The 124,685-nt window shown below is 38.6% G+C and overlaps 3 protein-coding genes and 1 long non-coding RNA gene across 8 annotated transcripts; 1 reads left to right on the top strand and 3 right to left on the bottom strand.

Moving 5' to 3' along the window:
• Positions 1-24,670: 24,670 nt before the first annotated feature.
• LOC137132661 (CD209 antigen-like) lies at positions 24,671-38,697 on the top strand. Of its 2 annotated transcripts, XM_067515476.1 has the most exons (5): positions 24,671-24,783; positions 24,983-25,084; positions 31,695-31,874; positions 32,516-32,658; positions 37,546-38,697. In XM_067515476.1, the coding sequence occupies exons 1-5, from the start codon at positions 24,714-24,716 to the stop codon at positions 37,597-37,599; spliced, it is 549 nt and encodes a 182-aa protein (XP_067371577.1). In that variant the 5' UTR covers positions 24,671-24,713; the 3' UTR covers positions 37,600-38,697. The 2 variants fall into 2 exon arrangements, with proteins under 2 accessions (XP_067371577.1, XP_067371578.1); XM_067515477.1 differs by lacking the exon at positions 37,546-38,697 and having other exon boundaries at positions 31,695-31,851; positions 32,516-32,649.
• A 99-nt stretch (positions 38,698-38,796) lies between these two features.
• On the bottom strand, positions 38,797-70,338 carry LOC137132655 (CD209 antigen-like protein C). Of its 4 annotated transcripts, none has more exons than XM_067515468.1 (7): positions 69,857-70,338; positions 69,641-69,742; positions 68,779-69,066; positions 68,275-68,417; positions 67,494-67,597; positions 66,937-67,089; positions 38,797-39,067 (listed from the first exon to the last, which is right to left on the bottom strand). In XM_067515468.1, the coding sequence occupies exons 1-6, from the start codon at positions 69,924-69,926 to the stop codon at positions 66,942-66,944; spliced, it is 855 nt and encodes a 284-aa protein (XP_067371569.1). In that variant the 5' UTR covers positions 69,927-70,338; the 3' UTR covers positions 38,797-39,067; positions 66,937-66,941. The 4 variants fall into 4 exon arrangements, with proteins under 4 accessions (XP_067371569.1, XP_067371570.1, XP_067371571.1 ...); XM_067515467.1 differs by lacking the exon at positions 38,797-39,067 and adding an exon at positions 66,387-66,816; XM_067515469.1 differs by lacking the exons at positions 66,937-67,089; positions 67,494-67,597; positions 68,275-68,417; ... (1 more) ...; positions 69,641-69,742; positions 69,857-70,338 and adding exons at positions 39,188-39,340; positions 42,264-42,367; positions 42,459-42,610; positions 42,718-42,981; positions 43,422-44,178.
• A 13,586-nt stretch (positions 70,339-83,924) lies between these two features.
• LOC137132662 (C-type lectin domain family 4 member M-like) lies at positions 83,925-91,224 on the bottom strand. Its single transcript, XM_067515478.1, has 4 exons — positions 90,749-91,224; positions 89,300-89,442; positions 85,967-86,076; positions 83,925-85,570 (listed from the first exon to the last, which is right to left on the bottom strand). The coding sequence occupies exons 1-4, from the start codon at positions 90,792-90,794 to the stop codon at positions 85,408-85,410; spliced, it is 462 nt and encodes a 153-aa protein (XP_067371579.1). The 5' UTR covers positions 90,795-91,224; the 3' UTR covers positions 83,925-85,407.
• Positions 91,225-92,453: 1,229 nt separating this feature from the next.
• Positions 92,454-94,328, bottom strand: LOC137132663 (uncharacterized). Its single transcript, XR_010915167.1, has 3 exons — positions 94,212-94,328; positions 93,996-94,097; positions 92,454-92,812 (listed from the first exon to the last, which is right to left on the bottom strand). It is a non-coding gene; the product is annotated as an uncharacterized lncRNA (long non-coding RNA).
• Between the last annotated feature and the right edge of the window lie 30,357 nt (positions 94,329-124,685).

A 124,685-nucleotide genomic window follows, 5' to 3' on the forward strand; every position in this document is an offset into this window, starting at 1 on the left:
GGTGAACAAAATAAAAGTGATACTATTACATTGTTAGTCGTGTTTACTGTTATGTTAACATAGTCAGTCACATTGTTGCTATATGCAGTGATAAACACATAGGTGCCAAAATAACTATCTATTGATTTAATTTAATAATTGTAATATATAAAATTTAATAATAATAATAATAATAATAATAATAATTGCTTATGTTAACTGGTGGTGATGCATCATAAACACACACTGAATGAGTAAAGTTCAATTGCAATTACAATAAAATACAGGGAGTTGACGTGACATTGACTAACTACACATTTCATTAACAATGACTGAGTTTGATTCAAATCAAACAAATGGAGAAACAGTTTGGCTTAGTGTTACAGAAACATTGTAGTTGTAATCACTGTCACATCTGACAGAGAAGTGGGCAGTTATGTGAGTATCACAAGACTCATCTTTGAGTTTTTAAAAGTTGTGAAGCCTCAGACATACGTAACAATATCTACACTGTGGTTTACAGAATTCACTTCAGTTTAGCTGTTAGCAGCAGGTTCACTGGCAGGAAACTGGAATGATGCACCTACAACAGACACACTTTAGTTAAATTCTGCTCCAGAGACTATTACTTTGAATTCAAAATAAATCATCTCCACAATGCTGACGAATTCTGCCAAACTTCCAAACTGTGCATTTCAGTCCTCATCTGGTCAGAGTAAAGACGGCTGCACCCAGCTGGTCTTTCCCCACCAATCTGCCTTTGACAGCATTATCTAAGTTAGCCTTAACATGTATTTGCCATGTGTTTCTGAACATAAATTTTTAATGTTTAATTTTGCTCGTTTGGATTTGTTGCCATGTACAGGCAGTGGCTGTGAAACATATTTATTTAACATTATAGGAACTTTAATAGTTATGTCTGGAGACGCTAGCCACGGTTAGCATTCCTTGCAGACAACAGGTAGGCTGAGTAACGCTAAGCTAACTTCTGCTAATTACGGTAGATTTACACAAGCTGAAACAAGTAGAGCACAGCACCTGTTTTGTATCAAGCTACTTAAACCACCATTGTGGGGCAACTTTAGAGCCAGTTCTTTAATTAATGTGCGGCACAACAGCTGCTGTGTCCTGAGGAGCCTGCACTGGCTTCCTCCTTCCTACACGCAACTCATCAGCCAATAGAATTCACTGCCACAGACGAAAATACAAGACAATCAAGACCAAGAACTAGGGCTGTAAAAAACACACAGCAGAGATCAGGTAGTTTATACAATGAGCCTGAGGTGCAAATGACTGGCAATGAACAAACAGATAACACAGCAACAGCAGTAAGATGCAAATCAACTAACAGATCATAAAAAGTCATAAAAACAAGCTGCATTCTCAAAACAGAAAGTCAGAATCATGACACCGACACAATGGAGGAGGAAACAGTACAGTGTGAAAATAGAGAAAAGAGACAAACACATACACAGCGTGAAATGTGTGAAAGATAAAGAGGCTTATTTAGACTCGTACAGAACTAACAGAACGCTTGTGTTAGTTTCTAATTTATTCAGCTGTGGGCAGATGATTTAACAACAAGAAGGCATCACTCCATGGTGATTATCTCTCTTTTACCCTGCCACACTCCCCAGTGTCAGCAGTGGTAAAGGGGGTTGAACTGCTAAAGCCAAAAATAGCATCGTCCTGAAGCTGATTGCATGTTCAGGCAGTTTTAGAGACAACATGTTAGCACACAACATGAACTTTCCTAAGCTACAGCTGCCAAAAATATTATAGTGAAAATTAGTTTGTAACTCGTTTTTTAATTCATCATTCGTTATTTCATGCATAGTCAGTGTTGAGCTGAGAGGCTGCAGAGAAGTGCTCCAGCTGATCTGACACCAAAACCAGTCACTCATTTGCAGAAAACATGGCAGCAGCCTGTGACAAATAAAAAGTCATTGTAATATCTAAACTATCTTACTCAGCAAATGCAAGAAATTCCTGTAACATTAAGCAAAAATGTATTTTCACACACTTCTCCACTGCACACAATTCCAGTTAGTTCAAAAACATCCACTTATTACTAAAAGAAGACATTTACGCCACGAGTTACCGAGTGACGTCCTAAATGCTTCTCAGTTCACTAATCAAAGCAAAAATGACTCTTTGACCTTACAAGTTAACAAGCGAGGACCAAAATGTCCACTATATACATTGTTAGTCAGATGGTTGTGTCATGTCTCCAGCTGGCTGTTGCCTTTCTTTGTGGAGTTTGCACATTTTCCATGTGCTTAATTGACCCTATCCCAGCTGTCACCCTATGATAGCGGTTATAGACTCAGAATGATGGATTTGAGTTATTTATTTGTTTGTTAACAGTGACTGCTTGTCATCAGAGACAGAAAACTACCCAATTCAGTTCTAGATGTAGTGTTGTGTGTCTCAAATAATGTTGCTTGGTATGGAAACCTTCTGCTCACAACTTGTCACTTCCTGTGAAGCTCAGCTTCTTCAAAGAGTAAAAGCAACTTTCATAACTAACATGAACTGCAGTGAAAGCTGCAGAGCTTTATTAAACTATTAATGGAGAAAATATATGTCAACATTTAATATGACAACTGTTCACTCGAGATCTTCAACAAATCAGACAGGTGAGAATGTTCAATCAGAATTGATGCTGACACACAGAGTGAAGAATGATTCTGTTATCATCTGTTATTACTAATGAATCATTGACTGTATGTTTGGTAGGACACAGGGTGGCAGACTGAGCTGTGTTTAATTATACATGATCATCTGCTCTTACTGTCACATCATTGACTGTGTTTACTGGTCTTTTTCTGTTCAGGTCCCAGGAGCTCAGAGAGGAGGTTATATAGAGCTGCTGTCTGGGGCTGCTCAGTGAAAATATGAGAATAGGGAACTACTGGAGTACTACTATACAAGTAACCCCAGTGGGAAGGGTCACATACAGAAGATGTGGGACCAATGGATGCTTTGAAACCCGACATGTAGACTAAGGGTCTTAAACACGCGAGCTACCTGTAGCTCACGAGCACTTTCCAAGTAGCTCATCAAAGAGTTCATGAATCCTACATAAATTTGAAAACTTGATTAGTCAATTCTGAGTGGTCACTCAGCAAACCCACTTACGTGTACAGATGTAGCCAGTGAAAGTGTCATGGTTTCTGCGGTATCTTACTGGTGGCGTTTTGTCATAAATGCAGTGTGTTTAATTCAGAACAAGGAAGTTAAACCCAGACATTCTTTATTTCAGATCATAACTCAGTGCATTATGCAGCAGCAGAACTCTCCACTATCAAAGCCAACATAACTGAGCATTTCCAGGACAGTAAGAAAGAACTGTTCTCCCTGACTGTAGAAAAGAACCACCTGAATTCCAGCCTTATGAAAATGACTGAAGCCAAACGCAGGCTTGAGAGGATTTGCAGACAGAGGGAGTTTGGGCATTGAGAGAAATGGCACATGGTATGTGAGTGATGCAAGAAAATGAAAATTGCTGTAAAACGTAAATATCCAATTTGCACATTTACACAAGTTTTCCCAATGAATGACATAATGTTAAGGTACTTGGTATGTAAATCCAAAAGTTGTCATGCACTAAAAATGACCTCTGTGCCAAAAAGTGATTTTATAATAGAAAACCATTCTCGCCTCTCAAAGGGGGTTAGTGTTAGAGGACAAAGTGAGGTTATTTACTGGACCCAACCGATTACCCGCACTTACCTGGCAATCACATCCACCCCTGATTCAATAAATTAATGTAATGTTTTAAAATTTTTGTTTTTTATTTTAAATACATTTCCAAACAAAAATCACTTCTACAGAAGTTTTCACCAACTTTGCTTAATAGTTCGTTTGTTTTGTACCTTTAGCACCAATTACAGCCACAAGTCACTTTGAGTAGGATGCTACAAGCTTGACACACCAATGTTTGCACCATTCTTCTTTGCAGCACTTCTCAAGCTCCATCAGGTTGGATGGGGAGCGTTGGTGCATAGCCATTTTTCAGTTCTCCCCAGAGACATTCAATAAGATTCAAGTCTGGGCTCTTGCTGAGCCACTAAGGGACATTCACAGAGTTGTTCCTGTAGCCGCTACTTTGTTATCTTGGCTGTTTGCTTAGGGTCGTTGTCCTTTAGAAAGATGAACCGTCGACCCGAGCTGATGTTCTGCCCCCACTTGAGCTCTTGGTTGATTGTAGTGCCCACACCACAAACACATAAACATCCGGTTTCAGCCCTACGTAAAAATAGTTAGATGTTGCCAAAATGTTGTGGTTTTGCTTAAATTCACTGATCATCACAGAATATACGTCACATAACTTGTTACAATACGGCAACTGTTGTTTCAAACTGGACTCAGACTGCAGTCTCATGCACTTGGTTGACTCATCCAACCACCTAAACATCTTTCTGGTAAACTGCATGTCATACCAGTTTTAACTACTATCATTACATTATAATTTTTTATCATTATTTTTTGGCATCATCTATTTGTATTCAATATTGAAATTGTCATGGCTGAGTTATGGCCTAATGGGTCCCTGTGGTGGTGTTTAAATGACCCCCAGAATGAATTATTGGTTTCTATTTCAATTCATATTTTGTACATTTATGCTTATGATGTGTCTCCTGTTGGTCAATTTTCTTTTTTTTAACATTTTGACATATTTGTGGTTTTCATGTGTCTTGTCTCTTATTTTCATCTCTTTGCATTCATTTATGTTTTGCTTATAGCCAGTTCGGTAACTCAGGTTCAAAGCTGGAGCATGTTTTATTTGCGTATTTGAGTTCAATTTTCACCTTCATGTATTTGTAAGTGTCCTCTGGTACCTGCAGGTTTTTAATTACAGAGACATTTTTACATTTTAGTAGTCTAGAGTTCAAGGTTTTTGATGGGGCCACCTGAGATGGTGCTCAGTGACAGGATGTGGGCAGCACTTTGCATAGGAAGAGTCTCTGAGCTAAGGTATAGAAAGGGAATAACAACACATAGTAATATCTCATAATGGTAGATGCACAGTTTGAAAGGTTAAGAAAACCACAAAACTCATACACATGCAGCAGCAGATGCAAAGGGGTGAGTAGATATGAGTGTTTGTTGCCACCCTCTGTGGTCTGGGTGATTGTACTGATAAGATGCAGGTTAGCGTGTGCAAGGGGAGGAGAACAAAGGTCCTCAGAGGGGAGGAGAGTCTGGGGCCATCTGCTGACACAGGGAGGAGATGACATGGACAGAGAGCAGAGAGAGGTTTAAAGCAAATATGAGCTGAGCCTCAAATCAACATGTCGACAATGATCCGCTGTGGCGACACTGAACTCACGGGATAAGCTGAAAGGACAAATGTGGGGATTCTGTGTTCAAGCACAAGTCCAGTTCCCACTGAACAGCACTTTTAGTGTAAAGTTAACTCCCACTGTTTGTTAGCTGTTAGCTACACTAGCTGTAGCTGTTGACCTGCCTGCATCGGCTAACGTTATCTGCTGTAGCTAACAGTACAGAAACACTAGAAAAACTGTTTGGCTGAGCAGGACAAAGTCAAGAGCAAAACACCACGGTGACTCGGAGACAGGTAAAGGTGAGACACACCTGAGGGGTTTGGAGGCGACTCTGTTCTCCTCTGATAAGAACTGGGTTTTTGGACTGGTGTTGGAACTTTAGTTTTCTTTGATGCAGCCTAAGCGCAGAGTATAACGCACACAGAACTGTAGTCAGCCCTAAGGCTGAACCTTGCAGAGCTGAGGGCAAGTTAAACCTTCCAATACAGGCAAATCTTCTAGACGGCAGAACAGTAGCAAAAATCCTTACATAAAAAGAACAACACCAAGACCAACACAACATTACATTTAGTTTTTTGAATCAATACATTTGCACAATCTTTTACATACTCACAAATATTGAGTCAAATCCTAACTGACACTGTGCAGTGTGAAAGTCAGAAGGTGGCGACAAATACTGCTGTACAGTCACTAAGGAAGTAACAGTAAGAGCAGCAGAATGTACTGCAATACTCTCAGTGAAGTAAATACGAGTTTAAGATGCTTTACAGATGGTGTCAGACTATCAAAAACAATCAAAAATAAAGTGTCAAGGACACCAATAAAAGAAGACAATACTGATAAACTGTCCATTTACTGCTGAAGGGTGAATGCAACTTTAAATAGCTGTGTACTGAGCATAGATTTAAAAGACTATTAATGTGTAGAGCAAGAGGATCCTCACACTGGTTTACACAGTTACACAGCACAGAAACTGGTGAGAAAGAGCCGTATGCTACACTTACTGTCTCAGACACAAGATACCAAAGACTTTTTGTGGAATAATATCTGACTTTCTAAAAGCACATGTTACTACTGCTGAAGCTTTTTCTCACAGATCCAGTGATGAGAAGCATCACATGACTGATCGTTCCAATTAATTTCCAATTTCCTGCCACTTCGGATGTGTGCGCAGTCTTCCTCACCCCACTGTATGTCTCCACCACCGTTGTCAGGTTGATTTTTCGCCCACTATCTAAACAACAAGAGAATCACAGTACTTATACACATGACTACTGCCTGAAAATGAAGCAAAAGTAGCTGTTTCTTATTGCTTTACATCTTTCTGACCAAAGGCACCTACTTAAAAACAGAAAACTTTTACTAAAGTGCAATTTAGATATATACTGTATGTATACTTCCAATCCCTTATGATAAATGTATTTCAAGCTACTGGTCATGTACTTACAATGTACTTAAAGTCTACGAATGATGTACAATTAATACAAATAAAAAACTACTAAAATACACTTAAGTGGACTTGACTCTAAAGTGTATTTAAATACATTATTTTATATTGTTTTGTATTTGTTTAAAATATTTGAAGTATATTTTACTGTCTTTTTCTTTTAATATAACTTAATTTACCTGTATAGTACTTTTACACAAGTGCATCTTCAGGCTACTTGAATATTGAATTTACAGATGCTACTGTACGTCTGCCACCATTGCAGGACACTGTAGCTACTGCAGAGCAAAGATATGTTTGTTTTTCTCTATTCATATGATTCACACTGAAATTCTTTCAGTAAGGTGCTGGTTAAAAAGGATGCTCCTGTTACAGGCTACAGTTTGTGCTGCTGAAACTAATTTAGGTCCAACCTCAGTGAAGAAGAAGGCACCTGGAAATGGGTTGATGGATCTTCACTGACTCTGTCAGTCAAACCAATCCAGGCTCCTGCTGTGATGAAGTCTGAGATAAATGTCTGTATGAAAGCAAAAACAAATTATTAAAAAGTTAGTGTTCACATTTACCTTTGTCATTGACCTCAGTGTCCCAAAACATCCACACTGTACCTGTTCTTCAGCACTATCTATCACAACTAGATCTGCTTCTCTGTCTTTGCAGTCCTGTCTGCCTCTTTTCCAAGAACCAGAGTCGAAGAGATGAAGTAACAGGACACGTTTTCTCTGTAAAACATACTTAATCAGAATTGGTTTACAAATATTGTCAGTGTGTGAATAAGAATTTAGACTGAAACTTTTTTCTTTTGGTAAAAATCGATCAGCTGTTGTCACATACACGTCCTCAGATGTACACAGACATATACACAACCTTCAGATTAGAATATGTAGAACCTATAGTACAGATTATTGCATCATGTAGTTTTCTGTTCACCATAGTGACCTTACTGTCATGACCTGGCCTTCATATTCACTTCCTGTCCTGGACTATTATTATGTTCCCCTTTTCTCCACTTCCCATCCCCAGTTCATTTCTCCAGCTTCACCAATCATCAATGTTCACAATTGCTTTCACCTGTTCCCCTGCCTTTTTAAACTCAGCTCTCTCCTTGGTTCTCTGGCAGATCATTGTCTTATTTATCCATCCAATACCCTGTCTCCAAGTTTACTGGTCTCATGGTATTTGGACTCCTGTCCGTGTGGGTTGCTGTCATCTGTGTCTCTGTCTGAGATTTGCATTCATTGTCCTAGTAACGTTCTCTGTGCTTATTTTCTGTTTTTGAGAATTCCTTGTTTCCTTGTTCATGTTTAAGTCCTAATTTTCCTGTGTAGATATTAACGTTCATGTTTTTGTTTCACGGTCCCCAGCAATGATTGTCTTCCGGTTTCCAGTGTCTACAACTCAGTTTTTAGTTTTGCCTCACCTGTTTTGTCCATGTTACTTTACCTTCTCCTCCTTGTTTTTCAGCATGTCCACTCAGCCCTTGTTTAGTCCCGCAATGTATGTGATGCGCATTTGTCTGAGTTCATTCCTTGTTTCTAGTTTAGTAGTCATCCCTCTGGGATTGTGCCACTTTTATCCTCCATTATAGGAGTGAGTTTACATTTTCATTTACATTTAGTCATTTGGCAGACACTTTCCACTGCTATGCTAATGATACCCAGCTATATTTATCTATCGAACCAGATGAAAATAATCAGTTAATAAAGCTTCAAGCATGCCTAAAAGACATAAAGGCCTGGATGTCCCACAGTTTTTTACTTCTAAACTCAGACAAAACTGGAGACATAGTATTTGGGCCCAAACATCTCAGAGACATGATGTCCAACCATATTGTTACTCTAGATGGCATAAGTCTGGCCTCCAGTACTACTGCGAGGAACCTTGGAGTTATTTTTGACCAGGATTTGTCTTTCCCCTCACATATAAAACAAATCTCTAGAACAGCCTTCTTCCACCTACGGAACATTGCCAACATTAGGAGCATCCTGTCTCAAAGTGATGCTGAAAAACTGGTCCATGCATTTGTTATTTCTAGGTTGGACTACTGTAATTCCCTACTTTCAGGATGCCCCAGTAACTAAAGAGCCTGCAATTAATCCAAAATGCTGCAGCAAGAGTGCTGACTGGAACTATCAAGAGAGATCATATTTCACCTTCACTAGCTTCTCTCCATTGGCTTCCCATTAAATTTAGAATATAATTTAAAACCCTGCTTCTTACATATAAAGCTCTGAATGGTCAGGCTCCATCATATATAGAAGATCTCATAGCACCATATCATCCCAGTAGACCACTTCGCTCTCAGAATGGAGGCCTACTTGTGCTTCCCAGAATTTCCAAAGGTAGAATGGGAGGCAGAGCCTTTAGCTATCAAGCTCCTCTTCTGTGGAACCAGCTCCCAGTTCAGATTCGGGAAGCAGACACCGCTCTACTTTTAAGACCAGGGTTAAAACCTTCCTCTTTAATAAAGCATAATTTAGTTATAGTTATGCTGCCATAGGCTTAGACTGCTGGGGGACCCACCCCCCGGTGCATTGAGCTCCTTTCCTCCTCTTGACCCTCTCTGCTCTCCTCTCACCCCGCAATTGTCACCACTGTATTTCATTAACTCTGTGTGTTCTCTCCCGTAGATGTCTTTATCCTTCTCTGTCCCCCTCTCTCTATCCCTTTCTGCAGGTGTCCCCGGCTTTGAAGCTGTGTGTCTTCCAGTGTGCAGCTATTGGTCCTACCAATCTGTCTGATGTTTTGTTGTTGCTTGTTGTTGCTCTGTTCTTTTCTCTCTCCCCTTTCCACTCACCCCAACCGGTCAAGGCAGATGGGCTTTGAACCTGATGCGAGCAGCTACAGGAAGCCAGTGTAGAGACCTAAAGAGCGGTGTGACATGGGTTTTTTGGCTGATTAAAAATGAGGCGAGCCGCTGCATTTTGGATCATCTGCAAGGGTTTGATTGTGGATACCTGTGACCACATCAACAAAGCGTTGCAGTAATCAAAATAAGACGAGAAATGACCAGCGCCTGTACAATGAGTTGGGTTGTATATTCTGGGATGTAGGGTTTGATCTTCCTGATGTTATAGAGAGCAAATCTGCAAGCCCTAGAGACTGAGGAGATGTGGTCCTTAAAGCTCAGTTGGTCGTCGATGATAACCCCCAGATTTTTGGCCGATTTAGTGGGGACAATCACTGTAGATCCAATATTGATGTTGTGTTGTGTTGAAGGTCTGGCTGGGAAAACAAGGACTTCAGTCTTGGAGAGGTTGAGTTGAAGAAGTCTCTTACTCTTCCAGGCTGAGATGTCTGAGAGACAGGCAGAGATGCGTGATGAGACAGTGGAGTCGTCTGGTGGAAAGGACAGGAAGAGCTGTGTGTCATCAGCATAGCAGTGATAGGAAAGACCATGTGAGTGAATGATGGCACTTAGGGATGAAGTATAGATAGAAAAAAGAACAGGACCAAGAACTGAGCTCTGCGGCACACCGGTAGAGAGGCTATGAGAGTGAGAAAGATGCCCCAGCCAGGATACCTTGAAGGTTCTTCCCAATAGGTAAGAACGAAGCCAGTCTAGAGCTGATCCAGAGATGCCTAAGTCAGAGAGTGTGGACAAAAGGATCAAATGGTTCAAAGTGTCAAAGGCTGATGATAGATCAAGTAGAATTAAGACAGACGACTGACCTGTGGCTTTTGCAGCTCGAGGATATTCCACAACAGTCAGGAGTGCCGTTTGTGTGGAGTGAACCCTCTTGAAGCCAGACTGGTTAACATCCAGGAAGTTGTTCTTGGAAAGGAAGTCTGAGAGTTGGTTGAAGACTGCTCGTTCCATTGTCTTGGCCAGAAAAGGAAGGAGGGAGACAGGTCGGTAGTTCTCTACTACAAAGGGATCAAGAGAAGGCTTCTTGAGCAGTGGGGTAATCAAGGCCTGCTTGAAAGAGGTTGGAAAAGTTCCTGTTTTGAGAGATGTGTTGATGACTTGTGTAATAGCTGGCATTAGAGCAGGAGCAGCTGCCTGAAGAAGACTGGAAGGGATTGGAGTGTGCAGGTGGTTGGATGGTTAGAGAGGAGGAGGGTGGATACGTCATCCTCAGTCAGAATTGCAAATGATGAGAGCAATGTAGTGTTGGAGGAAGTTAGACGGATGTCTTCGTCTGGAGCAGAGAACTGTGAGCTGATGGCTGCCACCTTGTTGGTAAAAAAGTTGGCAAAGTTGTCATCAGTGAGAGAGGTAGATGGCGGAGGTGAAGGTGGGTAGATGAGGGATTTGAAAGTGGAGAACAGCTTTCTGGTGTCCGAGGTGTTGCTGAGCTTCTACTGGTAGTAATCGATCTTTGCCATGGTGACACTGTCAGAAAAAGGTCCAAGCAGATCCTGATACTCAGCAAGGATCTGCTATTACTATTTATGTTAGTTCTTTTGTCTTGTCCTTATTTTCCTAAATCAAGCCTTCAAACCATAGTCACCCTCTCTCCCTGTTGAACTTGGTTCCATCCTAAGAACCGATCCTGACCCTTACACTGTGTGTGTACTTACTGTGTTTGGACAAACTCTGAAGCCTTTTCAGTTCTTCGGTTGGTTTGAGTCTGGCATTCAGCTGGTCTCTCTCTTCAGTCAGTGAAGATACTTTGTTCTTACTGTCCTGGAGAAGTTCAGTCAGGTTGGTTTTGATGGTGGAGAGTTCTGCAGCTGAGTTATAAAAATCTGAAACCACATGAATTCATATAATGTAATACTACTTACTATTTAGCCAGGTCAGATGTTTTCCCCCAAACTTTACAAAAAATTGATGCCCATGATTTAAGTTCCATATGCTAAAAATCTCCACCACAATCTTACACTTTTACTCCTACAGTACATTAAGTGGATTTTCCTCTTATGCCCAGTTTAAAAAAGCATTAAAAACAGTGGTTAACCAGGGGGTCCTAGAAAAAGACGTGTAATGAGGCTCCTCAGTAGCAGTGGAGCACAGTATAGAGCCTTTATTTGTTGCTGACTTTGCTAAATTCTCCAAAATGAGGGGCCACTGGGGCCTTTTCCTCATTCTTGGTGTAAAGTTTCATTTTTCATATTTTCCCTATTTTTTGGTCTGATTGTGCATGTTACTCTAAGTAATGCAGCATTGATACCATATTATTAAAATAAGACATGAATTTTAAGTAGTTTTTCTTTTTTATTTCTATAACTAAGTTAGTTTATTTACCTTGACTGTAAGAAAAAGCAAACAGAGATTCATTTGCAACCCTGTTACTGCAACTAGAGTAACAGGGTTGCATCTTACTTCGTTCACTCAAAAGGGGCAGGATATTTTCTATGTTAAATTGAAATGTGTATGTAAACTTTAGCATAATCTACATTTTTTTTAAAATGTATTGATATATTTTTCTGTGTGTAATTAGCATTTTGATCTTTTATTGCCATCAGGTCGACCATCAATGTAAAGAGAGTAACAACTACCTGGGATTAACTTAAAATGAATTTGACAGGGTTAAAATCATCTTTCAAATATTTTTGAATACGTTTATAGACATTTTAAAAAACTAGCAGATGATTGAGTGCCAGGCGTAATGGGGATGAACAAAGGAGGCAGCAGTGCTAGTGAGCAGTGTCCCCAGAAAATTTAGCTAATGCCACATGGCCATTGCAAGAGAAGTGTGGGACCCTCGGGCCACCGTGACAAATAAATCTGAATATTCCTAAATTGATCATTTATCAGTTCTTTCTCTGTTCTGTTTTTGTATTTGATCACATACAGTTTGAAGTCTTCAAATGTATATTTTTTCAGTCATTCCTCCTCATTCTATTGATCCTTCACCGTAAAGATATATGAAAGTTAATAAACAACATTACTGTGGTTGTCAGTACTTTTTGTCACATGTCATGATCTACAAATCCAAATTAATGTATCTATTCAACCCATTACTCTAATTTCAACCCTGTTACATATTATGAAAAAAAAACAAATAGTCTGAAACTAATTTCTAAGCTCATGAGGGTTTCACCTATTGTCCATTTTAATAGTTTGAATGATTATATGATGTATTTGAGCAAATACTTGAAAATAAATATTGAAATTTGTAAAGAAAAGTAAGTGACTATTGTAAAAATTATTTGTATTGATTTCAAACTTTGCCTAAATTTAAGACAGTCAAGACTTATTTGAAATAAATTAGTATTTAATGAGAATTTCTTTCTTTAATGGTAAAGGATTTATTACATAATATTTAAAAATATTTCCTTTTCAGTTTCCAGAGTATTCTTAACAGGGTTCCACTAAAAAGAGAGCACAACAAATAAAACATCTCATAAAAGGTGTAACATTATTGTCTGAGCTGGACAAATAAATTGTTTTATGGTTTATATATATTTATTCTTAATTCATAATAGAAAGCTAAAAAAATAAAAAGTCAGTTTTGTAAAGTAAATTGTCCTAATTTTGGAACGACCCAAAACATATTCATAATAATATTGTACGTTAGCTATCAGCACACAAAGTAAACGCACCCCTCTCCTGACCAGGCTTAACATGTTAGAGTTGGAACCGTGTTTCTAGCTGTCATGGTTTAGGACTAGTAGTGGGCCAAAAAACGTACAGAAGAATCCGGAATAATAAATGCTGGAAACAACAAGAGTGTGATTCACAGTAATAATGTCAGAGAATAAGTGGAGGTGAAGTTCCTGTTTGTCTGGTGCTGAACAGCTGAAAGCACTTTTTCTGCTGAACTTTGTCATTTTAGTCAAAACAACGTGCTACAAATTCAAATGCATAAATAGGAAACTTGAAAAATTAAATTTGTACTTTTAAATGACAATACTTCTGAAACTCATAAAGTGACTCTGATATTAACTTATAAAACACAGACTCACAGTGGACACCGAGGACGATGAGTCCAGCCAACAAGAAAACACTCAGCAGCCCCAGACAGAGACCAACAGCTTTATAAAGTCTCCTGTCTGAGCTCCTGGGACCTGAACAGAAAAAGACCAGTAAACAAAGTCTTATATCAGAAATAACATATGATTAAAACACATTTAATCTCCACTCAGCAACTAATTAAACATTCTTACCTGTCTGATTTGTTGAAGGACTTGAGTGAACAGACTTGTCATGTTCAACATTGACATACATTTCCTCCATTGATCACAGGTTTGTTAACTGCCTCAGAACCCTGAGCTTTAGAGGAAGTGATGGGCCTTGTGGTTTTGATAGTGGGTAATTCTCCTAAGGAGACACAGCAAACTACACTAATAGAAGATTGAAGCACTTAGTTCAGTTTCTTCACAATTCTGACATTTGCTGTACTAAATTGACACCAGTCACATTTATTCTACTTCACCTGATGCAGCAACAAGCCGCTTTGTGGCTTTGTATTTATTTTGTATTTATAGTCCAGATTTTCTATAGGGTGAAAACAAGAGTGGATGTTGTGCACATGAGTAACAACCATCCACAGTGACCCTGGTCACATCCTTATTAATACATATACACATAAAAAGTTGATTTTTATAAAAGTTGTATTTTTTTATTGAGGTTTCTCATGGAAATTTGCACTGTGTTGTGTTGACCACTGTTGTTCTTTGCTTTGTGTATGACAAAGTGACTATCTAAGTATCTAATAGTAGCTGACTTCATCACAGTTCCTCAACCACAAAGGTTGTGTATCAGCAGCCACCCAGCAGTTCTGGGAGTTCACTCAAACTGAGGACACTGTTACTTTCTATGACAGTAACGTCATAGTTTTAAGTTACTTTTGTGTCCATTAACTATAATTTAGTGTAACTTAAAGAAAAATGATGAAGGCCCAGTTACCAAAGTACTTATCAGATACATATCTGTACACGCTTCTCCTGCTTTTTAGAACCGGTTAACTACATAATGTCACCTCCAGTGGTGGACTCCAGACTACCCAAATATTCATGTGTCCTACTTATAGAGCTCGAAGCTAAACCGGGTTAATTTATTCATACAGTTAACTTTGACCTCTTCTTCAATTCATTCTCAGAGGCTCGGCCTTGTGGTTTTAAATTGTCTGAACAGTCAAAGTCTGTTAGAATTTAGTAGAAGATTCATATCTATAATTCACACATGTTGAGTTTTTTCTTAAACAGTTTGAGTAATGTGATGACACAGTATGCTAATTTCAGAAGCTGTAACATTTTCTACAAAACACATTAAAGTCCAACCTCAGAATCAGTAAAGTTGAGACTGGGCTTGTGTATATACGAATGAAAAAATAAATCAGTTACAATATAAATAAGACTGGCACATATTTTATGTGAAAGCCTCTACATGAAAATCACAAACAGGATCGTGACAAAGGACAACTCTGATGGAGACCAGCATCATCTCAGGACGTGTTTGATTTATTAACAACAGCTGGCCACCATCTATTCTCTGCAGAATCCCTCACAAAACCCTACTGAGGAGCACAGTCATGAGCCTTCTCCAAGTTCACAAAAGACATGTTGAGTGGATAGTCAGGCTCCCGTGACCCCTCCTTTGTTAAACACTCAGGTTCAGATATGGTTTAAAATAAAAGCTTTTTATTGTTTAAAATATAAAATTATAAACAAAATTATATATTTGACCAGAGTTTCCTCTCTGTCTTATAAAAATCCCAGCATATTAATAGATGATTAGCTTTGCTATTGGTGCTACATGAAAATAACGAGTCGAATATTGGTTTCAGACATTTTAAACTTTGTAAATTGTTTAGCCAATACCAACAATACATTTCAGAAAAAAAACAATGCATCAATGTCAGCACGACAAAAGACAGCAAACATACATGCAGTTCTCTTTTTTGAATATATTTGGGTTCAAGCCCTAACCCAACTTTTTCACAGCAGGCAGTAACATATTAAGCCTAAATGATTTTGGCTGCTGATACATTTCCTGTAAATCTAACTTGTAGCGTGTACTTTGTACATACATTGACAACAGTGGGAGAAAAGTGAAAAATGATTTTTCAAATGACAAAATGGGAAATGATTTGGCAGTTTTCTTATCCTAATAACCATCTATTATAACAAACCTCCAAAGTTAGAACCTTAACTATTACATGAACATACATAAAGACCAAGGACTCTACACTAACAGACACCAGTGAAGCACAGTGTGCTGTTCCCTCTTAACTGAGTCACTGCAAGTCATCGTCCACAGAAATACTGCAAACACACTGTGGTAGATGTTTATTGGAAACCATGTATCTGCCCAATCTGGTCTGAGTTGTACTTCCCCATTTATCTTTCCCCAGTTCTCCCATCAATTCAAATACAAAGATTTTATCATAAGCTTCATGTTTTTAATCTTTTATTTGAGCAGTTATATGATTGTTTTGATAATAGAACTGCCGAATCTCGTTGGTCTAGAAAATTATGAAACATATTTCTAAATTGTAAAAAAATAGACACCATCTAAGGGGAGAACATTATCATACTTACATTTCAAATTAAGTTTTAAACATAATACGAAACAAATTCACAGATTATGCTGATTTCTCACATCTGGAGTTTCAACCCCAGAAAGTGAATTTAATCTACCTCTCCCTCACTGTTAACCCTTCAAACTCGAGTTTCATATCTTTAGAAGACTTTCTATTAGGAAACTCTACTACCAGGGAAAGACAACTTTGTGTTTTTTTGTGAAATTAACTCTTTCGAAAGTAGGATGGTTCTCTTTTGTCATGTTGTTGTGATGGACATGTAGAAATCTCTTCCACCTGTTATATGAACCTGTTCTTCTGCACTGTCTATAATAACTTGATCTGCTTCTGTCTTTGCCATGAACCAGACTTACAGGAAATCAAGTCCTGTAACAGGAAAAACTGAATATGCTCCATCCTGCAGGACACATTTTCTGAAACATACATAAAAATTAGTCAGTCAGTCTGTGCCAAAGTAAAAACACACTTAATCAGCACAGAATTGGTTTTCTACACAGTCTCTGACTACGAAATTATTTTTCCATTTTATCTTCTGACTAAATGACAAATTGTTCATTTGATGTAGGTCATTCACACAGTCTCACATTTTAAACTTGTACAAACTCAATGGCAGATTTAGCAGAAGTGTTTCACACACAGTAGCGTTTCCCAACAAATATGTTGATCTAGATGATTGTAAAATATAGATCTGACAGTGTGAGCAGTAACCACAGAGCTGAGTGACTGTGGTCAAACTCTGAAGCCTGTTCAGCTCCTCAGTCATTTCAGTGATGCTGCCATGCAGCTGCTTTCTCTCTTCAGACACATAGAAAAGCTTGTTGTTGTTCAGTAATGCAGACTATTTTTTTGACTATTGTGCATATTTCTTTGAGCAGGTGTTTGAGGACAGTTTTTTAATGGTGCTGCTTGTTATGACTAGTTTAAATATCATCTACAGAACATTTATTTCAGAGTTTTTACATGTGTGTTTGGCAACAAAGGTTTTTATACTGATGACTAAACTTTGTCACCAACCTAAAAGATGATGTATTTGAAGAAAACAAAAGAAAATCTCATCATGGTGATAATCTGAGACGGTGGACTGAAGGTGGTGAAAGCTGGTGGTGGTACAAACAGATGATAAGGGCAGAATAAAACAGTAAATAATGAAGTTCAGGTGAACACACCTGAGTGTAGAGGACAAGTAGGGACGTGACAAAGACATGTATAAGATGTATTAGGCAAAGTCAACTTATCCGGGCTGACAGTGAACAGAAACTCACTGACACATATTTCCTCAACTGCTCGTAAAATGACCAACTGTCTCCTGGAAGGTCAGCTCTGCAGCATTGACTGGACTTCCTGTAAGTGATGAAGGGCTTGTTGGTTTTGGGTTTCAGTCTGAAACTTCTTTAGCTTTTGAGGAAGTTTCAGCTGTGGGCAGTTCTTTACTACACAACAAGGCTTCACACAGTTTCTCTCACATTAAACATAGTTTGACATTCTCCTTAAAATGGTTTGTGGCATCATTATAAAAGACTTTTCTTCTGACACACAAGTCAGATTTCACATGGTCACAAGAGGTCCCTGTTACACACAAACAGTATTTAGACATTAGAACAAACACTGCTGTTGTTTCATTTACAAGATAAAAGACATGTAATAAAGACGTGAGAACACAAAATTAGACAGTTAATTATGGTGTTTATTGGTGACCCAATGTTTGGTAGACTATCAGAAAGTTTAGAAAAATTGCTGCACAAAAGGCCGAGTTCCAAAAACATAGTTTATGTCTTGCTTCCAATGCTGCATCATTTCTTTAGCATGACATCACAAAAAGTGCTTTCGGCTTGTCCCCTCAGGGACTGACACAGTGAAAGGTGTTCTGCACGTTTTTACGCCGGACGGCCTTCCTGCCACATAACCTCCCATTTTATCAGGGCTCAGCCCTTGGTGGCCGGATTCAAACCTGTGGCCGGTCGCTTTTTTCAGCACATGAAGTGGTTAAAATCATCTTTACCCGCTGCAACATTAGTGATGTTCATTGTTAATGCATGAATAATATCATTTTTTTTTTTTTTTTTTGTAGTTTTAGAAAAATAGCAGAATGATAAAGCATTATACATAATGTAAACTACTGCTGAGCCTTTTTCTCACAGATCCAGGGCATAGTAGTGTCACATGACCGGTCGTTCCATTTTTCTTCTGGGTACCTTCCATTTCTGATCTGTGCACAGTCTTCCTCACCCCACTTTACGTCTCCACCACCATTGTCAGGCTGCTGTATTCCCCAGTTACTAACAGATAAAACAAAAGAATCACAACACTGTAATGACTGCTGCCTAAAATGAAGCAAACTGTAAGTAACTGTTGCTTATCACTTGACTTCTGTCTGGCTAAAGGTACATTACCTAATTAAAAACAAGTTTAGTGTACTTTTCTAAATTAAAACACATATATTCTTCCATTCAATTATGATAAATGTATTTCGAATGTTCTACTTTTGACATACTTACAATAAATGCAAATATAAATCTACTAAAATACACTTAACTGGACTTTACTTTGCTATTCTGCGACACCATTAAAGTGCACTGAAATATATTTAAATACACAATTTTAATAACTTAATATAATTAAAACTATATAATAAAATATTTAGTACAGACAGAATGGGTCCAAAGTATCTCTAATAATATTGACTCATAGTGTTGTGGTGATAATGTTTTGTAGAACAATCACTGCACGTCCACGGTTTTATTAGCATTCACATAAAGTCCAACATGAACATTCAAACCCAACAGAACATGCTCATATATCATTTTATTGATTTTAACTACTAATAAACTCATTGTTAGCACAGCTAAACACTGTTAATCTGACAATATCTTCAAAGCACGTTTAAAAAACTCCCTAACTTCATTTCTAAGTGTAATTACTAGCTGGTACTAAACAGAATATGTCCTGATCTCCATCTCTACATTTTTAATTTAAGCACTTAAATATTGTTTCCTCTGGATTTTTTTTTTTTTTTTTGATTTTTTTAATGTGTGTGGAGCTTCAGGGAGATTTTTTGTTTTGTTTCTTAATTATCTGCAGCATTAGCTGCAAACATGACATTTATCTAGTAATTCAAATATAATGAAAGAACAAGTATAATAACAAAGAATTTTCCTCTACTCAGTCTGTAAGTTAGTGTAAATCTCTTGTGCCCAAACACTTTTTCCCAACGGATTTTATTCTTGAAATGTTTTACACTGTTGTAGTGATATGTCACAACAATAGAGAGTAAAATTAAGACTTAAAAAACATTGGATGGATGTGGTCATAGTTACATTGCAGATGCAATTTGGTAAAACCAAATTAAATGACTTATTAAAGCTGATGTGTTATTATGGATGAGAGAGTGTTCAGCACATAAAGTGGTTAAAATCATCTTTACCCGCTGAAACATTAGTGATTTTTTCTGTTAATACATGAATAATTATAATTTAGTCATCTCTTTCTGCATGAGTTATTTTACTTTTGGTACTTTAAGTATATTTGTTTATTAGCACTTTTACTGAAGTGTTAAAAATACAAACAGATTATTTTTTTTCTCTGTCAGTAACTCAGACTGATAATCACAGAAATGTATTTGTTAGTGAATTTCTACTTTTAAACAAGTGCATCTTCAGGCTACTTGAATATTGAGTTTACAGATGCTACTGTACGTCCGCCACCATTGCAGGACACTGTAGCTACTGCAGAGCAAAGATATGTTTGTTTTTCTCTATTCATATGATTCACACTGAAATTCTTTCAGTAAGGTGCTGGTTCAAAAGGATGCTCCTGTTACAGGCTACAGTTTGTGCTCCTGAAACTAATTTAGGTCCAACCTCAGAGTCAGTGAAGATCCATCAATCCATTTCCAGGTGCCTTCTTCTTCACTGTCAGTCAAACCAATCCAGGCTCCTGCTGTGATGAAGCCTGAGATGAATTTCTGAATGAATGCAAAAACAAATTATTAAAAAGTTAGTGTTCACATTTACCTTTGTCATTGAGCTCAGTGTCCTCAAACATCCACACTGTACCTGTTCTTCAGCACTGTCTATCACAAGTAGATCTGCTTCTCTGTCTTTGCAGTCCTGTCTGCCTTCTTCCCAAGAACCAGAGTCATGGGAGATGAAGTAACAGGAAAAATGTAAAATTTTCCATCCTGCAGGACACGTTTTCTCTGCAACATATATTAAAAATGTAAAACATACTTAATCAGAATTGGTTTACTTATGGTGGTGGTGCTCATCTACTTTTATGTTCACCACAGTGACCTTACACTTTGTGTGTACTTACTCTGAAGCCTGTTCAGCTCTTTAGTCATTTCAGTGAGTCTAACATTCAGCCGGTTTCTCTCTTCAGACACATCGGACAGTGTCTTATCACTGGCCTGGAGACACTGGGTCAGGTTGTCTTTTATAATGGAAAAATCTGCAGCTGAACCCGGATCTAAGATATAGTCTGAAAAGATAAAACAATGGAGTTCACATTATTTTTATATTTTTACATGACATGAATAATTTTCTCAAATTCTGTTTTCAGTTAGAATTAAAACATATACATTTCTATTTGTAAAGCAAAACCACATGTTTAAATTGCAGCATAGAAGCTCACGCACAGTTTGAGGCAAATATTTTGGGCACCAGACGCAATTCTTACTGCTATTACTGTAATAGTGCATCACTGAAACGAATATGTTTAACACAGTTTATATCATCAAATTATATCACAAAGTTTTACATGAGATATTGTTTTACTTTTTTCATTGCTCAACATAAAAATAATATAATTGGAATTTTAAAAACTCAAAAGCAGTATAAGACGAGAATACGGTTGAGATATAACAGTGAGTAAAAAACTACCTGTGAACCAGACTCACAGTAAACGCCAAAGCCGAGTCGAACCAGCAGGAAAACACTCAGCAGCCCCAAAGAGAGAGCAACAGCTCTATAAAATCTTCTGTCTGAGCTCCTGGGACCTGAACAGAGAAAAGACCAGTGAATATGATACAACAGTAATAATGATATTTTAGTCTTTCAGTGTCTGTATAATACTAAATTACCTGTTTGTGACATTTTTGAATCATTAAACTTGTCATGTTCAGCATTTACATTCATCTCCTGCATGTTTGGAAAAAAGTAAATGGCAACTTAATTACTGAAGATCAGCTCTGCAGCAGAAGTGATGCTACGTGTAAATGAGGAAACTTCTGTTCTTTTGAAATTTTACAGGAAATCACATCAAAAATATAGTTTGTGTGTTAATTACCCATCATTCATCACATCAGTTGTTAGCAGGAAATCAATCCACCAAAACAAGCAACACACACACACACGCCTGGGTATGATTATGTAATATTCTTATCTAAACATTTTAATCTGTATCGACTGCAGAACACATGGTAACTTCCTGCAGAGTGGTGCTGTTGCTTTTATCTTGTTGATTACTTGATTAATTACTTGTTGCCTTAGCTCGGTACTGAGTATGATAATATATGATATAAGGTGAACTGATGAGACTGGCAAAGGGATTAAGTGGAAATATTGTCAGTCTTTAACCGATCTTTTGACACTGACCATATAACCATTGAACAGTGGAATCAGCTAATAATCTGTAATCTGCCTGCTAATCTGCCTTCTCTGCTTAAGACCTCGGTAATGTGAGTTTTTGCCTGACTGTCTGATCCTCTGAATCCCTGACTATTACAGATTCTGAGCTCTGCCTCTGGCTCTCTGTTTTCTGGATAATTGGATTTAGATTCTGTGTTGTTCTGTATTATTGATATTTAACTGAAGCACGAGAAGTGGATGATACGCCGGCGTAGTAAAGTGTCATTTTAACAATGTGCACTTCCTCCTTCCTACACACAACTCATCAGCCAATAGAATTCACTGCCACAGACGAAAATAGGTCAAAATCCAGGCTGGTTTAGACAATCAAGACCAAGAACTAGGTCTGGAAAAAGCACACAGCAGTTAACAACCTGGCACTGGGGGGAAGCATAGCAGAGATCAGGTAGTTTATACAATGTGCCTGAGGTGCAAATGACTGGCAATGAACAAACAGATAACACAGCAACAGCAGTAAGATGCAAATCAACTAACAGGTCATAAAAAGTCATAAAAACAAGCGGCATTCTCAAAACAGAAAGTCAGAATCATGACACTGACACAATGGAGGAGGAAACAGTACAGTGTGAAAATAGAGAAAAGAGACAAACACATACACAGCGTGAAATGTGTGAAAGGTAAAGAGGCTTATTTAGACTCGTACAGGGCCATAACAGAACGCTTGTGTTAGTTTCTATTTTATTCAGCTGTGGGCAGATGATTTAACAACAAGGAGGCATCACTCCATGGTGATTATCTCTCTTTTACCCTGCCACACTCCGCAGTGTCAGCAGTGGTAAATGGGGTTGAGCTGCTAAAGCCAAAAATAGCATCGTCCTGAAGCTGATTGCATGTTCAGGCAGTTTTAGAGACAACATGTTAGCACACAACATGAACTTTCCTAAGCTACAGCTGCCTCTAATATTATAATGAAAATTAGTTTGTAACTCGTTTTTTAATTCATCATTTGTTATTTCATGCATAGTCCGTGTTGAGCTGAGAGGCTGCAGAGAAGTGCTCCTGCTGATCTGACACCAAAACCAGTCACTCATGTGCAGAAAACATGGCAGCAGCCTGTGACAAATAAAAACTCATAATAATAAATAACCTAGTTGCTAGTTGGCATCTGCTTCATACTAGTGAGAAACTGTGCAGTTGCTGATACCTGCACTTAATTAATTAACTAATGCAGTGCTGCAAATGCATGTTAACTAGTGAAGGGACTGATATTTCAGTAGTTAGTTAGTTGTGTGCAGACATCTAGTAGTGCAGTTTATTCAAGGTTGGTTTGGTTTTAACAATTTAACCAGTGGATATTTAGATGCTTTGTACTATTTTGAGACTCACTAGTTAACTAGTAATGTGAAAAAGGCTTCAGCTAGTTAACTAGTGAGCATTTTGGCCTTTACTAGTTAACTACTTCTTTCACTTTAACTCATTAGTGCTCACACTAATGAACCAGTAAGCTTCTTTTTTCAACTAGTACTTTATTAACATCTGACAGTAATGGACCATACAAAAAAAATTCCACTACAGCAGGTGCAGGCATCACAAAAGTTAAAAAGGAAGTTGCGTTTGACTAATTTATAAGAATCAAGCTTTTCTCCTTTGGAACCAGCTCCCAATCTCTATTCGGGAGGCAGACACCCTCTCTAACACCTTCTTTTTTGATAAAGCTTACGGTTAGAGGTGGCTCAGTCTCTCTGAACACCCCCCCCCCCCCCTTCAAGGGGAGTTTGTGGCTTTCTTCTACCAATCTTTATAGTATTGACTTTATTAAGTAAAAGTGCCCTGAGATGACTATGTTGTGAATTGGTGCTATATAAATAAAGTTGATATATGATCTATTTAACTAATGCACACATTTGGCAAACTAGTAGAGGAAATTTACTCTTGATAGCATAATAAATGCCCACATGACTTGTCACATGCCTAAAGGTTGAAACACTCTGCATTCCTGATACATCGCTACCAGTAGTGTACTGCAAACATACCTCAGTGAAAAAGAAGGACACTTTAAAAGCCTACATCTGTATAAATTGGACATTAAATTCAGCTAAGACCACTGCACATCACAATTAAATCTGTACAACAGCACAAATAGTTTGGAACAAATTACTTATGAAACGCAGACTCAGTGGACACTGATGAGTCCAGCCAGCAGGAAAACAGTTTCATAAAACCTCTTCTTCTCTGGGAATCTTGGACCTGGACATAGAAAATACCAGTAAATACAGTTAATTATGAAAGTAGGACCACATATATAATAATAATAATACTGTGTAAAGCTGGGTGAGGCTCATACTCTGTCTAAATAAGGATTCCTTATTCCTTATTATAGGTTCACAAGTAGACTGAAAGCTGTCAAGTTCTGCATTTAAATTCTAACTTCTGAGGAAGTTGCTGACGTACTAAATAGCTTATTGTTTTAGCAGTATTGCTACATCACAGCCAGATGGTTGGGGGTTTCATGTCCCCAGCTGGCTGTTGCCTCTCTTTGTTTGCATGTTTTCCATGTGCTTAATTGATGACTCTAAATTGCCCATAGGTGTGAATGGTTGTGTGTCTGTGTCTCTCTGTGCTGGTACTGAGATAGACTTGAGACCTGTCCAGGGTGGACCCTGCATCTCACCCCATGACAGCTGGGATAGACTCCAGCCTTCTGTGACAAAATCGCGGTTCAGATGATAGAATGATGGATTTGGATTATTTATTTGTGTGTTTGTTAACAGTGACTGCTTCTAATCAGAGACAGAAAACTACCCAATTCAGTTCTAGATGTAGTGTGATGTGTCTCAAATAATGTTGCTTAGTATAGAAACCTTCTGCTCACAACTTGTCACTTCCTGTGATGCTCAGCTTCCTCAAACAGTAAAAGCAACTTTCATAACTTACATGAACTGCAGTCAAAGCTGCAGAGCTGAACACCTTATGATTAATGGAGCAAATATATACCAACGTTAAATATGACAAGTCTATTCACTCGAGATCTTCAACAAATCAGACAGGTGAGAATGTTCAATCAGAATTGATGCTGACAGACAGAGTGAAGAATGAATCTGTTATCATCTGTTATTACTAATGAATCATTGACTGTATGTTTGGTAGGACACAGGGTGGCAGACTGAGCTGTGTCTAAATATACATGATCATCTGGTCTTACTGTGACATCATTGACTGTGTTCACTGGTCTTGTCTTCTGTTCAGGTCCCAGGAGCTCAGAGAGGAGGTTTTATAGAGCTGCTGTTCTCTGTCTGGGGCTACTCAGTGTTTTCCTGCTGACTGGACTCATCAGCCTCGGTGTCCACTGTGAGTCTGGTTTTATAGTTAAAATCTGATTCAACTTTTGATTTTAAGAAGCATTATTCCATTCTGAAAGACATTTTAAAATCTTGTTTGTGTCATGATCTGGCCATCATACCCACTTCCTGTCTTTTATTTTGTACCTTTTTTCTCCACCTCCTTTTCCGAGGTTGTTTCTCCACCTTTACCACTCGTCAACATTCACAATTGTTACCGGCATCTTGGTCTGAGGTTTGGCTATTGTTTTGTCTTTATTTTAGCTCTGTCTCATGGTTTTCATTGTTAAAGGTTTGTCACCTGGTTTACTTGTCATGTCACTTCTCCACCCGCTTAGTTAGTGCTCACGTACATTTCCTCATCTGGTTTCCATTCAGATGCCCATTATTTCTGATTTGTGTCCCCTTTATAGTCTCTGTTTATAATCTGTAAAAATCCTTTAGGTAGTTTTGTCGTCCTTGTTTGAGTGATCTTTAGTTCCCCACTTTAAGTTTGTTCATGTAAAAAGTTGTATTCTCTGTTTACCAAGCCTAGTTTCTGTTTAATTCATCTCTTGTTGTTTCCTTAAATAAAATTACTTTTATCTTACATCCCTCTCACTGCGTTGCTTTTGGGTCCTCATACAAACATTATGACTGAGATTTTAATATGTTACTTTTGTGTTACTTGGCACAAATGTTTTAACTGTAAAAACACATCATTGACTATAAAACCAGACAAACGGGAACAAATATTTTGAAATTTAGTCGTAAAATTTCAAACGTTTGCAGTTCTTGTTGTTGCTTATTTTGAAGATTTAAAATTGACTAAGACAAAGTTCTAACTTAAACAGGAATAATTCATCCAGCTATTCAACAGACAAACAGAAAGTTCATCTGCACTTAAATCTTAACACAATTAAACTATTTCATCAACGTAAACATGGATTGTCACATTAAAAGTCACTATAGCAGTTGTTTTTGTTTATACAGCAGTATCGTTTATTTCCTTGATTTCCATAAGACTATGACAGCAGTAATAGATATAGGCAAAGCTCTTAATGCTACCTGCCTTACTCGATTCTAATGAGAGTTGAAAACACAAGTGTCACACCGGCTTAGACATTCATGGACGACAGATGAAAATAGGGAACTATACTGTACTACTACACAAGAAACCCCAGTGGGAAGGGTCACATACAGAGGATGTGGGACCTATGGACCTATGGACCCGACATGTAGACCAGGGGTGGTCTACATGTCGGGTTTCAAAGCATCTCACGAGCACTTTCCAAGTAGCTCGTCAAAGACTTGATGAATCCTACATAAATTTGAAAACTTGATTAGTCAATTCTGAGTGGTCACTCAGCAAACCCACTTACGTGTACAGATGTAGTCAGTGAACGTGTCATGGGTTCTGCGGTATCCTACTGGGGGCATTTCGTCATGAATGTGGTGTGTTTATTTCATAAAAAGGCTCATTAAATCCTACCTGCAGTTCGTCTTTTAAGCCACCAGGCGTTGCAAAGTGTCGTCCTCATCCCCAGTCCACAGTACTGAATCCTACTGTCTGTGGATACATTAACAACTTCTTGGTGAAAACTAGATTTAAATGTGATCTATCACACAGCTGCTGTCATAACCCTGTGTTATGTTGACTTTGTGAGATTATGTGATGGACATATAGATTGTTTTTCTGGCTTTTTAACGTGGGACGTGATTACATTACAGTTTCATACATGTTTAGTCACCCTGTCTCCTAACAGGCTCATAAGCAAAAGAACTGCAAAATCATTTTGAAGGAAACATTTGATATTTGGGTTATATCCCACTGCAACATGTCTTGAATGACTGAATCCATATATTTACCTACAGACATGTAAACACTTGTCCATTACTCTACAGGAGTGCTCACCTGCTAAAGCACCACACCACCCTTGGTTTCTGTTCAGCACTGTAGCCAGGCTGACTAAGAGCCATAGTTCTGCTGAGCCTAGTTTCCCCTTAACTCTGAGCAGCAATGACTTCATGACTCTCTTTAGGTAACCAATTATAGCTATTAGGGGGAAAAAAATCACCAGATCCTGCCCACAAATATTACTTCATGTACAACAGTTCTAGAATCATCAGTAAGACCCCAATCCCTCTTAGACTGCTTTGTACCCATAGATCTCGCTGAACTAACTTAAACTATTACCTCATCTATAAACCAAAAACCTGTCTGCTAGACCCTATTCCAACTACAACCTTCACCCTTAATAGATATGTTTGTGTTAGATGTCATTAATCTATCTTTAGAAACTGGCTTTATTAAACCACTACTTAAAAAACCCAGTTTTTTTCTAAAATCCTTGAAAATGTAGTTACAAAGCAATTATGTGACCACCTGTACAGGAATAATTAATGTTTGTAGACTTTCAGGCAGGATTTTGAGTTCATCATACAGATGAACAGCACTGGTACAGAAACAGCACTGGGTAAAGTCATCAACGATCTTCTCTTGTCCTCAGATAATGAGCTAGTCTCTAGAACTAGATCTTAGTGCTGCATTCGATACCACATATCACAACATTTTATTATAGAGTAGAACATGAAGTTTGCATTTACATTTAGTCAACTAGTAGATGTTTTTATCCAAAGTGACTTACAAGTGAGGTATGTGAAAAGCAGAAATCTAAGTCAAGGAGAAAACATCAAAGCAAAGTCCTATCAGAAAAGTGTTTCACGAGATGCAAGTACGAGAAAGAGCAGTTTTAAAAAAAAAATAGATTTAAGTGCAAAGGAAGATGCGGAAGAGTTCTGTTTTCAGCAGTTCTTTGAATATTGGGAGTGAGTTTGCTGAGCGTGCAGAGTTTGGTAGCTTATTCCACCATCGTGGGATCATCAGTTTTGCTCTGTCTTCTTTGCGGTGCTGGGACCATCTGAGGTCATTTGTTGGTAGACCGCAGTGGACAGGAAGGATTGTAGACCTGAATGAGTGAGTTGAGGTAAGCAGGAGCTGTTGAGTTAACCGCCCTGTGAGCAAGAGACAGAGCTCTGAACCTGATGTGAGCAGCTACAGGAAGCCAGTGCAAAGATCTAAAGAGTGGTGTGATATGGGTCTTTTTTGGCTGATTAAAAATGAGTCGAGCTGCCGCGCTTTGGATCATCTGCAAGGAATTTGACCGTGGATACCAGTGACCCCATTAACAGAGCGTTGCAGTAGTCAAGACGAGATATGACCAGTGCCTTTAATTCTCCACAACTATGGGATCAAGAGAAGGCTTCTTGATCAGTGAGGTAATTTGGACCTGCTTGAGTGAGGTCGAAAAATTGCCTGTTGTGAGAGATGTGTTGATGACTTTTGCAATAGCTGGCATTAGTGAGGGTTCAACTGCTTGAAGGTGATTGAATGGTTCGGATCCAGACAGCAGGTGGTCGGATGGTTAGAGAGGAGGAGGGCGGATACGTCCTCAGTTAGAGTTGAAAATGATGAGAGCAATGCAGTGTTGGAAGAAGTTAGCCGGATGTCATCGTCTAGAGGTAGATGGCGGAGGTGAAGGTGGTTAGATGAGTGACTTGAAAGTGGAGAACAGCTTTCTGGTGTGCGAGGTGTTGCTGAGCTTGGTCCTTGCTGAGCTCCTGGTAATATTCAATCTTTGCCCTGGTAACACTGTGCGAAACAGATCCAAGCAGATCCTGATACTGAGCAAGGGCAGATTGATTGTTGGATTTGCGCCACTTCCTCTCAGCACTCCTGAGGGTGGTGCGTTGCTCACGGATCTGGTCGGTGGCCACGGATTAGAAACAGGACGAGTGGATCTCGAAGAAGTGGGGCAGAGACAATCCAATACACGATGAAAGTGTATTGCAGAGGCTGTCCGTGGCTGGATCTGCATCGATGATGGATAGGTCCTGTGTTGGGGGAAGAGTTACGGAGACGAGCGAAGAGAATCGGTCCGGGTTGAGAGACCTGAGGTTACGACGGAATGTTACAAGTGTGGTGGGAGAATGCGAAGGTCTAGGGATGAAGACAGTGAGTTGAATGGAGAAATGATCCAATAAGTGCAGAGGAGTGACCAAGATGTTGTCTGTGGTGCAGGTGTACAATAGTGTAACTTTCAGGTGTCATTGATGAGAAGTCCAGTCCCACCGCCCTGACCTCATGAGTGATGCATGTGAGAGAAGGAAAATTGCGGAGAGCACAGCTGGGGCGGCCGTGTTCTATGTTGGGATACAGGTTTCTGTAAGTGCAAGCAGGTGAACAGCTGACTGTGCAGCAAAAGCTGGAATGAAGTCGGCCTTGTTCATTGCAGACTAACAGTTCAACAGGACAAGAGTAAAAGAGGCTAGTGACAAAGTGGTCCGAGTAAGGGTGCGCAGGTGGGAAACATGTTGTTGCAGGACGTTGTCCTGCTTCTGCGGAGGAGAACAGGGATCTGCTGAAAGCGCATGGCAAAACAAAGAAAAAAGGCTTTCTGGAGTAGAAAGGGGTTAATGTGAAGCAAAGTGAAGAAACCGTAAAAGAAGTAAAATAAGTTAGAAACAAAGTGCGTTTCAATGTCGTTGCTCGATCGACTCGTGCAGGTAGACTCACTACTCTCTACACAGTCCGTCTTCACACAAGGAGGCCTCAACACAAGGGCTGACGCTTCAGCCCAACAGGTGCCTTATATATGGTTTTAATTGGCTACAGCTGAAACCGCGACCCAGCTGAAACCAAACTAATTTGTGCCTTTGTTAGGTCAAAGGTGTGAACGTTCGGTGATTACTAAGCTGAAACTACCACCAATAACAGACCAAATATCCACTTCACCAGAAGAGCAAAACTTTCCACCTACAGTTCTTAACTCTAATAAAAACAGACTAAATCAGCAGACTCAAGAGAAATGACAGAAACCTCTGAAACCAACAAACAAATTTCAAACAGCACTTACTCGTTGAGTATATCTCCTGTCCTAGTTTAAAATGAAAGTGGGATTAAATGAACTGCATTAGTTTGATTTAAATCTTATCTGATAAACTTCAATTTGTTCGTGTTAATGATGAATCCTCCATGTGCACAAAGGTTAAATATGGAATATATGGTGTTAAGACCGATACTTTTTACTCTGCATATATTTCACCTCTAGGCAACATTATTAGAGAACAATCAGTAAATTCCACTGCTATGCAGATGATACCCAGCTTTATTTAAGATACTAATCAATTAGTCCAACTTCAAGCATGAATTGAATTACATTTTCCACACCTACAAGACATAAAGGCGTAGATGTCCTATAATTTCTAACTTTGTACTGTCAATTCAGACAAAACTGAAATTATTGCATTTGGGCCTAAAAATATAAGAAATATGTTGTCTAACAATATGTTTACTTTAGATGGCATAACTAGATGCCATAAACTAGATGACCAAAAATATTGGCACCTTTGCAATTCTGTCAGAAAACGCAACCTTCTCTCAGACAATTGCAGTTGCAAGTGTTTTGGTACTAACGTGCTTATTGTTTTTCTTTGCACTGGAACAACAGAAAAAACAGAGAAGAAGAGTCAAATCTTATACAATTCCACACAGAATCCAAAAAATACACTGGACAAATTACAACTCTGGTGGAGACACAGATTTCTGATACTGGCCACTACATTGCGCCCCAAAAATCTTTGGTAGTCACGCGATTTCATGATACCATTCACATAGTCAAGGCATCCAGTGCCAGAAGCAGCAAAGCAACCACAAAACATCTTTGAACCTCCACCATGTTTGACTGCAGGGACTGTGTTCTTTTCTGTGAAGGCCTCATTTCTTTTTCTGTAAACAGTGCCATGATGTCCTTTACCAAAAAGCTCTACTTTTGTCTCATCTGTCCACAGTACGTTCTCCCAGAAGGATTGTGGTTTTGTCACATAAGTTTTGGCAAACTCCAGTCTGGCTTTTTTCTTCTTGCCTTTGTGTCAGCACTGCTGTCCTCCCGGGTCTACTACCATATGTACTTGTTTGGAAGTCAATCTGCGTTGCTCTTCCATCTACCTCCAGAGAGGTTAGCTACAGTGCCATGGGCTGTAAACCTCTTGATGATACTGTGCACAGTGAACATTAAGATCTCTGGAGACTTGAAATTGTCCATGTTTTTGGACAATTTACACACTCTTTACACTTCTTTCTTTTCTCCATGCTCAGTGTGACACACAACACATAGGTTAAATAAACTAAATTTCTCCATTTTATCTGGTTGCAAGTGTGATTACTGTATTGCCCAGCGCTGTAACGTACCACAGATGTGCCTAAATACAACTTACAGGAGAATCACGTGCTTGAAAGGCAATTATTTCTTACAATTTTGACAAGGTGCCAATAATTTTGTCCAGTCCATTTTTGAGCTCTGTTTGAATTTTTTATCAACTTTTCTTCTCAGTTTTTCTGTTGTTCCAGTGCAAACAAAAACAACAAGTATGTGAATACTAAAACATTTGCAATTGCAATTTTGCAACTGCAAAGAAGGGTTGTATTTTGACAGAATTGCAAGGGAGCTGATATATTTGGCCATGACACACATATATATAATTTAGTAGTGATATTTCATCCATTGTTATTTAAATTGTGGTTTATTGTAGTCAAGGAAAATTAAACTGAATAGTCTAATATTCAATCTTCTTTATTTCAGATCATAACTCAGTGCGTTATGCAGCAGCAGAACTCTCCACTATCAAAGCCAACATGACTGAGCGTTTCCAGGACTATATGAAAGAACTGTCCTCCCTGAGTGCAGAGAGAGACCAGCTGAATTCCAGCCTTATGAAAAGGACAGAAGCCAAACGCAGGTTTGAGAGGATTTGCAGACAGAGTGAGTTTGGGCAGTGAAAGAAATGGCACATGGTATATGAGTGATGCAAGAAAATGAAAATTTGTGTAAACACAAATATCAGAAATATAAGTTTTTCTCTAAAGTGTGACATAATGTTAAGGTACTTGGTTTTCATGCCGGTGTCATGCCAAAAAGTGATTCTATAATAGAAAACCATTCTCGTCCCTAAAAGTGGAATAATGTTAGAGGACAAGGTGAGGTTAGTCACTGGACCCAACCCATTACCCACACTTCTGGAAGTCAAATCGACATCGATTAAATAAATTAACGTAAGACCCGGAACCCAATTCATACCTGTATCTCAGGATCACTGTGTACATCAATTATCCACGATATGGTCATCGCTTAACTCTGATCTCCAACTAAACATCCCAATACATAGCAAGCTGTGATGCATTACATTTACGAGGTGTTGCTGTAGTAGCTAATCAGTTTGGTCACTCATCTCAGCTCATCCAGGTTGTTTTCTGTTTATAAGCAGGACCTGCAGAATGATGTGACTGAGGAAAGTGTCTCATGTGGACGTGCAAAACATGACAGAAACAATTGATATTGTCATGTGCTCCACTGTAAACAGGATAAGCAGTTGTCACAATAATGTCTGTTGATTTATGTTACAGATAAAACTTGTCCTGCTGGATGGACAATGTTCAGCTGTTTCTGCTATTTCCTCTCCAATGACGCTGGTTCCTGGACAAAAGGCAGAGAGGACTGCCACAGTAAAGGAGCAGATCTGGTGGTCATAGACAGCGCTGAAGAACAGGTGCAGTGTGTTTGTGTGTCCATGTTTGTGTGACAGAACAAAGAGTGAGGACTGAGGAAATAAAGGAATGTTCACCTACAGAGAAGTTGTGGATAAATGTTTCTGGTCTGTGTGATGTTGAAATGCTGCGTGCTGTGAAGCTGCTGTAGCTTTTTTGTCCACTTTTGTAGAACTGAGGACAAATGAAATGAAGAATTCGTTTTTTTAAGAGTGTTAATTTCATTAACCAAAACTATGATGTAAATTATTTCAAGACCATTTTTTTCCTGAAATACTAAAACTAAATCTTCTTCTTTTCCTTTGGGCTGTTCCCTTTCAGGGGTCGCCACAGTGAATCATGTGCCTCCATCTAACTCTGTCCTCTGCATCCTCTTCACTCACACCAACTAACTTCATGTCCTCCCTCACTACATCCATAAATCTCCTCTTTGGTCTTCTTCTAGACCTCCTACCTGGGAGCTCCAACCTCAGCATCCTTCTACCGATATATTCACAGTTTCTCCTCTGAACATGTCCAAACCACCTCAATCTGGCCTCTCTGACATTATCTCCAACACATCTAACATGAGCTGTCCCTCTGATGTCCTCATTCCTGATCCTGTCCATCCTCGTCACTCCCAAAGAGAACCTCAACATCTTAAGCTCTGCTACCTCCAGCTCTGCCTCCTGTCTTTTCTTCAGTGCCACTGTCTCTAAGCCGAACAACATCCCTGGTCTCACCACCGTCTTGAACATCTTTCCTTTCATTCTCGCTGATACTCTTTATCACACAACACACCTGACACTTTTCTCCACCCGTTCCAACCTGCCTGCACTCGCCTCTTCACCTCTTTTCCACACTCACCGTTGCTCTGAACCGTTGACCCTAAGTACTTAAAGTCCTGCACCTTCTCACCTCTGCTCCCTGTAACCTCACCGTTCCACCTGGGTCCCTCTCATTGACACACATGTATTCTGTCTTACTGCGGCTAAGCTTCATTCCTCTGTTTTCCAGAGCAGACCTCCACCTCTCTAGATTTTCCTCCACCTGCTCCCTGCTCTCACTACCAATCACAATGTCATCTGCAAACATCATATTCCATGGAGATTCCTGTCTAACCTCATCTGTCAGTCTGTCCATCACCAGAGCAAACAAGAAGGGGCTCAGAGCCGATCCTTGATTCAGACCCACCTCCACCTTGAACTCCTCTGTCACACCTACAGCACGTCACCACGGTCTTACAGCTCTCATACATGTCCTGCACCACTCTAACATACTTCTCTGCCACTCCAGACGTCCTCATACAATACCACAGCTCCTCTCTCGGCACCCTGTCATACGCTTTTTCTAAATCTACGAAGACACAATGCAACTCCCTATGACCCTCTCTGTACTTCTCCATCAGCATCCTCAAAGCAAATACTGCATCTGTTGTACTCTTTCTAGGCATGAAACCATATTGCTGCTCACAAATGTTCACCTCTGCCCTTAGCCGAGCTTCCACTACTCTTTCCCACAACTTCATTGTGTGGCTCATCAGTTTTATTTCTCTGCAGTTGCCACAGCTCTGCACATCTCCCTTGTTCTTAAAAATTGGTACCAGTACTCTTCTCCTCCATTCCTCAGGCATCTTCTCACTCTCCAAGATCTTGTTAAACAAACTAGTCAGAAACTCTACTGCCACCTCTCCTAGACACTTCCATACCTCCACAGGTATGTCATCAGGATCAACTGCCTTTCCGCTCTTCATCCTCTTCAATGTCCTCCTCACTTCACTCTTACTAATCTTTGCTACTTCCTGCTCCACACCAGTCACCTCTTCTACTCTTCGTTCCCTTTCATTTTCCTCGTTCATCAACTCTTCAAAGTTCTCCTTTCATCTTCCCATCACACTCCTGGCACCTGTCAATACATTTCCATCCTTATCTTTAATCACACTAACCTGCTGCACATCCTTCCCATCTCTATCTCTTTGTATGGCCAACCTGTACAAATCCACCTATCCCTCTTTAGTGTCCAACCTAACATACAAGTCCTCATATGCTCTTTGTTTGGCCTTTGCCACCTCTATCTTCACCTTACGCTGTATCTCCCTGTACTCCTGTCTACTCTCTTCAGTCCTCTCAGTGTCCCACTTCTTCTTAGCTAACCTCTTTCTCTGTATACACTCCTGAACTTCCTCGTTCCACCACCAAGTCTCCTTGTCCGCTTTCCTCTTTCCAGATGACACACCGAGTACCCTCCTACCTGTCTCCCTGATCAAATTAGCTGTAGTAGTCCAGTCATCTGGAAGCACCTCCAAGCCACCCAGATTCTGTCTCAGCTCCTCCCTGAAAACTACACAACATTCTTCCTTTTTCAACTTCCACCACTTTGTCCTCTGCTCTGCCTTAGTCCTCTTCATCTTCCTCACCACCAGCATCATTTTACACACCACCATCCTGTGTTTTCTGGCTACACTCTCCCCTACCAATGCTTTACAGTCACTGATCTCTTTCAGATTACAGCGTCTACACAAGATGTAGTCTACCTGAGTTCTTCTACCTCCACTCTTGTACATCACCCTATGTTCCTGCCTCTTCTGAAAGAAAGTGTTCACTACAGCCATTTCCATCCTCTTTGCAAAGTCAACCACCATCTGACCTTCTGCAGTCCTGTCCTGAAGACCAAACCTGCCCATCACATTCTCATCACCTCTGTTCCCTTCACCTACATGCCCATTGAAATCTGCACCAATTACCTCTCTCACCTCTGTGGATGCTCTGCATCACTTCATCTAACTCACTCCAGAATTTCTCCTTCTCTTCTAACTGACATCCTACCTGTGGGGCATAACCACTCACAACATTGAACATCACCCCTTCGACTTCCAGCTTCAGACTCATCAACCTGTCTGATACTCTTTTCACCTCTAGAACATTCCTCACAAAATCCTCTTTCAGTATAACTCCTACTCCATTTCTCTTCCTATCTGACCCATGGTAGAACAACTTGAACCCTGCTCCTAAGCTTCTAGCCTTGCTACCTTTCCACCTGGTCTCCTGGACACACAGTATGTCCACCTTCCTTCTCTGCATCATGTCGATCAACTCCCTAGCCTTCCCTGTCATAGTACCAACATTCAAAGTCCCTACTGTCAGTCCTACATTCTTAGCTTTCCTCTTCTCTCTCTGCCTACGAACACACCTTCCTCCTCTTCTTCTTCGTCTTCGACCAACAGTTGTCCAATTTCCACCGGTACCATGTAGGTCAACAGTACCGGTGGCGGTCGTTGTTAACCCGGGCCCCGACCGATCCGGTAAAACTAAATATTGCAAAAAAAAACATTTTACATTTTTCATCCAAAAATAAAAACTAAATGGTAATAAAAGACTATCCTATTGGCCGACCAGTAAATTTTGGGACCTGATTATAAATTAGTTTTGTGAAAAAAATTAATTTGGTTTCAATCTAGTCTTTCTTTAAAAACTAAACTTTTTGTATAGTTTGATTTGTAATAGTTTAGTCTCAGTTTTGAGGCCACAGCCGTCGCCATCTTGTTTACAGTTACCATGGTTATAGGCATCTGTGTCTCTGCTCTGTAGAGTGATTCAGAAGCTGTGAGGACTAAAAGGCTTTCCAAGATTACCACCAATGTCCATTTCTCTGGCCTCTCTGACACAGGCTAAACATAGTTGGCTGGAGGTATTTGTCTCATTTGCTTTGGTTTAGGATGAGTAAGCTTCTTTAAGGTCATGTGGACTTTAGATATGGCAATTTATTAAAATGTAACTTGTTAATTAGTTTCTCAACTAAAGCATACAGTAAGTTGATGGGGTGCACACAAGCTTCTTAAAGTTCACATTAAATTGCAGTGAGGAAGAATATAATCAATGCTTTGAATACAGCAAACTGAGAAATATGTAATATTGCACATAAGTATTTAACCTGTGTTTGTGTTACTTATTCTATAAACAGTGTGTAAGCGGCACCAAATCTTTATTTGTATAGCAATAACATTGTTATGTGTTATTCGCTGGGTCATGAATATTAAACACAAACACACAACTATGTCACAAAATATTTTCAACTTTAATATTAAAACTGGGCAAATAAATAAATCTTCCCTAAAATTATAATTCAAATAATTAGGCAACTCAAAATATGATTCGTTTACTTTTCCAAATAATTAAAGAAATACAAGTGACCCATACGCTTAGTATGTGCGGCTTTACATTTCTGGTGAACCTGTATTAATTATCCCTCTTTCAGGACACTAATCACAAAAAATCCTGAGGACCTATTCCATAAGTTAGTGGACACACACACACACACACACACACACACACACACACGCACACACACACACACACACACACACACACACACACCTGGAGCTGGATTGGTTTGACTGATGGGGAAGAGGAAGGCACCTGGAAATGGATTGATGGAGCTTCACTGACTCTGAGGTTGGATTTGTGTTTTAGTTTTTTTTAGTTTTTGCAGCACTGCCTTGTAGCTAGAAGATCCCCAGTTTAGATCTATGTATAGTTATTAAGTGGACCCAGAGTGAGAGACGGAACCGAGCAATAGATGCGGGAAAAAGGCGGTTTATTGAAAGCACAACACTGGCAGGAACAGGAGGAAAGGGAGACCGATGGCATGCAGGAGACCGGCATATGAACAGGTGTCATCAGGGTTGTTGATTGAGTGCAGGTGTGGTGGCCACTGCAGCTCCAAGACAAACCAGAACAAACTGGGAGGTGGACGAGCAGGTGCTGTGACGGGTACAGGCTCCAGCATCCGCAGCCCTGAACAGAATAAGCAATCACAGATAACTGATGGATCAACGGACGCCCAGAAACAAGAGGCGCAGTTAACAGCAAGTAGACAGAGTTTACATCTGTTATTTTTCTTGTTTTCTTTAGTTACTGGGAAGAAAGTCAGCCAGACAATGGCGGTGGAGACACGACGTGGGGTGAGGAAGAGTGTGCACACATCAGAACTGGCAAGAAAACCGAAGAAAACTGGAATGATCGATCATGTAATGCTTCTCTGCGCTGGATCTGTGAGAAAATGGCTCAGCACTAGTGTAAATTATGTCTAGTTGCTTTTAGTAAGATTTCTGTTGACCTTATGTTTAATGACTGTTTAGTTGTGTTTATACCAAATATTATATTTTCTCTGTAACCTGGCCATATGACCAACTGCATGGCAGCATAACTGGGGAGGTTCTAAGTTCTGTCTAGAGAGGTGTGAGGAACATTCTGTTAAGTGCAATAAATCCACAGGGGCTGTTTTTTTCGATTTTCAAGGAAGTGGTCAATCTCTATAAATCTGGGCATGAACAGGTTTTTCGTCAGACTGATCTGAAAGCTCTTGCAAGAGTGTTGTTGCTTTGTGATCTTCAATAAACCCTAAATTCCTAACTCATCTGGTGGATTCATTAAATAGCCATGGCAGACATACAGCAGAGAGGTGTCCAGTATCAAAGATTCCTCCCTTCAGGTGGAGAATCTGTCATCCTGCAGTACCTTGATACTGCTCCAGTCTGAGTAGGACCCAGGCCAGTCAGAGGCAGACCTGCCCTAAATAACCTGTAGTGGTGTTTACTGATGTGCTACTTACTATGCTGCATACAAGGAAACTATTCCCAGCCCTTAACTTTCCACATTTTGTTACAGCCTTATTTCAAAATGGATCAAATTCATTATTGTCCTCAAAGTTCTACAAACCCCATAGTGAAAACGTGAAAGAAGTTTGTTTGAAATCAAAGCCAACACGCCAACAGTTAACCCAACCTTTTGCCAGCTGTGTTATAATGCTGCACCTAATATAATAATGTGTTCTATTTTTCCTTTCTAGTCCTTTGTATGTGGCAGATTGAGCCGAATAGGTTCTGTTAATCAATGAATCCAGGTTTTTTTATATCTTATTTACCAACTGACATATTTGCTGGGTTGTATTATTGGGCATTACCATGTATTCAAAGTATCATCAATGTGGAAGAAATCATAAAACTAGAAGTGTTGTTCTTATGGAGTTTTTACTTTGAGATGATCTTTCAACAGAGAACATGTTTGTATGTAAATGAAACAGGTGGTGCACAGGGACAAGACATATTACTATAAGTCAGACCTCGACCCAGAAGGAGAATGAGCACACAAACACACACAGGCTGAGGAAAGGAAGTAAATTAAGTTTAATTAGGACAATCGGAGAAAACAAAGGCTGACTGCTCAAACTAAAAACACCTCGCAGAGAGAAATATTAATACAAAATACAACAAAAGGCCTCAGTGTGAGGGAGAATTCCAAAGATGCACAGACACAGAGTGCACTTTGAGGCAGGATTAAAAAGGTTCATACTAATCAGCAAGTGCAGACAGCTGTGCATCCATCCACAGCATCAGTCCAGGGTGAGACAATGACAGGGAGGAAGAGCAGCCACCTACAGAGGGAGACAGAGTTACAACAATAATAAGCAAAGCACACAAACACACAGGCCTTGACAGAGCATATTCATGTTTTATATGAAACATTTCCATATGTATGATGTCAAAACATTTACCAGTGTTAGATGTTTTTCTCACAGATCCATTGCTGAAACAATTCACATGGCGCGTCATGCCACATATAACCGTTTTGAATTTCAATTATTGCACAGTCCTCTCCGCTAGACGAAAGCCCAAACCAATCATTGGGTTCTCCCTCATCCCAGTTCCTAACGGATGAATGAAGAAAACAAAAAACAATCGTGAAATTGTGAATATCTGACATAAAAAGACTCTTGATGGTCTCTATGCTGATAAGTTATTAAATGTTATGACAGCAGTGGTGCAGTCAGAGCCAACAGTACTGAAACAGACAGGAAGTGTGTCAGCAGTCATTCTAGCAGCTCTGAGAGTCTCCAGTCAGTGGTGTTTAGAGCCAAATCCTAACTGACACTGTGCAGTGTGAAAGTCAGAAGGTGGCGACAGATACTGTTGTATTACAATACTGATAAACTGTCCATTTACTGCTGAAGGGTGAATGCAACTTTAAATAGCTGTGTACTGAGCATAGATTTAAAAGACTATTAATGTGTAGAACAAGTGGATCCTCACACTGGTTTACACAGTTACACAGCACAGAAACTGGTGAGAAAGAGCCGAATGCTACACTTACTGTCTCAGACACAAGATACCAAAGACTTTTTGTGGAATAATATCTGACTTTCTAAAAGAACATGTTACTGCTGCTGAAGCTATTTCTCACAGATCCAGTGTTTAGAAGCATCACATTTATATTTGTTATGTATCTGTTTAAAAGATTTGAAGTATATTTTACTGTATTTTGCTTAAATATAACTTAATATGTAAAAATATAACCTAAACTTAATACATTAATACTACTAATAATAATAAAACAGTAATAATACATAAAACTGTTTTACATACAATCAGAATAAATCTGAAGTATATTTAATATTATTACAGTTTTATTATCATTCACATAAGGTCCAACATGAACATTGTGCAGAGACAGAGACAACTTGAAGCCATTCAGACCCAACAGAAGATGCTTGTTTAACATTTTATCATCACAGTAAATTTCTTAAGTGCAGTTACTAGCTGACAATGAACAGGACATGAAAATCCACTTAAATTAAACTTGAACTTAAAGCATTTAAAGCTGCTCAATAAGTGAAGTAATCAGGGGTTAAACTGGGCAGGAGCTTCGTCCTCTTCATCACATTGTTGGCATTTTTGTTTTAAAGTCACCAAACAAATTTGAACTCCAGCTCAAGTTTTGAATTTAATTACATCCCTGTGGGTCTTAAACTGTAGCACCAGGTTTGTCTCCTTTAAAAAGATGAGCTGAGCACATCATCACACACTTCTTATAGAAAGTGTCAGTAACCATGTGAATCTGCAGCTGGGACATCGTTGTCTTCTTACTTTAGTCTTGAAGCTTTTTGTGCGACACCCTGATGGACAGATTCACTCTGTGAAACCAGCGATTTCAGCAGTTTCAAACATTGTTTCCTCTGCGTGTTTGAAGCAGTGAAGGTTTTTTTGATTTGTTTCTTAAATTCAATAATATCTGCAGCATTAGCTACAAACATGAAAATTATTTAATTACTTACACAAATAAAATATAAAATAAGAATTCTAATAATGTAAAAACAATTTTTGTACTCAAACAGTCAAACCAAAGAGGTTAAATAACTGGGGCTCAATAATCTCGTAAACCAAGATTTTAATTTTGAAATGTCTCACACTGCTAAAGTGATACGTTTGTCATGGTTCCATTGCACTTCCTCCCTTTGGACTTTTATTTCGTGGCCCCTTCTCCCCACTTCCTGTGCCTAGTTCTGTTCCTTAACTTTACCCTTGTTATTCCTCATTGTTTGCACCTGTTTCCTTCACTATTTAAGTCCATTCTTCCCCATGCTCCTCTGCCAGTTACTTGTAATTGTGTAAATCACAGTTACTGCTCTGAACGCTTGACTAATCTGATTGTTGTAACCTGTTTCTTGTACTCTGGACTCTGTGTTTCAACATCTTGTGGTCTGAGGTTTGGTAAATTCCTGTTTAGTAGTTTAGGTACTCATTTGATTTGTGTATTTCTGTTTTGTTAGTTCCCTTAGACTTTCCCCGGGTGTTCATTTGTTTAGTAGTTCATATGTCTCTTACCAGTGTCTTGTTTCATTTGATGTATTTCAGTTTGTTAGTCTTCTGTGGTTCAGTGGTTATTTTTATTCTTTATTCAGCAATCTCCGTAGTGTTTAATTGAGCTGTTTCCTGTAACCTCCTGTTAGGAGCATTTTCTGTTAATCAATTAGTTTTTATCAATAAAGTTTCTGTTTAGTCAGTCCCTCTCACGGTCTCTTAACTTGAGTTCGCCTTTGCCACAATTGTTACAATGTTACTATAGTGATATGTTATCAGAGCAGAATTTGGACTCAAACCACTGGATCAATGTGATCATAAATAGCTTCACCAATATGCAAATATTCTTTCTCTTCACTTACTTTACTCAAATACAGCCGTATATACTTGTGTATTTAGTCTTATTTTAACTTGGCTAAAATTCAGAAAGCAATGCTGCACATTTTCCTATAGTTACATTGCAGATACAAATTGATAAAACAAAATTTTACGAACTTTTAAATGCTGTTTTTTTGTGAATGAAGCTTTTTTTCAACACATAAACTGGTTAAAATCATCTTTACCCGCTGCTACATTAGTGATGTTCACTGTTAATGCAGGAATAATATAATTTATTATCTTTCTACATGAGTTATTTTACTTTTGGTACTTTAAGTATATTTTGTTTATCAGCACTTTTAATCAAGTGTTTAAAATACAGATTATTTTTTTTCTCTGTCAGTAAATCAGACTAATGTCCACAAAAATGTATTTCTTAGTGAAATTTCTACTTTTACACAAGTGCATCTTCAGGCTACTTGAATATTGAGTTTACAGATGCTACTGTACGTCCGCCACCATTGCAGGACACTGTAGCTACTGCAGAGCAAAGATATGTTTGTTTTTCTCTATTCATATGATTCACACTGAAATTCTTTCAGTAAGGTGCTGGTTCAAAAGGATGCTCCTGTTACAGGCTACAGTTTGTGCTGCTGAAACTAATTTAGGTCCAACCTCAGAGTCAGTGAAGATCCATCAATCCATTTCCAGGTGCCTTCTTCTTCACTGTCAGTCAAACCAATCCAGGCTCCTGCTGTGATGAAGCCTGAGATAAATTTCTGTATGAAAGCAAAAACAAATTATTAAAAAGTTAGTGTTCACATTTACCTTTGTCATTGACCTCAGTGTCCTAAAACATCCACACTGTACCTGTTCTTCATCACTGTCTATCACAACTAGATCTGCTTCTCTGTCTTTGCAGTCCTGTCTGCCTGTTTTCCAAGAACGAGGGTCAAGGGAGATGAAGTAACAGGAATAATTGAACATGTGCCATCCTGCAGGACACACTTTCTCTGTAAAATCTATTAAAAATGTAAAACATACTTAATCAGAATTGGTTTACTCATGGTGGTGGTGCTCATCTATTTTTATGTTCACCACAGTGACCTTACACTTTGTGTGTACTTACTGTCGGTAGAGGAACTCTGAAGCCTGTTCAGCTCTTTAGTCATTTCAGTGAGTCTGACATTCAGCTCGTCTCTCTCTGCAGTTAGGGAAGACAGTCTGACATTCAGCTGGTCTCTCTCTGCAGTGATGGAAGACAGTCTGACATTCAGCCGTTTTTTCTCTTCAGACACATCGGACAGTTTCTTATCACTGGCCTGGAGACACTGTGTCAGGTTGTCTTTCATAATGGAAAAATCTGCAGCTGAACCTCGATCTAAGTTACGGTCTGAAACAGATAAAACAATTCACAGTTCACTTTATTTTTTACATGACAAATATCATTTCTCCATTTGTTTCCAGTTACTGTAAATAAATCTATAAAATAAAAACATACATTTCTATTTGAAGCAAAACCACATGTTTAAAGTGCAGCAAAGAAGCTCACGCACAGATTGAGCCAAAGAATTTGGACAACGTTCATTGAAATGATATAAAAATATATGTACAATTCTTGCTATTTCTGTAATAGTGCATCACTGAAACGAATATGTTTAACTTGGTTTATATCATCAAATTATATCACAAAGTTTTATATGAGATATTGAACTTTTGTAATTCCCATAAAAATAATCTAATGGGAATTTTATAAGCACAAAAGCAATATAAGACGAGAAAATGGCTGAAATCTAAAGGTGAATAAAAAAACTGCCTGTGAACCAGACTCACAATAGATACCAACGCCGAGTCCAACCAGCAGGAAAACACTCAGCAGCCCCAAAGAGAGAGCAACAGCTCTATAAAATCTTCCGTCTGAGCTCCTGGGACCTGAACAGAGAAAAGACCAGTGAATATGATACAACAGCGATAATGATAATTCAGTCTTTCAGCATCTGTATAATTAAATTACCTGTTTGTGACATTTTTGAATCAACAAACCTGTCAGCATTTACATTCATCTCCTGCACGTCTGGAAGAAAGTAAATGGCAACTTAATTATGGAAGATCAGCTCTGCAGCAGAAGTGATGCTACGTGTAAATGAGGAAACTTCTGTTCTTTTGAAATTTTACAGGAAAGAACATCAAAATATATTTTGTTTGTTAATTACCCATCATTCATCACATCAGTTGTTAGCAGGAAATCAACCCACCAAAACAAGCAACCCACAGACACACAGACAGACACACACACACACACACCTGGGTGTGATTATCTAAAATTCTTATCTAAACATTTCAATCTGTATCGACTGCAGAACACATGGCAACTTCCTGCAGAGTGGTGCTGTTGCTTTTAGCTTGTTGAATTCTTGATTAATTACTTGTTGCCTTAGCTCAGTACTGAGTATGTTCATATATGATATAAGGTGAACTGATGAGACTGGCAAAGGGATTAAGACACTGTCATGTTTGGTGGAAATATTGTGTCAGTCTTTAACCGAGCTTTTAAAACTGACCACATAACCACTGAACAGTGGAATCAGCTAATAATCTGTAATCTGCCTGCTAATCTGCGTTCTCTGCTTAAGACCTTGGTAATGTGAGTTTTTGTCTGACTGTCTGATCCTCTGAATCCCTGACTATTAAAGATACTGTGGATTCTGAGCTCTGCCTCTGGCTCTCTGTTTTCTGGATAATTGGATTTGGATTCTGTGTTTAAAATGGAATCTGTGTTGTTCTGTATTATTGATATTTAACTGTATTATTGTAGTTTTATGGATCAAGGTGTTTGGATTGTGGTTCTGAACTACCCTGGTCTAATACCTAAGGACTCAGCAGAAATTGTATAAACACTAGAAACTGACAACACACACTGTCTGTGAATATGAAACCAAACCAGTCACAGCACAATGTGGGAAGGGGTCCAAGGTCATGAACCAGGAGGAGTGGATGACCAGAGAAAGATACACCGACCTCTGCCACCAGAAAATAACTTCTCACAGCTTCCTCTCTGAACTGATAAATGAGTACAATTTGAATACTATTACTAAATGAGTCATAAGGGTACAGTCATATTTAGTGTGATTTTGATTCTATAAAAGCACCTTTGTTAATTTATGTAGATTTACAGTCTATTTACTTTTTTCTTTCCTTCTCTCTGTCTTAAATCTGCACATGGGTGGCAAATCATTTGACGTCGTTCTAAGATGAGGTTCCACGAGTTCCCTCCAGAACAACCTCACTGGTCAGATTATTCAGTTCTGAAGAACTAAAATGAACATTACAGAAAACATTCCCTAGTTTGGCGTTTTGATGATTGTGTTGTAGAGTAAGTGTTTAGCTGAGTCATTTTTAAAGACAAGTACATGTACAATTTTGAAATACTTGTGCTTGTACTACTTCAGTAGATGTCAGGGGGAAATATTACACTTTTTACTCCACTACATTTCATTCTTACTCAGTTGTGAGTGTATCAGCTACACTAACTCAGTCCAACACAGCTCCAATAAATCCTCCTTTATGATGGAGTTTACTCCTTTATGAGTTTTTGATTCAGTGATTTTCGATTTCTGTTATTTAGCTTTATTGACACCAACGGGGTGAACAAAATAAAAGTGATACTATTACATTGTTAGTTGTGTTTACTGTTATGTTAACATAGTTAGTCACATTGTTGCTATATGCAGTGATAAACACATAGGTGCCAAAATAACTATCTATTGATTTAATTTAATAATTGTAATATATAAAATTTAATAATAATAATAATAATAATAATAATAATAATAATAATAATAATAATAATAATAATAATAATAATAATAATAATAATTGCTTATGTTAACTGGTGGTGATGCATCATAAACACACACTGAATGAGTAAAGTTCAATTGCAATTACAATAAAATACAGGGAGTTGACGTGACATTGACTTACTACACATTTCATTAACAATGACTGAGTTTGATTCAAATCAAACAAATGGAGAAACAGTTTGGCTTAGTGTTACAGAAACATTGTAGTTGTAATCACTGTCACATCTGACAGAGAAGTGGGCAGTTATGTGAGTATCACAAGACTCATCTTTGAGTTTTTAAAAGTTGTGAAGCCTCAGACATACGTAACAATATCTACACTGTGGTTTACAGAATTCACTTCAGTTTAGCTGTTAGCAGCAGGTTCACTGGCAGGAAACTGGAATGATGCACCTACAACAGACACACTTTAGTTAAATTCTGCTCCAGAGACTATTTGAATTCAAAATAAATCATCTCCACAATGCTGACGAATTCTGCCAAACTTCCAAACTGTGCATTTCAGTCCTCATCTGGTCAGAGTAAAGACGGCTGCACCCAGCTGGTCTTTCCCCACCAATCTGCCTTTGACAGCATTATCTAAGTTAGCCTTAACATGTATTTGCCATGTGTTTCTGAACATACATTTTTGATGTTTAATCTTGCTCGTTTGGATTTGTTACCATGTACAAGCTCCTGGTGGCTGTGAAACATATTTATTTAACATTATAGGAACTTTAATAGTTATGCCTGGAGACGCTAGCCACGGTTAGCATTCCTTGCAGACAACAGGTAGGCTGAGTAACGCTAAGCTAACTTCTGCTAGTTACGGTAGATTTACACAAGCTGAAACAAGTAGAGCACAGCACCTGTTTTGTATCAAGCTACTTAAACCACCATTGTGGGGCAACTTTAGAGCCAGTTCTTTAATTAATGTGCAGCACAACAGCTGCTTTGTCCTGAGGAGCCTGCACTGGCTTCCTCCTTCCTACACGCAACTCATCAGCCAATAAAATTCACTGCCACAGACGAAAATAGGTCAAAATCCAGGCTGGTTTATACAATCAAGACCAAGAACTACGGCTGGAAAAAACACACCAGCAGTTAACAACTTGGCACTGGGGCGAAGCACAGCAGAGATCAGGTAGTTTATACAATGAGCCTGAGGTGCAAATGACTGGCAATGAACAAACAGATAACACAGCAACAGCAGTAAGATGCAAATCAACTATCAGGTCATAAAAAGTCATAAAAACAAGCTGCATTCTCAAAACAGAAAGTCAGAATCATGACACTGACACAATGGAGGAGGAAACAGTACAGTGTGAAAATAGAGAAAAGAGACAAACACATACACAGCGTGAAATGTGTGAAAGGTAAAGAGACTTATTTAGACTCGTACAGGGCCATAACAGAACGCTTGTGTTAGTTTCTAATTTATTCAGCTGTGGGCAGATGATTTAACAACAAGAAGGCATCACTCCATGGTGAGGTTATTTACTGGACCCAACTGATTACCCGATTATCTGGCAATCACATCCACCCCTGATTCAATAAATGAATCTAATGTTTTGAAATCTTTGTTTTTTATTTTAAATAAATTTCCAAACAAAAATCACTTCTACAGAAGTTTTCACCAACTTTGCTTAATAGTTTGTTGAAACACCTTTAGCACCAATTACAGCCACAAGTCTCTTTGAGTATGACGCTACAAGCTTGACACGACAATTTTTGCACCATTCTTCTTTGCAGCACTTCTCAAGCTCCATCAGGTTGGATGGGGAGCGTTGGTGCACAGCCATTTTTCAGTTCTCCCCAGAGACATTCAATCAGGTTCAAGTCTGGGCTCTGGCTGAGCCACTAAGGGACATTCACAGAGTTTTTCCTGTAACCGCTCCTTTGTTATCTTGGCTGTTTGTTTAGGGTCGTTGTCCTTTAGAAAGATGAACCCAGTCTGAGGTCCAGAGTGCTCTGAAACAGGTTTTCATCAAGTATGTCTTGGTACATTGTTGCATTCATCTTTCCCTCCATCCTGAATAGTTCCTGCTGTCTCCCCGTTCCTGCTGCTAAAAAAACACGTGTCTGTATTATAATGTACTGTTATAAAGGAATCATTGTGATTATTAACAAAGTTTACTTTAACAAACTTCTGTCCACTTTACAACTTATAAACAGGAGTTGTTCTGATTTGAGGTCTTTCAAGTCGAAAGTCTTCTTCCAGTTTATTAATGCACATCTACTCTTGCTACCCATTATATAATTGAACAAATATTTAGTACCAAATAAACTAACTTGCAGGTTGTCTTGAAATTGTTCCCAGAGTTTTCATTTTTGTACCCAAAGTATGATAAATCACCACTGGATCATACAATGTCCATAACAGTACAGGGTCAAAGATGACACTGTCTCAGCATCATCATATCTCTGATGTCAACATGTTCACCAATGTTGTGCTTTTTTCTCACAGATCCAGCGCAGGAACGTTTTACAAGGCAGGTCGTTCCACTCTGCAGTGTGTTCTGTGATATGTGCACAGTCCTCTTCAGGCGTTTCATGTTTGCCTCCGTTATCAGGCTGGTTCTCCACCCAGGACCTGAACAAAACAAACCGATACCACAACAAGCACAGTAATGTAAGTATGTGACTTACTGTTCAGAGGAACTTGATGCTTGTTTAGGATTCTGGTCTTTAATGTCCTCAGTAAAGACATGAGGACTGTTTGACCTATTTAAACAGCTGTGGTGTAGCAGTGTTGGTGAGTGCATGTACAAAAGTTTTCATCCTCTCATTTTGAAATATATATAAAAAAAAAACAAAGATTGCTTTTCATTAACATTGTATTTAATGCACATGCAGCTGGTAAAATGTTCTTTCATCAAAAATCAAAGTAAATATTTAATTCATTTATCAAGGGGGATGCACAGTTTTGGACCTGACTTTACAAATTATAGATGACATTTTGATTTCTACAAGATAAAGCACATTTTTTACCCTACTTCAAAATCAGTGGAGATCCATTGATCCATCTTCAGATCTGTAAAAATGTTATAGTTTCTCCAATTATTTATGATCGTTTTAACCACATTACAATTTAGGAATATCTGATGATAAATTTAAATCCTTGCACGATGTTCAAATCAACCACATTTGTGATTAAAGTGCAATAAATATTAAATACAAACCATGTAAGAAAACAAATTACAAACATGTAAACTTTATAACATTTTTGTACACAGTATAAATTTTTCCCTCCAAATTACTACTAGATAAATGCAAAAAAGGTTTTTCATCATTCCTACTATGCAAACTTGAACATGCATAAATTGACAGTTTTATATGGATAATTATACTTATTTATATTTATATACTCTGTGTGGACAAACTCTGAAGCTTCTTCCGCTCTTCAGTCATTTGAATGATGCTGGCATTCAGCTGGTTTCTCTCTTCAGTCAAGGACGACACTTTGTTCTTAGCGTCCTGGAGACGTTCAGTCAAGTTGTTTTTAATGGTGGAGAGTTCTGCAGCTGCGACGAGCACCGAGTTATAATCTGAAATAATGAAGTGACGTGTTTGTATCTGATGCTCATAATTTAATCTTCATCCAGTCTACATTTGTAAAATACTACATTTGTAAAATGTAGACTGGATAGACTACACTGACAAGTATCGTAACACATATAATATTAGTATAAATAAACCATAAGTCAATTGACAAAAGACAGCAATAAAGACGATGTCTAAGACAAATAAAACCAGGACTTTACTTAAGAAAACCAGACTCACAGTGGACACCGAGGCCAATGAGTCCAGGAAAACACTCAGCAGCCCCAGACAGAGAACAGCAGGTCCATGACATCTCCTGGGACCTGAACAGAGAAAAGACCAGTGAACACAGAAAAAACCAGAAATAACGGATTATCCTCCTCTCAGTTTGTACACATTTTCATTCTCACCTGTCTGATCAGTTGAAGGTCTTGAATGAACAGACTTGTCATATTCAACATTGACATATACTTCCTCCATTAATCAGAGTGGACAACTGTCTCCTGGAAGGTAAACTGCATTTCATGTAAACTACGAAGGAAGTGACAGTTTAATGGCGGGCACTTCTTTACCAAAAAGCAATTTTTTAAGACAATGTATTTAGTTCTGTGTCTTGGGATGTTCACTTTAGACATTATTCACAACAACATTGTAAACAAAGTCACCTTCACTCTACACACTGATGCAATGTCAAGAGGGTTTGTGGCTTTGAAATTTCATAAGACTGTAAAACTAGATTAGATCACTTTCACTGTGAAGTGAGGTCATTTTGATTTGTTTTTACAGATTTGGGAGACTCGGAAATCAATAATTCAGAAGATCTCATTAGCTTTAATTTCTGGGCTGTAGCCCTGCACTCAACATTTAAACAAAAAACAAAAACAAAACTGAGATTCAATTTTAAAATTAAACTTCGACATGTTCTCAATAGACTCAACACATGTTGTCATGAACATTTAAGACCTGAGCTGTAGAACAGTCTACTCAGAATAACAGTCAGTGCCAGGGAGGACTTCTTGTCTGTAAGGTACTAGTTTTAGGGTTGGACCCAAGAAAGTGGTTCACACAACTACTCAGTTGAAAAAGGTTTATTATAAAAAATAATAGTTGGCAAAACAGGATGGAGATGTAGTAAGTCCCCAAATCGCTAGATGGTGCTGAACCCCTGTCTATGAGAGAGGACACGAACATGAGTATCTTGACAGTGACTTGTGGGATATGGTGCCTGAACATAAAAACAAAACTTACTAGAGTCTGTGGGGAGACGAGCAGAGTCTAGAGGAGAAGCAAGGCTCTTATGGGGAAGAGTGGAGTGTGGGCCTGGTAGAGTAGATAAATGTTGAAATGTGGCGAGGATGACTAACTTGAAGAAAGGAAATGGTGGGAGGAGTGTCCACTGGGGAAAGCGTGAGTGAGCGTGTGGAACATAGCCGTGGTTGAGTCTGCAATCCCTGATAGTGAAGAGAACTCCAAAATCCAATTAGTGATTGAGTGGAATAGTCTCATAGCTCTGGATTCCATAGTTCTCTAACGTGACACAAACATGGTTCTTGACATTGGAATGAGAATTCTTACAGTGGATATTCACTTGGTGAAGTCCTTGATACAGGTAACTTGAACACATGATGGATACTCTGTTACTTGTCAGAGTTCTGCATTAGAGTAGTAGATAATCACATAACTTGGTTAAAACGTAACATGACATGATCAAAATGCAGACATGACCTGGTAAATCTTCTCCTTATAATCACGTGGTTACAACTTGATCCCTCATGGGCAGATAACAGTTCTCATAATCCTGGTCATTCATTAGGTCGGTAACAGAGAGTCAGTAGGTAGCAGCTACTCAAATAACCGAAGTAGCAGCAGAGTCACGTCAAAAACGTAACGTGGCCTGAACCGTAGTTAGCAAAGATGATTCAGATGAAGACTAGAAAGCAGACGATGTGGCAGCTTGGTGAGGGACCTGAGGAGGTATATAAGCAGAGAGATGGTGAAGTTGGTGATCCTGACATTGTCTCCTCATCATTACATCACTGCCAGTAAAAAAGTTTGTGGTTTGACCTTTTACACAGTAAAAATAAATCTCAGTGGCAGGATGATGAGTGAGTGTAGTGTGTTGGTGTGTGCATTTGTATAATGACTTCAGACACAATATGTCTCCCATTTTCCACACTCTCCTTTCAACAAATTACTGAAATTCCGTATATACATTTAACCATGTGTGTCAGACTGTTTTGTTCAAAAAGCTACAAAAAATGTATATTGGCTGCTTATTAAGACGTTTAGATTGTTTTTATACTCAAAATCTAACTAAGCTAACTAAATCTAACTAAGCTGGTAACAAATCATCATCAGTAGCTTTTCCATCTAATCTGCACATCTTTGTTGCAAGTGTTTCTGTGGCTCCTTCTTATCAGTGTGCATGTTCTCCAGATCAGCAACCAGCTGATGTGTGTGTGCAGCTCTATCTCTGTATGACAACCCAATGTGGTCCATAGCTTTTTTCATATGTAGCACGTTGTATCATGGCTCTAAAATCTAAAATCCAACATTGTTAACCACACACACAGGAGCTGGTTACAAATGCAATAGAATTGTCACTATTCTTATTTTGAACTTTTTAAATTATATAGCACATTTAAAACAGTGAGAAGCTGCACTAAAGTGATTCTCAAACAGATACAGATATAAAATGACGTAAAGACCCAAAAAATACAAAAAACACAAAGAAGTAAAAATCACAAAAGAATCAAAATCAAAAAGTAAAAAATATTCAGTTGTACATGCACTGACCAACACAGCTACACCTCAGCTGTTTAAATAAAGAGGTCATAAACAGTCCTTGTGTCTTTACTGAGGACATATTTGAAAAAAGGCGAATTTTAAGACAAACAAATATAATTTGTCATCACCATTAAGAGAAGAAAATACTAATGAACTGTCCAAAACTGAAGGATGAATGCCAATTTAAATAGGTGCATTCTGAGCATAGATTTAAAAGATTATTTTTCTGTTGCAGAAAAAAAAGCCTCGGTACAAAACAGATACAAGTGGATCATCACATACTTTCTAAAAGCAAGTTTACATAATATACACTACTGTTGAGCCTTTTTCTCACAGATCCAGCTCATAGAATTGTTACATGACAGATCATTCCAGTTATTTCTAGTTTCACTGCCACTGTAGAAGTGTGCACAGTCCTCCTCACCAAACCCGATGTATCCACCACCGTTGTCAGGCTGAGTTGGCGCCCACTCGCTAAACGACAGGAAAATCACTTAGAAACTATGACATGACTACTGTCTTAAAATGAAGCAAAAATAATTGTTGTTTATTACTCAACTACTAATAAACTTATTGTTATCAGACTTATACATTGTTACTCTACCAGTGTATTGAAAACACATTTTAAAAATCGGATGAAAATTTAGGTCAATTTCTCAAATGCAGTTACTAGCTGGAAGAAAACAGGACATGAAAATCCACCTAAACTCAACTTTAATTTACAACATTCAAAGCAACTTAGTAGTGAACTAATGAGCCAGAGCTCTGTCTCCTTCAACATCACAGTGTTGGCATTTTTGTTTTAAAGCTTTTTTACCGTGTGTCAGACTGTTTTGTAACAGTTTTGCTTCTTAAATGCAACATTATCTGCAGCATCACATACAAATATTAAATGATCTAACGTCTGACAGGCGCACGCAGTAACACTGTGGCTCCTCATGATGCTCAATTCATCTAGTGCTTCATAGTTTTACAGACTGGAGAATGAATGAGTGTTTCTTAACCATCCAGGTCATCAGTGTGTTCTTACACCAAACACACACAAGTGGAAATTCTATATATCTGAGCAAACATTGCGCATTTACTTCACCTACAATACATGTTTATTCCATGAGCTGATGCATGTAACACATTGAAATACCAGCTGTTTCCTATTTTAGTTGATGTCCAGAGAAATGTATTTCTTAATGCAGTACTTTGTACTTATGTTCTTAAAGCAAAGTAAGAACAAAAGTCCAAATAAAAAACACTGACACTGAGTAAAGACTTTGTTGTACTTCTACTTGTAGTGTAGAGTTTGTGGAACATGCTCTACATCTTCCACCTCTGCAGTAAACTGTAGCTACTTTGGGCCAAAGATATGTTTGTTTTTATCTATGTTTTTATGAAGCATAAATTCAGCTAAAGAGAGGAAAATAGTCAACTACCAACAGTGTGTTTGGATTTAGGTCTGTGCTATTGTTTGTGTGTTATTCTGTGTTAAAATGAGAAATGAGATTTATTCCCCACAATTCTATCAAATGTTTGTTTCACTCAGATTATCAACAAGTAATTGAATAAAATAAATTAAATGTTAAACATGTTCTCACTTTTTAAAAAGATGAAATTGAGATATCTTAATGTTCCAATGAAATGATGATTCCTTTTGAAAACTCAGTCCAATAAACTCATATCTATGATTCAAACTAATGTTCAGGCTAAAGATTGTGCTGCTAAAATAGATTTAGGTTCAACCTCAGAGTCAGTGAAGATCCATCAATCCATTTCCAGGTGCCTTCTTCTTCACTGTTATTCAATCCAAAGTGGATATACAGGTCCTAGGATTTACAAAGACATATACACAACCTTTATTTTACTTGTAGAACCTATAGTACAAATTGGTGCATCATCTACTTTTATGTTCACCATAGTGATCTTACACTGTGTGTGTACTTTCTGTCATTAGACGAACTCTGAAGCCTGTTCACCTCTTTAGTCATTTTAGTGAGTCTGACTTTCAGCAGGTTTCTCTCTGCAGACACATCGGACAGTTTCTTATCACTGGCCTGGAGACACTGGGTCAGGTTGTCTTTCATAATGGAAAAAACTGCAGCTGAACCTCGATCTAAGTTACGGTCTGAAACAGAAAAAACAATTCACAGTTCACATTATTTTTATTTTTTTTACATGACATATATAATTTTCTCAATTTCTGTTTTCAGTTACTGTAATTACAGCTTTAGAATAAAAGCATATACATTTCTATTTGTAAAGCAAAACCACATGTTTAACATCATCCGACACCAGCTGTTCATCAAAATTGGATAAAAATATGTGTCAGAAAATTCCTCCTCCTCATTCTGTAATTATATGGTTCATTATTAAAACAAATATTTTTACCACAGTTCATATCATCAAACTGTATCATCAACACAATGTATTACATCTGATATTGTTGAACTTTTTTCAATGCTCAAAATAAATAATACATGGAAATTTTAAAAACACAAAAGCAGTATAAGACGGGACAACAGCTCAAATCTAACAGTGAATAAAAAACTGCCTGTGAACCAGACTCACAGTAAACAACAAAGCTGAGTCGAACCAGCAGGAAAACACTCAACAGCCCCAAACAGAGAACAACAGCTCTATAAAATCTTCTGTCTGAGCTCCTGGGACCTGAACAGAGAAAAGACCAGTGAATATGATACAACAGTAATAATGATAATTCAGTCTTTCAGCGTCTGTATAATATTAAATTACCTGTTTGTGACATTTTTGAATCAACAAACTTGTCATGTTCAGCATTTGCATTAATCTCCTGCATGTTTGGAAGAAAGTAAATGGGAACTTAATTACTGAAGATCAGCTCTGCAGCAGAAGTGATGCTACGTGTAAATGAGGAAACTTCTGTTCTTTTGAAATTTTACAGGAAATCACATCAACATATAGTTTGTTTGTTAATTACCCATCATTCAACACATCAGTTGTTAGCAGTAAATCAACCAAAGAAACAAGCAACCCACAGACACACACACACACACTCTTGAATTTTTTCATTGCTTAACATAAAAATTATATAATTGTAATTTTAAAAACACAAAAACAGTGTAAGCTCAAATCTAACAGTGAATAAATTTGACAATAATGTTGAGCTGTACAGTTATATTTGCTCCATCATTCTAAAACCTACAAAATTGTCAGTGTACAATGATATAAAAAAGGGAAGTATCACATCTTCACACTTGAAAAGCTCATATTGTTGGTCTTTTTTTTTTTCCACTCAGTAAAAAAGCCGCCAGGTTTGTTTTTGTATTTTATTTCCATGATTCCAGTTTTTAAACCATCTGACAACATATCACAGCAACGTCAGTTTATTATTTTACAACTTAAACGTTTGTTAAAAGCTTTACCTGATTCCATTTCAGTAAAATCATTTGAAGTTATTTAAGGCTTTTCAGTTTCCTTTTTACATGTGCATTACTGCATTGATTAGTCTGACAGTAACCATTTGCATTTTAGCTGAAATAAAGCATTTTCTCTTACAGCAACTGAAACACTGGTCCAGTGTGTGCAAGGATTGGATGAGAAGAACATCACCCTGATGTGGGATCAGATCAGCCTCTGCTAACTCACTGGGGACAACTTAGAAATATGTCTGTGGGACTTGCCCGGTGGTAAGGCTGTCAGCAGGTTCTAAAGACTCAGTAGACTCCCCAAGAAATTGTATAAACAATAGAAACTGACAACACACACTGTCTGTGAATATGAAACCAAACCAGTCACAGCACAATGTGGGAAGGGGTCCAAGGTCATGAACCAGGAGGAGTGGATGACCAGAGAAAGATACACCGACCTCTGCCACCAGAAAATAACTTCTCACAGCTTCACAGCTAAATGAGTACAATTTGAATACTATTACTAAATGAATCAGAAGAGTACAGTCATATTTTGTATGCATCTTCTTATGCATATAAATCTCTAAAAAAAAAGAAAAAACCTTTCTGCTCTCTTGCACTTGTATCTCGTGAATTGTGAACACTTTTCTGATAGGACTTTGCTTTGATGTTTTCTCCTTGACTTAGATGTTTGCTGCCTTGTACCTCACTTGTAAGTCGCTTTGGATAAAAGCGTCTGATAAATGACTAAATGTAAATGTATGATTTTGATTCCATAAAAGCACCTTTATTAATTTATGTAGATTTACAGTCTATGTACTTTTTTCTTTCCTTCTCTCTGTCTTAAATCTGCACATGGGTGGCAAATCATTTGACGTCGTTCTGAGATGAGGTTCCACAAGTTCCCTCCAGAACAACCTTAGTGGTCAGATTATTCAGTTCTGAAGAACTAAAATGAAGTGCTAATAATATTGATGTTAAAACAATATTTGGAGTCAGAAAATCCTAAAAATGGAAAAGGAAAGAGGAAAGTTTTCATGTAGAAGCTGTCGAACGTCAGGAGTCCCGTTGTCATCGGGTTAACGATACTTCTCTTGTCTCGGTAAGCTAGCTCCTCAGCATGGTTATGATTGCTGTGTGCGTTATTATTAGTTATTTTGATAATCAAGCATTAATTTGATGTTTTAGCGCCGTGCTGTACCGATCTTAATCATCTGGGAGAGTTTACTGAAGTGTAAAGAGTGTTTTGATAGTAATAGTTACTAAGAGAAATTCGGTAAAATATTCCTTTCTCATGAAGATGCTGAGTGAATGCAATTAATGTCGCTGACTTATACTGTGCAAGGAGCATAACGGTTATTTCATGATAAATCTGAATTATGAACACGTTTTGTGGTGGTCATTTTAATGTAAAATGTATAAAGTGGTACTGAAATATAATTCTAAACAAGGGATTGTGTAATTGAGACTGTGGAAATTGAACTAGGGTGTGGTAAAATATTAAAACTAGTATTGACAGGTAATGTAAGTACCAGCAGTCTAAGCATATAGCAGCATAACTATAACTAACTATATGCTTTATCAAAGAGGAAGGTTTTAAGCCTGGACTTAAAACTAGAGAGGGTGTCTGCTTCCCGAATCTGAACTGGGAGCTGGTTCCACAGGAGAAGAGCTTGATAGCTAAAGGCTCTACCTCCCATTCTACCTTTGGAAATTCTGGAAACCACAAGTAGGCCTGCATTCTGAGATCGAAGTGGTCTACTGGGATGATATGGTGCTATGAGGTCTTCTATATATGATGGAGCCTGACCATTCAGAGCTTTATATGTAAGAAGCAGGGTTTTAAATTCTATTCTAGATATTATGTGAAGCCAATGGAGAGAAGCTAGTGAAGGTGAAATATGATCTCTCTTGATAGTTCCAGTCAGCACTCTTGCTGCAGCATTTTGGATTAATTGCAGGCTCTTTAGGGAGTTACTGGGGCATCCTGAAAGTAGGGAATTACAGTAGTCCAACCTAGAAGTAACAAATGCATGGACCAGTTTTTCGGCATCACTTTGAGACAGGATGCTCCTAATTTTGGCAATGTTCCGTAGGTGGAAGAAGGCTGTTCTAGAGATTTGTTTTATATGTGAGTTAAAGGACAAATCCTGATCAAAAATAACTCCAAGGTTCCTTGCAGTAGTACTGGAGACCAGACTTATGCCATCTAGAGTAACAATATGGTTGGACATCATATCTCTGAGATTTTTAGGCCCAAATACTATGACTTCAGTTTTGTCTGAGTTTAGAAGTAGGAAATTGTGGGACATCCAGGCCTTTATGTCTTGTAGGCTTGAAGCTTTATTAACTGATTATTTTCATCTGATTCCATAGATACATATAGCTGGGTATCATCAGCATAGTAGTGGAAATGTATGGAGTATTTTCTAATAATGTTGCCTAAAGGAGACATAAATAAAGTAAAAGGTATTGGTCCTAACACAGAGCCTTGTGGAACTCCATAGCTAACCTTTGTGTGCATGGAAGATTCATCAGTAATATGAACAAAATGAAATCTATCAGATAAACAAACCTAGTGAAGTTCCTTTAATCCCAATTTCATGTTCCAGTCTCATTAATAAAATGTTTGGATCAATGGTATCAAATGCCGAAGATCTAACAGAACAAGTATAGAGACTAGTCGATTATCTGAGGCCAACAGAAGATCATTGGTGACTTTTACCAGTTCTGTTTATGTACTATGATGAACTCTAAATCCTGACTGAAAGTCTTCATACAAATTATTATTATAAAGTTGATCACATAATTGTTTTGCAACTACTTTTTCAAGGATTTTAGAAATTCTCTTATTTCAGAAATGGTTGCTTCTCTTTCTGTATTTAGGATTTTGGTCTTTGGTTTTGTCCTCAGTTAAACCACAGTTAAAATGAGCTCTTCGCTGAAACTCACGTGTTTCAGTTGTATTGGACCAAACACAAATTAATTCCACATGTATTTAGATTTAAACAAATTGAAGCATATTTCCGTCTTACTTAAAAGTTAGTGTAGTTCCATCGATCCATCTCCAGGTCCCCTCTTCATCACTGTCACTCAAACCAATCCAAGCTCTCATTCTGGTGAATGCAGAGAGGAATGTCTGTTCAATTGAAACAAAAGAAAATCGCTGCAATTATATTTTAGTTGTAACCAGCAGGAGTGAGACACAAAGACACAGCACACACACATTCATATCCACAAAAAAAGCTGAAACACTTCCATTCATGATACAGTGGATTCAGAAAGCAATCACATGCTCATATTTCTTCCTCATGTCCATATCACCCATATTTATTATAATAGTGGCATAACTATTAGATTGGCCTGCAACATCAACAATGTATAAAAATATAAAGTACGGATTCATTCATTTTCGTGCAAAACTATCACTTTACATGTTGTCACTTTAAAAAAAGATGTGTAAAAATTCCTGATCATGTTCATCATTCTTTGTTTGGACACACTGCACCTGTTCTTCAACACTGTTAATGACCACCAGGTCTGCTCCTCTCTTTCTGCAGTCCTCTCTGCCTTTTGTCCATGAACCAGACTCAGTGGACAGGAGATAACAGGAGTAGCTGAACATCATCCATCCTGCAGGACAAGTTTTCTCTGCAACGTAAAACAATAGATATTAGAAATGTATCAAGACACAATATATAGTGAACAGTTCACAAGTCTAAATCCTTGACAAGATCAAATTTCCTGTCCCTCACTGCCCACACTCACTCACTCTGACACTTGTTCAGTTCCTCTGCTGTTTTATTGAGTCTGGCATTCAGCTGGTCTCTCTCTTCAGTCAGTCAAGACACTTTTTTCTTACTGTCCTGGAGAAGCTCAGTCAGGTTGGTTTTGATGCTGGACAGTTCTGCAGCTGCACCATGTGCTGAGTTACAATCTGAAACCACATGAATTCATATAATTTAATACCACATACTATTTAGCCAGGTCTTATTCTTTGCTATCTTTATAATCTTTAAATCTTTAAATCTTTATAATGAACTGATGCCCATAATTTAAGTTCCATATGCTAAAAATCTTCACCACAATCCTAAACTTTTAATCCTACAGTACAATTATTGGATTTTCCTCTTATGCCCCGTTTAAAAAAGCATTAAAAACAGTGGTTAACCAGGGGGTCCTAGGCAAAGAAGTGTAATGAGGCTCCTCAGTATCAGTGTAGCACAGTATACAGCCTTTACAGGAAGCTTAAGGGGATTTGTTGCTGACTTTGCTAAATGTGCCAAAATGAGGGGCCACTGGGGCCTTTTCCTCATTTTTGGTTGAGGCATCAGACATTTGCCTGTTTTGCCTGTTCTGATGGTACAACTCTGTAAACATAGCAATATACCTATTGACTATATTGATGTAGAAATGCTGTTGATGACATTGATATAATAAAACATTTGCATACAGGCATAATGCTAATATACTATTACAGAAGAAGTGAAGTGTGCTGAACAGCTACATCCACTTTTCCTGCTAAACTTTGTCTTTTTAGTCAAAACTACGAATTCTAAAAATAATTCAATTTTTACATTTTAAAATGCAATAAAAAAATTTTGAAATTCAAAAAGAAGTAAGAAACCTGAAAAGGTAAATTTGTAAAAGTATATGACAATACTTCTGAAACTCATAAAGTGACTCTGGTATTAACTTATAAAACACAGACTCACAGTGGACACCGAGGACGATGAGTCCAGCCAACAGGAAAACACTCAGCAGCCCCAGACAGAGACCAATAGTTTTATAAAGTCTCCTGTCTGAGCTCCTGGGACCTGAACAGAAAAAGACCAGTAAACACAGTCTTAGATCAGAAATAACATATGATTAAAACAGACTTAATCTCCACTCAGCAACTAATTAAACATTCTTACCTGTCTGATTTGTTGAAGGACTTGAGTGAACAGGTTTATGGTCAACATTGATATATATTTCCTCCATTGATCACAGGTTTGTTAAACTGCCTCCGAGCTCTGATCAGCTTTGCAGCACATTACATGTAAATGATAAAGACACTTTGGTTTCAGATACTAAGAGGAAGTGATGGGCCTTGTGGTTTTGATAGTGGGCAATGCTCATTAGAAGACACAGCAGAATGTGTGATTAAGACAACCCAGCTACAAAAACACAACAGACTTTGACTGTGTGTGTTGCTGCACGTGAGACATTTCTATTGAGTCTTTCTGTCTCTGCTGAATTTGAACTCTTGGGCAAAGAGAAGAGCACGATTGTTCTCTGTTTGATCCATCTCTCTGCACTTATGTCCATAAACCTGTTTGTTTTCCAAATTAGAGCAGAGCAGATTTTAAACCTAATTAAATTAAATCAACTCTTTCTTTGAATGTCTCAATTGTTTTGTACATACGTAGACACAACTTAAATGCTTAATTGCTCTACTTCATTCCCTTGTGGTTGGTCTTTTTCTTCTCTGTGTCTTTCAGCAGGTGTCCTCAGCTTTGGAGCTGTGTGTTTCCAATGTGCAGTTACTGACTCTGTCAAAACCGTAAAAGATCCAAACCAATTCCAGACCACTGACATTTTTCTGTAAAAGCTTCACTCGTCTTATCCTTACGTATGCTCACCTTCTTTTTATTGATTTTAATTCTGCATTTGATACAATACGACTTTATCTAATACTTAAGAAATTAGGACAGATGAGCGTAACTTTTTTTTATTAATTTGTGTCTCTGTTTTCTGATCAGTACTGGTGTTGCTCAGGGGAGTGTGAGCTCTACATTGCATAAAAATAGATGTGTGAACACCAATGCTTTCAACCACATACTGAGGGTTCAAGATAACACTGCTATTTTCAGGCTTTGACACAGAGAGATATGTCGATACGCCACATTATTAACAAAAGAGTTTATGAAATGGTGCAGCTCCCACCATCTCATGGTCACAGACCATAGTAAAGTTAGGGTTATACTGGTAATATTTTGTTACTATATGTTATTTTGTGTGTTTTTGTATTTATGATTTGCAGTGTTACGTTTTGTCTTGTTTTACCATGTTTACCATAAATATCAGCCTCATTCAAATGAGTGAGTGACAGCAGTGAGGTACAAGACCCACAGTACACAAAGAATCCCAGAAAACACTGCTGCAAACACAGTTTTCCATATGAACCTGTCAATGTAGGCAAATGCTTGTGTTTGTACACTAATGGCGTCCAAAGGCCGGAGATGACATAGTCAGATTCTCTGTGCATGGTAACATTAATACCACTTAGTGGACAGGAGTCAGCCCTGATAGACGGGTATCGAACCACACGGGTCATCACAGCTTGCAGTGTATGTGGTTGTACATGCTGAACCCCCGTCCATCACAACATTGAGCAGTTGCATCTAATGTTGTGATGTGTTACATAATTGCCAACAGGACAAAAGCCAGGAGAACAACAGCTCTATGAAATCTCCTCTCTGAGCTCCTGGTACCTGAACAGAGAAAAGACCTGTGAATACAGTCAATGATACAACGGTACCAACACAGGAAGCAACATTATTTGAAGATCCACCACAGCTATAAAGAAGTGAAACATGAGAACATGTTGTTACTGTTTATCCGTCTTTAATGAAGACAGTTATTCATAAATCATTCAGTTTATTCACTAGGAAGATAAATGAAGAACAAAGCAAAATTCAACCTGCCACCACTGATGCACCTTTAGGAGGATTTGGAGAAAGAGTCATAACTAACATGGCCACAAGATGTCACTGTTAGATTCAAGCAAACACACAATTTGAACAAACACTCACTGTTGTTTAACATTCATTGATAACAGATGACCGAAAATCTTTTGTCATGTTTTGTGTGACTTGAATCATTTATTTTAGTCTGCTGTCAATATGTAGATTATTTGAGATTTGGAACTTTTAGCAATTTACATTTTAAAATAAATGTATTTCTGTATTTTTAAGATTATTGTAACATTTGAAAGATGCTTTTAAAAACATTGTAACTTGTGTAATTTTCATGTAAAATGGGCTCTAATGTGAGTGAGGCATAGAAATAGCACATGTTTATTTAATATTAGAAATAAATGAACGATGCTCTCATTTACTAGCCAGTACTTACTGTAATATTGTTTTAGATTCTTCAAAACAATGTAGTCTGATATAAATTATAGAAAAACTAAGCTCTCAGACCTCCCAATAAAGTTGATGTATATCAGTTTAAATAACTTATGTAAACAAAATTACTAACTGGACTCTAAATAATAATAATAATAATAATAATAATAATAATAATAATAATAATAATAATAATAATAATAATAATAATAATAATTCTTGCATAGACCTTGTATACATGTGCCCTGTTTGGCTTCATTCAACAGGTGGCTCATTTCAGAGGCAGTTTGTGCTGCAAAAACAGTTAAGTCCAAACTCCGAGTCCGTGAAGCTCCATCAATCCTTTTCCAGGTGCTTCCCTCTACATGGTCTGTCAAAATGGGGAAAAGTGTCTTAGAATTTTACTGTTTACTGCATTAACATTACACATGTTCTAATAGTTGGATGCCTGACATTCAATTTTATGGGAGCTTTAAATCAATGCACTCTTTTGTACATAGGAAATAAGTCAGGCTGTGTGTGACAGTGTAAAGGACAAGCACTGTTTAAGTATAATCGTTTGAACTCATGAGTTGACCAGATGCTATGAAAACCAGAATCCCTAATTATCAGTCTCGTGCAAGGTACAACACAAGCTAGACACAGATAGATAAATAATATAAAAGCATGTGACGGAAGAGCTAATAATCTAAACAGGACCAGACAGCCGGACCTGGCATGGTGTCGACCAAAGGATTAAAAAAGCTGAGATGAGACATTAACACGGAAGAGCAAACTCCTAAACATCTAACATTACAGCAACTTGAGAGAGTGGAGAACTCCTCTGCTGGGAAAAAAGGGACAGCAGATCATGCTGTTTGATCTCAGACACACTATTTTTAAGCCCGACGGAAAAACTAATGTTGATACTGATCTGAGCCTAATCACCTCCCAAGATCAGGACAAACTGTGTGGAGAATAATGTCAGCTTCAACTCCAAAACCCACTCGCCTGCAATTTTGGATGCATACTAATGGGGTGGACATTGGATCAAGCTCCTGTGAATGTGTGAACGGGAATGTGATGCTGCATTGCCAAATTAATGCGACAAAACATGAGGCAAAGGAGACTGTGGCTGAGGACTAGGATGAGATCTTTTTGAACTCAGCTGAGATGTGGACTTTATTAGAGCTAATCTGCCAGATGCATCAATGTCTGTGTGTTGACCTTATTGCACGCTAATATTTAGGACTGAAATTAAATTAATTTAAATTAGCCAAAGCTCCTTAACTGATCACAGTTAAAAAAATAACGACAAGGTTTTCGGGGAACCTTGATAGAAATTACTGGATACAGAACAGATTAATGTCATCTTTAACCAATTTGGTTGGAACAGGGTCTAAAAGACATGTTGTTAGTTTTGAGGAAGCGATATTTGAACTTATCTCAGTGAGATCTATGGGTGAAAAGCAGTCTAAGATGGATTGGGGCCTTATTGAGGATTCTAGAGCTGTTGTATATGAAGATCTATCTGTAATATTTGTAGGGAGGATCTGGTAAATTTTTTCCCTAATGGCTACAATTTTAGTAGTAAAGAAAGTCATGAAGTCATTGCTGCTCAGAGTTAAGGGAAAACTAGGCTCAACAGAACTATGGCTCTTAGTCAGCCTGACTACAGTGCTGAACAGAAATCAGGGGTTGTTCTTGTTTTCTTCTATTAATGATGGATAATATGCTGTTCTGGCATCACGGAGAACTTTTTTGTACATTTTTAAACTGTTTTTTCAGGCTAACCGGGATTCTTCTAAATTAGTGGAACACCACTTCCTTTCTAACTTTCGTGACGCCTGCTTTAAGCTGTGCATTTGTGAATTCTACCATGGAGGTTGGCTCCTCTGATTCACTGCCTTCTTTTTCAGAGGGGCAACTGTATCTAGTATCTTACGCAGTGAGGCTGCAAATTCGTCAACTAAGTAATCAATTTGTACAGGAGTAAGATGGCTACTCACCATAGTATTGACACATGGTGGTGAAAAAGATGAGTTATAACTATGTTTAGGTCTAGGAATTATTGATAAGCTAGAATGGAAGATTGCTGCTACTCCTCCACCTCAGGCTGTGCTTCTAGGAACATAATTTAATTAATATGACTTGGGGGGGTTGACTCATTTAAACTGACATATTCTTCCTATTGCAACCAAGCTTCAGTGAGACAAAATAAATCAATTTGATGATCATTTATCAAGTCATTTACTAACAGAGATTTAGAAGAGAGAGATCTGATATTTAATAATCCGCATTTAATGGTTTTGGGTTTTGGTCCAGTATGAACAGTAGTCTTAACTTGAATTAGATTTTTATGATTAACTCCCCTTGTGTTCATTTTTGGTTTAAAAAGTTTAGGTGGTCATGGAACAGACATAGTCTCTATGGGGCAAAGAGCAGTGTGGTTTTCTGGGTGAAAAATTTGAATCCATAAGAGCTGCATTTTGTCTGCTGGATGCAGGAGAGTTGAGCACATAGAAGCCACAGGTGTTTTCAATGGTCAGTCAGACTCCGGAGACTGATATATGGTGTTTCTTCAGTACATGGGAAATGTGTGTGCGTCAGTAACAATGGAACAGGCCAGGAGAACCTGGCGTTTGTCCCAGAATTAAACATTTCCCAGCGACTCTGTTGAAAACAGTAGGGGCATAGAATTTTTGGCAAGAAAGAGGAAGAGAACAGGATATGATGTTTTTCCCTGAACTGTTGCTAAGGAGGAGAAAGATGGGAGAGTATTAGAGTCTTTTTGCCTTTTTGCCTGTCTGACTGATGCTTTATCCACAGCATTAACCATCTGCCTTCATACACCTGTACAGCTGGACTGAGGTCAGGTGACCCTGGAGGAGAAGGTCATCCCTGGTGGGCCGTAACAAACTCCCTGGCAGCATTAGCTGTGTGTATGAACCAGTGTGAATGTGAATTCAATAAAAGAGCCTAAAGCCAGTGCTTTAATATTCTTTCATGTTAAATATGATAAACCACACAGGCAAAACCATTAAAGTGTGTGACTGGACAAGTTGCAGGCTGTACTGTACTATACTGTCTAACCTGTTGCTGGTTGTATCCTGGTTGGTTATCACCAGTTTATAAGGTGCAGTTGTGCGCAGCCTCAGTAATTCGTCCTCCATGATTACGATGTCAGGGTGAGCAAGTTTCTGCATCAGCTTTCCCATGAAGGAACCGACTACAAACAGGACACAAATCACTTCCGTTAAACACTTTGGTGAACAATCTGCATCCACAAACCAAAGCTAAATACATTTATTAAAAAAAAAAAAAAACACAAGTCAACACACCCTCCAGCTACACACTAGTCTTTTTAGCCTTTAGCCAAAGTCAAGAGCAAAACACCACAAAGACAGGTAAAGGTGAGACTCACCTGAGGGACTGTGGAGGCGTCTCTGCGCTCCTCTGGCTTTACTGACCGGCCTCGGTGCTTAATGTTTTCTTCACTAAGCCTGAGTGCGAACTGTAAGGCAAACTGTGTGCTGAACCTTACTCTGCCTGTAAGGCTGAGCCTGGGAGTCCGAGCTGAGGGCAAACAAAAACTTCCAACACACACTAATCGTTTTACGCGCACACAAATCTTGCAGACGGAAGAGCAGTAGCAAAATTCCACCGATAATATCAGCACTTTCCAGCACTTTTACTTATAACCTAAGTGTTTTCTCAGATTATTAGACATTTACAGTCATTTTTTTGAGTGAATAAATTTTCACATTACACACACACAAATCCTTGTACACATACACATAATTTTGCTACTATTCTACTTCCATATACAGAGAAATCTAAAATGAAGCAGTTTTCCCTGCAGAGGAAAATGCAGAAATGCATTTTCTGATTAGTCTATTGTGTTTGTATTTATGTTAAAGACCTGTGTCATAATGCTACAAAATTAATGTGTTGTCTATTTTTTAGTCCTTTGTATGTGGCAGATTGAGCTGAATATGTTCAGGTAAATGAATCCAGGTTTATAAAAAAATTAAAAATAAATCTTATTTCCCAAATATTTGACCTCTAATTGACAGACTGACATGTTTGCTGGGTTGTATTATTAGGCATTACCATGTATTCAGAGTATCATCAATGTGGAAGAAATCACAAAAGTAGAAGTGTTGTTCTCATGGAGTTTTTACTTTGCATGAGATGATTTTTCAACAGAGAATATTATTGTATGTAAATGAAACAGGTGGTGCACAGGGACAAGATATATTACTGTAAATCAGACCTCGACCCAAAAGCAGAATGAGCACACAAACACACACAGGCTGAGTAAAGGAAGTAAATTAAGTTTAATTAGGACAATTGGAGAAAACAAAGGCTGACTGCTCAAACTAAAAACACCTCGCAGAGAGAAATATTAGTACAAAATACAACAAAAGGCCTCAGTGTGAGGGAGAATTCCAAAGATGCACAGACACAGAGTGCACTTTGAGGCAGGATTAAAAAGGTTCATACTAATCAGCAGCAAGTGCAGGCAGCTGTGCATCCATCCACAGCATCAGTCCAGGGTGAGACCATGACAGGGAGGAAGAGCAGCCACCTACAGAGGGAGACAGAGTTAGAACAATAATAAGCAAAGCACACAAACACACAGGCCTTGACAGAGCATATTCATGTTTTATATGAAACATTTCCATATGTATGATGTCAAAACATTTACCAGTGTTAGACGTTTTTCTCACAGATCCATTTCAGAGAATGTCCACATGGCACGTCATTCCACTTGTGACCTGTTTGAACTTTAATTTCTGCACAGTCTTCTCCATCAGTTGAATATTTAAGAAGATTATCGGGCTGCTTCACATCCCAGTATCTAACCAGTCAATGAACAAAAAAACAATCGTGAAATTGTGAATATCTGACATAAAAAGACTCTTGATGGTCTCTATGTTGATAACTTATTAAATGTTATGACAGCAGTGGTGCAGTCAGAGCCAACAGTACTGAAACAGACAGGAAGTGTGTCAGCAGTCATTCTAGCAGCTCTGAGAGTCTCCAGTCAGTGGTGTTCAGAGCCAAATCCTAACTGACACTGTGCAGGTGAAACAGTGTGAAAAGGTTGTCGGCTTCTATTTCTGTCAGTTTTGTTCCTCAGTAAAACCACGAAGGCCTTTATGAGCTCTTTCTAGAAACCTCTTTGTTTCAGTTGTGTTGGTCCAAACAAACATTTACAGAGATATTTGGATTTAAAGAAGGTGAAGCACATTTCTGTCTTACCTAAAAGTCTGTAGAGATCCATCGACCCATTTCCAGGTTCCCTCTTCAGCTATGTCAGTTAAACCGATCCATGCTGTCTGATTGGTGAATCCAGAGAGAAATTCCTGTTCAATACAGAGACAGAATTCCACAGTTTTTAAGTTCTAGTTTTAACCACATTACATCTTCACATGTGTGTTAGGGCAGAGACAGATTACACACACTTTTAAAATAAAAACTAGTGTAAACGTATCAGATAACAAATTGAGATCCACAACAACCACATAAGCTAAAAAGTTGGAGTTATTCCATTTATGTTACGATGGATTCAGAGAACAGTCAAATGCTAAAATATCTTCCTAATATAAAATTACAATTATTAAATTGGCTTATTGCCAAGAACAACAACTTAGAAGCTAGAACTGAAACCTTTTGACTATAACTAGATTCAGGCACAAAAACAAGACAGTAACTGTCTTGCTCTACAGTCTGTCTCTGGTCCAACACAGTGAGAGACACAGACAGACAAGGATTCACACTCACATTCACACCTACTGGAAATTTAGAGTGACCAGTTAAGAAACATGGGAGGAGGAAACCAGAGTGGTAAAGATCATGGGGGGAACTCATTCTGACCTCCTCCCTACAAAGACAATGTCAACTTTAAATTACCCATTTCCCACTAGTCTTAGTCGTGCTAACGTGCTTGTAGGTGGTTCTGCAGAAATGGCCTTTTATGTCCTTTAATCAGTCTTCATTCCTTATTCAGCCACACACACATGGACACACACACATGCTGTACCTGTTCTTCTGCACTGGTTACGATCACCAGATCTGCTCCTTTATTCTGGCAGTCCTCTCTGGCCTTTGTCCACGAACCAGACTCAGTGGAGAGAAAATAAAAGGACCGGCTGAACATTGTCCATCCTGCAGGACAAGTTTTTCCTGTAACATATAAGACAGCAGACAATAGAAGTCAGTCAAGACAAACTCCACCTGTTGCCAAAGAAAGACAGTGTGAGGTAAAACATGCAAATGTGGCACAGAGGTGTTTTTAGTGTCTGACTCGTGTTTAGAATCACAGAAACATGACCTCAACATGTTAACATTAGTTCATTAACTTACACAAACATTGTTTGTGCAAACATAAGTTTGTCTAAATGGACTTGAATCTAATATGGAAAATACAGTTGAATTCAATCTTTATTTATATAGAGCTTTAAAAACCACCAGGAGTTTTAAAGCTCCAAAGTGCTTTACAGCAGATAAACTGTCATTTGCCTTGTCCCTTACTGTCCACACTCACTGGTCAAACTCTCAAGTCTGTCTCGGTCTTTAGTCATTTCAATGAGTCTGGATTTCAGCTGATCCTTTTCTTTAGTTACGTTAGATATTTGGGCATCTAGCTGATCCTTCTCTTCAGTTAGGGAAGATATTTCCACATCTTGCTGGCCTCTCTCTGCAGTCAGGAAATTAATTCTAGCAGTCAGTCGGCGTCTCTCTTCAGTCAGGGAAGACATATTGTTCCTGCTGTCCTGGAGACTCTTATTCATGTTGGCCTCCATAGCTTTCCCACTGTTTACTGTGTTATGGTCTAAAAGATAATAAAGAATGTGTGAATGACAAGCATCATATAATACAATTCACCTTATTTCCTACAGTGAACTAATGCTCCATATGTTCCATAGATTATTTCTAGTAAATTCTTACACTTGTAAACATGGTTCTTAGTGTTTTATTAGTCTCATGAAACATCAAACAAATCAATGTGCTGTAGAAATGTATGACAAAACTTGAATAGCTACATGTATTTTAGCTTTGTCTGTTTAATTAATGTTGTAATTTTACATTTTAAAAAGCAATTTTAATTTTTTTTATTAAAGTTTTAAAATTTAAAAAAGAAAAACTGAAGCAATAGGTAACAATATCAATAAACAGTAATATTTGAATGTTTAGAACTAAATGTTAGAATTTAACTTGTGTGTATTTGTATTTTAGCTTTGTGTATTTTATTTAGTGTTGTTTGTACAATTGTCTCAAAACACATTTATCCAGATTTAACACAAAAAACATATTAAGCTTGAACTTCATAGTCTTATATCATTCAGAGTAGCATAATGCTCCTTATAAGAACAAATTAAATGTTAATTTATGAAAACCAGACTCACAGTGGAGATTGAAGATGAAGAGTCCAGTCAACAGGAAAACACTCAGCAGCCCCAGACAGAAAACCACAGCTCTATAAATTCTCCTCTCTGAGCTCCAAAGATCTGAACAGAGAAAAGACCAGTGAATACAGTCAATGGTTTCATAGTAAGACCAGATAATATCAGATTTATTCCCACTCAGTCTGTAAGCATCTATGTCTGACTGAACATTCTTACCTCTCTGAGTTGTTTTTGATCTTGAGAGAAAAGACCTGTCATTTTTAAATTTCATTTGTATTTCCTCCATTGATAAGGTGGTCAGCTCTTACTAGAAGCTCAGCTCTGCAGTACAGACTGCAGTAAAATGTAAATGAAGAAAGTTGGTTTCAGTTTTTGAGGAAGCTGAGCTTAAGAGGAAATGAATCATTTTGAGGGCCAAATCTTTATGAAGCAGTATTTTAAGACACATTTTAAGACACTGAATTATAACGAGGAGTTTAGTACAATATGGATGAGAGGAGGTGGCAGACAGAATATGTTGGTCAAACTGACATCCACCATGTATAACACCTCCCACCCCCTGCTTCACACTGTGGAGGCTCTGAGCAGCTGCTTCAGCACAAGATTGTTACACCTCCAGTGTATGAAGAAGCGCTATCGCAGGTCGTTCCTCCCCTCAGCTATCAGACTGTACAACACGTGTGTACGGTTATTATGGGAGAAACTCATGTGTCTGTTGTGAAACTTTTTTGTGCTCTATTTGTTTAGGTGAGGGGAAATATCTTTGACTTAATGTGTGGAGCGATATCTGGTGCTTTTCTTTTTACTGCTGGAACACTGGAATTTCCCCATTGTGGGATCAACAAAGTCTTATCTTAGCTTTTTGGTCAAAACCAAGTTTGATTAGGAGAGATGGCCTCCATCCAAAACAGTTAAGACAGATACTGCTGTATTACAGTCACTGAGGAAGTAACAGTAAGAACAGCAGAATGTTCTGCAATATTCTCAGTGAAGTAAATATGAGTTTAAGAAGCTTCACAGATGGTGTCAGACTCAAATTAACCAACTGATGATAATGAACATCACTGATTTGTTAAAAAACATAATAATAAAGTTTATTTACATAGCACATTTGAAATGTGCACTAAAGTGCTTCACAAGCAGATACAAATATTAAACATCAAAAATGCATAAGTCAAAACGATACAAAGGATAAAAGGGCAATTTTAAAACAAGCAAAAATAAAATGTGAAGGACACCAATAAAAGAAGACAATACTGATAAACTGTCCATTTACTGCTGAAGGGTGAATGCAACTTTAAATAGCTGTGTACTAAGCATAGATTTAAAAGACTATTAATGTGTAGAACAAGTGGATCCTCACACTGGTTTACACAGTTACACAGCACAGAAACTGGTGAGAAAGAGCCGTACGCTACACTTACTGTCTCAGACACAAGATACCAAAGACTTTTTGTGGAATAATATCTGACTTTCTAAAAGCACATGTTACTACTGCTGAAGCTTTTTCTCACAGATCCAGTTTTTAAAAGCATCACATGGCTGATCGTTCCAATTATTTCCTATTTTCCTGCCCGTTAGGATGTGTGCACAGTCTTCCTCACCCCACTTTATGTCTCCACCACCGTTGTCAGGCTGATTTTCCGCCCACGGTCTAAACAACAAGAAAAATGAAGATTAAAATGAAGCAAAAGTAGCTGTTTCTTATTTCTTTACATCTGTCTGACTAAAGGCACCTAATTAAAAACAGAAAACTTCTGCTAAAGTGCAATTTAGATATATCTAGTATACTTCCATTCATTCATGATAAATGTATTTCAAGTGAGCTACAGTTCATGTACTTACAATGTACTTATAGTCTACTAATGATGTACAATTAATACAAATAAAAATCTACTAAAATACACTTAAGTGGACTTGACTCTAAAGTGTATTCAAATACATTGTTTTATATTGTTATAATATTTATATTGTATATTGAAACAGGACATGAAAATCCACTTAAATTAAACTTGAACTTAAAGCATTTAAAGCAGCTCAATACGTGAACTAGTCAGGGGTTAAACTGGGCCGGAGCTTCGTCCTCTTCATCACATTGTTGGCATTTTGTTTTGAACTTAGCTCATTTTGGATTTTAACTTAGTGTTTAAAATACAAACAGATTTTTCTCTGTCAGTAAATCAGACTAATGTCCACAAAAATGTATTTCTTAGTGAATTTTCTACTTTTACACAAGTGCATCTTCAGGCTACTTGAATATTGAGTTTACAGATGCTACTGTACGCCTACCATTGCAGGACACTGTAGCTACTGCAGAGCAAAGATATGTTTGTTTTTCTCTATTCATATGATTCACACTGAAATTCTTTCAGTAAGGTGCTGGTTCAAAAGGATGCTACTGTTACAGGCTACAGTTTGTGCTGCTGAAAATAATTTAGGTCCAACCTCAGAGTCAGTGAAGATCCATCAATCCATTTCCAGGTGCCTTCTTCTTCACTGTCAGTCAAACCAATCCAGGTTACTACAGTGAAGTGTGAGATGAATTTCTGTATGAAAGCAAAAACAAATTATTAAAAAGTTAGTGTTCACTTTTACCTTTGTCATTGACCTGAGTGTCCTAAAACATCCAAACTGTACCTGTTCTTCAGCACTGTCTATCACAACTAGATCTGCTTCTCTGTCTTTGCAGTCCTGTCTGCCTCTTTTCCAAGAACCAGAGTCATACGAGATGAAGTAACAGGAAAAATTGAACATGTGCCATCCTGCAGGACATGTTTTCTCTGGAACATATATTAAAAATGTAAAACATACTTAATCAGAATTGGTTTACAAATATTGACAGTGTGTGTGAATAAGAATTTAGACTTAAACTTTCTTTTGATCGCAACAGGCACCAACCAGCTAAGAGCGGCCGCTTCCACATTGAAGCCTGTAAATGTGGTCCACTCGGATTCCATGTCCCCAGCCTCCCCCGGAATGCAGGAGAAAGTACTCTGAGGTGGAAGGCAATGATCTGATAGACAGAGGCCTCAACCAGGTGTTCCCAGCACTCCCTAAATACACGTTTGCGTTTACCAGGTCAGTCCATTAGCCTCCCCCATCCCCTGATCCAACTCACCACCAGGTATTAATGGTTAACAGCTCTGCATTACTGTTCATCCAAGTGTCTAATACAAACAGTCTCAAATCTAATGATACACCCACAGAGTCAATCATTGACCTGAGGCCTAAGGTGTTCTGGTACCAGGTACACTTGTGACCAACCCTATGCAAAATCATGGTGTTTGTTATGTCCAACCCATGATTAGCACTGAAGTCCAATAACAAAGCACCACTCAGGTTGAGATCATGGAGGCCATTCCTACAATCACTTTCCTCAAGGTTTCTCCATCATTGCCCACCTGGGCATTGAAGTCCTCCAGAAGAACTATGGACTCCCAAGGTGGTAACTTCAAGGACCCAACCCAAAGTCTCCAAGAAGGCTGGATACTCTGTAGTGCTTTATGGTGTATAAGCACAAACAACAGCCAGAGCCTCCCCCTCACGTATAGGTGACCCTCTCATTCATTCACCAGGGAGTATTCCAACAAAGCAGCACTCAGCCAGGGACTTGTGAGTATCCCCACATTTGCCTCACACCTCTCACTCTGGGCAACTCCAAAAAAAGAAATGAGTCCAACTACTCTCTAGAAGTTTGGTTCCAGAGACAGTGCTATGTGTAGAGGTAAGCCCCACTATATCTAGTTGGTATCACTCATCCTCTCACAGCAACTCCAGTTCACTTCCCTGACAGAAAGGTGGAATTCCATCTTCCTAGACCTAGCTTCCAAAGCACTGAATGGAAGCACTGAATGGAAGTGGGATGGGATTGCAATGGGAGGTAGTACAACTTAAAAAGTGAGAGAGACTGTCAATGACTTGGGGGAGTCCACCACTGTGATTCTCAGAGGGGAAGCATGTCTCAATCCTTGAAAACATTAAAGGTCTTATCCCATACTGCCTACACCTACTTACTCTGAAGCCTGTTCAGTTCCTCTGCTGTTTTATTGAGTCTGGTATTCAGCTGGTCTCTCTCTTCAGTCAGTGAAGACAGTTTGGTCTTACAGTTCTGGAGAAGCTCAGTCAGGTTGGTTTTGATGGTGGAAAGTTCTGCTGCTGAGTTATAATCTGAAACCACATGAATTCATATTATGAAATACTACTTACTATTTAGCCAGGTCAGATGTTTTCCCCCAAACTTTAAAATAAATTGATGCCCATGATTTAAGTTCCATATTCTAAATATCTTCAGCACAATCTTACACTTTTACTCCTACAGCACATTAAGTGGATTTTCCTCTTATGCCCAGTTTAAAAAAGCATCAAACAAACAGTGGTTAACCAGGGGGTCCTAGAAAAAGAAGTGTAATGAGGCTCCTCAGTAGCAGTGGAGCACAGTATAGAGCCTTTACAGGGGGTTTAAGGGGATTTGTTGCTGACTTTGCCAAATGTGCCAAAATGAGGGGCCACTGGGGCCTTTTCCTCATTTTTGGTGTAAAGTTTAATTTTTCATATTTTCCCTCTTTTTTGGTCTGATTGTGCATGTTACTCTAAGCAATGCAACACCGATACCATATTATTAAAATAAGACAAATTAATTTCAAGTTGTTGGTTTTTTATTTCTATAACTAATTTTTTTTTTTTTTACTTTGATTGTAATGCTGCATTCCACAGCTGAGAAAAAGCTAACAGGGATTAATTTGCAACCCTGTTACTGCAACTATAGTAACAGGGTTGTATCTTACTTACTTCACTCAAAAGAGGCAGTATATTAAAATTAAATATGTATGCAAACTTTAGATTCATCTACATTTTTTTAAATGTATTAATATATTTTCCAGAATGAAACGTTGCTGTGGTTGACAGTAATTTTTTGTCACATTTATGTGATGATCTACAATCCAAATTAATGTATCCATTCAACCCTGTTACTCTAATTTAACCCTGTTACATATAATTTAAAAAAAAAACTGTCTGAAACTAATTTCTAAGCTCATGAGGGTTTCACCTATTGTTCATTTTAATAGTTTGAATGATTATATACATGATGTATTTGAGCTTGAAAATAAATATTTAAATTTGTAAAGAAAAGTGTGTGACTAAAAATTAGTGGGATTGGTTTCAAAATTTGCCTAAATTAATGTGAGTCAAGACTTATTTGAAATTAAATGAGTATTTAATGAAAATGTATTTCTTTAATGGTAAATGATTTATTACACAATATTTTAAAATATACCTTTTTCAGGTTCCTAAGTATTCATAACAGGGTTGCACAACAAATAAAACACCTTAATAAAAAGTAAAAAGTATTGTCTGAGCTGGATGAATCAAATTGTTTGATGGTTTAATACCTATTTATTCTTAATTCATAACAGAAAGCTAAAATATAAGGTCAGTTTTCCAAAAGTGTTGCTTAAATTGTCCTCTAATTCTGGAACGACCCACAAATATTCATAACAATTATTGTACATTAGCTTTCAGACTTTCACACAAAGTAAAAGAACCCCTTTCCTGAGCAGGCTTACACATGTTAGAGTTGGAACCGTGTTTCTAGTTGTCACCGTTTAGGACTAGTAGTGTGCCAAAAAAGGTACGGAAGAATTTGGAATAATAAACTAGAATGGGCATTTACTACAGAAAATGCATATTATTGCTCAAAAGCCAGCCGCTGCAGCCATCGCCAAATCTGCAGCTCTGAACATTGTAGAAGCGACAGCACATGAACAAAATAAAAATCATTTGCAGTACACCCAGCAGAGTTATAGAGCCAACGCCGTAACATGGAATGCACTTCATCATGGGGCAGCTGTCCACAAAGTTTCATCATGTTACCATGTGTAGTTTTTGAGATACTAAACTAAACTACTTAGAAGTGACAGCACATGAAACAATCAAGTTTTCAATTGCTATTCACCAACTCTCCAGCAGATGGCAGCCTGTCCAAAGGAATCAACTGTTGCCATCTTGCCCTCTCCACACTAAGGAAGTTCTGAACATATGATGACAAAAACATAAGCACATAGCACCCCCTAGTGGAGAACCGATGTGAAATCGGACACGTGTGTTCAGGACATGAGTAAAGTTTGCATTAGCTGCAAAAAAAATAAATAAAATAAAGACTAAAGGCGTTGTACCATATAGAAGTGAAAAGGAAACACTATGACATTATTATTACAAACCGTCACAAACCACGTGTGCTGTTTCACTTGATTGACAAATGTCTTAATGCTCCTCAGACTGTCTATTTTGAGTCCTCTAATGAATCTTGTGAAAACTTTTTGCATTTGTTTATTAATAAGGTCTCTATCTCAAAGGCCCAAATCTCACTGGTTGACTTTGACCCATCAGTCCACTCCTTTATCCTCTGCTGTCTTTCATCAGTTTGAGCCTGTCACCGTGTTACAGGTTAAGGAGATTGTTGGACATTTGAAGACCTCAGGTTCACCTTGTGATGCTCTTCCCTCCCGACTTTTTAAAGAGGTTTTTCATACTTTAAAGCCATCTGTTCTCACCATTATAAATGGCAGTCTAACCTCTGGGGTGGTCCATAAAAATTTAAACATGCCGTAGATCTTAGAGAAAATTGTTTATAGTCAGATAATAGCATTTTTAAATCAGCACAGCCTTGAGGCTTTCCAATCTGGTTTTAGAATGAATGTTTGAGTGTTTTTTTGCTAGGCTTAATGACATTTTTCTAGCCTTTAATTCTGGTGACTGTGTGGTCCTTGTACTACTCAATTTAACGGCTGCGTTTGAAACAGTGGACCATGATATCTTAGAACAGTGGCTCGGTATAAAGGGCATGACTCTTGACTTCAAGTCCTCTTCTGCTCCTAGTGGGACTGCCCTGGTAGACTTGGGACACTTGGCTGAATATGCCAAATCTGAAATTATTAACCTTTAAAATGAATACTGACCTGAAGCTTGAAAGCCAGATCCGGTCATTTGTTAAGTCTAGTTTCTATCACCTGAGGCAGCTGACCAGAGTCAAACCCACAAGCACACAAAGTAAAAGCACTCCTCTCCTGACCAGGCTTAAAATATTACAGTTGGAACCATGTTTTTAGCTGTCAGTGTTTAGGACAAGTAGTGTGCCAAAAAACATACGGAAGAATCCGGAATAACAAATAATGGAAACAAGAATGTGATTCACACTAATAATGTCAGTGAATAAGTGAAGGTGAAGTTCCTGTTTGTCTGGTGCTGAACAGCTGAAAGCACTTTTCCTCCTGAACTTTATGAGTTTTTGAAGTATTGACATTTAAATGAAAATACGTCTAAAACTCATAAAGTAACTCTGGTATTAACTTATAAAACACAGACTCACAGTGGACACCGAGGACGATGAGTCCAGCCACCAGGAAAACACTCATCAGCCCCAGACAGAGACCAATAGTTTTATAAAGTCTCCTGTCTGAGCTCCTGGGACCTGAACAGAAAAAGACCAGTAAACACAGTCTTAGATCAGAAATAACATATGATTAAAACAGATTTAATCTCCACTCAGCAACTAATTAAACATTCTTACCTGTGTGATTTGTTGAAGGACTTGAGCGAACAGACTTGTCATGTTCAACACTGACATATATTTCCTCCATTGATCACAGGTTTGTTAACTGCCTCCGAGCTCTGGTCAGCTTTGCAGCACAGTACATGTAAATGAGAAAGACATTTTGGTTTCAGATACTAAGAACCCTGAGCTTTAGAGGAAGTTTGTGTGGTTTTGATGGTCAGCAATAAGAAGCGTGCTCATGAGAAGACACACTAAAATACATGTGTTGTTAACAACCCAGCTACAAAAACACAACAGACTTTGACTGTGTGTGTTGCTGCACGTGAGACATTTCTATTGAGTCTTTCTGTCTCTGCTGAATTTGAACTCTTGGGCAAAGAGAAGAGCACGATTGTTGTCTGTTTGATCCATCTCTCTGCACTTATGTCCATGAACCTGTTTGTCTTCCAAATCAGAGCAGTGCAGATTTTTTGGATTATCACCTTGAACACTGTTGTTCTTTTCTTTGTGTGTGGCAAAGTGAGCTGACTGTGTTTCAGTACAAGACTAAATTAAATCCCACTTATCCTCTAATCCTCAGAAAGCAAAGTAGAGGAATTGCAATGTGTGGACACACACTGTTGTGAAGCGCACCGCTGGGCTTCTAACGGGCAGATGACATTTGCATCTGTGAGCACATGACTGCTGGTGGATGGCTGAGAAGCACATGTTGCAGCAGAGATGCAGGTTGCACACAGCTTAGCTCAAGCAGCACTGGCCCCACTGGAACCAGCAAACATAAAGAAATAAAACATTTGAATTATTGTTAATTAATCAACTGTTTCTTTGAATGTCTCAATTGTTTTGTACATACGTGGACACAACTTAAATGCTTAATTGCTCTACTTCATTCCCTTGTGGTTGTTCTTTTTCTTCTCTGTGTCTTTCAGCAGGTGTCTTCAGCTTTGGAGCTGTGTGTTTCCAATGTGTAGTTACTGACTCTGTCAAAGCTGTAAATGATCTAAACCAATTCCAGACCACCAACATTTTTTCTGTAAAAAGCTTCACTCGTCTTATCCTTACGTATGCTCACCTTCTTTTTATTGATTTTAATTCTGCATTTGATACAATACGACCTTATCTAATACTTAAGGAATTAGGACAGATGACTGTAACTTTTTTTTTATTAATTTGTGTTTCTGTTTTCTAACCTGATCAGTACTGGTGTTGCTCAGGGGAGTGTGAGCTCTACATTGCATAAAAACAGATGTGTGAAGAGAAATGCTTTCAATCAGATACTGAGGGTTCAAGATAACACTGCTATTTTCAGGCTCTGACACAGAGAGGAAGATATGTCGATACACCACATTATTACCAAAAGAGTTTATGAAATAGTGCAGCTCCCACCATCTCATGGTCAGAGATCATTGTAAAGTCAGGTTATACTGGTAATATTGTAATATATGTATGCTTTTGTATACATATAACACAAAAATCATCAAAGTATTAAAAATCTGTCACCTCCCTTAAGATAGAAGTGCAACCTGACATAGGATGTTTGTCATGTTTAACTTTTTCTTATTCAGATTTGGAAGAACAACAACCTTTAGTGTCATTGAGCATATAAATGTATTGCACATCCATAAATGTCTTTAAGTTTGTACAATGACATGTCACTCTAGTAAAGTGACATCAGTTTAGGACACGGTTGTGGAAATGAATAGAAAACACAGTCCCATTTATTCTACCCAACCTGATGCAGCTTTGTCATTTCCTTCTTAGTTCCTGGAAAGAACAGTGGCACAAAGGTTTCACAGTTCAGAATAAATGTACAGAAGTTGAGGGGCCGGGGTGGGCTGGGCTGTTACACAGCTACAAAAATAAAACAGACAGTGACTTTGTGTTTGTTGTAAATATAAATCCTGCACTTGAGATATTGTGACTTCCTGTCTCTGCTGTGTATGTGTCTGACAAAGTGTACTGACTGAGTTTCAGTACAGGGTTAAATTACCTGAGGTCTCTTAAATTAAATTCCTCTTAATCCTTGAACATTTGTCTTCCTCCACTTTTACAATGGAAGTTTGACCCACTATTGTTACCTGCTAAATATTTTTCTGATATATTAGAAGTGTCACGGTTATATAAGTAAGATTCTCTATAACCTTCATCCACCGCCAGAAGCCCTGAGAGCGGACATGTGAGCTTCAGAACTGGACCACAGAGCGATGGATAAAGGGGGCCAGGTCTGGTTGTTTGCATGTGCATCACTTACTCAGGAAAAGATGCTACCAGGATGCACTATGGCAGAAAGGGAAGCTGGCAGAAGCAGTGTGATGCTCCTGACAATGTTCTGGAGGGAAACCTTACGTTCTGCCATTCTTGCAGATGTTACTTTGACAAGGTACCACCTACATAAATGCTGTTTCTGAGCTGAAGTACACGGAAACCGTATTTCCTAATGTCTGTGGTCTCTTTTAGTGGTCTCTGCCACACTGCAAAAAATGGTTCAACAATTGTTTGAGGAAAACACTGAGTTTGAGGTATTGACTTGGCCTCCAAGTTCTATAAATCTCAATGTAAACGAGCATCTGTGGGATGTGCTGGAAAAACAAGTCAGATCCATGGAGGCCTTGGAACTTATCAAGCATCTGTTACTGAGGGCTTAGTGCCAGATAACTTCAGGGGTCTAGTGGAGTCTGTGCTTCGATGGGTCAGGTCTGTTTTGCTTTTCTTCTCATGGTAGTAATTCAATTTTTGATTAAAGTATTTAACTCCTGTTCGGTCTCGGTTACCCAGAGCTTAAGGTTGTGCAGCAATAGAACGTTCACAGTCCACATTACCGGAAAAAGTTAGTGTTCACATTTACCTTTGTCATTGACCTCAGTGTCCTAAAACATCCACACTGTACCTGTTCTTCAGCACTGTCTATCACAACTAGATCTGCTTCTCTGTCTTTGCAGTCCTGTCTACCTCTTTTCCAAGAACCAGATTCAAGGGAGATGAAGTAACAGGAAAAATTGAACTTGCTCCATTCAGGACACGTTTTCTCTGGAACATTTATTAATAATTTAAAACATACTTAATCAGAATTGGTTTACAAATATTGTCAGTGTGTGTGAATAAGAAATTAGAAAATTGATCAGCTGTTGTAGATCACATACATCCTCAGATGTACACAACCTTTAGATGACTTGTAGAACTTATACTACTATAGGTACTATATTTACACTGTGTGTGTATCTACTGTCATTAGACAAACTCTGCAGCTTGTTCAGCTCTTTAGTCATTGCAGTGAGTCTGACATTCAGCTGGTTTCTCTCTTCAGACAAATTGGACAGTTTCTTATCACTGGCCTGGAGACACTGGGTCAGGTTGTCTTTCATAACGGAAAACTCTGCAGCTGAGCCAGCGTTCAAGTTAGGATCTGAAACAGATAAAATTCATCTTATTTTTTGGTTATGACAAGTTTAAAATATTTCTCAATTTTTATGTTTGCAGTTACTATAATTACATCTTTCAGAATTAAAGCACCTATAGTAGCCAAAGATTTGAACGTGTGCAAAGCAAAAACACTTCAAAATGCAGCATAAAAACTGCTGCACAGTTTGAGCCAAATCATGTGGACAACAAAATTATATAAATTACGTTGGACAATCCTAATTTTATGTTCCATCCTTGAAACAAGTGTTTTTAATACAGTTTATATCATCAAATTATATCAGTACAATGTTTTACATGTGATATTGTTTAGTTACTCAATATAATGGGAATTTTAAACACAAAAGCAGCATAAAGACGAGAAAACAGCTCAAATCTAACAGTGGGTTAAAAACTGCCCGTGAACCAGACTCACAGTAAACAACAAAGCAGAGTCCAACCAGCAGGAAAACAATCAGCAGCCCCAAAGAGAGAACAACAGCTCTATAAAACACACACACCTTGGTAGGTTCTTTGCTTTAGAAACAATTTATATAATCCAGTCTAAAGCATTTTAATCTGTCGACAGCAGAGGGCTTAGCAACATCCTGTTGAGTAACGTACTGTAGACCATCGTTGTTGCTTTGAGCCTCCTGATTACTCACTTGGTGGCTTAGTTAAGGACTGCAACATAAAGGGTTGTCAGGACTAGGTATGTTCATATATGATATAAAGTGAACTGATGAGACCGACAAGGTGAGTAAGACACAGTCACAACTTAGTGGAGGTCTAAATCATTGCAGAAAATATATGCAAAAAGGTTGAATTAGATGTCACAACCTGCCAAAAAATTTCTATAGACACATGACAAGATGGTTGATCTTTGAACTTTTTTCTGGAAGCTGTTATTTTGGATTCTCCAAAACCCTAAAGCCCAGCAGAGAATCCAGGAGCAGGCAGCACAATAAGGCACGTGACAAAGCAACAGGAAACAAAGACAAACAGGCAAAAGACTGAGGGGTTTAAAAGGTCAGGAGAGCAGGTGAAACTAATCAGGACAAACGAAGTAGATAAAGAAACCAAACAGACTATGAACAGGAAGTGGCACAGGAGGGTCAACAAAATAAAAGCCAAGCTCAGAAAAACAGGGACAAACTAAAGGCAGGGACAGGATCGTGACAGTATACTGAGCATAGATTTAAAAAGACTCTTTATCTGTTGCAAATACAAAAAACACCTCAGTTATAAAATGGAGATGAAACAGATAGATCCTCACAGTTTTACATCGTTAGAAACTGTGGTGGGAAAAACACCAAAGAAACTTTGCAGAATATCTTACTTTCTATACCTAATTTACTGCCAAGACTTTTTCTCACAGATCCAGCCCATTGAAGATTCACATGACACATGACTCACCCCACTTTATGTCTTCACCACCCTTGTCAGGTTGCTGCTCCTGAAACAAAAGAATCTCTGACGGGACTACCAGTTTAAAATGAAGTAGCACTTAATTTAGATATACTTAGTATACTTTAGATGTAGCCACAGAAAGGGATGGTCTGATGCTGTGTCAGTTTATCACTGTTACGCTAGATCTTTTGTGCAGTGGGATGTCATGCGATCACGCTATATCTTCTGTAGGTGGCAGGAATGAGGGGGGCAAAACATTAGAACCACCTCTTCTTAGAATTAACTCCAGTACGACTCCACTACTCACTTTGACCTCAATAATAAACACACAGTAGAATTATCACCTTTCTCGCAGTTCCAACTTAAAAATAGAGAAATGATAACCTTGGTAATGTAGAACTCATGGCACAGCTGCTGTATTGCTGCATTAAATTGCTCAGGGGGTCAAACTGTAATGTTATGCCTGATTGATTGTGCACATGTGCGCTCTACAGTACTGTGTACTGCGGGCAAGGATGAGACCTTATAACACCTCATGGTTGAGATGAAGAACTTGTTGCAAGCTTCGAATTAAACACAGTGCATCCCTGACGCCACCAGTAGGGTACCACAGACATACCACACAGAAAACTATGACTCTTTGAATTACTACATTTTAAGTATATGAAATGCCTATATGTTCTCATATTTCAATATATTAATGACGTACTGTTATTTCCATCTGTGCAATGCCGGTCCAAGCCCGGTAGAAATTGGGGAGGGTTGTGTCAGAATGGGCATCCAGCATAAAAAGTGTGTCAAATCAACATGTGGACAATGATCCGCTGTGGCGACACTGAACTCACAGGATAAGCCGAAAAGAAAGAAAAAAAAGATTGACTGTTATTATTTCAAGGCTTAGTACATAGAGAGCAAGAAAAAAGGATTTTGTACGTGTGGAGAATTTAAAGGATGTGTGCCACATTCTCTTGGACACAGGAAAGTACATTTGAAACAGGATGTCTGGTAGTTTTTAAAGTAACAAGTTACCCTGAGATACATAATGGTGAAATGTTGCCAAAGGTCAGGAGAAAGAAAGGTCTGATCTTCTGTAGAGCCATGTGCATTAACCAGCCACACTCACATTGGTTGAGCAGGTAGTTGGAGGTTGAAAAATGTCTGTTCATCTATAGCTGTTTAAGATAAGTGACAGCAACCAAAGTTAAACTGACTGTAAGCTCTGCTCTGCTAACGTCTTAAGGTCCAGTTGCCAACAGTCATTTCTATAAAGACTTTTTGGATTTGTTTAATATTTACAAGTGATGTTGGCAACAACCAAGTCAGATCTAAAGGTGAAATATGAGAAGCTGCTAGCTCAATATTTTCTTCACTGATCTTTGGTAAAGGGGTTTTTCACAGTCCTGCAGTCAGGTTCATAAATATTGAAACAGCAATGTGATTTTTGGCATTTGGCCTCTGTAAACCAGTACAGTGAATTTGAAACGGAAAACTTGCTTTAACTCTTTCAGCTTTAATTAAAGGGATTTAACAAAAGTGTGGCATTAACCATTCAGGAATTACAGCCAGGGACAGTTGGGTTTACTGACTGATCCACAGACTGGGATAAAGATCTTGGGGAGTGCTAATGGGCAGTGATAGGATCTGAAAAGTATTGTGGTCTAGCATTTTCTCATAATACTGTAACAGTATTACTGCACTCTACATTCTGTCTTACAGTTATGAATATTGCACTTTATCTAACATTGCTTCCTTTGTTTAGGCCTGGACCTGCTCTTACTCCTGCCCCAAAAAACAGGACCACAACTGTATTCTTCTGAGAATTTCTGGCCAGTTATGAGGGATTTCCCCTTCCAGGAAATGTAATCAATATGGGCCCAGGTCTCCTAATATTTCCAGTTATTATCATGTTCTATTATTCCCCAACTAACTGTTTTCTTCCACTTTACCAGTGAACATTTGTCCCACTGTTGGAACCTGGTGATACATAGTCTGTACGAAATAATTAAACTGTAACTTGCAGGTTATAGCCTGAAGTGCTACCATGCTTTCAGAGTACATGGAGCACATAGCAACTTTGTAATTTGGAAATTAACGTAAAAAAGCAGGCCAGGTAACTGCAGGATTGATCAGAATTGTGTGAAGTTGTGTGCACCGATGGGAAAAGGAAAGAAAGTTCTTGGCAGGTTATTTGCCAATATTTAGCAGGAAATCCTATAGAGAAATCCCTTTTACAAGCGAGACCAATGGCCAAGCAGCAGACATACAATATCAACACGGACAAAACATAGAAATAACAATAAAGCCGGTCTGCGGAGAGAAGTAAGCATGGGCTGGAGACAGAGTGGGAGCAAAAGAGAGGTCTTGATGAGATAATGTTTCAACAGAACATGTAATGTGTCAGGATTATCAGGATGATATTTTTTCCCTTTCCTTTGTTGGACAGGCATGTGTGCCGTTGTGTGCTCTTCTTTTCATTCTTCTCCGCCTTTCAGTCAGACTTTCCTCACTTGTGAAGCAGAGTCCTCCCCATATAGGAAACAACAATTTTTTACCATAAATTCACAGAGTGGTGGTAGTTCTTTATGACCTGGGTTAGGATTGAGCCTGGGACCTTTACTCCTTTCCTTACCATGACATCACCCATGTCATGGTGTCAAGTCTGTCTCGGGATATTCCCTTTTCTCATGAGACAGAGCTACTCACTGTGCGGCATACATCATTGGAAAACAACACTACAGATTATCTGCTAAGGCATGGCTGCCATCTTCTTTCCTTTCGATGATCTGGCTCAGATCCTACACAGATTGGAGCATTGTCCGGGTAGCACAGGATGACAGCTTCTCAACCTGAGAGAAGCCATTTTTGATTTGTGATGCCTTTCTGGTGTGGGTTGAAGTCCAGATAACAGGTCAAATCCCACATCTGACAGAAAGTTTGTATGAATATTTAATTAATCTAACAGAGTTGTTAAGAAATTTTAGGTTTTTGAAGGTCAAACAGCAACAAAACTATTGCAAGAGGGTTCAGATCAGTCTGAACAAGAACACGTTCATGTACAAATTATTTATAAAACTTCACAACTTCTTTGAATATAGAACAAACCCCAAAGGTGTTGCAGTGGGGGGGAATAAACCCTGGTCATAAACTGGTCAAAACCAGTCTCATAACCTTGTGTCACAGGCAAAATCAGCCCCCTGTGGTTTTATCGCACATAGTAGAATGTTCCAACAAAACCTCGCACCTCTCTAGACATAACACATCTTTATTAAGTTATACAGCCATGTGGTTAGTCATAAAGGCAGATTACATATTACATAATCTTTGGTATAAACTCAATTAAATTGTCGTTAAACATCAACAAGATCTCCACAAGAAATACCTTTCTAAAAGCAAGTATACATGATGTACACTAGCACTGAGCCATTTTCTCACAAATCCAGTGCAGAGAAGCATCACATGACAGATCATTCCAGTTATTTTTAGTTTTCTTTTGAGTTCGGATGTGGGCACAGTCTTCCTCACCCCACATTGTGTCTCCAATACCATTGTCAGGCTGTTTTGTTTCCCAGTACCTAAAAAGAAAAAGAATCAAACTTTAGGCAAAACACGCAAAGACCAAGGTCAGCAGATGGATTAAAGCTGGGGACCTTCTAGTTGTGAGGTAGCACCGCCAACCACACCACCACCATGCTGCTTCTTTCTAGAAATATTTGTGAACATTTTTCACAAGTCATAGGAACTAAAATCTGTTTTTTGAATCTGGGTTTTATTCCTACATTGGGGTAGTTTCATTGCCTTGTAGTTTTAAATGAACTGAATGGTTGATCAAAGTCTTAATTGAGCTGAATATTCTATGATTCACTCTAATGTTAAGTTATTATTCAGAATTCTTTCAGTAAAGTGTTAAGTCAACAGTTTGCTAATGTCAGAGGCTTTAATATGTGCTAAAAAACACATTAGGGTCAAACCTCTGAGTCAGTAAGGCTCCATCAATCCATTTCCAGGTGCCTTCCTCTTCCCTGTCAGTCAAACCAATCCACCACCAGGTGCCTAGTGCGGTGAAGTTAGAGAGGAATATCTGTATAAATGCAAATAAATAAATAAGTAATATTACATTTAAAGCAATTACGTTTGCATTTACTGTATTTATACTGAAAAATAGGAAATACTTCTATTTCTCTATAGCTCTTCATAACTTTCACTGATAAGCACCATATGCCACATGCAATGCACACTCTGGAGCACTGAATATCCACCTGTGAGCGACTGTGTTGGTGCAGCAATCAAGTAGTTACAAAATTTAAGTTTAACATAAGTGATGCTGTGATTTCATTAGCAATAGAGTAGAACTATGAGTGATCAACTGGAGGATACAGAATGGTCAGAGACCCAGAAAATGCTGTTTGGTGGCAACTGGACCTGCTATTTAGTTTTGTACAACTCTTCCTTTTTTCATGATCATTTGGGGCGTTGTTGCTGTTCCGTTTGCTGTCATTGATTTGTACATTGGAGAAACTAAGTAGATGCTTCCCTGGTACATGGCACAACACGGTAGAGCCCACGCCTCAGGACAAGACCCCAAAGTCCATATGCATCACTCCTTTGAAGAGTGCATATACATGCACTTATATAACCAGTTCACTTCGACCTTCAGCTTTCTCGGGTATCATGTTATGCAGATCTCACCTGGTTACCAGAAATCTGTGTATACATGCAGCAGAAGAGTAATTGCTTTCTCTTCCACCTCTGACTTATTTTGAAAGCCAAACTCAAAGATATAGTGAGAAACAATGCTGCTCAATTTTTTAAAACTAATTTTAACCTTTAATTTTGTTAATTTAAAGTCCTGAAACAGCAAACTACTACTAACTAACATTAAATAATAATAATAATAATAATAATAATAATAATAATAATAATAATAATAATAATAATAATAATAATAATAATAATAATAATAATAATAATAATAATAATAATAATAATAATAATAAAACCTTATCCAGCTGTGGCAAGGACATGTGGGGGAGGAGGGCAAAAAGGAAGGGCCCCTGACAAGGCATTAAGAGAGGGGGCTAAGGTCAGTGATGGTGCAGTGGGTAGAGGTAGGTGGTAAAGGTCATTTATAGCCTTTAACCCTGATGTGATGAACAATCCATTTCCATGAGGGTGCATTCCTAGAATCTGTAATCTCATAAAGTGACACCTGGGTGTCAATCTCTGCTCAACCTTACCTAAACCACCAGTGGCCCTTTCCATCTTTCCATCTGGAAGCTTCTTCAGCTTTTGTAGCGAGTCATCAAGAACAAGATCACCTGGCTGGTGAGGGTGAACCAATACTTTTCATATCAAGTCTTCTGGTTGGTTGCAGCAGTCTTCTGGCCTGCATCCTCAAAAGCATGTGACAAGCAACCAGTCTGTAACCCTATTTTTCTGAATTGGGTAGGATAGTATACTGTTTGGCTTGTGGACAATATGCGGCTTTAGTGTCTCTTGCGACAATCTTCTTTAACAAATACCTACACGGCAAGACAGTTCAGAACCAAATTTCTGGTAAACCCCTTCCGTGTCACAAATACAACCAGCCTCCGGTAAGCCAGGCCAGGTAAGAACTACAGATTCTCTTAACCAAGAGGACATGTTAAACAATGCAAATGTACACATGTCAGTATGTAAATAATCAAATAAAGTGCTCTAGGAGATGATCAGGTTTTCTTTTTTTGTTTCAGGTGTTTCCTTTCAGGGGTCGCCACAGTGAATCATGTGCTTCCATCTAACCCTGTTCTCTGCATCCGCTTCTCTCACACCAACTAACTTCATGTCCTCTCTCACTACATCCATAAATCTCCTGTTTGGTCTTCTTCTAGACCTCCTGCCTGGCAGCCCCAACCTCAGCATCCTCAAAGTGAATATTGCATCTGTTGGACTTTTTCTATGCATGAAACCATATTGTTGCTCACAAATGTTCACCTCTGCCCTTAGTCTAGCTTCCACTACTCTTTCCCACAACTTCATTGTTTGGCTCATCAGCTTTAGGGGGGGGACTGTGGCACAGGAAGGTAGAGCTGTTGTCCACCAATCTCGCAGTTGTTGGTTCCTCCGGCTTCTCCTGTCACACATTGAAGTGCCCTTGAGCAAGCCCTGCACCCAAGCTTATGATTTAGTTAAGAGACTGATTGGCAACATCCAGAGGTAAGATGCATAATTGTAAAGTGGCATATCTTATATCCAGAAAACTTCTGTAGAATCGGCAATTCTTTGAAACATATAACCATTTCTTTTATATCATACTATACTTTTTATGTTTGACAAGCTCCGTCATCATAAACCAAAACAATGGGACAAATACCTCCAGCCAACTATGTTTAGCCTGGGCACAAAGTTTACAACCCAACATCACCAGGTCTTAATTATTTAAGGTCTGGCAGGGATGCATGGTAATTTCATTTTCCTTTCAGAAGTTGTGGTCATGTATAGTTCGATAAATAGTACAGAATGCTATGATAGTATTTAGGTTTATAAAATTTTATACTTTTGAAGGTGACTAAAGAAAAGTTTTGGAGACGCGTGAAGAAAGAAAAAAGTTTTTTGAGGCACTTGGAATAAAAATCAACAAACTGGTAAACTGGTGTCTACAGAGTAATGCAACAAAATGTCACAAACACAGCAACAACTTTGAAAATGAAAGCTGGAAAAGGAAGCTGAAGACCAATTCAAAAGTGGTGATAAGACCACTTCAAAGGTGGTCCTAAAAACAACCATCAGAGAAAAGAGGCGAAAATAAGGAATCAATTGAAAAATATTGAAGACTTCCTCTCCAGCCTCTGTTTTTATACCCAATAAATATATTCAGAACTCAGCCTGGTTTGGGTTTGATCTTTACTCAAATCTCTTACAACATCTATGAGAAAGAGCTGAGTCGATCTGCAAACTGGATTTGGATGGTGAATCTGAAGAAGAACCTGTTGTTGCACATTTGAGAGCTAGAAAGGTTGTTTCAGAAAAATACATCTGTTTCAGCCTAACAGGAGATTCCAGTTTTAAATAACTTAAAAATACTGCAGAGACTGAGTTCAGTCATTTGGACCTTGACAGCAGAGGAGGGCGTCTGCCATCGCTATACTGCAGAACTGAACCAGCCTCTGAATCACTCCGCAGAGCAGAGACACACACTCTGAACAATAAACAAATTTTATCGACAAGAACAACACCCATAACCATGACAAGATGTACACAAGATGGCGACAAGCTGTCGCCTCAAAATTTCTCTACGTAAACAAACTTGGACAAAATCACTGCACCTGTTCTTCAGCACTGTTAATGACCACCAGGTCTGCTCCTCTCTTCCTACAGTCCTCTCTGCCTTTTGTCCAAGAACCAGACTCATTGGAGAGGAAATAGCAGAAACAGCTGAACATCGTCCATCCATCAGGACAAGTTTTATCTGTGAAGTAAAACAACAGACATTAGAAATTATCCATCCATTATGTTAACTTCTCATGCTGTCATTTAAGGTAGTGTACACGCTGGACAGGTTGCTAGTCAAGACACAACTCTATCTATTGCTAGATATAACAAAGAGCAGAATCCTGCATGGCATTAGGGAGTGGGTGACCTGTGGGTGACCCACAAAAAATCTATTGTGATGGGTGCGAAGACTAAATGCAGGCAGGATAAAATTAAGAATGAAAAAGAAGTAAAAATAAAGGCACTGTTTTTCTTTTAAGTAGTGCTGTAGCTGTGTCAGGTTCTACATAATCCTCCTCAGTCCAGTCATTCTGCAGGTCCTCCTTATAAACAGAAAACAACCTGGATTATCTTAGATGGGTCAACGCACCTATCAGCCACTACAGTAACACCTGATACATTTACTGCATCACAGCTTGCTGTGTATGAGCCTGTGTAGGTGGAGATCAGAGTTGAGCCCTGACTATATTGTGGCTGATTACAGTTAGCCTGAGATACAGGTACGAGTCTGGTTGCGGGTCTTACATTAACGGGTTGAGTTGGGGGTGGATTTATTTTCCAGATAAGTGTGGGCAATGGGTTGGTTCAAGTGAAATGCCAAAAAGTGAGTGATTTCCTACGCTTACCTCTCTTTTGTCCCCTATCCCTTAACCCCCTCTGGAAGAGCGACAATGGTTTTCTATTACAACCCCAATTCCAAAATAGCTGGAATGATGTATAAAACTGAAAGCAACGATTTTCAGATCTCAGAAACCCATATTTTATTCATCATAGAACATAAACATAAACACATCAGATTTTAAAACTGAGAAATTTTACCATTTCAACGAAAAAAATTAACTCATTTTGAATTTGATGGCAACAACACATCTCAAGTTGGAAAGGGGGCAACAAAAGGCTGGAAAGTAATTGCCACAAATGAAGCAGCATTTTTCAGGTCAGTTTCAGCATCTGATGATGTATGTTGTGAATATAATATGGGATAATGACATTTACAAATCATTTCATCCTTTTTTAATTACATTTTACACATCCTTCCATATTTTTTGGAATTGGGGTTGTACAAAATCAGTTTTTGGGATGACAATCTTTAGATTTACACACAAAGTGCACATGTTATTAACTTGCATTTAGAACCGACTAATACATCCTCAATCTTTGGGGAAAGCTTTGTGTACTGTGCAAACCTGAGCATTAAATTGGCATTTAAATTATTTTGTTTACAGCTATTTTATCTTTCCCACATCACTGGAATGCAATGTGCCATTTTCTTACTCACTCACTCTGTCTGCAAAACTCAAAATTTTCCTCGTCTTCAGTCATGTTCATAAGTCTGTCATTCAGTTGGTCTCTCTCTGCAGTCAGGGAAGACACTGTGGAATTTAGCTGGTCCTTCTCTGCAGTCAGGGAAGACACTCTGGAATTCAGCCGGTCCTTCTCTGCAGTCAGGGAAGACACTGTGGCATTCAGCTGGTCCTTCTCTGCAGTCAGGGAAGACACTCTGGAATTCAGCCGGTCCTTCTCTGCAGTCAGGGAAGACACTGTGGAATTTAGCTGGTCCTTCTCTGCAGTCAGGGAAGAAACTCTGGAATTCAGCTGGTCCTTCTCTGCAGTCAGGGAAGACACTCTGGAATTCAGCTGGTCCTTCTCTTCAGTCAGTGAAGACACTCTGGAATTCAGCTGGTCCTTCTCTGTAGTCAGGGAAGACACTCTGGAATTCAGCTGGTCCTTCTCTGCAGTCAGGCAAGACACTGTGGAATTTAGCTGGTCCTTCTCTGCAGTCAGGGAAGACACTGTGGAATTTAGCTGGTCCTTCTCTGCAGTCAGGGAAGACACTCTGGAATTCAGCTGGTCCTTCTCTGCAGTCAGGGAAGACACTGTGGCATTCAGCTGGTCCTTCTCTGCCATCATGGAAGACACTGTGGCATTCAGCTGGTCCTTCTCTGCAGTCAGTGAAGACACTCTGGAATTCAGCTGGTCCTTCTCTGCAGTCAGGGAAGACACTGTGGAATTTAGCTGGTCCTTCTCTGCAGTCAGGGAAGACACTGTGGAATTTAGCTGGTCCTTTTCTGCAGTCAGGGAAGACACTGTGGAATTTAGCTGGTCCTTCTCTGCAGTCAGGGAAGACACTGTGGCATTCAGCTGGTCCTTCTCTGCCGTCATGGAAGACACTGTGGCATTCAGCTGGTCCTTCTCTGCAGTCAGGGAAGACACTGTGGAATTTAGCTGGTCCTTCTCTGCAGTCAGGGAAGACACTCTGGAATTCAGCCGGTCCTTCTCTGCAGTCAGGGAAGACACTGTGGCATTCAGCTGGTCCTTCTCTGCAGTCAGGGAAGACACTCTGGAATTCAGCCGGTCCTTCTCTGCAGTCAGGGAAGACACTGTGGAATTTAGCTGGTCCTTCTCTGCAGTCAGGGAAGAAACTCTGGAATTCAGCTGGTCCTTCTCTGCAGTCAGGGAAGACACTCTGGAATTCAGCTGGTCCTTCTCTTCAGTCAGTGAAGACACTCTGGAATTCAGCTGGTCCTTCTCTGTAGTCAGGGAAGACACTCTGGAATTCAGCTGGTCCTTCTCTGCAGTCAGGCAAGACACTGTGGAATTTAGCTGGTCCTTCTCTGCAGTCAGGGAAGACACTGTGGAATTTAGCTGGTCCTTCTCTGCAGTCAGGGAAGACACTCTGGAATTCAGCTGGTCCTTCTCTGCAGTCAGGGAAGACACTGTGGCATTCAGCTGGTCCTTCTCTGCCATCATGGAAGACACTGTGGCATTCAGCTGGTCCTTCTCTGCAGTCAGTGAAGACACTCTGGAATTCAGCTGGTCCTTCTCTGCAGTCAGGGAAGACACTGTGGAATTTAGCTGGTCCTTCTCTGCAGTCAGGGAAGACACTGTGGAATTTAGCTGGTCCTTTTCTGCAGTCAGGGAAGACACTGTGGAATTTAGCTGGTCCTCTGCAGTCAGGGAAGACACTGTGGCATTCAGCTGGTCCTTCTCTGCCGTCATGGAAGACACTGTGGCATTCAGCTGGTCCTTCTCTGCAGTCAGGGAAGACACTGTGGAATTTAGCTGGTCCTTCTCTGCAGTCAGGGAAGACACTCTGGAATTTAGCTGGTCCTTCTCTGCAGTCAGGGAAGACAGCCTTTTATCCACCTGGTATCTCTCTGCAGTCAGGAAATTAATTCTGGATTTCAGGTGGCATCTCTCTGCAGTCAAGGAAAACACTGTGACATTCAACTTGTCCTTCTCTGCAGTCAGGGAAGACAGATTGTTCTTACAGTCCTGGAGACTCCCAGTCATGTTGGCTTTGATAGTGAAGAGTTCAGCTGCTGCACTGTTTACTGTGTTATGGTCTAAACATAATAAAGAGTGTGTGAAACACAAGAACCATATACTGCAATTTACCTAATTTCCTATTTTTTACATTATGATTATAATGAACTGATGCTCCTAATTTAAAGTCTGGATTAAATATCTCCACTAAATTCTTACACTTTCCATAGTCCCATGAAGCATCAAACAAATTGTAATACACTATTTGGACAAAAGTATTTGGCCAAACCTGTTAATTAATGAATTTAGGTGTTTCAATCAGACCCATTGTCACAGGTTTATAAAATCAATCACCTCCATTTGCAAACATTTGTGAAAAAAAAAAAAAATTGGGTTGTTCTGAAAAGATTCAAGCATGGTACTGTGATAGGATGCCACCTTAGCTATAAGGCACCTCGTTTTTCAGGGTTTGGGCTATGCCCCTTAGGTCCAGTGAAGGACAATCTTAATGCTTCACCATACCAAGACATTTTGGACAATGCTCTGCTTCCAACTTATTGGGGAAGGACCTTTTCTATCACGACTGTGCCCCAGTGAACAATGCAATGACTATAAAGACATGGTTTGAGGAGTCGACACTGAGCCTTGACCTCAAACCCACTGAACCCTTTTGGGATGAACTTTAACAGGGATCGTGAACCAGGCCTTCTTGTCCAACATCAGTGACTGACCTCATAAATGTTCTACACAATTAGAGAAAACATTCAAACAGAAAAACAAAAATCTTGTGGACAGCTTTCCAAGAAGAGTAGATGCTGTTATAGCTGCAAATGGGAGGTCAACTCCATATTGAAGTATGTGCATTTGAATACCATGTGGCAGGTGGCCAAATACTTTTGTCAATATAGGATACCTGTCAGCTATATTGTTGTAGAAATGTATAACAAAATCAGAACAGCTATATGCATTTTTTCTATAAAAATATTAGCTTTGTCTTTTTAGTTAGTGTTGTAATTTTACATTTTGTAAAACTATTTCAAATATATTATAAAAAATTAAATAAAAAGAAATGATTTGATAAATACAAATCTTTAAAACTAAATTTAACTTTGAATTTAAATTCTGTGTACTTGTATTTTAACGTTGTATATTTCATTCAGTGTTGTTTTGTGGCAGATTTAAAACATGAACATATTAAGCTTAACAGTTTTGTTTAGGATAATGCTTAAGATAAGAATGTTGACTTATGAAAACCAGACTCACAGCGGAGACTGAAGATGAATAATCCGATCAAGAGGAAAACACTCAGCAGCCCCAGACAGAAAACAACAGCTCTATAAAATCTCCTCTCTGAGTTCAAACAACCTGAACAGAAAAAAAATAGTGAATACAGTCAGTGAGTTCATAGTAAGACCAGATAATATCAGATTCATTCCCCACTTAGTTTTTAAGCATCTATGTCTGATTGAAACTTCTTACCTGTCTGACTTGTTGGCCATCTTAAGAGAAAAGACCTGTCATTTATAACATTCATATGTATTTTCTCCATTGATTATAACCTGCTCAGCTCTTACTAGAAGGTCAGCTCTGCAGCACAGACGGCAGTAAAATGGGAAAAAAGAAAGTTGGATTCAGTTTTTGAGGAAGCTGAGCATTAGAGGAAATGACACAGTTTGATGTCACTTTGATGAAGTTTCATTATACCACCCCACAGTCAAGAAGACCTGAATCATAAAAAGAAGTTTAGGACATTATTTATGAAAAGAGAAATGGACAATGAGGTCACATTTACTGACACACTGTCAGGAGGCTTTGTGGATTATAAGATACCTTTTCTTCTGATTGAAAAGTGATAATTAACGTGGCCACAAGATGTCATTATTAGACATAAACATACAATTTTAGACAATTGAACCAAAATCTATGCTGTTATTTTGAATTCATTATCAAATATGAAAGAGGATTTTTAAAACACATGATTTTTTCAAATAGACTGAGGGAACATGGGATATCTGGAACTGTTTTTAATTGATTTTCATCTTACTTTTGTTGAAACTAGTAAAAACATATCAAAACCCTCTGAAATAACTTAGGGAGCAATTTTAGGACAACTACTTTTTAACTTGTATATGTAAACTTTTGGAAATTCTGTGAATCACAAGTAGGCCTGCATTCTGAGATCAAAGTGGTCTACTTTGATGATATGGTACTATGAGGTCTTCTATATATGATGGAGCCTGACCACTCAGAGCTTTATAATGACGCACATTCATTCATCTGCATTTATCTCTAGCTTTGTTTAATGTTAGCTGGATGTGTGTCTGAAGTAAAGACTGATGGGAGAGAGTTGTCTTACAGACAGTGAGTGGAGAGAGACCCTGATGTCCTGAAGAGCACTTATGAAGCTGTGTGGCAAGATGAAATATTTTATGAAACCCGATGACGCCACAGTCCGTTCTAACTCTGAATTTGACGACAATATCAACTTATTGCCAAAGAGTTTGGTGTGTGCAAAATGGTAAATGTTCTGCACTTATATAGCGCTTTTCTACCTATTGGCACTCAAAGCATTTTACACTGCTTCTTATTTACCCATTCACACTCACAATCACACACACATTCATACACCAATGGGGGAGCTGCTATGCAGCAGGCCAACACTCACCGGGAGCAACTAAGTTGGGGTTCAGTGTCTTGCTCAAGGACACTTCGACATGTGACCGGAGATTGAACCAACAACTGTGAGATTGGTGGACAACCGCTCTACCTTCCTGCGCCACAGTCGCCCAAGTCTACAGTGAAACAAATTTGTGTACATGTTTTGCAAAGGCATAGTGACAATGATCTGGGATGTCATCAGTGTTTCAATTGAGGTGACAGCACATGAAGTGATCTCAGGACCAATGTTTTATTCCTCATATTATTATGTACATAGACGGCACCCGCATCCACAACAACAAGTAAATAACACATGCAGTCCAAAAACTGGTTTGAAATACAGCTAGTCCTCTGTGAAAGAGCTGGAAACATCAGATGGAAGAGTGGTAGTACAGATAGTAGTGCTGCTGCTGTTGCTGCCCCATTCTTCAGAGACCTCCATCCTCACTGTTCCAACTCTCTCAGACATCTGGGCCATGGACTCCAAAAAAACCTCATAAAATAGACACCGACTTGTTTCACTGCCTCCCTCAGCCATGCAACCAGACAACTTTGTTTTAAATATCGCTATTTCGGTGCTTTTGACCATCCAGACACTTTGGGTGTTTTAGTCTTTCATCAGGTTCAGCATTAATAAGGCCTCTTTATCTGTCCAATAATGTTGGTTTTTGGTAATGTTGGTTGGATTGCTTGCATAACTGTTTACGTCGATGACAACTTCTGTGACAACTCGCAGACAACTTTTCTTTGGTTATATGTGCACAAGTGAAGAGAAGAGAGTTTATGTGTAAATATGGCAAAGAAATTAACGTTCTCCAAAAGAAATCTACCTAGAGACTATAGGTTTCCCTAAAACCCTACCATCCTTTCCTGTCACAGTCCTCAGAGTTGATGAATGAGGAAAACGAAAGAGGAATGAAGAGTAGAAGAGGTGACTGTTGTGGAGCAGGAAGTAGCAAAGATTAGTAAGAGTGAAGTGAGGAGGACGTTGAAGAGGATGAAGAGTGGAAAGGCAGTTGGTCCTGATTACATACCTGTGGAGGTATGGAAGTGTCTAGGAGAGGTGGCAGTAGAGTTTCTGACTAGTTTATTTAACAAGATCTTGGAGAGTGAGAGGATGCAGAGGACTGGAGAAGTGTACTGGTGCCCATTTTTAAGAACAAGGGAGATGTGCAGAGCTGTGGCAACTACAGAGGAATAAAGCTGATGAACCAAACAATGACGTTGTGTCAATAGTCATTTACATAATTCGTTAAATTAAGTTAAACTAATTTGTGGACTTTGAGTTGAGTTGAGTTGAAGCTGGAAGATACCATCTCAGATGAGCCCTTGGTGGCTGGATTCAAACCCGCGGCCTTCTGCATCCCAACCCAATACTCCACCAGGGCCCCACTAAAGTAAAAGTGCATGTATTGGCCTAGAAAGTCTGCACAAGTACCACAGCAAATGTTTTACTCAAGTACTAAGCAGAATATTTATATTTTACTCAAAGTACAAACATATGTCAATGTTAAGTAAGTCAATACCCGACGGTGGTCTGGGAACTTAGGTAACCATGTCTACAACTGACTAGAATGAACTGGACACTTTGTGTTGACAGTACAAACATACCATAACTGTGTGTATATACTGCCATTAAGAAACAAGGCCAGAAAGCATGAACTTTATCAACATATATTATTCAACAGTGATAAAAGGTTATAGTGATACAATGAAAAAGAATGAACAAGAAGAAGTCATATTTCATTATTTTAAATGATTTATTCTTATTTGTTGCATTATTATTCATTACATTGCTGGTTTTCTTAGAATTTTCACAAGACAACTTTAATGCATTATGTCACTGATAAAAATAGGTTGACAAACAGATAAACATCACCAGCCATCAGCCAGTCTGTGCACTGTTCACTTAACCAACCAAGATGTGGACTCACCAGGCACAAGGCTACAGAGAAATCTAGAATGAAGCCTTGTTCCTTGCAAATCAAACATGCAGAAATGGAGCCTGCTCTCTGATTAGTCCATGGTGTTTGTATATATGTCAAGAACCTATTTCTAGCAGTTTGTTCAACACAGAAAATGTTTGTATGTAAATGAAATATAAATGATGGTGGACAGAGACAGGACATATTCATGTCTTATATAAAATATTTCCATATCTATGATGTCAAAACATTTACCAGTGTTAGATGTTTTTCTCACAGATCCATTGCAGAGACCGTTCACAGGACAGATCATTCCACTTATAACCTTTTTGAACATCAATTTCTGCACAGTCCTCTCCGTTAGCCCCATTATTGGGTTCTCCCTTTTTCCAGTTCCTAACAGGTGAATGACCAAAACAAAAAAACAATGGTGAAATTGTGAATATCTGACATAAAAAGACTCTTGATGGTCTCTATGTTGATAACTTATTAAATGTTATGACAGCAGTGGTGCAGTCAGAGCCAACAGTGCTGAAACAGACAGGAGGTGTGTCAGCAGTCATTCTAGCAGCTCTGAGAGTCTCCAGTCAGTGGTTTTCAGAGCCAAATCCTAACTGACACTGTGCAGGTCAAACAGTGTCAAAAGGTTGTTGGCTTCAATTTCTGTTATTTTTGTTCCTCAGTAAAACCACAAGCTCTTTCTAGAAACCTCTTTGTTTCAGTTGTGTTGGTCCAGATATTTGGATTTATAGAAGGTGAAGCACATTTCTGTCTTATGTAAAAGTCAGTGGTGTTCAGAACCAAATGCTAACTTAAGCTTTTATGTCTTATTTCCCTTTTATGCCTACTATGTTCTATTTAATCTCTTTTATCTGTTTGTCTCTTTTCACTCACATGTTTCAGTTGTATTGAACCAAACACACATTATTTCCATATGTATTTAGATTTAAACAAAGTGAAGCATATGTCTTACTTAAAAGTCAGTGTAGTTCCATCGATCCATCTCCAGGTCCCCTCTTCATCACTGTCACTCAAACCAATCCAAGTTCCCATTCTGGTGAATGCAGAGAGAAATGTCTGTTCATTTGAAACAAAAGACAATCGCTGCAATTATATTTTAGTTGTAACCAGCAGGAGTGAGACACAAAGACACAGCACACACACATTCATATCCTCAAAAAAAAGCTGAAACACTTCCATTCATGATACAGTGGATTCAGAAAGCAATCACATGCTCATATTTCTTCCTCATGTCCATATCATCCACATTTATTATAATAGTGGCATAACAATGAGATTGGCCTGCAACATCAACAATGTATAAAAATATAAAGTACAGATTCATTTAATTATGATTGAAGATTATTTTAGATCTGAAATTAGCAGAAGAAACTATTAAAATCATCATCTGAATTGCAGAAACCATTTTTGTGCAAAACTATCACTTACATGTTGTCACTTTAATAAAAGATGTGTAAAAATTCCTGATCATGTTCATCATTCTTTGTTTGGACACACTGCACCTGTTCTTCAGCACTGTTAATGACCACCAGGTCTGCTCCTCTCTTTCTGCAGTCCTCTCTGCCTTTTGTCCATGAACCAGACTCAGTGGACAGGAGATAACAGGAGTAGATGAACATCATCCATCCTGCAAGACAAGTTTTCTCTGCAACGTAAAACAATAGATATTAGAAATGTATCAAGACACAACTCCATCTACTGCCAGAGAAAGATGGTATGAAGTAAAACATGCAAACAGAGGAGTTTTAAGTGTCTTCACATCTTAACATTTTAATGTGCTCACAGAATGTGAACGTGTCCTTAATCCTAAACATATAGTGAACAGTTCACAAGTCTAAATCCTTAAAAGATCAAATGTCCTGTCCCTCACTGCCCACACTCACTCACTCTGACACTTGTTCAGTTCCTCTGCTGTTTTATTGAGTCTGGCATTCAGCTGGTCTCTCTCTTCAGTCAGTGAAGACACTTTGTTCTTAATGTCCTGGAGAACCTCAGTCAGCTTGTCTTTGATGCTGGAGAGTTCTGCAGCTGCACATTGTGCTGAGTTATAATCTGAAACCACATGAATTCATATAATGTAATACCACATACTATTTAGCCAGATCAGATTCTTTCCTATTTTTCCCCCAATCTTTACAATGAACTGATGCCCATAATTTAAGTTCCATATGCTACAAATCTGATGTAATAAAACATATTTGCTTACAGGCATAATGCTAATCTAATATTAGAGAATAAGTGAAGGTGAAGTTGCTGTTTGTCTGGTGCAGAACTTTGTCTTTTAAGTACTTTGTCTTTTTTACTAAAAATAATTCAATTTTTACATTTTAAAATGCCATAAAAGTTTTGAAATTCTAAAGTAAATTTATACATCTAAATAACAATACTTCTGAAACTCATAAAGTGACTCTGGTATTAACTTATAAAACACAAACTCACAGTGGACACCGAGGATGATGAGTCCAGCCAACAGGAAAACACTCAGCAGCCCCAGACAGAGAACAACAGCTCCATGACATCTGCTGTCTGAGCTCCTGGGACCTGAACAGAAAAATACCAGCACAGTCTTAGATCAGAAATAACATATGATTACAACCGATTTAATTTCCACTCAGCAACTAATTAAACATTCTTACCTGTCTGATTTGTTGAAGGACTTGATTGAACAGACTTGTCATGTTCAACATTGACATACATTGCCTCCATTGATCACAGGTTTGTTAACTGCCTCAGAGCTCTGGTCAACTTTGCAGCACAGTACATGTAAATGATAAAGACACTTTGGTTTCAAATACTAAGAGGAAGTGATGGGCCTAGTGGTTTTGAAAGTGGGCAATTCTCCATAGAAGACACAGCAAACTACACTAATAGAAGATTGAAGCACTTAGTTCAGTTAAATAAGCCAAGTGAAGTTCACATAATTCACCAGTATTAACAGGAAATGTACAGTAACCCAGGACTAAACATGAGAAGCTGGTAACAAATGTTTAAAATCATCAGTAGCTTTTCCATCTAATCTGCACATCTTTGTTGCAAGTGTTTCAGTGGCTCCTTCTTATCAGTCTGCATGTTCTCCAGATCAGCACAGGTCTGTGGTGAATGTTTGAAATGTCTCACGATCATCAGCAAGTGCAACCATCTGATGTGTGTGTGCAGCTCTATCTCTGTATGACAACCCAATGTGGTCCATAGCTTTTTTCATATGTAGCACGTTGTATCATGGCTCTAAAATCTGCATAAAATGGCCAAATACAACATTGTTAACCACACACACAGGAGCTGGTTACAAATGCAATAGAATTGTCACTTTTCTTATTTTGAACTTTTTAAATTATATAGCACATTTAAAACAGTGAGAAGCTGCACTAAAGTGATTCTCAAACAGATACAGATATAAAATAACGTAAAGACCCAAAAAATACAAAAAACACAAAACACAAAGAAGTAAAAATCACAAAAGTTAAAAATTAAAAAGTTAAACATGTTTCAGTTGTATATGCACTGACCAACACAGCTACACCTCAGCTGTTTAAATAAAGAGGTCATAAACAGTCCTTGTGTCTTTACTGAGGACGTGTGTCTTTTAATGAGGACATATTTTAAAAAAGGTGAACTTTAAGACAAACAAATACAAAATGTCATCACCTATAAAAGAAGAAAATACTAATGAACTTGTCTTGGCAAAAATGACAATTTCTGGTCTTAGACGCCTCAAGTGTAATCAGTAAAGAAGCTTCAACATCCAGGACGTTTTTTAAAGTTTTATTATCTTGCAAGAGAAAAGTACATCGACAGTATCAATTCTTCATCATATGCAGTTCTAAACTTCATACATCACACATTAGAACCTTTTTAGAACCTTCTGTTGCTGGGCAGAACATTCTCCACCCTCAGGCTCTGGCTCCCAGCTCTTTTCTCCTTTTATGGAACCTTTTCCCTTTCCAGCACTTTGATAAGCACCTGTGAGCATGAAGTGACTCTGGGTCACTGCAGTGTGGGATGGTCTGCTGTTAGACAGTAACTGACCTTGGAGCAGTTGTGCAAACACTTCGAGACAAAACATGTATATGAGACAAAGTTTGACAACAACATACAATCTTTTAAACATTCTTCAAAAGTACACTGAGTACAAGTCGCTATTATAATTAGGCAAATTTTTTAGGATTAAATGTAATCATGATTTAATAATACTTGATTTTCCATCACAGAAATGTTCAAAAATGAAGGATGAATGCCAATTTAAATAGGTGCATTCTGAGCATAGATTTAAAAGAATTTTTTTCTGTTGCAAAAAAAAAAGCATCAGTACGAAACAGATACAAGTGGATCCTCACATACTTTCTAAAAGCAAGTTTACATAATATACACTACTGTTGAGCCTTTTTCTCACAGATCCAGCTCATAGAATTGTTACATGAAAGATCATTCCAGTTATTTCTAGTTTCACTGCCACTGTAGAAGTGTGCACAGTCCTCCTCACCAAACCCGATGTATCCACCACCGTTGTCAGGCTAAGTTTAGGTCAATTTCTCAAATGTAGTTACTAGCTGGCAGAAAACAGGACATGAAAATCCACCTAAACTCAACTTTAATTTACAACATTCAAAGCAACTTAGTAGTGAACTAATGAGCCAGAGCTCTGTCTCCTTCAACATCACAGTGTTGGCATTTTTTTTTTAAAGCTTTTTTACCGTGTGTCAGACTGTTTTGTAACAGTTTTGCTTCTTAAATACAACATTATCTGCAGCATCACATACAAATATTAAATGATCTAATGTCTGACAGGCGCACGCAGTAACACTGTGGCTCCTCATGATGCTCAATTCATCTAGTGCTTCATAGTTTTACAGACTGGAGAATGAATGAGTGTTTCTTAACCATCCAGGTCATCAGTGTGTTCTTACACCAAACACACACAAGTGGAAATTCTATATATCTGAGCAAACATTGCGCATTTACTTCACCTACAATACATGTTTATTCCATGAGCTGATGCATGTAACACATTGAAATACCAGCTGTTTCCTATTTTAGTTGATGTCCAGAGAAATGTATTTTTTAATGCAGTACTTTGTACTTATGTTCTTAAAGCAAAGTAAGAACAAAAGTCCAAATAAAAAATACATACACTGAGTAAAGAATTTGACGTTGTACTTCTACTTGTAGTGAAGTAGTTTTAAACGTGCAGAGTTTGTGTAACATGCTCTACATCTTCCACCTCTGTAGTAAACTGTAGCTACTTTGGGCCAAAGATATGTTTGTTTTTATCTGTGTTTTTATGAAGCATAAATTCAGCTAAAAAGAGGAAAATAGTCAACTACCGACAGTGTGTTTGGATTTAGGTCTGTGCTATTGTTTGTGTAGGATTCTGTGTTAAAATGAGAAATTAGATTTATTCCCCACAATTCTATCAAATGTTTGTTTCACTCAGATTATCAACAAGTAATTGAATAAAGTAAATTAAATGTCGAACAAGCTCTCACTTCTTGGAAAAGCTGAATTTGAGATATCTGAAACTTCATTTTGAAAACTGAGTCCAATAAACTCATATCTATGATTCAAACTAATGTTCAGGCTACAGTTTGTGCTGCTAAAACAGATTAAGGTCCAACCTCAGAGTTAGTGAAGATCCATCAACCCATTTCCAGGTGCCTTCTTCTGTATGAAAGCAAAAACAAATTATTAAAAAGTTAATGTTCACATTTACCTTTGTCATTGACCTCAGTGTCCTAAAACATTCACATTGTACCTGTTCTTCAGCACTGTCAGCAATTCCAATCCAGGTATCCACGTCCTGAGATATACACAGACATGTACACAACAACATCATCTACTTTCATGTTCACCATAGTGATCTCACACTGTGTGTGTACTTACTCTGAAGCCTGTTCAGCTCTTTAGTCATTTGAGTGAGTCTGACATTCAGCTGGTTTCTCTCTTCAGACACATCGGACATTTTCTTATGACTGGCCTGGAGACACTGGGTCAGGTTGTCTTTCATAACGGAAAAATCTGTAGCTGAACCTCGATCTAAGTTACGGTCTGAAACAGATAAAACAACGAAGTTCACATTATTTTGATATTTTACATGACATATATAATTTTCTCAATTTCTGTTTTCAGTTAGAATAAAAACATATACGTTTCTATTTTTAAAGCAAAACCACATGTTTAAATTGCAGCATAGAAGCTCACGCACAGTTTGAGGCAAATATTTTGGGCACCAGACGCAATTCTTACTGCTATTACTGTAATAGTGCATCACTGAAACGAATATGTTTAACACAGTTTATATCATCAAAATATATCACAATCTTTTACATAAGATATTGTTAAACTTTTTTCATTGCTCAACATAAAAAGAATATAATTATTATTATATATTATTATATATTATATAAAAACACAAAAGCAGTATAAGAGGAAAAAACGGTTGAGATCTAACAGTGAACCAGACTCCCAGTAAACACCAAAGCCGAGTCGAACCAGCAGGAAAACACTCAGCAGCCTAAAGAAAGAACAACAGCTCTATAAAATCTTCTGTCTGAGCTCCTAGGACCTGAACAGAGAAAAGACCAGTGAATATGATACAACAGTAATAATGATAATTCAGTCTTTCAGCGTGTGTCTAACATATAATTACCTGTCTGATTATGTTAAATCATCAAACTTGTCATGTTCAACATTTACGTTAATCTCCTGCATGAAGAAAGTAAATGGCAACTTAATTATGGAAGATCAGCTCCTCTAAATGAGGAAACTTGTTCTTGTGAAATTTTCACGGAAATCACATCAAAAATATAGTTTGTGTGTTAATTATCCATCATTTATAACATCAGTTGTTAACAGGAAATCAACCCACCCAAACAAGCAACCCACAGACACACACACACGCCTGGGTATGATTATGTAATATTCTTATCTAAGTATTTTAATCTGTATCGACTGCAGAACACATGGTAACTTCCTGCAGAGTGGTGCTGTTGCTTGTAGCTTGCTGATTACTTGATATAGTACTTATATCGTATATGTTCATATACGAAATAAAGTGAACTGATGAGACTGGCAAAATGATTAAGACACAGTCATGTCTGGTGGAAATATTGTGTCAGTCTTTAACACATAACCACTGAACAGTGGAATCAGATAATAATCTGTAATCTGCCTGCTAATCTGCCTTCTCTGCTTAAGACCTCGGTAATGTGAGTTTTTGCCTGACTGTCTGATCCTCTGAATCCCTGACTGTTACAGATATTATGGATTCTGAGCTCTGCCTCTGTCATGATCCCACACACTTCCTGTCCTTGGACTTTTATTTTGTGGCCCCATCTCCCCACTTCCTGTGCCTTGTTCTTTTCCCCAGCTTTACCTTCATTGTCCTTTATTGTTTGCACCTGTCCCCCTCACTTTTTAAGCCCAGTCTTCCCTTCACTTTGGGGTCAGATCTTTGTTGTCATCACTAGTCTACACTCTGAACTCTTGGAAACCTGACTCTTACCCTCCAGACTTTGTAATTGGGACTCTGTTTATCACTTTGGTCTGAGGTTTGCCTTTTGTTTGTTTCAGTGTTCTAGATCTAGCCTCGAGTTGTCTCTGGTGGTTTGGTCCTGGTTTTTTCGTGTTTGGGATATGCCTGTGTGTTCTTCAGTTTGCCAGTGCTCAATGTTCAGTTTGTTCGCGTCTGTCTCCCCTTAGTTCCGATGTTAGTTTCTGTGCTTCCCCGACTCTGTTACTGTGGTTATCTTTTCCTGCCAGTGTGTTTTAAGTTGTGCTCCCTTTGCTTTAGTCATTACTACGTGTGTTTACCTGTTAGCAGTTTATCAGTGCCCTATTTATTTAGTAGCATATGTTTTCTCCTGTGTGATCGTTTTATTCTTTCTTTTCCCAGTCTTATTTATCCTTGAGCCTTAGTAGTACTAATTTTGGTAAATTATGATGTTATCCCTTATTTTTGACATTAGTTTTGTCATCTTATTTTTTATTAAGTTAAACACTTCATGCTTTGGTTAGTTTGCACGAGTCTTAGCTGTTCTGAACCTGTGTTCTGTACACTCCTGTTAGGAGCGATTTCCAGCTGCCCTTTTAAGTCTCTGTCAATAAAACCCTTTTAGTTCATCCCTGGCACCGTCTCCTCTCTTGGGTCCATCCCTAACCATAGCCATGACAGCTTCTGGCTCTCTCTAATTGGATTTGGATTCTGTGTTTAAAATGTACTCTGTGTTCTGTATTATTGATTTTTAACTGTATTATTGTAGTTATATGGATCAAGATATTTGGATTGTCGTTCTGAACTACCCTGGTGTTTCTCTGTGATACGGAGTTAGACTGGTAGTAGTTCTAAATTTTTTGGGCCTTGCTTCTTAAACTACTGAGCGTGTCAGGAGTTAGGTTTTTCGTTCCTTTGGTCAGATTTACTTTTGTTTGTATGTGTCCCTGCAGTTCTCCTCCCCACCAGCTGAGGCTTCCCTGTTCTGCCTCCATCTGTCTCTGGCCCCTCTTGGTTTTCCGCTCCTCAGCTGGCACTGGTCATCACACCTGATCCACATCAATGATCCATTCCTGTTTATAATGTCTGTAATTGTTAGTGTTTATAGCTAATGTGTCTCCTGGCTTTACCTATTCCCATTCATTCCCTGACAACCAGCTTTATTGCGGTCTGAGTGTGTTAGTTTAGTGTTTGTTAGTGAGTTTATCTTATGTACCTTGTCTGCCTTGTTTAAGCCTCGTCAGAGTGATTCTTCATTAGTCTTTTCTGTGTGTATGTTGATCTGTTTTCTATATTAATGGGTGTGTTCACCTACTTTGTTTCTTTCCTGTATCCGCTTGCTGTAAGTTTGGATTCACTATAAATCAGTGAGCTGCACTTCCTGCCCTGTACTGCTATTGGATCTCTGTGTGTTGGATAATTACAGAAAGACCTTCACTGCCATCAGATATTCCCTGAAACCCCCATTTCAGCAACTTCTGCAGCTCACTATATCCTCTCACCATGGCACTATTTATCAGCAGCTTCAGCTCCAGCCCATCCAGAGAACCTAAGGTCCCTCCACCTGAATGGTATGGGGGAGAACTGGGGTATTGTCAGGTGATCCCTACCCATTGCCAGATCCAGTTTTTTGCTCCAGCCCTCATCTTTTCCCTTTGAGAAATCCAGAGTGCCCTATGTCATAGCCTTGCTTACAGGCCAGGCTCAACTCTGGGCTACAGCGGCTTGACCCTGCTAGCCCAGAGGTCGAGGCCATGTTCAACCTTCTCACCCTGTCCAAAGGCTCCCAGCCAGCCGTTGACGCTCTCGTTGAACTTCATAGAGTAGCGGCCGACAGCCCTTGAAATGACACAGCTCTGTACGATGCACTTTACAGAGGTCTCATCCACTGACTGAAGGAGGCATGTACATGACAGTCCTGCCCCAAGTCCCTGAAAGAACTCTATGTAGCAGGCAACAGATTAGATAGTCGCTACCAAGAGAAGCAATATGAAATGACCCACACCTACCATTCTTTGTCTCAAGTTTGACAACTGACCAGATCTTTTCCCCTGCACCTCCCATCCTCATCCAAAAGTCATTGGATTCTAGATTATATTCTGTGCTTCGGAGGAAATACTTCACTGCCTTCTAAACTCTTATTCTCATGCCCATCTCAGTTCCCCCGTCTGCTGTTACTGGCTGCCCTGCTGTCTCTGTCTGTCATTCTCCCGTACAGTATCAACACCTATGAGGTTCTTGCTCTGATGCCATCTTGCTTACTCCTATCCACCCTCTCCTCTGCCACACACTCCTCCTAGGCTCTGCTCACTGTTCCTTGAAAACCATTAAGCCTGAAATTCCTATTACTTTATTTTCAGTTCCTGATTCCATAAGATACATACATTTGATATTTTCTGTAGAGCCTTTGAAGTGATTAGATTTGTAGAACCTATAGTACAGATTGGGGGCTCATCTACATTTATGTTCACCATAGTCATCTTACACTGTGCGTACTCACTGTGTTTGGATGAACTGTGAAGCCTGTCCGGCTCTTTAGTTATTTCAGTGAGGCTGATATTCAGCTGGTCTGTGTTCAGACACACTTGACAGTTTATCACTGGTCTGGAGACACTAGGTCTGGTTGTCTTTCATAACAGAAAAATCTGCAGCTGAACCAGGATCTAAGTTATGGTCTGACACAGCTAAAACAATTCACAGTTCACATTATTTTAGTTTTTTTACATGACAAATATAATTTCTCAACTTCTGTTTTATGTTATTGTAATTACAGATTTAGAATAAAAGCATATATGTTTCTATTTGTAAAGCAAAACCACATTTAAACTGCAGCATGGAATTATATCACATTATATATGGTTTACATGACATTGTTGAACTTTTCATTTCTTAACATAAAAATTATATAATGGTAATTTTAAAAACACAAAAACAGAGTATAAGATGAGAGAGAAGCTGAAATCTAACAGTGAATAAATTTGACTATAATGTTGAGCTCTACAGTTGTATATTTGCTCCATCATTCTAAAACCCACAAAATTGTCAGTGTACACACCTTCACACCTGAAAAGCTCATATTGTTGGTCTTTTTTTTTTTCCAGTCAGTAAAAAAGCCGCCAGGTTTGTTGTTAAACCATCTGACAACATATCACAGCAACGTCAGTTTATTATTTTACAACTTAAACGTTTGTTAAAAGCTTTACCTGATTCCATTTCAGTAAAATCATTTGAAGTTATTTAAGGCTTTTCGGTTTCCTTTTTACATGTGCATTACTGCATTGATTAGTCTGACAGTAACCATTTGCATTTTAGCTGAAATAAAGCATTTTCTCTTACAGCAACTGAAACACTGGTCCAGTGTGTGCAAGGATTGGATGAGAAAACATCACCCTGATGTGGGATCAGATCAGCCTCTGCTAACTCACTGGGGACAACTTAGAAATATGTCTGTGGGACTTGCATGGTGGTAAGGCTGTCAGCAGGTTCTAAAGACTCAGTAGACTCCCCAAGAAATTGTATAAACACTAGAAACTGACAACACACACTGTCTGTGAATATAAAACCAAACCAGTCACAGCACAATGTGGGAAGGGGTCCAAGGTCATGAACCAGGAGGAGTGGATGACCAGAGAAAGATACACCGACCTCTGCCACCAGAAAATAACTTCTCACAGCTTCCTCTCTGAACTGATAAATGAGTACAATTTGAATACTATTACTAAATGAGTCATAAGGGTACAGTCATATTTAGTGTGATTTTGATTCTATAAAAGCACCTTTGTTAATTTATGTAGATTTACAGTCTATTTACTTTTTTCTTTCCTTCTCTCTGTCTTAAATCTGCACATGGGTGGCAAATCATTTGACGTCGTTCTAAGATGAGGTTTCACGAGTTCCCTCCAGAACAACCTCACTGGTCAGATTATTCAGTTCTGAAGAACTAAAATGAACATTACAGAAAACATTCCCTAGTTTGGCGTTTTGATGATTGTGTTGTAGAGTAAGTGTTTAGCTGAGTCATTTTTAAAGACAAGTACATGTACAATTTTGAAATACTTGTGCTTGTACTACTTCAGTAGATGTCAGGGGGAAATATTACACTTTTTACTCCACTACATTTCATTCTTACTCAGTTGTGAGTGTATCAGCTACACTAACTCAGTCCAACACAGCTCCAATAAATCCTCCTTTATGATGGAGTTTACTCCTTTATGAGTTTTTGATTCAGTGATTTTCGATTTCTGTTATTTAGCTTTATTGACACCAACGGGGTGAACAAAATAAAAGTGATACTATTACATTGTTAGTCGTGTTTACTGTTATGTTAACATAGTCAGTCACATTGTTGCTATATGCAGTGATAAACACATAGGTGCCAAAATAACTATCTATTGATTTAATTTAATAATTGTAATATATAAAATTTAATAATAATAATAATAATAATAATAATAATTGCTTATGTTAACTGGTGGTGATGCATCATAAACACACACTGAATGAGTAAAGTTCAATTGCAATTACAATAAAATACAGGGAGTTGACGTGACATTGACTAACTACACATTTCATTAACAATGACTGAGTTTGATTCAAATCAAACAAATGGAGAAACAGTTTGGCTTAGTGTTACAGAAACATTGTAGTTGTAATCACTGTCACATCTGACAGAGAAGTGGGCAGTTATGTGAGTATCACAAGACTCATCTTTGAGTTTTTAAAAGTTGTGAAGCCTCAGACATACGTAACAATATCTACACTGTGGTTTACAGAATTCACTTCAGTTTAGCTGTTAGCAGCAGGTTCACTGGCAGGAAACTGGAATGATGCACCTACAACAGACACACTTTAGTTAAATTCTGCTCCAGAGACTATTACTTTGAATTCAAAATAAATCATCTCCACAATGCTGACGAATTCTGCCAAACTTCCAAACTGTGCATTTCAGTCCTCATCTGGTCAGAGTAAAGACGGCTGCACCCAGCTGGTCTTTCCCCACCAATCTGCCTTTGACAGCATTATCTAAGTTAGCCTTAACATGTATTTGCCATGTGTTTCTGAACATAAATTTTTAATGTTTAATTTTGCTCGTTTGGATTTGTTGCCATGTACAGGCAGTGGCTGTGAAACATATTTATTTAACATTATAGGAACTTTAATAGTTATGTCTGGAGACGCTAGCCACGGTTAGCATTCCTTGCAGACAACAGGTAGGCTGAGTAACGCTAAGCTAACTTCTGCTAATTACGGTAGATTTACACAAGCTGAAACAAGTAGAGCACAGCACCTGTTTTGTATCAAGCTACTTAAACCACCATTGTGGGGCAACTTTAGAGCCAGTTCTTTAATTAATGTGCGGCACAACAGCTGCTGTGTCCTGAGGAGCCTGCACTGGCTTCCTCCTTCCTACACGCAACTCATCAGCCAATAGAATTCACTGCCACAGACGAAAATACAAGACAATCAAGACCAAGAACTAGGGCTGTAAAAAACACACAGCAGAGATCAGGTAGTTTATACAATGAGCCTGAGGTGCAAATGACTGGCAATGAACAAACAGATAACACAGCAACAGCAGTAAGATGCAAATCAACTAACAGATCATAAAAAGTCATAAAAACAAGCTGCATTCTCAAAACAGAAAGTCAGAATCATGACACCGACACAATGGAGGAGGAAACAGTACAGTGTGAAAATAGAGAAAAGAGACAAACACATACACAGCGTGAAATGTGTGAAAGATAAAGAGGCTTATTTAGACTCGTACAGAACTAACAGAACGCTTGTGTTAGTTTCTAATTTATTCAGCTGTGGGCAGATGATTTAACAACAAGAAGGCATCACTCCATGGTGATTATCTCTCTTTTACCCTGCCACACTCCCCAGTGTCAGCAGTGGTAAAGGGGGTTGAACTGCTAAAGCCAAAAATAGCATCGTCCTGAAGCTGATTGCATGTTCAGGCAGTTTTAGAGACAACATGTTAGCACACAACATGAACTTTCCTAAGCTACAGCTGCCAAAAATATTATAGTGAAAATTAGTTTGTAACTCGTTTTTTAATTCATCATTCGTTATTTCATGCATAGTCAGTGTTGAGCTGAGAGGCTGCAGAGAAGTGCTCCAGCTGATCTGACACCAAAACCAGTCACTCATTTGCAGAAAACATGGCAGCAGCCTGTGACAAATAAAAAGTCATTGTAATATCTAAACTATCTTACTCAGCAAATGCAAGAAATTCCTGTAACATTAAGCAAAAATGTATTTTCACACACTTCTCCACTGCACACAATTCCAGTTAGTTCAAAAACATCCACTTATTACTAAAAGAAGACATTTACGCCACGAGTTACCGAGTGACGTCCTAAATGCTTCTCAGTTCACTAATCAAAGCAAAAATGACTCTTTGACCTTACAAGTTAACAAGCGAGGACCAAAATGTCCACTATATACATTGTTAGTCAGATGGTTGTGTCATGTCTCCAGCTGGCTGTTGCCTTTCTTTGTGGAGTTTGCACATTTTCCATGTGCTTAATTGACCCTATCCCAGCTGTCACCCTATGATAGCGGTTATAGACTCAGAATGATGGATTTGAGTTATTTATTTGTTTGTTAACAGTGACTGCTTGTCATCAGAGACAGAAAACTACCCAATTCAGTTCTAGATGTAGTGTTGTGTGTCTCAAATAATGTTGCTTGGTATGGAAACCTTCTGCTCACAACTTGTCACTTCCTGTGAAGCTCAGCTTCTTCAAAGAGTAAAAGCAACTTTCATAACTAACATGAACTGCAGTGAAAGCTGCAGAGCTTTATTAAACTATTAATGGAGAAAATATATGTCAACATTTAATATGACAACTGTTCACTCGAGATCTTCAACAAATCAGACAGGTGAGAATGTTCAATCAGAATTGATGCTGACACACAGAGTGAAGAATGATTCTGTTATCATCTGTTATTACTAATGAATCATTGACTGTATGTTTGGTAGGACACAGGGTGGCAGACTGAGCTGTGTTTAATTATACATGATCATCTGCTCTTACTGTCACATCATTGACTGTGTTTACTGGTCTTTTTCTGTTCAGGTCCCAGGAGCTCAGAGAGGAGGTTATATAGAGCTGCTGTCTGGGGCTGCTCAGTGAAAATATGAGAATAGGGAACTACTGGAGTACTACTATACAAGTAACCCCAGTGGGAAGGGTCACATACAGAAGATGTGGGACCAATGGATGCTTTGAAACCCGACATGTAGACTAAGGGTCTTAAACACGCGAGCTACCTGTAGCTCACGAGCACTTTCCAAGTAGCTCATCAAAGAGTTCATGAATCCTACATAAATTTGAAAACTTGATTAGTCAATTCTGAGTGGTCACTCAGCAAACCCACTTACGTGTACAGATGTAGCCAGTGAAAGTGTCATGGTTTCTGCGGTATCTTACTGGTGGCGTTTTGTCATAAATGCAGTGTGTTTAATTCAGAACAAGGAAGTTAAACCCAGACATTCTTTATTTCAGATCATAACTCAGTGCATTATGCAGCAGCAGAACTCTCCACTATCAAAGCCAACATAACTGAGCATTTCCAGGACAGTAAGAAAGAACTGTTCTCCCTGACTGTAGAAAAGAACCACCTGAATTCCAGCCTTATGAAAATGACTGAAGCCAAACGCAGGCTTGAGAGGATTTGCAGACAGAGGGAGTTTGGGCATTGAGAGAAAGGGCACATGGTATGTGAGTGATGCAAGAAAATGAAAATTGCTGTAAAACGTAAATATCCAATTTGCACATTTACACAAGTTTTCCCAATGAATGACATAATGTTAAGGTACTTGGTATGTAAATCCAAAAGTTGTCATGCACTAAAAATGACCTCTGTGCCAAAAAGTGATTTTATAATAGAAAACCATTCTCGCCTCTCAAAGGGGGTTAGTGTTAGAGGACAAAGTGAGGTTATTTACTGGACCCAACCGATTACCCGCACTTACCTGGCAATCACATCCACCCCTGATTCAATAAATTAATGTAATGTTTTAAAATTTTTGTTTTTTATTTTAAATACATTTCCAAACAAAAATCACTTCTACAGAAGTTTTCACCAACTTTGCTTAATAGTTCGTTTGTTTTGTACCTTTAGCACCAATTACAGCCACAAGTCACTTTGAGTAGGATGCTACAAGCTTGACACACCAATGTTTGCACCATTCTTCTTTGCAGCACTTCTCAAGCTCCATCAGGTTGGATGGGGAGCGTTGGTGCATAGCCATTTTTCAGTTCTCCCCAGAGACATTCAATAAGATTCAAGTCTGGGCTCTTGCTGAGCCACTAAGGGACATTCACAGAGTTGTTCCTGTAGCCGCTACTTTGTTATCTTGGCTGTTTGCTTAGGGTCGTTGTCCTTTAGAAAGATGAACCGTCGACCCGAGCTGATGTTCTGCCCCCACTTGAGCTCTTGGTTGATTGTAGTGCCCACACCACAAACACATAAACATCCGGTTTCAGCCCTACGTAAAAATGGTTAGATGTTGCCAAAATGTTGTGGTTTTGCTTAAATTCACTGATCATCACAGAATATACGTCACATAACTTGTTACAATACGGCAACTGTTGTTTCAAACTGGACTCAGACTGCAGTCTCATGCACTTGGTTGACTCATCCAACCACCTAAACATCTTTCTGGTAAACTGCATGTCATACCAGTTTTAACTACTATCATTACATTATAATTTTTTATCATTATTTTTTGGCATCATCTATTTGTATTCAATATTGAAATTGTCATGGCTGAGTTATGGCCTAATGGGTCCCTGTGGTGGTGTTTAAATGACCCCCAGAATGAATTATTGGTTTCTATTTCAATTCATATTTTGTACATTTATGCTTATGATGTGTCTCCTGTTGGTCAATTTTCTTTTTTTTAACATTTTGACATATTTGTGGTTTTCATGTGTCTTGTCTCTTATTTTCATCTCTTTGCATTCATTTATGTTTTGCTTATAGCCAGTTCGGTAACTCAGGTTCAAAGCTGGAGCATGTTTTATTTGCGTATTTGAGTTCAATTTTCACCTTCATGTATTTGTAAGTGTCCTCTGGTACCTGCAGGTTTTTAATTACAGAGACATTTTTACATTTTAGTAGTCTAGAGTTCAAGGTTTTTGATGGGGCCACCTGAGATGGTGCTCAGTGACAGGATGTGGGCAGCACTTTGCATAGGAAGAGTCTCTGAGCTAAGGTATAGAAAGGGAATAACAACACATAGTAATATCTCATAATGGTAGATGCACAGTTTGAAAGGTTAAGAAAACCACAAAACTCATACACATGCAGCAGCAGATGCAAAGGGGTGAGTAGATATGAGTGTTTGTTGCCACCCTCTGTGGTCTGGGTGATTGTACTGATAAGATGCAGGTTAGCGTGTGCAAGGGGAGGAGAACAAAGGTCCTCAGAGGGGAGGAGAGTCTGGGGCCATCTGCTGACACAGGGAGGAGATGACATGGACAGAGAGCAGAGAGAGGTTTAAAGCAAATATGAGCTGAGCCTCAAATCAACATGTCGACAATGATCCGCTGTGGCGACACTGAACTCACGGGATAAGCTGAAAGGACAAATGTGGGGATTCTGTGTTCAAGCACAAGTCCAGTTCCCACTGAACAGCACTTTTAGTGTAAAGTTAACTCCCACTGTTTGTTAGCTGTTAGCTACACTAGCTGTAGCTGTTGACCTGCCTGCATCGGCTAACGTTATCTGCTGTAGCTAACAGTACAGAAACACTAGAAAAACTGTTTGGCTGAGCAGGACAAAGTCAAGAGCAAAACACCACGGTGACTCGGAGACAGGTAAAGGTGAGACACACCTGAGGGGTTTGGAGGCGACTCTGTTCTCCTCTGATAAGAACTGGGTTTTTGGACTGGTGTTGGAACTTTAGTTTTCTTTGATGCAGCCTAAGCGCAGAGTATAACGCACACAGAACTGTAGTCAGCCCTAAGGCTGAACCTTGCAGAGCTGAGGGCAAGTTAAACCTTCCAATACAGGCAAATCTTCTAGACGGCAGAACAGTAGCAAAAATCCTTACATAAAAAGAACAACACCAAGACCAACACAACATTACATTTAGTTTTTTGAATCAATACATTTGCACAATCTTTTACATACTCACAAATATTGAGTCAAATCCTAACTGACACTGTGCAGTGTGAAAGTCAGAAGGTGGCGACAAATACTGCTGTACAGTCACTAAGGAAGTAACAGTAAGAGCAGCAGAATGTACTGCAATACTCTCAGTGAAGTAAATACGAGTTTAAGATGCTTTACAGATGGTGTCAGACTATCAAAAACAATCAAAAATAAAGTGTCAAGGACACCAATAAAAGAAGACAATACTGATAAACTGTCCATTTACTGCTGAAGGGTGAATGCAACTTTAAATAGCTGTGTACTGAGCATAGATTTAAAAGACTATTAATGTGTAGAGCAAGAGGATCCTCACACTGGTTTACACAGTTACACAGCACAGAAACTGGTGAGAAAGAGCCGTATGCTACACTTACTGTCTCAGACACAAGATACCAAAGACTTTTTGTGGAATAATATCTGACTTTCTAAAAGCACATGTTACTACTGCTGAAGCTTTTTCTCACAGATCCAGTGATGAGAAGCATCACATGACTGATCGTTCCAATTAATTTCCAATTTCCTGCCACTTCGGATGTGTGCGCAGTCTTCCTCACCCCACTGTATGTCTCCACCACCGTTGTCAGGTTGATTTTTCGCCCACTATCTAAACAACAAGAGAATCACAGTACTTATACACATGACTACTGCCTGAAAATGAAGCAAAAGTAGCTGTTTCTTATTGCTTTACATCTTTCTGACCAAAGGCACCTACTTAAAAACAGAAAACTTTTACTAAAGTGCAATTTAGATATATACTGTATGTATACTTCCAATCCCTTATGATAAATGTATTTCAAGCTACTGGTCATGTACTTACAATGTACTTAAAGTCTACGAATGATGTACAATTAATACAAATAAAAAACTACTAAAATACACTTAAGTGGACTTGACTCTAAAGTGTATTTAAATACATTATTTTATATTGTTTTGTATTTGTTTAAAATATTTGAAGTATATTTTACTGTCTTTTTCTTTTAATATAACTTAATTTACCTGTATAGTACTTTTACACAAGTGCATCTTCAGGCTACTTGAATATTGAATTTACAGATGCTACTGTACGTCTGCCACCATTGCAGGACACTGTAGCTACTGCAGAGCAAAGATATGTTTGTTTTTCTCTATTCATATGATTCACACTGAAATTCTTTCAGTAAGGTGCTGGTTAAAAAGGATGCTCCTGTTACAGGCTACAGTTTGTGCTGCTGAAACTAATTTAGGTCCAACCTCAGTGAAGAAGAAGGCACCTGGAAATGGGTTGATGGATCTTCACTGACTCTGTCAGTCAAACCAATCCAGGCTCCTGCTGTGATGAAGCCTGAGATAAATGTCTGTATGAAAGCAAAAACAAATTATTAAAAAGTTAGTGTTCACATTTACCTTTGTCATTGACCTCAGTGTCCTAAAACATCCACACTGTACCTGTTCTTCAGCACTATCTATCACAACTAGATCTGCTTCTCTGTCTTTGCAGTCCTGTCTGCCTCTTTTCCAAGAACCAGAGTCGAAGAGATGAAGTAACAGGACACGTTTTCTCTGTAAAACATACTTAATCAGAATTGGTTTACAAATATTGTCAGTGTGTGAATAAGAATTTAGACTGAAACTTTTTTCTTTTGGTAAAAATCGATCAGCTGTTGTCACATACACGTCCTCAGATGTACACAGACATATACACAACCTTCAGATTAGAATATGTAGAACCTATAGTACAGATTATTGCATCATGTAGTTTTCTGTTCACCATAGTGACCTTACTGTCATGACCTGGCCTTCATATTCACTTCCTGTCCTGGACTATTATTATGTTCCCCTTTTCTCCACTTCCCATCCCCAGTTCATTTCTCCAGCTTCACCAATCATCAATGTTCACAATTGCTTTCACCTGTTCCCCTGCCTTTTTAAACTCAGCTCTCCCCTTGGTTCTCTGGCAGATCATTGTCTTACTTATCCATCCAATACCCTGTCTCCAAGTTTACTGGTCTCATGGTATTTGGACTCCTGTCCGTGTGGGTTGCTGTCATCTGTGTCTCTGTCTGAGATTTGCATTCATTGTCCTAGTAACGTTCTCTGTGCTTATTTTCTGTTTTTGAGAATTCCTTGTTTCCTTGTTCATGTTTAAGTCCTAATTTTCCTGTGTAGATATTAACGTTCATGTTTTTGTTTCACGGTCCCCAGCAATGATTGTCTTCCGGTTTCCAGTGTCTACAACTCAGTTTTTAGTTTTGCCTCACCTGTTTTGTCCATGTTACTTTACCTTCTCCTCCTTGTTTTTCAGCATGTCCACTCAGCCCTTGTTTAGTCCCGCAATGTATGTGATGCGCATTTGTCTGAGTTCATTCCTTGTTTCTAGTTTAGTAGTCATCCCTCTGGGATTGTGCCACTTTTATCCTCCATTATAGGAGTGAGTTTACATTTTCATTTACATTTAGTCATTTGGCAGACACTTTCCACTGCTATGCTAATGATACCCAGCTATATTTATCTATCGAACCAGATGAAAATAATCAGTTAATAAAGCTTCAAGCATGCCTAAAAGACATAAAGGCCTGGATGTCCCACAGTTTTTTACTTCTAAACTCAGACAAAACTGGAGACATAGTATTTGGGCCCAAACATCTCAGAGACATGATGTCCAACCATATTGTTACTCTAGATGGCATAAGTCTGGCCTCCAGTACTACTGCGAGGAACCTTGGAGTTATTTTTGACCAGGATTTGTCTTTCCCCTCACATATAAAACAAATCTCTAGAACAGCCTTCTTCCACCTACGGAACATTGCCAACATTAGGAGCATCCTGTCTCAAAGTGATGCTGAAAAACTGGTCCATGCATTTGTTATTTCTAGGTTGGACTACTGTAATTCCCTACTTTCAGGATGCCCCAGTAACTAAAGAGCCTGCAATTAATCCAAAATGCTGCAGCAAGAGTGCTGACTGGAACTATCAAGAGAGATCATATTTCACCTTCACTAGCTTCTCTCCATTGGCTTCCCATTAAATTTAGAATATAATTTAAAACCCTGCTTCTTACATATAAAGCTCTGAATGGTCAGGCTCCATCATATATAGAAGATCTCATAGCACCATATCATCCCAGTAGACCACTTCGCTCTCAGAATGGAGGCCTACTTGTGCTTCCCAGAATTTCCAAAGGTAGAATGGGAGGCAGAGCCTTTAGCTATCAAGCTCCTCTTCTGTGGAACCAGCTCCCAGTTCAGATTCGGGAAGCAGACACCGCTCTACTTTTAAGACCAGGGTTAAAACCTTCCTCTTTAATAAAGCATAATTTAGTTATAGTTATGCTGCCATAGGCTTAGACTGCTGGGGGACCCACCCCCCGGTGCATTGAGCTCCTTTCCTCCTCTTGACCCTCTCTGCTCTCCTCTCACCCCGCAATTGTCACCACTGTATTTCATTAACTCTGTGTGTTCTCTCCCGTAGATGTCTTTATCCTTCTCTGTCCCCCTCTCTCTATCCCTTTCTGCAGGTGTCCCCGGCTTTGAAGCTGTGTGTCTTCCAGTGTGCAGCTATTGGTCCTACCAATCTGTCTGATGTTTTGTTGTTGCTTGTTGTTGCTCTGTTCTTTTCTCTCTCCCCTTTCCACTCACCCCAACCGGTCAAGGCAGATGGGCTTTGAACCTGATGCGAGCAGCTACAGGAAGCCAGTGTAGAGACCTAAAGAGCGGTGTGACATGGGTTTTTTGGCTGATTAAAAATGAGGCGAGCCGCTGCATTTTGGATCATCTGCAAGGGTTTGATTGTGGATACCTGTGACCACATCAACAAAGCGTTGCAGTAATCAAAATAAGACGAGAAATGACCAGCGCCTGTACAATGAGTTGGGTTGTATATTCTGGGATGTAGGGTTTGATCTTCCTGATGTTATAGAGAGCAAATCTGCAAGCCCTAGAGACTGAGGAGATGTGGTCCTTAAAGCTCAGTTGGTCGTCGATGATAACCCCCAGATTTTTGGCCGATTTAGTGGGGACAATCACTGTAGATCCAATATTGATGTTGTGTTGTGTTGAAGGTCTGGCTGGGAAAACAAGGACTTCAGTCTTGGAGAGGTTGAGTTGAAGAAGTCTCTTACTCTTCCAGGCTGAGATGTCTGAGAGACAGGCAGAGATGCGTGATGAGACAGTGGAGTCGTCTGGTGGAAAGGACAGGAAGAGCTGTGTGTCATCAGCATAGCAGTGATAGGAAAGACCATGTGAGTGAATGATGGCACTTAGGGATGAAGTATAGATAGAAAAAAGAACAGGACCAAGAACTGAGCTCTGCGGCACACCGGTAGAGAGGCTATGAGAGTGAGAAAAATGCCCCAGCCAGGATACCTTGAAGGTTCTTCCCAATAGGTAAGAACGAAGCCAGTCTAGAGCTGATCCAGAGATGCCTAAGTCAGAGAGTGTGGACAAAAGGATCAAATGGTTCAAAGTGTCAAAGGCTGATGATAGATCAAGTAGAATTAAGACAGACGACTGACCTGTGGCTTTTGCAGCTCGAGGATATTCCACAACAGTCAGGAGTGCCGTTTGTGTGGAGTGAACCCTCTTGAAGCCAGACTGGTTAACATCCAGGAAGTTGTTCTTGGAAAGGAAGTCTGAGAGTTGGTTGAAGACTGCTCGTTCCATTGTCTTGGCCAGAAAAGGAAGGAGGGAGACAGGTCGGTAGTTCTCTACTACAAAGGGATCAAGAGAAGGCTTCTTGAGCAGTGGGGTAATCAAGGCCTGCTTGAAAGAGGTTGGAAAAGTTCCTGTTTTGAGAGATGTGTTGATGACTTGTGTAATAGCTGGCATTAGAGCAGGAGCAGCTGCCTGAAGAAGACTGGAAGGGATTGGAGTGTGCAGGTGGTTGGATGGTTAGAGAGGAGGAGGGTGGATACGTCATCCTCAGTCAGAATTGCAAATGATGAGAGCAATGTAGTGTTGGAGGAAGTTAGACGGATGTCTTCGTCTGGAGCAGAGAACTGTGAGCTGATGGCTGCCACCTTGTTGGTAAAAAAGTTGGCAAAGTTGTCATCAGTGAGAGAGGTAGATGGCGGAGGTGAAGGTGGGTAGATGAGGGATTTGAAAGTGGAGAACAGCTTTCTGGTGTCCGAGGTGTTGCTGAGCTTCTACTGGTAGTAATCGATCTTTGCCATGGTGACACTGTCAGAAAAAGGTCCAAGCAGATCCTGATACTCAGCAAGGATCTGCTATTACTATTTATGTTAGTTCTTTTGTCTTGTCCTTATTTTCCTAAATCAAGCCTTCAAACCATAGTCACCCTCTCTCCCTGTTGAACTTGGTTCCATCCTAAGAACCGATCCTGACCCTTACACTGTGTGTGTACTTACTGTGTTTGGACAAACTCTGAAGCCTTTTCAGTTCTTCGGTTGGTTTGAGTCTGGCATTCAGCTGGTCTCTCTCTTCAGTCAGTGAAGATACTTTGTTCTTACTGTCCTGGAGAAGTTCAGTCAGGTTGGTTTTGATGGTGGAGAGTTCTGCAGCTGAGTTATAAAAATCTGAAACCACATGAATTCATATAATGTAATACTACTTACTATTTAGCCAGGTCAGATGTTTTCCCCCAAACTTTACAAAAAATTGATGCCCATGATTTAAGTTCCATATGCTAAAAATCTCCACCACAATCTTACACTTTTACTCCTACAGTACATTAAGTGGATTTTCCTCTTATGCCCAGTTTAAAAAAGCATTAAAAACAGTGGTTAACCAGGGGGTCCTAGAAAAAGACGTGTAATGAGGCTCCTCAGTAGCAGTGGAGCACAGTATAGAGCCTTTATTTGTTGCTGACTTTGCTAAATTCTCCAAAATGAGGGGCCACTGGGGCCTTTTCCTCATTCTTGGTGTAAAGTTTCATTTTTCATATTTTCCCTATTTTTTGGTCTGATTGTGCATGTTACTCTAAGTAATGCAGCATTGATACCATATTATTAAAATAAGACATGAATTTTAAGTAGTTTTTCTTTTTTATTTCTATAACTAAGTTAGTTTATTTACCTTGACTGTAAGAAAAAGCAAACAGAGATTCATTTGCAACCCTGTTACTGCAACTAGAGTAACAGGGTTGCATCTTACTTCGTTCACTCAAAAGGGGCAGGATATTTTCTATGTTAAATTGAAATGTGTATGTAAACTTTAGCATAATCTACATTTTTTTTAAAATGTATTGATATATTTTTCTGTGTGTAATTAGCATTTTGATCTTTTATTGCCATCAGGTCGACCATCAATGTAAAGAGAGTAACAACTACCTGGGATTAACTTAAAATGAATTTGACAGGGTTAAAATCATCTTTCAAATATTTTTGAATACGTTTATAGACATTTTAAAAAACTAGCAGATGATTGAGTGCCAGGCGTAATGGGGATGAACAAAGGAGGCAGCAGTGCTAGTGAGCAGTGTCCCCAGAAAATTTAGCTAATGCCACATGGCCATTGCAGGAGAAGTGTGGGACCCTCGGGCCACCGTGACAAATAAATCTGAATATTCCTAAATTGATCATTTATCAGTTCTTTCTCTGTTCTGTTTTTGTATTTGATCACATACAGTTTGAAGTCTTCAAATGTATATTTTTTCAGTCATTCCTCCTCATTCTATTGATCCTTCACCGTAAAGATATATGAAATGTTAATAAACAACATTACTGTGGTTGTCAGTACTTTTTGTCACATGTCATGATCTACAAATCCAAATTAATGTATCTATTCAACCAATTACTTTAATTTCAACCCTGTTACATATTATTAAAAAAAACAAATAGTCTGAAACTAATTTCTAAGCTCATGACGGTTTCACCTATTGTCCATTTTAATAGTTTGAATGATTATATGATGTATTTGAGCAAATACTTGAAAATAAATATTGAAATTTGTAAAGAAAAGTAAGTGACTATTGAAAAAATTATTTGTATTGATTTCAAACTTTGCCTAAATTTAAGACAGTCAAGACTTATTTGAAATAAATTAGTATTTAATGAGAATTTCTTTCTTTAATGGTAAAGGATTTATTACATAATATTTAGAAATATTCCCTTTTCAGGTTCCTGAGTATTCTTAACAGGGTTGCACTAAAAAGAGAGCACAACAAATAATAAAATTATTGTCTGAGCTGGACAAATTAAATTGTTTGATGGTTTAATATCTATTGATTCGTAATTCATAATAGAAAGCTAAAAAAATAAAAAGTCAGTTTTGTAAAGTAAATTGTCCTAATTCTGGAACAACCCAAAACATATTCGTAATAATATTGTACGTTAGCTATCAGCACACAAAGTAAACGCACCCCTCTTCTGACCAGGCTTAACATGTTAGAGTTGGAGCCGTGTTTCTAGCTGTCATGGTTTAGGACTAGTAGTGGGCCAAAAAACGTACGGAAGAATCCGGAATAATAAATGCTGGAAACAACAAGAGTGTGATTCACACTAATAATGTCAGAGAATAAGTGGAGGTGAAGTTCCTGTTTGTCTGGTGCTGAACAGCTGAAAGCACTTTTCCTGCTGAACTTTGTCATTTTAGTCAAAACAACGTGCTACAAACATTCAATTTTTACATTTCAAAATTCAAATGCATAAATAGGAAATGTGAAAAATTAAATTTGTACATTTAAATGACAATACTTCTGAAACTCATAAAGTGACTCTGGTATTAACTTATAAAACACAGACTCACAGTGGACACAGAGGACGAGTCCAGCCAACAGGAAGACACTCAGCAGCCCCAGACAGAGAACAACAGCTCCATGACATCTGCTGTCTGAGCTCCTGGGACCTGAACAGAAAAAGACCAGTAAACACAGTCTTAGATCAGAAATAACATATAATTAAAACAGATTTAATCTCCACTCAGCAACTAATTAAACATTCTTACCTGTCTGATTTGTTGAAGGACTTGAGTGAACAGACTTGTCATGTTCAACACTGACATATATTTCCTCCATTGATCACAGGTTTGTTAACTGCCTCAGAGCTCTGGTCAGCTTTGCAGCACAGTACATGTAAATGATAAAGACACTTTGGTTTCAGATACTAAGAACCCTGGGCTTTAGAGGAAGTGATGGGCCTTGTGGTTTTGATAGTGGGCAATTCTCCTAAGGAGACACAGCAAACTACACTAATAGAAGATTGAAGCACTTAGTTCAGTTTCTTCACAATTCTGACATTTGCTGTACTAAACTGACACCAGTCACATTTATTCTACTTCACCTGACGCAGCAACAAGACACTTTGTGGCTTTGTATTTATTTTGTATTTATAGTCCAGATTTTCTATAGGGTGAAAACAAGAGTGGATGTTGTGCACATGAGTAACAACCATCCACAGTGACCCTGGTCACATCCTTATTAATACATATACACATAAAAAGTTGATTTTTATAAAAGTTGTATTTTTTTATTGAGGTTTCTCATGGAAATGTGCACTGTGTTGTGTTGACCACTGTTGTTCTTTGCTTTGTGTATGACAAAGTGACTATCTAAGTATCTAATAGTAGCTGACTTCATCACAGTTCCTCAACCACAAAGGTTGTGTATCAGCAGCCATCCAGCAGTTCTGGGAGTTCACTCAAACTGAGGACACTGTTAGTTTCTATGACAGTAACGTCATAGTTTTAAGTTACTTTTGTGTCCATTAACTATAATTTAGTGTAACTTAAAGAAAAATGATGAAGGCCCAGTTACCAAAGTACTTATCAGATACATATCTGTACACGCTTCTCATGCTTTTTAGAACTGGTTAACTACATAATGTCACCTCCAGTGGTGGACTCCAGACTACCCAAATATTCATGTGTCCTACTTATAGAGCTCGAAGCTAAACCGGGTTAATTTATTCATACAGTTAACTTTGACCTCTTCTTCAATTCATTCTCAGAGGCTTGGCCTTGTGGTTTTAAATTGTCCGAACAGTCAAAGTCTGTTAGAATTTAGTAGAAGATTCATATCTATAATTCACACATGTTGAGTTTTTTCTTAAACAGTTTGAGTAAGGTGATGACACAGTATGCTAATTTCAGAAGCTGTAACATTTTCTACAAAACACATTAAAGTCCAACCTCAGAATCAGTAAAGTTGAGACTGGGCTTGTGTATATATGAATGAAAAAATAAATCAGTTACAATATAAATAAGACTGGCACATATTTTATGTGAAAGCCTCTACATGAAAATCACAAACAGGATCGTGACAAAGGACAACTCTGATGGAGACGAGCATCATCTCAGGACGTGTTATATATTAACAACAGCTGGCCACATACATTCTCTGCAGTATCCCTCACAAAACCCTACTGAGGAGCACAGTCATGAGCCTTCTCCAAGTTCCCAAAAGACATGTTGACTGGATAGTCAGGCTCCCGTGACCCCTCCTTTGTTAAACACTCAGGTTCAGATATGGTTTAAAATAAAAGCTTTTTATTGGTTAAAATATAAAATTATAAACAAAATTATATATTTGACCTGAGTTTCCTCTCTGTCTTATAAAAATGCCAGCATATTAATAGATGATTAGTTTTGCTATTGGTGCTACATGAAAATAACGAGTCGAATATTGGTTTCAGACATTTTAAACTTTGTAAATTGTTTAGCCAATACCAACAATACATTTCAGAAAAAAAACAATGCATCAATGTCAGCAGGACAAAAGACAGCAAACATACATGCAGTTCTCATTTTTGAAAATATTTGGGTT

The sequence above is a fragment of the Channa argus genome, chromosome 9 (genome assembly GCF_033026475.1).
Source record: "Channa argus isolate prfri chromosome 9, Channa argus male v1.0, whole genome shotgun sequence".
NCBI classification, from domain to species: Eukaryota; Metazoa; Chordata; class Actinopteri; order Anabantiformes; family Channidae; genus Channa; species Channa argus.

Excerpts from the sequence above, each read along its gene's own strand:
- LOC137132661 (XM_067515476.1), top strand. The coding sequence starts at position 24,714 with ATGGAGCAAATATATACCAACGTTAAATATGACAAGTCTATTCACTCG. Across the intron at positions 24,784-24,982 it reads ATCTTCAACAAATCAGACAG|GTCCCAGGAGCTCAGAGAGG; the intron begins GTGAGAATGTTC and ends TCTTCTGTTCAG. Across the intron at positions 31,875-32,515 it reads TGAGAGGATTTGCAGACAGA|ATAAAACTTGTCCTGCTGGA; the intron begins GTGAGTTTGGGC and ends TTTATGTTACAG.
- LOC137132655 (XM_067515468.1), bottom strand. The coding sequence starts at position 69,926 with ATGGAGGAAATACAAATGAAATTTAAAAATGACAGGTCTTTTCTCTCA. Across the intron at positions 69,067-69,640 it reads CTTCATCTTCAATCTCCACT|ACCATAACACAGTAAACAGT; the intron begins GTGAGTCTGGTT and ends ATTATCTTTTAG. Across the intron at positions 67,090-67,493 it reads GGATCTCTACAGACTTTTAG|ATACTGGGATGTGAAGCAGC; the intron begins GTAAGACAGAAA and ends TTGACTGGTTAG.
- LOC137132662 (XM_067515478.1), bottom strand. The coding sequence starts at position 90,794 with ATGAACATGACTGAAGACGAGGAAAATTTTGAGTTTTGCAGACAGA. Across the intron at positions 89,443-90,748 it reads TTTTGAGTTTTGCAGACAGA|ATAAAACTTGTCCTGATGGA; the intron begins GTGAGTGAGTAA and ends TTTACTTCACAG. Across the intron at positions 85,571-85,966 it reads GGAGCCTTACTGACTCAGAG|GTACTGGGAAACAAAACAGC; the intron begins GTTTGACCCTAA and ends TTTTCTTTTTAG.